At 32.5% G+C, this 126,426-nt stretch overlaps 5 protein-coding genes across 14 annotated transcripts; 2 read left to right on the forward strand and 3 right to left on the reverse strand.

Annotated features, from left to right (window-relative positions):
- Nucleotides 1–7,700: 7,700 nt before the first annotated feature.
- LOC148610452 (uncharacterized) lies at nt 7,701–15,072 on the reverse strand. 4 transcript variants are annotated; one of them, XM_088543348.1, is made up of 7 exons: nt 14,967–15,072; nt 13,229–13,950; nt 12,297–12,353; nt 11,746–11,980; nt 10,446–10,523; nt 8,229–8,300; nt 7,701–8,015 (listed from the first exon to the last, which is right to left on the reverse strand). In XM_088543348.1, the coding sequence occupies exons 2-7, from the start codon at nt 13,901–13,903 to the stop codon at nt 7,918–7,920; spliced, it is 1,215 nt and encodes a 404-aa protein (XP_088399474.1). In that variant the 5' UTR covers nt 13,904–13,950; nt 14,967–15,072; the 3' UTR covers nt 7,701–7,917. The 4 variants fall into 4 exon arrangements, with proteins under 4 accessions (XP_088399474.1, XP_088399473.1, XP_088399472.1 ...); XM_088543347.1 differs by having other exon boundaries at nt 14,964–15,058; XM_088543346.1 differs by having other exon boundaries at nt 13,229–15,058.
- A 4,923-nt stretch (nt 15,073–19,995) lies between these two features.
- LOC148610453 (uncharacterized) lies at nt 19,996–50,949 on the reverse strand. Of its 5 annotated transcripts, none has more exons than XM_088543350.1 (9): nt 50,812–50,949; nt 44,965–45,796; nt 41,666–41,718; nt 41,200–41,247; nt 39,419–39,718; nt 35,942–36,057; nt 34,884–35,058; nt 27,785–27,929; nt 19,996–25,369 (listed from the first exon to the last, which is right to left on the reverse strand). In XM_088543350.1, exons 2-9 carry the CDS (start codon nt 45,741–45,743, stop codon nt 25,282–25,284), a joined length of 1,704 nt encoding a protein of 567 aa, XP_088399476.1. In that variant the 5' UTR covers nt 45,744–45,796; nt 50,812–50,949; the 3' UTR covers nt 19,996–25,281. The 5 variants fall into 5 exon arrangements, with proteins under 5 accessions (XP_088399476.1, XP_088399479.1, XP_088399478.1 ...); XM_088543353.1 differs by having other exon boundaries at nt 50,796–50,936; XM_088543352.1 differs by lacking the exon at nt 50,812–50,949 and adding an exon at nt 49,247–49,411.
- Nucleotides 50,950–62,589: 11,640 nt separating this feature from the next.
- LOC148610454 (uncharacterized) lies at nt 62,590–72,726 on the forward strand. Of its 2 annotated transcripts, none has more exons than XM_088543356.1 (5): nt 62,590–62,723; nt 63,811–63,886; nt 64,979–65,107; nt 71,303–71,458; nt 71,791–72,726. In XM_088543356.1, exons 1-5 carry the CDS (start codon nt 62,721–62,723, stop codon nt 71,871–71,873), a joined length of 447 nt encoding a protein of 148 aa, XP_088399482.1. In that variant the 5' UTR covers nt 62,590–62,720; the 3' UTR covers nt 71,874–72,726. The 2 variants fall into 2 exon arrangements, with proteins under 2 accessions (XP_088399482.1, XP_088399483.1); XM_088543357.1 differs by having other exon boundaries at nt 62,644–62,723; nt 63,814–63,886.
- Nucleotides 72,727–80,541: 7,815 nt separating this feature from the next.
- On the reverse strand, nt 80,542–85,450 carry LOC148610455 (uncharacterized). 2 transcript variants are annotated; one of them, XM_088543358.1, is made up of 4 exons: nt 85,224–85,450; nt 82,592–82,921; nt 82,016–82,129; nt 80,542–81,066 (listed from the first exon to the last, which is right to left on the reverse strand). In XM_088543358.1, the coding sequence occupies exons 1-4, from the start codon at nt 85,279–85,281 to the stop codon at nt 80,663–80,665; spliced, it is 906 nt and encodes a 301-aa protein (XP_088399484.1). In that variant the 5' UTR covers nt 85,282–85,450; the 3' UTR covers nt 80,542–80,662. The 2 variants fall into 2 exon arrangements, with proteins under 2 accessions (XP_088399484.1, XP_088399485.1); XM_088543359.1 differs by lacking the exon at nt 85,224–85,450 and adding an exon at nt 83,549–84,511.
- Nucleotides 85,451–107,962: 22,512 nt separating this feature from the next.
- LOC148610456 (uncharacterized) lies at nt 107,963–111,906 on the forward strand. Its single transcript, XM_088541206.1, has 3 exons — nt 107,963–108,019; nt 108,680–109,531; nt 111,811–111,906. Exons 1-2 carry the CDS (start codon nt 107,983–107,985, stop codon nt 109,492–109,494), a joined length of 852 nt encoding a protein of 283 aa, XP_088397332.1. The 5' UTR covers nt 107,963–107,982; the 3' UTR covers nt 109,495–109,531; nt 111,811–111,906.
- The last annotated feature ends 14,520 nt before the right edge of the window (nt 111,907–126,426 follow it).

Below are 126,426 nucleotides of genomic sequence, written 5' to 3' on the forward strand. Positions count from 1 at the left end.
GGACAGACTTTCCGGTAGATCAGTCGAATCAAGCAGCAAAGGAATAATGTTTTCCTGTTCCAAATGTTGAACTTTGTCCACCAGTGAGACGTTTGAAATCGGCAAAATATATGGTTCGTTTCTTTTACCTACATTGAATGGCATCACCTCATCGGAGAAGTCTGTATGCTTAGATTTGAAATATCTGGATAACTTTGTAATGACAGATTTAACCTTTTTGCAGTTGAATATACTGGTGATAATGTTTAAATGCCAATAATTGTGGTTCATCTCCTGATGTTTTCGACCAAACATATATCTAACTCTATAACAGCCTGGTCCAACTAAAACGACATCAAATGCTGGTTTTATTTAAGATTTGAATGTTTTATTTTTGATGTTTAATAAGCGTGTAAACGCAAATTTTCAATGAAACGGACTAGCACCCATATCCAAAATGGGTGACCATTGAAAGCTTTTACAAGCCGATGAAACATCAACAATTAAACATTAAATTCTTATAATAACATTTCATATGTTTCTCTAATTGTATTTCTATTTCATTTTATATATGCATATACAATTTACAATAAACAGTAATCAATAAAAGTAGTCCTCTTAATTGTGTACGTGGCTTACACAAATAGCTCAAAAGTGAAGAAACCATGACTAGAAAGTGAATCAAGTTATTCATGATATGGGGACAAAGACTTCGTGTTGTTCACAGCGAATCACCGCAAGTTCCAAATCATTTTGATAAAAAAAAAAAAAAAAAAAAAAAAAAAAAAAAAAAAAAAAAAAAAAAAAAAAAAAACAGTTACGTCATTGTAATGAGCACACTCAAATCATTTTTTAGATGTTAGTATGATTTGAAAAAGAAATGCAAACAAATGCCTTCCCTATCAACAATAGCCATCAATAACATTTCTGGTAAATGGGGGAAACCAATAGTGTTTTGTGCCATCGATATACTTCCTTTTTCTAATATTTATTGTTTGTTTCAGGTTGTTTTTGGGGAAAGACTGTGTAGTTATTCGTCCACGCATTCAGTTTTTTTTTATTTCAAGATAAGACTTAAAAGTATCAGTTAAAAATACTTACTATGGTTAGATATCTCCTTTAACACTTTTTCAATAGTAGATGTTTTGTACTCATTTTCTTTGGTAAACCTGGCGATATCAACCTTGATAGGAACTATATTTGAAAACGCTTTCTTAAAAATCACAGATAAATCTCTTTTTACTTCTATAAACACAGCAGGTTGAAAAGGTTTACTGAGCGACCTAGCCGTTAAATCAATTCTCTCCACTTTGATCAATGATCGGACATCAGGATCCCTCTCCATATGTTGTATGATTTCCTCAAAAATAAAGCTATCTATGTATCTCCAATAGAGTACAGCACAAGATTGGAAGTATTCCAACGATGTCACTTTGTAGTAGCATACGTCATCTGCTCAATTATAAAAAAAGCAAATGTTTTACACTATATAAGAATGTGTTTATACATGCCCTTTCTGTAACAGTAGAGTACAAGACTTGGCACTCGACAAAACAGAACAGCTAGGAATGTACCACAGGAAAGCTAAGATTCGAGCGGTTATCAAATGAATATATTTGAAATTGAGTAATTCGAGACAAGTGAGGGCATTAATAATGTGTACATGTATTTTGTTAAAAGGAAGGATTACTTAATCTGATTGAATGACAATACAACACTGTTCGCTTGTATTACCTATAAACAGGAACTTCTTCAACAACAAAGTCGTAGAATAGCAGGTGTCTTTGAAAGCCCTATGAACAAATGTACCGCAGGAACCCGAATAGATCACCTGGTTAACGTTTGTTTTTCAAGGGCAATACATTTAAAAATGAGTTGTTCAACAATTTTGACTCAAGACTTTGGTAGGACTCATCTTAAGGATCATTTCAGCAATTAAAAATTTATTTCTTCCTCTCATAGTTTTCAAGATATTAACTGAAAGCTGTAAAAAGCAAAAAAAAAAAAAGAGAAAAAAAGAAAAAAAGGGCAATAAATCTTGAGAGTTTGGCTACACCTAATGGTTTTGGACATGTATGCGAAAAACTACTGTCTGACCCCTATGTTCTATCTTAGTGACCGTAAACATGTTTTGCGTCGATCAAAAATCCCATCGTCAGTTCTATGCAGGATACCCCAAGGAACATTCATAGCAAGTTTGATTTCAATTGTTCAAATAGTGTCAGAGGAGTAGATTTATGAAAGAAGTAACATTCAACATAGCAAAGAGTAATCAAGGGAACCAAGGTTATAGCGATAATCAAAAGAATGTTATCCAGGGACAAAGACCAATCATGGAAAACAGACATACACAACAAAGAACTTTGAGTAACTAAAATCATACATACAAAGTAATAAAAGTAAATGAGCAACTCGGACTCCACTAAAAACTGGGAGCATGGACCAGGTGCACCGGTAGGGTAAACGTCCTTTGCTTTTCTAGAAACACCCGCCGAGTTGCTCATAAAAAGTCAAGTCCGGGGTAGACAAACGAGGAAAGGAAAACTATGACCCGTTGAATACATCAGTTTTCATGGTGCAGATGGATACATCATAATGATCCACGAGTTCATGATGACGACCATAAAACTTCTGTAATGATGACTTCAATCTTGTATCAACATAACCCTGTTCCAGAAGCCTATTTGTTAGAGTTCTAGCGCGATACAAAAAGTCTGCGTAGTTTCGGCAAGCTCTGGCATAACGTATGAGTTGTGAAATGAACACTCCATACGCAGGTGCCGAAGGGATGTTGCCACAGATGAAAGGAAAATTGACAATTCTGAATGAAAAAAAACGTGGAAAAGGGGTAATTACTCCAACATGGCTGATTAAATAAAAATGTGTTCACAAATAGATCTCAATATACTGAACACTTTTACATTTGTTTCAGAATGTGGCGAAAACCTTCCCACTTTAGTTCTATGCTGGAAATCCCAAGGAACATTGAAACGAAGTTTGGTTTTAATTGGTTAAGAAGTGTCAGAGGAGAAGATTTATGAACGGAATAACACTAAAAATACAAAAAAAAAAAATAAATAAATAAAAAAAAGGAAAAAAAGAGACAATAACTCCAACATGGCTGAACAGATTAAAATGCTAACTTGACCTCAGAGAGATATTTTAATGCTTAACACTTTTACACACGTCAGAATTAACCTAACAGTTTTAAGTTATATGCTAAGTTTTATTGTTAGTAACGGCGGCCATTTTTTCGACGTTTCAGTTCTATGTAGGATACCACAAGGGGCATTCATATCAATTTGATTCCAACTGGTCAAGTAGTGCAAGAGGAGAAAACGTTTGAAAAATTGTGGGTATAAGACGTTACAAATATTTTGTTCACATACATGTCTCTTAAATTTTCGCCAGTAGAATTAAAGGCAAAGATTATGTCTTCTTCTCCTTGAAAGATCTAAAATGTGAACTACTTGGAATGGTCTAAAGTGTTAGGAGAATCCATAGAACACTATCAGAAACAGTTTTATGGGTACAGGTGAGACCGTTTTCACAATAAGTCAAATTATTAAGCTCCTCGACTGCACTCTCGAGAATTTCAATACAACAAAGATATCCTTTACTGAGCACAACACTAAGTGGACCACTACATGACGTTTGGATGACCAAGATGAAATCAACAAAAATAATATTCGATACGTGTTGTCCTATGTGTATAGCAACCTGCCATTAATTTCTACATCTTTATTATAACCACCTTTACCTGACATGCACACGCACACAAAATGGAAGGAATGTTATGATCATGCCATCTTTCCATTCAATCGGGACTCCTCTGAAACCGCTAAATTGAATGGATAAAACATGATTTTGTTTCACACGGTGCCTTTGTGTACCTCCTATTTTGTTTTTTTCCATCAAAATTCTTATGGAGTATGGTGGGAAAAGGAGAATGATCATAGCAGGTGAGTTTCATAGTACGACATCGATTGAGTAATCCGTAAGCAATACTGTGAATAACATTTTTTGTGGATAAAGGAAGAAACACAAGTCCGTGGTTTTGAGGTTTTCAACTTAATAAATGAGATTCTCCTTTTCGTTGGAAACCCAATAGCGTTGTGTGGCCTACCCATGAAAACCACGGCAAATGGTACCCAAAAAAACGATAGAACTTTTACAATAATACATATACATGTATTATAATTTCATTGACAATATGATGTAAGTAAGGCATTATAGCCAAAATAAAATTTTAAATGTATTTAGCTATACCTCTGACATCTTTTGATGCATCTGTCATTATATCTGACATCATTGGAGCAGTTTGGACTGATACATCGTGAGACAAAGATTTGTCGAACTCATATCGACCATAGTTGGATAAAACTGAAAACGTGACAACAAAAATTGAGAGATAGGCAAACATCTATAAACAAATACTTTAAGGTCGAGAAAAAAAAACACAAACAGGGTTGTAAAATTTACCTTAGGACACATTAGTTATTACTTTAGTATCAGTCCCTGTAAGAATCAGGCAGTAGGTGTAACATGGTATGAAAAATACCTTCATTTTGAAATTTGACTATTTACACCACCAGAATAAAAAAGATGCTATTTTCCATATCATTCTGGCTAATTGAGTTATAATATTATTCAAATGCACTGAAGATTAACATTTCAAGGGCAGTTAACTCTGTCGAAAAAACTAATTTTTCTAACATTCTATAAAAAAGCCAATGATGCTGCGATCAAATAATGGTCTTTTCAAATAATGACACCATTCTTCAGTGATTGTATTGTCAAATCGGTGGTGTTTTGACATGCATATTTCTGGTTTTTTCCCACTTACAATTTATAATATTTTTAAACTCCAAAACTTTAGTTGGTTGTTCATTTTCTAAACTTTATTTACAGGTCTTTACATGTATAACATTATATGGTCTGCTTCACTTTCAAAAGCAAAAGCATGTCGTCACGATTTGAAAGGCATGATTTTGTTTTTTCCTCCAAATTGTATATATAAAGATGTTACACTGAACAATATAATATAGCTAATAGTTTTTTGATAGTTCAGATCTAAATGCGATATAATCACCGGATGATCAGCTGCCTGATTGTAAAGTATTAAAAAAATCACGCTTCGGTCAAACACGATCAAATGCTACCAGTCAAAATATATCTATATTATAAATATTGTAATACGATATATCCATCAAGTATGATGCACATGTGACTTTAAAAATGTTTATAACAAACTAGTAACTTGTACCAAAGTAATCAAGTACAAGTAGAGAACTTTACTGTTGTCTTTTTTTATGTTTTTTTTTGTTTTTGTTTTTTGTTTTGTTTTGTTTTATCAGTTGATTTATTCAAAAGATGAATGCTATGACTTACCAAAACACTGATCCCCTCTTCCACTATGAGAAATGTATTGGACTGACTTTGAATATGCCTACTTTCCTACGTTAGTTGTTTTCTATTGACAATTGTCGCCAAGTATAAAATTTTCAACAAAAAAAAAGAAGATCGAGTCTTTAGATTTTAGTATTTTGGTTTTGATAGGTGGTTACATCTCACGTTTAATTGGTATATAACACGTAGGAACGTTTAATTAGATCTTTTAATCCATAGATTTGTGACTATATGTGTTAACATTTTTCTTAAAGCGTTATTAAATTTGTTTTAATTATTTTTTTAAGGAAATTGCTACCCCTACCACTTTAAAAATGAGCAAAATGTTGAAATAGAAGTTTTTTTCGATTGCCACTGTAATCTTATTAACTGCTTAATTTGCTTTTGTTTTGTTCACGAAAAGTATACAAACATTTTTTTTTCATCCAATGGCAAATTGATTTAAATGTGTTTAAAAATTGATTTCTGACAGAGAGGAAACACTTTTTATCTTCTTTTTTTTTTAAAGATGACCTAATCAAGAAGTTGAGAACTATTTAGTCTACCTCATAAAATTAGACTCAGTGTGAAACATAAAATTATAAGTTTAAACTCAACAAATGATTGCTGTTGGTCCAAGGGAAGCATGATTTTTATCTGCGGAATAATTGGAATACGAATTGTGGTATCTTACATGTACATGATAATTATACAGATATATGCATATTATTTGTTTGTTAAATGCTATTTGTGAATTTTCACAAAATATTTAAATACGAATTATGGAAACCAGTTCTTGTTCTTTTTTCATACATGGAAAACAGATATACACAACAAAGAACATAAAGTAATTAAAATCATACATACAAAGTAACAAAATCAAATAAGCAACTCGGACTCCACTAAAAACTGGGAACATGGACCAGGTGCAAGGTGCACGAGTAGGGTAAGCGTCCTCTGCATTTTAGAAACACCCACAGAAGTGCTCATAAAAAGTAAGTCAGGGTAGATGAAAGATAAAAAGATTAACATCATTAAAATGTACAAATATTGTAAACGACAAAAGTTTTTAGTATTTGTTTTATGAAATCAATGAATTATAAGACTCGTGTAAGATCTGTTTGTAAACAAAGGTGTACTTAAAGAAGTGTAAATGGTTGTGTACACTTAATCACAAAATCTTACATTGGTTAACATAAAATAGTATGTAAATAATATCTGATATGACTCGAGTGAGACAATTCTAACTACCTGCCTTGTCGGTAAATACACTAAGCAACGTTTGAACTTCCAGCTGTATACATAGTTTGTAAGGTTTCATGAGAAATAAATTTATATAAATTCGAAACCAGAAGATGGTAAGTTAATCTGGTAAGGATTGCAATTTCGTGTATATTAACAAAGTATCTTAGATCATTTTGTAACAGCCATATGGAGAGGTTATTGAGGTTATCAACGGATTTAAATTCATACATTTTGAGGAAACCTAAACTGAAATATATATGTACTTTTTATACAAACTCTCTCATTGCAGTTTATATATACATATGACTAGACTTGAATAAATTATATAAACTTTCAATCTGTCGAAATATTTGTATCTTTTTAGTCATATTTTCAGAAGTGATTTTAAGAAAACATGATTTCTATTTAAGTTTCTTGGAAAAAATAATAGAGAAAAAAATCAATTTCAATATGAAATCTGCTTATTTTTCTAATCTTTACCTTAGTGTTTTTCAAATTTAAAACACTATTTTCAAATATGTTTTTACACTCAATTTAATCTAGATTTCAATTAAATTTACTAGTTAGACATTCAAGATACAAAATGTAATTTTCTTTCAAATCACTGTCTCGTTTTGGGTAGGGGTAGGATTTCTCTTCAACCGCCATAATACATGTTTGAGCTGAGTATATTGCAGAAACACTGTTCTGGATAAATTAGATTTAATATGATTAATTAGTAAGTTCAATGAGGTAGTTAACGTTTAATATTCAAAACAATCCAAACTTCACTGCAGTGGTATTTTTTGAATTGAACCTTTACATACAGTCATTGCCTATTGGTAAATAGATCAATTTTCATTCTATAGCATATGTACTTTACAGAGTTCGATGTGGTTTAAAAAACGGGATAAAAAAATCACCGTTACAATTCTAAGTGTCCATATACTGCATTGATGATATACAACACCAATCTCTGGGAATATTTAATAAATTCGCAATACACTACTGTATTTTTCTTGTTAGTAACCACGTCAAGCAGTGGTGAATATTGCATCCTTCAAAATTTACAAGAAGATACTGGTAGAAGAAATTTTACAAAAACTTACCTGCATGTTTTGATTCAGATATGCGCATTTCGACCTCAATATGAATTGTTTTCTGTCTACTTATCCCAGAAATTTCGACAAATGTGTCAAGAAACTTTCTGATAGAATCTTCGAAACTTTCCTTTCTATTAAATATTTGTTTAGGGAGGAAGCTTCCAATGACAAGTGAACCATCAAATACATGATATATTCTGTATGGAAACCAACAGTCGATGCTTTAAGCTCCTTGAACCATACGCTCTTTGATTGCGACTCTCTCCTCTTCTGACAATCCTCTTGCCTTGATTGTCCAATAAATGCAAACATCAGATTTATCTGCAATGAAGATATCATCTCTAGACATCATTGGCTTTCCTAATGAATAATTTTAGTTAACATGCTAATCTTATTTCTTCTCTCATATAACATTTGAATCGTAATCGAAAAAAATATGCAGGTCTCTTTAGTTTTTGTTAAACAAATTGAAGATTGGTACAGCCATAACAATAATAGGCCTGAACTACACTTTGATAAAGAAATAACAGATACCCAATTGTTCTGTTTTCTGATTTTCACTTTCAGTGACAGTATCCCTCGAGTTGTCACCAGAACAAACTAAAGCTATAAAATAAATAAACATTTTTCATTTGGCAAATTACATTTATATATATTTTACTGGTAATAAAAATAAATACCTATTCACTACATCACATCTTTTCTACATTGGTCTGAATTATTCGAACTGTTATTATTTACAATATTGGTATAGCATGTAATCTTATCAAAAATACTATAAGCGCTTTACAATAAAAAGCACATAAAAAGCAATCAACTAATTGTGACCAAATCATGTACACACATATATATTTAAACATACAAATGTATTTGATATACACGGGTCTGAACAATTTCCCACAAACTGTCAAATTAACAAAGCAAATGTTTGGTCGTTCCATCTGCGGGACTCAATCACATGCCGTAGCGAAATCTATGGCATTATCGCCTGCACAAAACCCGTCACCCTAAATAACTTGGTCAACTAGGGATTTTACAGATATATTTCGCGGCATTATTCCTTGTTGGATTAATCTATTCGCAACAATGCTCCATTGAATCTTGTTTGATAGAGTAAAGATAATGGAATGTGTTATATTGTATATATCAACAATGTGCAATTTTCTCTCTATCAGAGCAGTGTAGCAAATCATTATAGGATTAACAGCTATTTTTGGTCGTTCATGCATGTATGAACGGAACTCGCAGCTCTCAAACTCATGGCACGGCCGAAGGACGTTAATGTAATGGTTGGGAGTGGAGATATCCCTTCATACATGCATCAACGACCGAAAATGGCTGTTGAATCCTTACATTTGGAAATAATTTGTTTTAATGTGTTAAACGTAAATGTATTTGTAGAATCTAGTTCAGGGACAATGTATTTTCAGTTTACTTGTAGTTAGATTTTAAGCATTAATCAGTTTATTTCCCCGAGCTGAAAATTACTCTCTGTAAATCAATGTAATAAACTATTCTTACGGCAATATTATGCCGTTTAGGTCGTTGCGACTCTTTTCAACTACACGGCCGCCATATTGGTTTCCAGTTGACTGGCGTTCATACATGTATGAACGATCTGGCGAAGTTCATGCTTGTACGAACTTTCTGGCAAAGACGTTCTCGACCAAAAAATAAATAAATACATAAATAAAAACGGCTATAGGCATGAAGAATATTATGATTAGAATTTTATTGATATAAGATCGAGAAAAGAAGGCAGAGTTCCCATATCCAATTAGACGTCTCATAGAAGCCAAAAAACAAAGAGGATAAATTCTGCTGAGGGAGAGACCAAATTATTCATCGCAAATTTTTTTGATTCTTAAATTTGCGCGTAGCATAGACATGAATAATATGAATGAATCATTGTATAAAAAATTCTTCTTGATCTGCACTGTGCATGCTATATACATGTATTTATATAGCATTACACTAGCAGTGATATGGTAGAGTTCCCAAGTTTGTGCTACCTGTTCACACGTCCTTGTGTTATACTTCTTATACATACTTATAAATATAAATATTATAAAACAGGTATTCAAAGACTTTTTTAATTATGTATGGAATGTTATAATCAAAGATAAGTTTCAATCATATTCGTGTAGTACATTTTTTTGTTTTTTTAACCTACCAGCATCACCTTTAAGATTGTCCTTGTCAGCGTTATTGTGTGCAAAAGATATTTAATCTGCAATGTAGTGGTTCGACAAAAATATCGGTATTCTAAATCTCACTGACAAATTTCTTTACTCATATTAGGCTGTAACTAAATTTTAGTCCCAATTGTTAAAAAGAAAAAAAATAGATAACGAAACCCACGATCCTAATTTCAGCAATAAGATGATTTTTTAGAACATTTTCCACTATTAGTAATTTCAAGGGGTTTGTTTGATACTGCTATTTTTTTATATACGGCCTTTCCTTCAATAGATATTTTTATTTCAAAATTCTTAATTTATTAGTTTTAAAAATATACTAGTTATGAAATTAATCGACAAGTGTCATCTGCAAACTAAATTAGTCCTATGGTAACGATTCAATATTTTACAATATGAGGATATTTTTTTCTATAATTGATATATGATATAGCCGTTAACCATATACGCTTATTGAACTAAAAATAAACAAAGTACTTTTTATTTCTGTCAACATCGACACCATGTCCTAACATTTTCTTGAATGCTTAGTTTTAGTAAATAAATACCTTACCCGTTGGTGTTGTTAACGACGAATCAATAGAGTACTGTACAGAAAACTTTGCTCCTTTACTTTTGTGAGAAATCGTACCTGTAATAAAGATTTGGGCAGCTTGAACTTTGAATAAATCATATTATTACAATGATGATTCCCGTCTTTGACATTATTTTTTTTTAAATCATATTAAGTTCAAGGCTAATCAAGGAAACCAAGACTACAGTAGATATAAAAAATGCAATCCAGTGACAAAAACCAGACTCACAAAGAAAAAAAAAAAACAACAACAATACATACAAAGCGATAAAAGTAAATAAGCAACTCGGGAGCATGGACCAGGTGCACCCGTAAAGTAAGCGAACTCTTATTGTCTCGAAACACCCGCTAAGATGCTTATAAAAAGTCAAGTCAAGTTAAGGTTAGATGAAAGATGAAAGAAAAACTATGACTCATTTAAATCAGTTTTCATGTTGTAGATGAACAACCGAAACGACCATACAATTTCTGCATTGATGACTACAAACATAACCCTGTTCCAGAAGCCTAATTAGTAGTATAGCGCGATACAAAAAGTCTGCGAAGTTACTGTATAATGTATGATGAAGAGATGTTGCCACAGATGAAAGGAAAGGTAAGAATTCTGAATGAAAATTCATTGCGTTTCTAGTATAGTTTGGTCAAAAGTTTTCAATTACCATCGATTTCTATGTGTGTGTCAAGATTTGAGGCTGACTTCACAGTGTCTATAGTATTCTTTATCTCAAGCTATGTGGGATAGAAGCGATTTATAAAATCCCCGAAAGTAGGATTGTTTAACGATAATACGTCATCTATATAGCGGAAACTGAGATTAAAGGATCTAGTTAAATGATGTTTCTTCATTTGGATAAGACCAGCTATAAAGTCAGCACCAGTAAGAGTGAACGAATAGTTCATCAAGTAGAGGAGTACAATTGGTCCCATCGGATTGCCGACCGTGTTGAAAAAAAAAGATTCATCAAACTTGACAAATATGTCAATCAAAATTCCAGCATTCTGAAAACATCTTCGGTATATTTGGAAGAAGACTTGGAGTTGCTTAATTATACAAAATATTAAGGATATTTTGCACGAGCTCATATTGTTCATTATAAAGGCCGAATGGTCTTTTATCTACAACATTTTTAGTAATATATTTTAGTTACTTGTTTTTTTTTTAAGTTTCCGAAAAATAGTCGAAACTACCCTATATTTTCTTATGTTTTTTAACAATAAATTTTAAATTTAAAAGATTATTCTTATACTGGATCATAACTATTGCAATAAAAATAATTACCGAAAAGTTGTTGAAGTATTATATCTTGTTTTCTCCCGAACTCCCTGAAATCTGTCCACATCTTTGCTGCTTGTGCACTGAAAGAACTAGAAAGGTTTTCTTGGCCTGATAAAATATCCTTTGTAGACGTCTCTATGCAGTTTTTAATCACGTTTTTTCCTTCAATGTTTTCATTTCTTGACTGATTGAGAAGCTCAAAGATATCCCTCTGAGATTGTGACTGTCTTCTAAAATTCTTTAAATTTAAAAAAAATAAATAAAAAAATAAATAAAACACTAATAATAATATCATTTTAAAATATCTTTCGAACATATTCGATAATATTTTAATTCATTTGATGTTTGTCAATTTACAAAAAGATTTTTTTACGTATTAATTCATTTTACTAATATATCTTACAGTCGTGTGTATATGGTACGGCTGTGTATATTAATCTTTAAGAAAAAAAAATTTCTAAAGATGAAAACTTTCGATTAGAAATCGTTATTTGTTCGTTCTAAATGATAAATATGTAAATTTACTTAAAACATGATTTTTTTTATATAATTACAGGTATAATTCGTGTTCTTGATATCATGATTTCATTATATGTTGTGGCCATCTCCACCTTGAAAAAAAGATTTATTAGCTAGTAAAAGAAAACAGTGGATGAGCCTAGAAAAGGGAGAGGTGCACCTGATCCTCACTCCCGTTTGTGTGGAGATAGCTTTGTTAATTTGTTTTTTTTTAAGTGTAAGGTTGTGTAAGTAATTTGATTAAAAACAGCCTTGGTAAGAATCATGCAAATTCATTTTGCAATATGTGAACACAATAGGCTACGTATTTGTATTCTTGTTAATAAATTGCTTTATATGTCTACATGATAAAATGTATAGTTACACATTCCTGCATACTCTAAGAAGATAATTCACATTGAAAATCTAATAGATTTTATTGTATCATTTTAAACTCTGTTTCCTTAAACATTTAAAAAAATATATAAAAGATAAAAATATGTAGGATTTCAAACCTTTTATCACATTTATCAACATGATCCTTAGTTTGAGTGCTAATTAATTTGTTCTATTGATTTTGTTTTGACTTTCTTCCAATATTAAAAATATTCTAATCATCGGATTGACCCTGGACCTAACTTTTTTATTCAGAAGTAGTTACAGACTACATAAACGGTCTTTGTTTTTCATTTGGTTGATGGACTTTCGAAAGTGAAAATTATTTACAAGAGTTTTAATTCCTGATTTGGTTTGACGATTATAGTAGAAATTGAATGTATGACTTTCTAAGGAAGTACAGATTTCAAAACTGAAAGCATTATCATTACGTAAAAACATGGCATATGTAAACTTAAAAAGCATATTTGGTGGTTTTTTTCTAAACCATAAATCACCTCATCTATATACATTGTCTGAAATTTATATGGACCGCTTACGTCATAAAACATTTATGAGGTGGAACATTTCTTAAAATATCCTTATTTCAAACCTTTTCGTATTCCTCCTTAATGCCATTTACAATTGGCTGCACATTACTCCAGCTATAGTCTGCCACTTTGAAAAGCTCAATTTGTGCTTCGATTCCTTCTTTATAAAGTTCAACAGGAATGACTGATGCTAATCCAATCACTGCAAGCTCCATATTACCCCACATCGTTTGAATATGACTTTCGTGTAGCCCGTTCAGGTCACTTGTATGGCATAATTTATTTCTCTCCTTTATAATTTTATCGAACCACATTTTATGGCTGTTAGGCAGAATGATTCCACTCGCCTTTATAATAGCATACAGTGCTGACAGATCTATATCCTGAAGTGAACAGTTTTCGTTTGTTTTGAACCTACAAAAGCAGGTTTTATGACCTCTACTACATCGTTTTGGATTGGGACAGTCTAGTTTAAACATTTTTTCAAACTGCTTATCAAATAACCGTGACTCTATTTTCTCAAGAACTCCATTAAGACAATTACAGCATGTCAAATGGTACCTTAAGTGGTAAATAGCGTGGTTATGTTTGTTCAAAAACTTTTTAAAGTCATTTTGATATTCGGGTCCACATAAAATTGATTTAGTAAAATAAGTTCTTGTAACCGGTAAACACAGTTTGTGTGTGAACATGAAAACCCGAAGATATTGTTTATCGATCTCAGACCTAGATGCCATTTCTTCTTCACTTATCTCGATAATTCATTGCAAACTTTCACATTGCTCTAGAATAAATGTCAATATAATCAAATGAAACGTGTTTCCTTTTTTTTGTCGAAGAATCAAGTACGTACAATTACTTTTGCCTATTTTTGAAGACTTGTATAGCCTGAAGGAGGTAGACCTAGGGTAAGGGACTTAATTCTTGAAAGCAGTATTATGTTTGTACCATTATCAACTTTACTTAAGCCTACCAAGCTTTAATTTGAAACAGAATGAAATCAATCAAAATTACTTTGACGCTTACACGAGTTTGATGTAAAATTCTGAATTCAAAAGTTCCAATGATTTGTTAGGGTTGTGTCCCTTGCCCTAGGACTACCTTCTTAAACAAAGAATTTATAGTATTTGGTAAAATATACACGTTAAATTTTTCAATTGTTAACTTTCAACAACATAAAACGTGAAAGAAAAAGAAACAATGATGAGCTAAACTATTTTATCAAAATAAGAAAGCCAAACCAAGTCATTGTATTTGAAAATGATATATTTCAGTACCAAACAATCAAGTATTCTTTATAGTTTACAAATACTCATTTATTTTGTACCAAAATGAAATTTTCATCTAAACACTAGTGACAAGTCTCTAATTCTGTTTTACCCAAAAGGCTGATAAAAAAATGTTGTTTTTTTTTAAATATTAGTAGTATATTACATGTGTAACAAAACACTCGTGCAGCATTCAACATTTAATAATAAGGAAATCTAGGGAAAGGGATGAAAACGAAGAACGTGGCAAGATATGTCAAAATGCCAAATTACCAAGAATAATATTGCAGCAGGGGTGTATGCAGTTTGGTTTAACACCAAGATTGCTCACGACAAAGTAGAGGAATCGGTTAGAATATGCCCTTTCTACAATTCCTATTTTGTAGATGCAAAGTTGCACTTTCTGATGTATTTCCTAAATTTGACCTACAATTTGCCCTTTAGTCGTGACCTCATATTTCTAGCCATGAAACTGAATGAAAAAGATAAGTTTGCAAAATACTGAAATAATATGAAAATATAACTTAACTACATCAAAACCGGTTGGATTCAGTGTAAATTCACATTGATATTTCTTTTTCCTTCTTCATGTTTTGAAACGGGAAGTTTAATTCCAAAACGAGACTGTTGATATGATGTCACAAGTTTTAAATCGATCGATTTTTTACTAACCAACGAGGTAATATTTTTAAAAAGCCTCGCTTCATTCTTCTAACACAATGAGCAATGATTGTTTTAAGTAAAGTGTTTTTTGTTCTGATATTACCGTTGATTTACCAATTATGACATTAGTTTTAATCACCACTGGTATAGTCACGCCGCAATGTAAGATTGAGGTTTAGCGCGCTGTACAAAATCAGGACCATTACGGTACCAGCTGCTCCGGTAGTGTAATATCTACTTTGCCAGGTTTATTTTGGATTTGACTTGATTATAGATGGAATTAGTGTTCGGTAATTTTGTTGTTGCCCTTATTCATTGACACTACTTGTCTGATTTGTAACGGTCTTTTTCATATAAAAAGCATATATGATTACCTGTTTGAACTGTAATTTAAGCAGATATCGTGTAAGGGATCCAATAATGGATATTCTACATAAGTATGTCCTTGTAATCAATGTTTTAATAATAATAATAATAATAATAATAAAAAAACAGATATAAATACATACAAAAATACAAAAAGTGCTTTATGTTTTATTTTCAATCATTAAATGAACCCTTGAATGAAAGACTAATATTGTTGAACCAAATTAAGTGAAACAACTACAATAAAGCTATATTTAATCTACAGATATTTTAAGAGTTATTGCAATAACTTCATAAGTGAATGATGTGAATGATCTTTGACCTCGTCCTTTATTGAAGAATACGGAGAATTTTAGCATACTAGAAGTATATAAAACATTTCAAGCGATTAATTTTATATGAAAGTCTAGCCAATTAAACTATGGACCAATTAATCTCGAAACACTTTTTCAAACCTGTCAACATAACCTCTAAGATCTAACTTATTGATAATGAGGGAATAGAATATTAATCATACCAGTTAACGTTGATAAAGATGATTTAATGAATAACCAACAAAAAAACTGCGTTCCTTTACTTCCGTAAAACAACCATACCTGAACAAGTGTTTGAGAAGCTTTATCTTTAAACAAATGTTATCTTATGACAGAAAAGATTTTTGCCAGTAGAGTGCTTGTTGTTACATACTAAGCTAAATTATCTTTAATTGTAGTCTGCTTTTAAAGTTGTGTGTTTTAATTTTTTTTATTTGTTTTTTTTTAATTTTCTAAACAATATCTTCCACTTTTGGTTTCAAGTATTGATAGGTTCTAAATTCGAAAGATTTTGTCGTCGACTTTGCTGTTTGTGCACTAAAAAACTAAAAAAAGAAATGTTTTCTTGATTTCTTATTCCGTTTTCTTCCTTCCATGTTTTTAAAGGGGTGTTGCAACAGAATTTTGACGATATAAAATTATTGTTGATCTGATTTACCAATGTTGTTTTTTATAAAAAGCTGGGAACAAAAAGATATTCTTAAAAGCCACATTCATTTTAACGGCAAATATTCCAAGCCTGAAGTGATTGAAATACCTGGTCGTCAACATTTCGTCGAATATAGGTGACAAGTTTTCCAGGAGACAGTTCTGATACTCATGTGGGAACTATAACTGTGAGCTACTATTTAGGCCATGGGTCACAAAGAGAATCACTGACAACCCCCACCCCTTTTGCAGAATATATGGGATTATTATGTTGAATACTGAAATATTCCTCTATCAAAACATAAATGTATATCATTTAGCAATTGCTGCAGAGGATAAGATTTTCAACAAGATAGAGGGTCAAGAGCTTAAATTTTAGTTTGTAATTACTTTGTATTTTTTCAAAGAAAAGAAAAATGCTAACTCTACAAACCAAAATAAAAACTAAAATCTGAAACAGGACAATTTCAAATGTAACTGTGATATAATTGCTAAATGTAAGCCTTTTTCATGCAAAACTTACAAATTGTTGATACATCAATGTCATTGCATAATTTGTAATTTTTGACAGTACCTAAGCAATGGTAATCTCGGATTTGGGTCTCGGTTTAACTATTTTTGACGATTATACCTTTTCTGAAAATTATGTACTGAGACTTCAAAAATTATGGTATCAATGTATGTATTCGTTTGTTACAAGTCATTATGAATAGTTATTACCAATTATTCATGACCGTCTTTAAAGATTCTCATGCGGAATGTTCCGGACCACATTATTTTACTTTGTATTATTTATCATTAATAGTATTGACCTGTTTGCCAGCTGGCAATTATTGCAAAGTATAATATATTAAATTGTCGGATAGCTGATATGGTCTTGTATTTATGAACATTATCGGAATGCTTTTTAGGCTACCGCTTACAAGTTTGGCCGTGCATTCATTGGTGTGTTTGTTGGATCGTTTAATCTATTCCGGAAGCCCACAAATTAAAAGGTCTTGATGATCATTTTGTATAACTAAACTAACACCGGACAGGAAGTTATTTGGAAAAGATAGTACAGGTCGTTGGATGACAAAACATAGTAACCGGTTTGGACTCAGTGGATTAAAGATTTAGCAGGGAAGGGATAATGGCATTCCAAGCTATAACAAACGGCGAAAATTCTGTTGATATCAGCCTGCTTTGTATTTTTGAGTCGGAACGCTTGGCCTCATTGACCATTCAACAGATTTTGTAAAATCTTTTCATTCTGTCTATAATAAGGTGTTTTGCCAGATGAATTTCTTTCATGTCCATATTTATCAATATTTATGCAAGCACTATTCTATTTCTTCTTTGTTGGTATGTTTTCGTTTTGTTTAGTCTGTTTACATCGTATTTCATCTGAAATTGTTTTACTGTGGATGTATAACTACCTTGTCAGATATAAGTCCGTACTGTGCCGAAAGTACCGTTTACATCAACACAAAAAGGTTTAATATAGTATTAAATGTTTCATGATAGTGATAATAAAATGTTGCAAGATTTACAATTGAATCCATTCATAAGCCTTTAAATTCAGGAAATTTGTACGATTATGTATTTAACTTGTTTTCAGTAAAATAGAAACAATTTAAATCAACATGGAAAAAAGATACTATTCCCATACTGGCATAGGTAAACACACTACTTTCATTAATATGCATCGGTGGTTTGCCGGCTATTGATGTTAATGTATTACATTGTATAGCAAGCATAATAATGCAAATTTTGAGTACGTCTTTGTATTTGTAAAATGCTAACAATCTGAAATCATGTCTAAAACCCACAGAACTGACAGTATTAATTACACTCAAGGAGGTCGCCTTGCTTACATGTATATGTATACGTGTTAATGTTTTGTATACTTGTATATTTGAAAACATCCGGGTGATACTGCTAAGCTAAATTCAGGTGCAAATTATGTGAATTATTTGCAAATGTCGCGTGAAATAAGTGTATGAAATTTTATCAGAAGATCTGACATGGTCAGTATTACTCGACATGATTTGCTGTCATTGAAATGTAATTTGAATTTGAAAAGTCTGTAAAAGTGAAAGACCAGACCAAATTACTGTTACAGTGCTTATATGTATACAATTATTGTATCCCAATACTTCCCATTTCGTGGTATATGGGAGAGATGGGGAGTGAAAAATGGGGATTAGGAATCAAAGCTTCGTATAGGTTGATTGATTGATTTTTGTTTTTAATGCCGTTTCAGCGACCAGGGCCATATCATGACAAGAACATTTAATGGAATGAAAATATTAAAAGCAAGATCACAGTCAAGATCAAAAGGTACACCTAAGACATATTGCCAAAAGACAACTCAAAGAGTCAGAACAAATAATAAACTGTGACAGATTAGATTGAGTAATCAATTTAAATGCTAACAGGATGGCTCGAGCTTTAGCTGTGAATATGGATGCATTCGATGGCAACCGTTCAGTTGCAGTTCTGTCACCATGGACAGCAGCACATGCAACGCTATCGCCATCTGTATGCACCGTCGAAAAATCAGGATAATTTTGTTTTAATTTCAGAAAATTTTTGTTATAAAAATAATTGGTATCGGACTTTACATATCCACACAGATCAAAAATGAAAGAAGGGTGTGAAAGCTCCCATGGCGGGCATTTCAAAGTAAAAACAGGTGTCACTGTATTGGTCTCAAGATGAATTGCTTCCAAGTGAGTTTTTATTCGAATTCCAAAAGGAGGAGTTTTGCTTTCATGTTTTCGATAAATGTTACATCAATAGGATTAATGACAGTCATAGGCTGGGCTATCAAGGTAGGGCTTCGTATAGGGATAAGCATTTTGAATAATTGGAAAATATTAAGTGGTACAATCAGATAAATACTAACTGATACATGGTTCATTGATTTTATCTGGTCCATGATTCCTGAAGAGTTAAGTGTCAGTCTATATAAGAGTCAGGCAGTGGGTGAAACGGTATAAAAAAAAACAAAAAAATCATTTTGATAGTGTAATTTGATTATTTGCAACATCAGAATCAAGGAAAACAGATAATTTTTCCACATGTTGATGAACTGAACTTGTTATTTCATTGAAATGCCCTGAAAATTAACATTTCAAGGGCAGATAACTTTGTCAAAAACCTCATTTTCTAAGATTTTATTGAAAACATTTCTGACCGAATCCAGTGATGCAGAAATCAAATAGTGGTCTTTTCAGATAGAGAAAGCATCCCTGAGTTATATTTCATTATCAGTTCAGTGAGATTTTGAAATGCAATGTTTCTGACTTTCACTATTTTGCCTGATTGTTACAGTTACACTTAAGCCACCACCCTAAAATCAACCGAAGCCTTCTTTTTATCGTACAATCACACAGGGATCCACACTACTGAGTTTTAATTAATGTCAAGAAGCTTAACCAATGCCATTTTTGGTATAAATTAAGACAGCAAATGTGTTTCGCCATTGTATTAAAATGGTGGATTTAAATACCAACTGCTATATAAGAATATTGAAATCTTAAGAAAGAAAGTTGTTCTAAAGACATTGGTATAAAAACAACGAAAAACTTTTAATAATATGTTTAATATTGGCCAGCCAAGCAAATAGAGAACCTAATAATACAACAAATAAAGCACTAATATAAAAGCTGTGTTTGTATAAATTACAAAATAAAAACCTGTTACAAAATTGACAAATTTTGAGACTTTTTCAACAATGTGTCAAATGATACTCGTGTCGGTCTAAAAAAATATGAGACAATAGTGCCTTGCTAAAACGTGTTTGATACAGGTTATTGACCTACAGAACAAAGATATTTAAACCTGAGACAATTTGATCTAAAATGCTATCAAAGTAAATGTATGACACAGTGGAAGTAAGTACAAATGTATAATATAGTTTAACCAAAACACAGAACAAAACTGCACTTCATATACAGCAACAAGTACTACCTTTAAAAAAATCTAGCCGACGCAGTAATTTTTTCTTTGTTTCACTCATAATTTTCTACATTTCATTCAGGAAATATAACACCTGGAACGCAATTTTCGATACAGTTATTTTCGAACACAACTAAGTTATCAGTATTTAGCCAATCAGGAAACAGAATTGCGATCAGGTGACTTTAAGGTCAAAGGGTAAAATGCAAAACTATACCGACTGCGTCGGAAAAAACAAGTAGACTTGTATAAACGCTAGTTTAGTTTAGTTATACTAAATTTTATGGCCTTACCTCTTCTATTAGAATTCTAAACAGCTGTTGAATCACTTTTATTTTTTTCAAAATTTTCAAAAAATATTTACATTTATACAGTTATACAGAATTCGTAAAAGAGTAATCAAGGGAACCAAGGTTATAGCAGTAATCAAAGAGTAATCAAGGGAACAGAAGTTATAGCGGTAATCAAAATAATGTAATCCAGGGACAAAGACCAGACGTGGAAAACAGACATACACAACAAAGAACATAAAGTAACAAAATCATATATACAAAGTAACAAAAGCAAATGAGCAACTCAGACTCCACTAAAAACTGGGAGCATGGAGCAGGTGCACCGGTAGGGTAAGCGACCTCTGTTTTTCTAGAGACACCCGCCGAGTTGCTCATAAAAAGTCAAGTCCGGTGTAGACAAACGAGGACAGGAAAAGCATCAAAAACCTATGTAAAACAAGCTTTTGAACCATATGGTTAGGATCAAACTTAAATATATTGACACAGTATAATGTCATCAGTGCTGATATGGAAGAGTAATCAAAAGAATGTATCCAGGGACAAAGACCTAACATACAAAAAGAAACACAAAAACAGAACATAAAGAAACAAAAATAATACATACAAAGTAACAAAATAACAACTCGGATTTCACTAAAAACTGGGGCATGGACCAGGCACACCTGTAAGGTAAACGTCCTCTGCTTCTCCAGAAACACCCACAGAGTTGCTCATAAAAATCAAGTCCGTGGTAGACTAAAAAAAACATTGAAAAATGTCAATTTCAAAATTTAAGGAATGTTAGCCAGTAAAAAATCATTTCAACAAAATATCATCCAAAAAGTCTCAAATTCCAAAGAATAATACTAATTGTATGTATGCAACTATCTAGAAAAAATATTTTAAAACCTTGTATCTTTTTTAAAACCTTTCAAAAAAACATTAAGAAGCAAATATAATCAGTAAAAATGGAAGTAATATATAGCTACAAGAATATAACCTAAATTGAATATATATATGATACTAAAATTGTGCTAGGAAGCAGTGAAGCAAAAAACATTTAAAACAATAAAAAATAAAATAAAATAAAATAAAATGCTTACATGTGCCACTTTAATTCAACTGTAGATATCGAACCCTGAACAGATGAAGAAAATATAGAAACACTAAACAGGCCTTATACAGCTAAAAATTAAAACTGTGATCATCTTTCTTTTATAATTAGAAACTTTTGTGTGAGACATACATACTAAGTTTAAAGAACATATTATTGGCCTTTTTCTCTCAAAATCTTACCAAGATCAATTTGTTGCTTGATGGATTATCTTGTATTTCAACTTCATAGAGATCCACACAGTTATATAGAAGTCATGCAATTAAGTGTTGTTAAATATTTACTTAAGTTTCCCAATTCACCCTGGACTTGAAGACACTGATAAAGCTAGAACCATCATAAAACTGCAAAATATTTGTGATTAATACAAAAATCTGCCAGGTAGGGCAACACCAAAATTGGCTAAAAAGAAGATGCTTCCTCAAGCTAATTGCAAAAGCCTGTACATAATGTATACGTTTTGTAGATCAGCGATGACAACATACACATTTCTACATTCAAAAAAAAAAAAAAAACAAAAAACAAAAAGAAATGGAATACTTAGCTTGCATTTTTACCTTAAATCTTAAAGTGTATAACCAAAATATGATTATGAGTGCCGAAGAACGCCTAGATTTAACGCGTGTGCGGAACTTGATATGCGTACAAGTTAAATCTCAATGATTTCTTGTCACGAGTGATCATGTAATTTTGGTTATTCACAATAAATAATTGATTTTTATATAGATTTCCCATCTAGGTTGTTTCTATGACTTAGTAAAACATTGAACTTTGATTCACGACAAATCATTAAATAATAAGCAGAAATTATAAATGGTCAAATAGTGAATTAAAGCTTTAGCTACCATAAAAAAAACATGATGTTGTACGTGTTGTCGTGCTAAGTATACCCCCTCTAACAGGAAAATGATTTCAAAGAGCACCTGAAATCAATTACAAGGTATGCCCCATATATACATATAAAGCCATGCACCAAATTAAATTATTCATTCAGTCATTGAGTAACATGATATTTTGGCAAACATTTTCTCTATCATCAGCCGAGTTTCATAAAACAAAGGAGTTGAAAGTGAACAGCGTCAATAATGTATATATGTTAGAATATTAGATAATTATGGCAAACATCTAATATATAAAGGACTAGTTGATCCATCTATATTTATGTAGCAAAGACAATTGCGATGAAACTCAGAATGACAAGGTAATTCAAGTATATCACCCACTTATTGAGTGAGATATACATGTAGTCTGCAAAATTTTATGATAAAACTAGCATCTTTCACAAAAGTACAAGTACTCGTACTGTACAGTATTTTATGAGTCTTTGAAAACACTTGATCAGATTGCAATACAAAAAACATCGAGCTAAGTACTATCTTTTAAAAAAAGATAGCCGATGCAATAAAATTTTGTTATTTTTTTGTTATTTAAGTTTCTACATTTCTTTAAAAAAAAATAACACATGGCACACAATTTCAAATTTTTTACTGTTTTTTTAACCCAATTTCAAAATTTTGGTACAATTTTTTTGAACGCCACTAAGTTAGCAGTATTTGGCCAATCGGAAAACGTAATTGCTATCAGGTGATTTGCGTTTCCATAGAAGTACGTCCTGAAGGTCAAAGGGTAAAAAGCGAAACTATACTGACTGCATTGGGAAATTAAAAAAAAAAAACATAAAACCTGCTGAATACGTTTCTTTAACAGAGTTACAGAGTTAAATAAGAGAATAATTTAAATTGAAAAAAAAAGAAACACATTTTACATGGGTTTTTGTAAAACACCTATTTTTACACTTTCTGGCTCCTTTTTCTAAAACAGTACAGGCTACAAATTCCATAATAAAAAAGGGAACTTTCTTCAGTGGTAGTTGAATAATATTAAAATTTCAGAACACGTGGTCAACTGGAAATAAATATATTGCACGAAAATGAAGTGTCCCCAGACAACGACAATTGCCCCATAGAATTATGCAATCGCAAATTTTGTGAGGTCGAATAGAAAGACTTCATGAAAACTACAAATTATTGCTAATTGATTATTTGGCGATCACCTTGGCTAAGTAAGCAACTTCATATATTTTTAAAATAAATTAAAGCAAAAATAAATATTTACATTCATCTCACTCAGCACATTAATAAAGCTTTACATAATACACATAAATGAAAACATATTGCATAGTACTGCTCATTCCTAAGAATTATGCAAAATAAAAAAATGGAAAAACTCTGAACAAGCTCATAAGCAGGAAATACCGTTTTAAACAGAGTTACGTCTCACTAACCACTTCTAACGTTTCAATTACTTTACATGTTAAACAAGTAATTTACAATGTTTCACTGTGAATACCCAAGACAAATGACACATTAAAGTTGCATACTGCTGCCAAGCTTGGAAAATAAGGCTTTCAAAATCACTATTCTAATCATGGTACAATGACCATAGAAATTCTTCACAAAATTTACTTGAATAAAAAATACTGAAAATCAACATTTTTACCTTTTCTGCCAACTGACAGCATGGAGGCAAATTACTCACGCATGTTAACAATATTCATACACTTGTGTAGTAAATTACAAATATGATTTTTTAAGTACAAATTTTCAGCTTTATTTTGACTACTTTTGATCAGAATACACACAAACAATGCACTTACCATGCATATATCTAGGTTCAGTTTGTTTTTTGTGCTACATAGAGAGGGGTGGCCATTTGACCCGGAAGTGGTTAATGAGACCTTAAATGAAAAACCCTTGTTGAATTATCTCCCTTTTTACAGGAAAAGACATCAGTTGTATTAGATTGTATTTATTCAATTTACAGCATAACAGATTTCACAATACCTAAAACACTGAGGCTTCATTCCTTGTATTGGACCGCTTAGTGATGGAATTGACTTCCTATATTGATATTTTTGTTTTTTTTTGTACTTCTAAATTTTGGTATTTAATTCTTCCTATTTGATTCTAATGCAGCTGATGAGAGTTTACTCCTTGAAACACATGTACAGCATATCAAATTTTGCAGTATATATCATTTGTATATTTGTATGTATACAATAATTAATATTACTTCATGCACATCTCCAAATATTGCCAATCCCTTGTTAAGAAGTCACTATTCTTTCAGATTTTTCGAAGAGTTGCTTTTGAAAGACAGATGAACAAAACAGACAGTTAGACAAGGATTCCTTTCTGAAACGAAATGGTCTCACTCTGTATGATTCTTAGCTGAACAATTACTAACAAACTATGACAATAAGTACAATCAAATCTATCCAACATAACAAGAAAATAACTGAATATTAACCTGAAATAAAAACAATTTATAGAGGAGGCTTAGAATCTGTGTAAAACCCAAGGCTCAAGGAGTGTTTTTTTTTTTCAATTCATGCCAAATTCATATATCATTATTATTTCTGGTCAATAGTCAGCTATTTTCTTTATACTGAAATCCTTATCATTTTTTTACTAAAGTTATATTTTTATCCATGTTTTTTTTATCCATTTCTTCCCATACTTAAATTTATACTAAAGAAATTATCATAGGTTCTGCTGTATCGTGATCTTGACCTGGCTCTCCTTCTTTTTCGCAACCAAAATATTTTCTTAAACTGAAAAAAAAAAAAAAAGCTAAAATAAAGCTTTTCATATTTCAGTGTAGATTGCAAGGCTTCTAAGGCAAGAAAACATGAAAAGAAACGACAGGACCCACAGGAGTTGAAATCACTCATGTAAGTCTCATAAATATATGTAAACATTTACAATCAAGAAAAAAACTCTGAAGTAAAAGAATAATTATACATTTCATCATATAGACCTATAAAGCAACTTAATAACAAAATAAAAATTTGTAGCCTTTTTTAATGTGTATCCCATATAACAGAATCTTCATGATTCTTACATAGACTACAACTTAAATGTTGTAATTTTTTATTCATTTGAAACATGAATGTGATAATTCTGTTCATTTACCTTCTTAATATTTACAAAATGTATATACAGGTATACAGGTATATGTGTCAGTGTGTGAAAATTTTTAAATTGGAATAGAAAAGGTAAGTAACTTTAACCGTAAGGCTTCGACCTAACAAGGAATATATTAGCCTATGCCTAGTGACAATACTCGTACATCCAAACTTGAGCATACGGTCAAAATATGAAAAGATTCAGCAATCAGGAAGTTGTTGTTGTACAAGTCTGAAATCATATCCTCTTTAATCTACCCAGGACTTGAACTCCTATAAGCAGCTCAGCGGGTGTTTCTAGAAAAGCAGAGGAAACCTACCCTACCGGTTCACCTGGTCCATTCTCCAAGTTTTTAGTGGAGTCTGAGTTGTTCATTTACTTAGCATGTAATATTTTGGTTATTTTATGTTCTTTGTTGTATGCATCTGTTTCCCATGTCTGGTCTTTATCCCTGGATTACATTCTTTTGATTTCCACTATAATCCTGGTTCCATTGATTACTCTATGACACGGAACACTTGTATATATATACATAGGTTGATCAAAATATCATGTCGAGAGAGACCCATTACAAACTAGAAGTTCCAAGGAGCCAGAATCATTCATATGGTTCATTTTTTGCCTTTCAAAGCTCATTTTTCTATCTATTAAAGTTTTCAAGATATAGGTTAAAAACTGCAAAAAAAACCAGGTCATTTTCCACCTTTAAGATCAATAATTACAACCAAATGAATACTTTTGTAATCCTTGTCATGAGTATTAAATCTTTTTCTTTCCATATACATATATCATGTCCAACTTTGTAGTGCTTTTCAAGCTGAAGAAGGAAAGTTCATGTTTCTCTATCCCTCATAGTTTTGAGATATACCTTGCAATTAGTGTTTTTATTCTCTACGTTCTATAATAAGACATCACATTGTGATCAAGTTTTTTTAACGGCACAAACAATCCAAACAATGGTTTTTGTGCAGGATATTTTAAGCTATATACAATGTAATCAATGTAATCAAAACTTAAATAAGAATCCTTGTTTCTGATTGGTTGATAACAAATGTATTTTAGACATATTGTTAATATGTCTGTCATTTTAGAGCTTATACCTTTTTGCCCTCTTAGCCATAGTATTTTCCAAAACAAACATGCCTTTTTTACCCTTGCAGGCCCCTCCCTGCAAAAATTCATTCTGAAGTTTCATTGTTCAACAAAAAGTAACATAATTTATCGATTTTGAAAATTGGAAGTAAGTATCATTTAATCAAGCAAAAAAACTGCTGCAGGCTAAACCGAATAATCCTGTCCCTCTCTTATTTGTTTCTCCTTTTTTAGAGGAGCAAATGTTGAGAGCGTAATATAACGACTGAATTATTCAGGTTAGCTGCTGGCAACTAAATAATAGAACTAAAAATAATTCTAATTGTAAATAAACAGACATACCATAACAGGGAGGGTATTTGTGAAAAATACCAGTCTAGAGAATCAAAAACCCCTCTCTGCAATGATATCTCTATGATTTTAGTTACTTTATGTTCCTTGTTGTGTATGTCTGTTTTCCATTTCTGGGCTTTATCCCTGGATTACATTCTTTTGATTAGTGCTATAACCTTGGTTCCCTTGATAACTCTTTCAATAATTACTTACAATTTTGATGACGACAATATCATATGTAATATCTCGGCAATCTATGAGAGCCAGTTTTGGTATTCCAAATGATATTATAAAAATATGAGATGTACTAAAATCAAAAGTAACTATTATTCTGTTAATTGGTTAGCCAATATTATTGCATATTTCTAAAATGTAAATTTAGTTTTAGACTACTTTGTCAAACAAAAAGTGAGACTACACATTGTTGATGCATGGCGTCATGGTGATTAGACAAGAGGCTCTCGAAGAGCCTGAATTGCTCAGCTGGAAAACTGTATTTTCTAATCCAGTACACGACATAAGAAAAAATTTGTCAACAAGATCAAAGGAAAAAAAATATACATTACTGATAAAGTAGGTTTTCAAGCTATGACTTTCTTATGAGTGAAAGATATATTCAACAATGTATAATGTACCTTTTTCCCTTGCATGTCTTACACCTCTTTAGACAGATAATATAGCTTCCTACAGCAGCAACAACAAGGAATACTGAGATAAGTACTACAATCATGACAATGTTGTTTGATCCATCAGAATCTGTTATACTTGTGGTACCCACAGCTTAAAGAAATAAAATGAAAAAAAAAATAGGCTAACGTGTAGGTGATACACAATCTAATGTAATATTTGTGTTATCATGAAATGTGAGTCGCTTACTGGGTGACACATTTGATGTTTAATGCTTATTTGCAAGTCATTGCTCTTAAACTAAGTGCTAAGTGGCAATGGACAATGATAACAGCGCAAAGAACAACAGTCCAATACCAATATATGACCACAAAGGACAATGAACAGTAAGGCCTATATTTGGCCCCCTCCATGACAAGAAATACGAAATCTGATATGGAGAAATTTTCAACTTTTTGGAATGTTAAAAGAATGATTTAGTATGTTCTACCACATTCATAAGCATATCATCTTTTAATGATTCAAAATATATCTCAAATTAGCAAATCTTACAATTTTCCACCAAATTTTCAAAACTGGGCATTTTTGGAACATTTTTTCAACTTCTGAGTGTCTCTGCCAACTTGACCCAAAATTTTTGTTAATGATTTCCAAATGTGACCTTGCTAAGAGTCCAAATCAGTAGATATCTCTGGGGCACATTGGCAGTGGCCTTTGAAAACCATAAATTTAGCATAGAAAATTGGCATTTTTCCAATTCTGGTGTTTTGGCAGATTTTCCACTTCCATAAAACTAAAAACTGATGAAATGATGAACATTTAAAGCCATATTAATGTAATCATCAATTTAACAATGCTTATCACATTTTTGTCATTTCACTTATTTTTTGTAAAATAGGGGGCCAATTATTGCTGTTATTGTACTATATCCTTTCATAACATGAGGCTCTCGAACAGCCTGATTCACTCATCTGGAAAAACATACCCTATTAACTCAGTAAGTAAAAGTATCATGCTTTGTTACCATGTTTGACAAAACATTGCTGAAAAAGAGCATATGTCAATGAATGCTGTTAGTTCAACTGAGTACATAAGACACTGTAAAATGTTGGAAATGTCTTCAAAGTTTTTTTAGAACCTCTAGAAAAAAAAATACAGGGGGTGGAAAGCATTAGCCCACTATATATTTAATGAGAAAGAACATAAAATGAAGTAAAATCATGGCTTTACAACATTTTCATCATCAGGAGACCATACCATAAACCAAAATTGCAAACATGAAACACTACACAAAATCTGTTTCAAGAGCCATAACTTCTACATCAGCCAGTGAATCATTTTGAAAATTTCAAAATAATCCATCTTCTGATGTAAACTGAATTTTACCCACTGTAAAAATTTTGCTAAGTTCAATGGCTTTTGAGTTAACAACCCCCCCCCAAAAAAAAACCAAAAAAAACCAAAAAACAAAAAACAAAAAAAAACTGTATTTTGACCCCTATGTTCTATTTTTAGTAACAGCCGGCTTGATTTTCAAAAACTAAAAAAATGTTTCAAGGTCCACAACTCCTACATAAGGTCAATGATCATTTTGATAATTTCACCATATGTATGTCTTCTGATGGTGAATGATATGACCTCCTGTCAGAATTTTACTAAATTCAATTGTGTTTGAGTTATTTGCAAAAAACTGTATTTTGACCCCAATGTTCTATTTTTAGTAACAGTTTTTGAATAATCAGTTTGTGCAGGATACCCTTAGGAACAACCATGCCAAGTTTCATTCCAATTGGTCGACAGGTTTTAGATAAAATGTTTGAAAAAAAAATAATGACAACTGATACAAAGTGGTGACAAAAGCTCATGCAGCCTTTAAGCCAGGTAAGCTAAAAATGAGAAGGTGCTTCTGATAAAGCAGTAAAATTGGATAACGGGCACTTCAAAAGATAAATGATAGAATCTGAGAAATAACAAGAGGCTCCAAGGAGCCTGAATTGCTCACCTGGTTGAAATTTGTCTTTCAAGAGCAGTAAACTTAAGAAGAATTTCTATCATAGTTTTCAAGATATTAGCTGAAAATGGTAAAAAAAAAACCCTGTCATTTTTCCCTATTGAAGGGCAATAACACTTGTATTTACAAAGAATCGTCTGACAACTTTTATCCCTGAAGACTTTTGTAGTCCTAATAATATGGATAATTTCAGCTATTGAAAGAATTGGCTAAACATAACAGTTTTGGAGATATATCCGATAAACTACTGTCTGACCCCTAAGTTGTATTTTTAGAACTAGAAGCCATGTCTTTCGACAAATCAAAAATTCATACATCAGTTCCATGAACATTCATACCAAGTTTGGCTCCAATTGGTCTAGTAGTGTCAGAGCAGAAGAATTTTTTTTCAGAATTCAGCTAAACCTAACAATTTTGGAGCTATACCCGAAAAGCTACTGTCTGACCTCTACGTTCTCTTTTTAGTGACAGCAAAGATGTTTTCGTCAGATCAAAAATCCCCATATCAGTTCTATGCTGGATACCCCAAGGAACATTCATACCAAGTTTGGTTCAAATTGGTCATGTAGTGTCAAAAGAGAAGATTTTTGAAAGAAATAACATAAAAAATAGCAAAAAATGTTGAAATAAGGCAATAACTCCAACAATGTTTAATGGATTAATATGAAAATTTGACCACAAATAGATCTCATCATGCTGAACACTTTTACCCCCCCCCCCCCATGTCACAATTTAGCTAAACCTAACGGTTTAGGAGATACATGTGAAAAACTACTGTCTGACCCCTATGTTCTATTTTCAGTAATTGCGGCCATGTTTTTCAAAAGATCAAAAATCCCAACATCAATTCTATGCAGGATACCCCACGGAACATTCATACCAAGTTCTCTTGAAATTGGTCATGTAGTCAGAGGAGAAGAGTTTTGAAAAATTATTAACGACGATGACAGACGCCAAGTGATGGCAATAGATCACATGGCCTTTGTCCAGGTGAGCTAAAAATTTATTTTTTGCTGGCAAATGCAGAAAAAAAAAGCCTTTCAATGTTTGTCCTGATGGGCTTACACTTAGACCAACAGAGCCTATGATAATTCTCAAGTTTAATGGGTTACTACCCTTGTTTTATAAAATGATGGATTTTTGTATATTTCATTGGCACTGTTGTACTCTACACTTTGTGAGAAATTGTGTACAAATACTTTTGAAATTAATGTTTTCATTTAACTCGAGGCTCTAAAGAGCCTGAATAGCTCACCTGGTTCAATAAGCAACATTCTATTTTTGTAAAACAACATTTTTTCTTGGATAAAATTTCCTATACCTAAGTCGCAATCATACCAATTATCATTAAATTCTCTCTGGTATTTTTGAAGAGATTTATTTTAATAGCATAAAAATAGCAAAAAGGTATTGAAGAAGGGCAATAACTCCAACATGGCTAGACAGTTTTCTATTAAAAGTTTACCACTAATACATGTAGATCACATCATGCAAAATGCTTGTATCCAGTCAGAATTTGACTTAACCTAATGGTTTTGGAAATATATGTAAAAAAACATTAATCTGACCCTTATGTTCTATTTTTAGTAATGGCATGCTTGTTTTTTGACAATTAAAAAATGTTCTATTCAAAACACCCTAGAAGCATTTCATACCAAGTGTGGTTCTAATTGGATTGGTAGTGTTAGAGGAGAAGGTTTTGAAAGAAATAACGGAATCGCTCACCTGGTTAAATTTTTGCATTTTAAGAGCAATAACTCTTAAAAGGAGGTAGGTCTCACTAACCACTTCTAATGTTTCCATTACTTTACATGTTAAAAAAGTAATTTTCAAAGTTTCACTGTGAATTCCCAGGACAAATGACATCTTAAAGTTGCATACATTTGCAAAGCTTGGAAAATAAGGCTTCCAAAATCATTAAGCTAATGGTACGATGATTGTAGAAATTCTTCACAAAATTTACTTGAATAAATAATACTGAAAATCCATATTTTTACCTTTCAGCATGGAGGCAAATTACTCACACATGTAAACAATATTCATACACTTTTGTAGTTAATTACATATATGATTGAAAAGTACACATTCTCAGCTTTATCTTGACTACTTTTAATCATAATACACACAAATAATGCACTTACAATGCATATGTCGAGGTCCAGTGTGTTTTTTGTGCTACATAAGGTGGGGGGGGTTGGCCATTTGACCCGGAAGTGGTTAGTGAGACCTTAAACAATTTTGACTTCATTTGATTCATTGGACACATTTGTAAGCCTTATAATAAGTATCATTTCAGCAAATGAAAGCTATTGGCTAGACCTAAAAGATTTGGAGATATATGAAAAATCTGCTGCCTGACCCCATTGTTCTATTTTTAGAAATGGCAGCCATGTTTTTTCAGCGATCAAAATCGGTCATTTCGTTAAGGATACCCTATAAAACAAAAATGCCAACTTTCACTGAATTTTGCAGAATAGTTTCTGAGGGGTAGATTCTTTAAAGTAATAACATCAAAAACAGCAAAAAACGTCCAAAAAGGGCAATAACTCCAACATGAGTCCACAAATTTTCACCAAAATTTGACCACAGTTAGATCTCTTCATGCTGAATAATTTTACCCCAAAGTCAGATTTGGGTTAAACCTAACCGTTTTGAAGATATATGCAAAAATCTGCTGTTTGACCTCTATGTTCTATTTTTAGTAACAGCAGCCATGCTTTATAACAGATCAAAAATCCAAACATTCATTTTGTTAAAGATACTCTTTAAAACAAAAATACCAACTTTTATTAAATTCTGTAAAGTAGTTTCTGAGGAGAAGATTTTTTAAAATAATAACATTAAAAACTGCAAAAATGTCCAAAAAAAGGCAATGACTCCAACATGGGTCAACAGATTTTCACAAAATTGTAACCACAGATAGATCTCATCATGCTGAACACTTTTATCCCCATGATAGAATTTAGCTAAACCTAATGGTTTAGGAGATATAGGCTAAAAACCACTAATTCCACTTCCCATAGGCTTCTATGCTAATTTCACAATATTCAATGGCTTCTCTGGACTTTACCTTAACTTTAACCTGCAGAGGACTATATATCAGCATGATCCTACATATGTCAGCTCACAATCCTCAGAATGGCATGTGGGGTTAGCAGACTTGCAGTGCAGTACTGGTCACCGGAAGTGAAGGGTCTATAAATAGCATGGGAAATCCCAGTGTTTTCACAAGATAGGGGTATATTTAGAAATCATTATGGAGATTAGGCTTCACATCACAAGAAGCAAAATGCACCTATAAAATGTACAGAAATGTTTTTCCTTTCAGAAACTGTTTAAATTTTTTAAATGAGATGAGAACTTTTTTCACAGCACTATGAGGAACAGGGGTAATTTCTGCGAAGGACTATTTTTGCGTACGTTCCAAATGCTCATTGGTTGAATTGGTGGTCTGTAACCTATATGCGAAAAACTAGTGTCTGACCCCTATGTTCTATTTTTAGTAACTGTGGTCATGTTTTTCAACCAATCAAAAATCCCCACATCAGTTCTATGCACATTACCCCAAGGAACATTCACAGTAAGTTTAGTTCCAATTGGTCGAGTGGTGTCAGAGGAGAGTTTTGAAAGAAATAACATTAAAAAGAGCAAAAAGCGTTGAAAAAAGGCAATAACTCCAACATGGCTTAATAGATTAAAATGAAAATTTGACCGCAGATAGATCTCATCATGCTGAACACTTTTACCTAGTCAGAATTTGGCTTAACCTTACGGTTTTGGAGATATATATGAAAAACTACTGTCTAATCCCTATGTTCTATTTTTAGTAACAGCGGCCATGTTTTTCGATGGATCAAAAATCCCCATATCAGTTCTATGCAAGGTACCCAAAAGAATATTCATACCAAGTTTGGTTCCAATTGGTCAAGTAGTTTCAGAGAGGAAGAGTTTTGAAAAATTGTTAACAACGACGGACGACCATGGACACTAATTGATGGCAATAGCTTACGTGGCCTTCGGCCAGGTGAGCTAAAAAAAGTGAAAAAAAAAAAAAAATGTCGAAAACTCCAAATATGGCTGAACAGATTTAGACAAATATTTGACCAGTGATAGATCTTATCATGCTGGATATTTTTATAAGTGTTAAATTTTTGCTTAACCAGTAACAGTTTTAAAGATACATGCATAAAACTTTAGTCTGATCCGTATGTTTAATTTTAAGTAACTGCAGTCATGTTTTTTGAAGGATCAAAAATCCCCACATCAGTTCTATGCAGATAACCCGTATAAACGTTCCACAAATATGATCTAAAAAAATTTGAGATAAATTTAGAAAAATTGTTAAAGAAGAGGACAGAGGGCCAGGTGAGCTAAAAATAGGAGAATTGGTATGATTGTCAACGAGAAATTCATCAACAAAATGCCACTAGGTCTTCAAAGCAAGCTGTAAAAGGCCCCATATAAATGATGTGAAACTATTCATTACAGACAAAATTCAATATTTTCTACAAAAAAAAATTAAAACAAAGAACATAAAAAGATGACGACAAACACTGGACTATAGTTTTTTTTTATCCTTCATTTCATACTGAAATAGGTAATAAAGCCTTTCTGTAAAAATATCATGCATTTCATAACAAGTACAAATCTCTCTAAGACTGTTGGTGAGTATACTATATGTATATATTAAAATAAGTTGTTGCTAAGGATTCAATAACACATACAGGATGTTGATACTGAACAGCACTTAAATCTTTTACAAAATATAAAAACAACACACCAAATTTAAAACTAGTCAATCCATATGGAGTCATGACTTCTGCAAAGAAAATTTTCTCCAACACTCCATACAGCACGAAGTGGCAACGTTCTATGAAACAGGAAGGGAATATCAGCCAACACCCAAATGGCTTACAACATATGCTCAACCTAAATAAAGCCACATACCAAATTTAAAATCAATTCATCCATTGGGAGCCTAGATAATTGTGATGAAACTTGGATAAATGGCGAGACAAGGGGATTTAAATATACTACCTACCAATTGAGTAGGGATAACCAGTGGGGGTGTAATATTCTTATAAAAAAAAGGTTACCACAAGTTTCTTTATCCTTCCTGTCAAGATTCTTTTTTATCAATATGAATTCATTTTCCTTGTACCAGTAGATCATGCTGATGTTACAGGGTTGAAAGTCATCACCAATGACAAAAGCAATGTAGTCCTTTTCAACAAAAACACTGTCATTCACCAGTTCCACCATGCCTTGTCTCTGAATGTATTAAAACAAAATATGTTTAAGTGGAAGTATTTGTAAGAATATGGTAAAACGGAAAAAATCAGAAATATGCAAGTCTAAACCCCACCGATCTGACAATACAATTTCAATCAAGGATACTTTCTCTATTTGAAAAGACTATTATTTGATCTCCGCGTGGCTGGATTTGCCCAGAATTTTTTCAATAAAATGTTAGAAAAATGAAGTTTTTTGACAGAGTTAACTGCCCTTGAAGGTCATTTTCAGTGCCTTTCAATGAAATTATAACTGAATTTACCAAGATATGGAAAATCTTGTCTGTTTTCCTTGATTCTGATGGTGCAAATGGTCAAATTAAACTTTCAAAATGGTAGGATTTGTAATACCATGTTTCACCTACAGCCTGATTATTACAGAGACTGACACTTGATAATCCTATGGATGCCATTTAAAAGATCATGCTCTGTTATGGATGGTTCACATTGTATAATAGACGCTTATCATATTCACTTCAAATATCAAATCATAAACCAGTTTGTTAGAGGTGCTCAATGGCATCATTTAATAACAAAATCTTTCAAAAGCTTCATCAATTTCCAATCAGCTTTTTCAGATGAGTTGTGGATTACAACTGAAAAGGGGGGACTAACAAGCACATAACAGCATGATCACTAGTAATATACCTCCCGAATTGCAGTGAGAAAAATGAAAGCATTGAGGTGTTGACTAAATACCAAAACCATGCTCTCTCTCCTTCTGTGACTTATGGTGTTGGTGTAACTCAAATAAGAAAGCCTAATATATGTCCCCATCAAACAAAGCAATTTAAGTTCTGTAACTTCTGTAATTATAAAAAATTCTGTAAGACTGGTCTAAAACTGTAGACCTTTTTTCTTACCTCAATAAGTATCTTCAGTGACTTGTACACATCATATTTTCCATGCTTGATTTTGCTTGTCAACAAAAAGGATCTATTAGTTTCATTACACACTAATTTTGGTTGTCCAACTGGAACTAAAATCATGAAAAATGGTGATTAATATATGCCAGTTCAAGATTAGAAATATCTTTATGATGACTGGTGACCGATTTGATCCCAGTTATGTTATGTAAAATGATGTTTGATATGAATAAATGTAAAATAAAAGTATAAATTGACGTTTAAATATATTACATTATGTAAATATGTGTCAAAGAAAACAATGAAAACAGCAAAATACAGTGACCACTCTGTGGTCACAAGGTGTGATCACCGGTTTAATGGATCGGTTTGATGGATCAATGACTGACCGGAAACTGATCAGTGACCGATGACCAATCGCAATTTTTCTTGCACGGAACGGTTCAGGTACTGTAAGTACCATTCTGTGTAAGAATCAGGTAATGGGTGGCAATCCAAATTCTCAATCTGGTCTTTTTTCCTAAAATATATTCAACACATCTAGAAAATAATTGAAAAGCTATTTAAATTTATCCTGAAGCATCTGTGACGTAGATATTTTTTTACTGCTTATACAAATGTATAAGGAAGAAAAGCTGACACATTTTAAATATCAGTATCTTAAGAAGGCTTTTTTTCAAATACTTTCATGATTATTTCCAGAGGTTATAAATACTTGGTGCATGCAATAAAATCTCTGCGTTTTTTCATTTGCCACATCTTATACACATTTCGCCTGATTCTTAGACAAAGAAGTTAATCGAGTCTACAGCTTTAATTTTCTGTCTTTTAAACCAAACAAGATTGTAAATAAAAACTTACACTGGACAACTGTAAATGGTGAACATAAGGTGGACTAGACATTTTGACTGTGGACTTTTTCAAGGGAGGACTAGATATGCTAACAGTATATCTTTTCACAACCTAAGTAAAAAATTTCCTGCATGACGATTTTGACATCATCTAGTATTTCGTCACAGTGAGACTCACTCAATGTTCCAACTGTGGGGATACCTGAGTGGCATCCTGTTTTGTTAGTGTTTTTGTGTAATACTTCGAGTTGTAAGACATTTTCACAACAAGGGGGATATATGGCATGGGGACAGAAACGCATTATATGCCTATCCGAAACTAAAAACCGACACCAAACTGACAAAACAAGTACTCACAATATTCATTTGGTTACAACTTGTAGATAAAAAAATTCCCCATAAGAGAATAAAGTACTGGGCCAAGAAATCACATCTTGAGAAACATTTCACAGGCTTCTTACCTGGTTTTCAAAAAATTATGCCTGACATTTGGGAATTTTCCTCCTTTTTGGAAAAAATAGTTTTCAACATTTTTGGTAAAGTCTCAAGGGAGAACAGCCGATAATAGGCTGCAATAAAAGGGTAACAAAGTTATTATCAGAAAATCTAAAAAACTATTGTTTATCACAACCTTTTTGAGCCACATTCTTAAAGGGCTCTTATAGGGCTCAAGTCCACCAAAAAAAGTCAGACTTTGGTGGCATAAAAATATATACACACATCCATATGCTTTTAAAGAAGTTAAACAGATCTATGAAATGGCTGTTTTTCCTGTTTTGGCCTCTTACTAATTCCTAAATGGTTGGGGCAATATCCCTTTAAATCAATAATAACCTTTTTTTAGAAATTTGAATCATGTTGAAAAAATGAATAAGGATCAACCAACCAAACAAAAATTAACAAACATAAACCAAGTGACGATGGCACAGATAATGACATAATGCAGTGCCTTGCAATTATACAACTGCAATTTTTTGGGGGTTTTCATAAAAAAAAATCCCTATCTACCTTCCCAATTGTTTAGTGAAAAAAGACATATGCATTTCATTTTATCATTTTTTGACCTGTATTACAGCCAAAAGACTGGCAAAAGGGACTCTTGGTAAAACTACCTAAAAAGGGGGACAAATCCAATTGCAACAACTGGAGAGGAATAACTCTTTTGTCCATTCCTAGTAAAATCCTATGCAGTATAATCTTACAAAGAATGAAAGAAGAGATTGATAGCAAGCTGAGAGATGAACAAGCTGGATTTAGACAAGAACGATCATGTGTCGACCAGATTGCAACACTCAGAATAATTATTGAGCAAACGATCGAATGGCAGTCATCCCTATATCTAAACTTTATTGACTTCCAGAAAGCATTTGACAGCATAGATCATCAGGTCTTGTGGAACATTCTAGGACACTATGGGATTCCTCCTAAGATTATTTCCATGATTAAGTTACTGTATGAAGAATTCTCTTGTCAGGTCATACATGCTGGTACATTGACGGATCCTTTCCCTGTAACAACTGGCGTAAGGCAAGGATGCATTCTCTCTCCCCTTCTCTTTCTCACAGTCATCGACTGGATAGCAACAACAGCTTACAATGACCCTCATGGTATACAATGGACACTAACATCTCGTCTAGAAGACCTCGAATTTGCAGACGACATATGCACACTATCGCATCGTCTTCAAGATTCCCAACACCAGGTCAACCATCTCGAAGAAACAGCTAAAAGAACAGGATTGTATATCAACACTGCCAAAACCAAAGCCATGAGAATCCAACAAAACCAGATGGATCCAATATTGGTAAATAACCAACAGATAGAGAATGTAGATAAATTTACGTACCTTGGAAGTGTCATGAGTACAACTGGAGGCACTGACGAAGATGTACAAGCCAGAAAGATGAAAGCATTACAGGCTTTTTCCATTCTAAAGCCAGTATGGAAAAGTAGAACACTGAGAACGACTACTAAGATCAAAATTTTCAACAGCAATGTTAAGTCTGTCCTGTTATATGGTTGCGAGACCTGGAGAGAAACAGAAAACACCATGAAATCTATACAAGTCTTTGTTAACAAGTGCCTAAGAAATATACTGAATATCAGATGGCCAGAAAAAATAACAAACAAGAAACTCTGGCAAAGAACAAAACAACAACCAATAGAAAACACCATTCGAACCCGAAAATGGAAATGGATTGGTCATACTTTAAGGAAGAACAATAAAAACACTACAAAGCAAGCTTTAGATTGGAATCCCCAAGGGCAAAGAAAAAGAGGAAGACCAAAGAACACCTGGAGGAGGGGTTTGAACTCTGAACTGAAGACAGTAGGACTAACGTGGAAGAATTGTAACACCATCGCCCAAAACCGAAGCGAATGGAGAGAAACTGTAGTCGCCCTATGTCCACCCATGGACGAAATGGAATAAATCATTACAGCCAATTGAAAAAGGGTGATACCTTTTCCAATACTTATTCCCTATCAGTAGAAATCTTTCCTATGTTTTATAAATGTATCCTATCATGAACACCTATGTGATCTACATCTATTGGACAGTGTTTAAAGTATGCATAGGTTATAGTATCACTCTTTTTCAAATTGCTGTAAAACTAAATCTTACTTGGTTGATCTTCTGGCCAAACCCATAAGTCCTGAAACTTGAAGGCTAATTTGTACTTTGAGTTCAAATCATCGCTTGATACCATGAAGATTTTCATTTCAACACAGTTGGTGTTGTCAAATGGTTCTATAGCATACTTCATACCAGTATCTGTCCATTTCCGAATTTTGCCTAGGAAAATTTGGTGATGGTTTTTATCCCATCTTAACCTTTCCTTGCACTTCGTGTCGGTATAGCATATCCTAATTTTAAAAGTTGAATTGTATTCATCCTTGTCAAGACCGATGTAGCTCTGGTTAACTAAAACAAAACAATATTGGTTTACTCATTATCATAATATACATTTTTCTATAGTAAATCTAAAATGCTCATCTGATCACATTCCTAGCAAGCTGTTGATTATGTCATGAAAAGAATATATTGTACATGAACCCCACACTCAATCATTTCTTTTAAATTAAGTTGTAAACGTGAATTATATATTAAAGCAAGGAATCTGGAAAGGGGATCAAGGCACAGAAAAAGTCATCATGCCAAAGCAACATACCAAATATCTAATAATTCCCTCCAATAGAGGGTAAGAAAATGGTTACAGGTTAAATGCAATGCATGGACAAATTAAAGTCATTAAAACATAGTCCCAACACTCTAATGAGTGGGAGGATAGGTATTATATTATGCTAGGATTTGCCCTGGTTAAATAGTGCTCAAATTTTCGAAGATTTTTTTATGTAGTAGTGTCATATTACTTCGAACAAATGCCAATAAGACATTTAGGCTTTTAAAATGACTAGTTAAAATAAAAACAAAGAAGTTACAGTCTGGAAACTATTAATTGCATCATATAAGACGAAAATTAGACCACAAGGTCAGAGTTCATAATCATTATAGAGATAGATAATTACATGAAAAGTATACAGACCTTCAATTTATCATATCTAACAACTCTGAAAAGTTTGAAGCAATAAAACAGCTTTTTTTTAGATATGGTCCTTCGTGAAAAACTTCATTTTTGAAACCATTCATTCAACATTCAAAAACTCCAAATCAAATTGCTGCTAGCACTAGGGGTTTTTGATTCTTGTGGAATTTTTAGCATGAACAAAATTTCAAAGATAACACGATGTAAAATAAAAACTATACGTTTGCATTTTCCATATCATTTAGAACTGCTTTTCCTAATACCTTTGTATGTATAAACTGAATATCAATCAATACTACTGATTTCTGAAGTACAAACTGAAATCAATATTTAAACAGTATCCAACATCTTTTTCCAGAAATAATAGAATATTATTGAACAGAGTAATTGCAAGTCGCTGAACAGATTAAAAAATGAAAATTTGACCACATATAGATCTCATCATGCTGAACAATTTTGTTCATGTCATAATTTGGCTAAACTTAAATACCCCAAAAAACGTCTCCTAACCCTATGTTTTATATTAAGTAACGGTGGCCATATTTTTGCAATGGATCAAAAATTCCAACATCAGTTCTATGCAAGATACCCCTTTAAATATTCGTAGCAAATTTGGTTCTGGTTGGTCTAATAGTTTCAAAGAAAAATAGTTTTGAAAAAATGATAACGAAGACGACGGATGCCAAGTGATGGCAATAGCTCACATGGCCAATGGTAAGGTGAGCTAAATATGAATACTGATCTTTAAACAATTATAACACAAAACTGCTTAAATTCTGAAGTTAATTTTCAAGAAAAATGAAATCTTTTCCCTCAATCTTTAATGCCCTCGATACATGTAATACAGTGCAGTACTTACATCTACATTCTGATTTGACTCCAACAACAAAAAACAACATAAGCAGGACTGAAACAAAAATACAATTCACATTTGAATGAATCCATTTAGGTAAAAGTAGTTAAAAATTCAAAGAAAATGAGCTTACCAGCGACAGGTTTGTGGAACTAGGAAATGGATATTTGCCACTGTCAAAATCCAGATTTATGGCATTATCCAATGAAATTTCATTCATGACCTGATTATGGTTATGCAGGTTTTCATGATACTTATTATTACATTAGACCAAATTAAATCAGATTCTCAGTGATTCAAAGGTTATTCAGTGATACAAGCAAAAGAAAGAAGAGTGTATTTTTTCAGACAAGTGGAAAAATCGTTAGCCCAAATTGAAATCTACTACTCTTGGTCATTGATTAGTGGCCAAAGTCACATACTATGTAACACTGTATAAGTATTGATGATATACATGCATATTATTTTTTACCTGCTACCCAGGGTCTTATAAACTGCTTAGTCTTGTCTAATTCTTCAGAATCACTGTAAAATATTAAGTGAATTGAAGAAACATACATGTACAAGAACATCAATTAACAAGTATGTTTATGTTTCATACTAGGTTTGGTCCCAATTGGTCAATTAGTTTCAGAGAAGAACAGTTTTCAAAAATTGTTAACGATGACAACGGACAACGAACGACGACGGACGCCAAGTGATGGCAATAGCTCACATGGCCTTTGCATGCTTTGGCCAGGTGAGCTAAAAAGTAAAAAGAAGCCACATTTAATAAGCAAATAAAATGTTATACTATAGATACAAATATTAAAAATAATCTATCATTTCTATAAAATTTGATGCTTAGGACATTCGAAGCAATGGAAGGACCAAATTTTCAGCCTTACAGATGAGGTCAGTTCTAACCTCTCACAAAACTGTCATAGAACTGTCAGAAGAATAATATGACTATTTCAGCATTTGAAAGATATTGGCTAAACCTAACGATTTAGGAGATATATGCAAAAATCTGCTGTCTGACCCCTATGTTCTATTTTTAGTAACGGCAATCATGTTTTTTAACCGATCAAAAATCCAAACGGTCATTTTGTTAAGATTACCCTACAAAACGAAAATACCAACTTTCATTGAATTCTGTAAAGTAGTTTTTGAGAAGGAAGATTTTTGAAAGCAATAACATCAAAAACAGCGAAAAAACGCCCAAAAGATTACCCTGTCAGAATTTGGCTAAACCTAATGGTTTTGGAGATATATGCAAAAATCTGCCATCTGATCCCTATGTTCTAATATTAGTAACAGCGGCCATATTTTTAGCCGATCAAAAATCCAAAACGCCATTTTGTGCAGGATACTCTAAGGAGCAGTTATTATAAGTTTCATGCAAATCTATTCTGTAATTTCAGAGGAGGAGATGGTTGAAGAAATTTGATACTTTCAAAGTGTTTTATTTATACTTATATTTATAAATTGTAAGTATCTATTTCAAAAATTAAAATATCAAAAGATGGCATTATTACTTGATAAAAATACAAAGTAATATTTCTACATGATATCTCCCACTCATTGGACGTAGCTGTAAAAAAAAAAACAACACACCAAAAATGATAAAGATGATGCCGAATTTTTACTGACAAGACTGATTTTTTTATCTTAATTGGAGTGCTCCGAATTACCTGAGAAACAGAAACACAATATACTTCGTATCTTATAATGAATTCCCTGTTATGCCTCATTGAATTTTACGACTATTGCAATATGCAAACGGTCGGTGTTGGCTAGGTGGAATCTGGGTGGTATAAACATTCAAAACGTCGGTGTAACACCCAGGGATTGACACCTGTTTTTTTCTGGCAGTAGTCCAAGGACTAGTAGATACATAATTTTTAGTAGTCCCTGAACATATTTAGTAGTCCCCTAAAATTACGGGAAATGCAGAGACCATTTTATTGGCTTCAGCAGTTGACCAAAAATAATGCAACGGACGTGAAATACATATTTTGTTTAAATCATTGATTTAAAGACCAGTTTTGGTTAAATCTTTTGGAAACTTAATTTATGACCTCAAATTCAAAGACATTGGATGTATTATGAGGACATTACCCTTAAAAGCACAAAAATTTTTCCTAAAAGTTACGTTTTACCACGTTGCTGTCAACATTGTACTGATCATAACTAACAACCAAACCAACCAATCACGATTCCTAAAACAGTCACACAAAAATCAATAATGTAAACATTCTATTTTTTAACCGTAGGTGAAAGAAACACGTTCCAGAAGTTCATTTCTGTCTGATGGCTACAATAATACAATTCACATGACAATGAGACGCAATTAAAAGTCATATTCCATACTGAATATTTACTAGTCCCGCGGACTATTTCTACCCAAAATTTCAGTAGTCCCCAGCCAGTTTTAGTCGCCTCAGGCAATTAGACTAGCGGAAATGTTGACGCCTGAACACCGTGTTTCACTCAGGTCGGACTTGAGTGCTAAGAGAAACAAACGTTGCTGAGTGTAGTGTAGAACAGTTCTAGAGCCAGCTCTTCTGACAGTTCTAACAGTAGAGCTGGTTCTACAAGTACATGTACCCGATAGTAGAACTGATCTCATAGAGCCAGCACTGACAGAACTTTCAGAACAGCTGGCTCTAAAACTGTTCTATGACACTTTTAGAACTGTCCTAGAACTGACTCTTCTGACAGTTCTCCTGAGAGGTTAGAACTGTCCTAGAGCTGACTCTTCTGACAGTTCCCCTGAGAGGTTAGTACTGTCCTAGAATTGACTCTTCTGACAGTTCCCCTGAGAGGTTAGAACTGTCCTAGAACTGACTCTTCTGACAGTTCCCCTGAGAGGTTAGAACTGTCCTAGAGCTGACTCTTCTGACAGTTCCCCTGAGAGGTTAGAACTGACCTCATCTGTACATGCAGTTCATCAGGGTCCATAGAAATACCCCAAAGCAATACAGAGTAATCGTGATAATTATAGAAAACATATATTTTCTAATGAGACGTGATACATTTTTGAAGAAAATTAAATAATATATAAATTTATATTAAAAACGGGCCAGTTACAACAGACAGAGTCAATGCCACAGACAAATTAATTGCACCCAGCACTTGTTCCTTCATATTAACAGATCTATGGCTGTATTCTAACTATGTTTCAGGTTTGTATGGATTTGCATAAAATTAGTTTTTTTAAAAGGTACTTAAATTATGTATTCTCTTTTTAATATGTAAGAACAAAGTGTGTCCAGACTTGTGATTAGTCAAACATTAAGACTTATCTCACCATAGTGTTTTCTTATTTATACATTTTCATTTTTTTTTAATGTTTGAGTAAATTTTACCAAGTGTTTGATCTAAATGTATGTCAGGGTTCAGTGATAGAGGTTTAACTAGTCATACACATGCTTGTAAATATCTGTAAAAAAAAACTAGTAGTAGACCTATGGACATTGTTTATAAAAAAAACTTTGCAGGTCTTAAGTTAGATTTTGATATCTTCACCAAGAGTACAGGTCTATGTAAAATGAAGATACATGAAGGTATCCGTTGACTTGGAACTTAGTTTCAAAGACTGACATACATATATATATATATATATATATATATATAAGTCTAAAGGATCGCACAATACACATATTGGTATTGCTGTGCAATCCTTTAGACTTATATAATTCTGTTTGCTTTATCGTCATGACTCGACGATCTGATACCCATTAAGTTTACTGGTTGGCAGATTTCTTTAGACTTTATATATATGCTCACATGTAGCTACCCTTCTTTCTTTTCCCCATCCTCATCTCCCCATCATTACGTACATCCTTCACTTTGACATTTTCTATTTCTGCCATCTTGTCTCCCTGTGTAGGCATCACTTTTGGTGAATCATGTAAATCCACCACAACACTGGAATTTATATTGTCATTAGTGTGAGAATTGCTAGTAAGGATCACCTTCTGTAAATACCTAGTACATTTTTTTGCTTTAGGTAGCTCTCTAGTTGTACAAAAGTCAATGGAGGCTTTTGGATAATATTGTTCAATTTTTTTTTTTTTCGATTCGTTAAGTAGTAGTCTTCTTCTTGGTGTATCCCTAGAGAAATCTTGAACAATATGTCTATTGCCGCAAGATTCAGAACCTAACAGGATCTCTTCAATTTCCTGAAAGTCAACATGTGAAAAATGATATTTTATTTCAGTAAAATTTTCTCCATCTTTTTCACATAGGTCCACAATCTTATCCATGTCCATTGAAACTTTTGACCCCAAGTTTATTGCCTCTCCAGTACATTGATATTTCCCCAGATTTGATGTTGCTTTATGTGATTCCCCTGCCCTGTATCCAATTTCGCCATTGGTAATACATGAAGATCTGCCACTGAGTATATCAATAAATTCACTGTCTAGATAACAATGAGCAGTTTCAGTGGAGACATTTGGAACTAGCTTCATAACAGTTGTATCAGTACATTGACTTCCATCAAAATCCGTCACCTTTTCCATATTTCTTCCTATATGTAGATCATCACTGCAATTTATCACCATTTTCTCAAGTTTTGCAGGAGTTTAATTCACTTAAGTTGGTGTGTTGATTTATTCTAAACAAAACAAAAAAAAAATACTGTGCATTAGTTACATGTTTGTACAATATAATGTATGTTAAATGGCCTAATTGAAAATTTAAATAATAGAACAGTAAAATAATCCCTTGTCCCATTCCTACTACATCCCAGGTGTGAATCCAAGAGTTCAAGGTCAGGGTGGGGACATATAAAGTATTAACTATTATTGTTAAAGACCAAGCAAAGCCAGACAGGAAAACTTTGTGGAATAGAATTTATGAAGAATAAAGAGTTCCTGCACAAAATAATTTTCCAAATAAGGTTTGCAACTTTGCACTTGTAAATCCACACCTGATCCTCTAACAAATGGACATACCTGTATGTGTACATGCAATTGAATCAATGTTCAATGAGCTTGGACTTTCATAATAGCATTTAAAACATGGTATTATTTGAATTTGGAATTATTTTAGATTTAAGAAAATAAGTGAAATAATTACTTATAGAACTTACCCTACTGAGGTGGTAAGTCATGCCATAATGACTAAGGGGAGATATGGGGGGTTAGTAATTTTTTCTGGCTTTTTGCTATCCTACTAACCTTACTCCTTAGCCACACCGGCACGACTACCCCTCCACCCCCCACTCCCACACTATATTAGTAAGGGTTAGTTTTACAAATTACTTTTTTTGTCATTTTCTAAATTCCAAAATAATTCCAAATTCAAATAATACATTGTTTTAACCTTTCGTATAAATTTTATCATAATCTATTGGGAAATGTAGGCAGTGATGTTATGGTGTATCCATCTGCACCATGAAAACTGATTTATTCAATGTGACATAGTTTTCCTTTCTGCGTTTGTCTACCCCAGACTTGACTTTTTATGAGCAACTCAGCAGGTGTTTCTAGAAAAGCAGAGGACGCTTACCCTACCAGTGCACCTGGTCCATGCTCCCAGTTTTTAGTGGAGTCTGAGTTGCTCATTTGCTTTTGTTACCTTGTATGTATGATTTTAGTTACTTTATGTTCTTTGTTGTGTATGTCTGTTTTCCATGTCTGGTCTTTGTCCCTGGATTACATTCTTTTGATTACCGCTATAACCTTGGTTCCATTGATTACTCTTACAACAAATTATTATTTTAAAATGTCAATTTTGAAGGGACATTAGGCCTAAAAAAATAATAGGCATGTGTGCTGCTACCATCAAGAAATAAAATGCTTTGCAGGGCACAGCTTGATACGACCAGTGGTCAACCCTGACCAAATTGGGCAAATGTGGACACAACATTCATTATCATTCAATCTGAATAAAGTTACAGGTTGTAAAAAAATGTTTGACAAATAATAAGATTCTTATACAGAATGAACCTGTTCAAAGAACTTTAAAATTTCAATTTAAACATTTGCCTAATTTGACCAAATATCCATAATAAACTAAAAGCCCTATTTGTCACAAGAGTCCCCGTATAATTTGTTAGTAGTGATTTTTTTAGTAAATTAAATGTATCTGTAAGTTACTAATAATGCCCCCCGTTTGCCAGATTTGCCAAATTATAGCATATTTATTTTGCATGAAGACATGGTTGACAGATTCAGAAAGGTTATGTACTGTTGGTTGTTAGGCTAAGCACTACAAAAATACTTGTGAATTGATGAAAATATGAGAACTGATGGACGGACTCACGGACACATAAAAAATGTTAATGCCCCCAATAACAAATCCCTAACTTTGTTGCTTGGGGTATACTGCTGACGAAAATTACAAAGTCCAACTATCAACCAGTTCCGTAATATTCCACAAAAATCAAGATCCAATGACCTTGCACACCACCATTATAAGTAGAAACATCCAGCAAAAAATATTTTTGATGTTGTTCAAAAACTGTACAAGGAGATAGCTGGACTAGCCATATAGCCAATTTCTGATGAAAATAACTAAGTGTAACTATCACCAATTTATGTAATATTTTATGAAAATCAAAATCCTTTGACCCTGCATACCTTCGTCATGTGTAGAAATATCCTGTAAAATATTTTAGATGTAGTTCAAAAACTGTACGAGGAGATAGCCAGACAAGCCATGATCATGTGTAATTTAAACGAACGAACAGATGAACAAGGGTAAATTAATATGCCCCCCAACTGCTTGTCGCTAATGTATAAAAAATTAAACAAGAGGTTGCATGTTAAGATTGTGCAAAGAATACCCCCACTCAACCTGGAAAGGGAGACACTGAGGCTATCGGTAAACAGGAAGTCAATGAGTGAGGAAACTGAAAAGGGGAGACATGGTACAAGTCATCATGCAAAAGTAATGTACCAAGTATCTAAGCATTATCTTCAACTAACGAAAAGTGTAACTGACGGACAGACAAGGTGATTGCAATGCAAGTAATACCCTTAGTTTTATATATGTAAGACAACATGGGATAAAACTTTAATATAATGATCATATCAGTGAACACCTAAAATTAATCCAATTAGAAATACAAATCTATTGAACTATTCATTTCCTTTCTGAGTACTCAAATTAAAAAAAAATCAATATCATATGAGGCAGGCAAGTGCCACCTCCCCCTTACACAGGACCTACCCATTAAAATATGCCTAGTAATTAAAAGAGAATAATAGCAAATTTAAGTCTCCCAAAACCTATGGTATTACAATGAACCTTTCCTATTTATGTAAATTTGTTAGTTACTCAGCTGGTGCATTTAACTCTGTCAAAAACCTCATTTTCTAAGATTCTATTGAAAAACTTCTGAACGAGACCATCAATACAGAGATCAAATAATGGTTCATTTCAAGTAGAGAACATATCCTTGAGAGGTACAACATTGTCAGATCAGTGAGATTTTGATGTTTCTGATTATACTCATTTCGCCTGATTCTTACAAACACTTACACTTAACACACAATATAATATTTTAAAGATTTGAATTTAACAAGTACAGACACAACACTCAAGCTTAACTGATACAGCTCTGAACTAGAAATGAGATTAAATGTTTGACACAAGATATGTATTTGCCCAGAAATGATGAGGCCCTTTTTGGTTTTTGCTTCCTAATCAAATGAATACAAGTACATTTTTTATAAAAAGCCCTAATTAGTCCTTGTCGTCTTCTTACTGTATGGCACCTTGTGATCTTTCAAGGAGATCTTAAATTATTGTCAGGACAACAGAAAAATTTTTGTTTCTGACCTCCATTCTAAAATGACTGAAGTCACAACCCGCCAAAAATAATCCTGGCTTTCCTTTTGTTGAGTGGCACCATGTGTTACAATTTCATAGAGACCCAATCAATTTTACTAACTCTCTTTTTTTGTTAAATGACACATTGCAATAAAATTTAAAACAGATCCATTCACATCTATCTAGCTTTGGAAAAATAATTTCAAAGAAGACTGTCACCAAAAATACTGGTACTTTGTTTAATATAGAGTAATGGACCCGATCCCGTTCTTAAATATTCACTCACATTTTGTTCTTCTGTGTAGGAATAGTACACTTTACATGTAAACAGGTCCAATACTACTATGTAAGATATAGGCCTATCCTGGTTAAAAATATAAAAATCTACAGTCTCGGGTCATAAGTATTTCCGCACAATGGGGGCCGACGTTATCCGAGCCTGACAGGTGCGTGAACCAAATGCTGATATTTTTGTCATGACCTGTAACAAAGTGAAAATAGATTTGGTTTTTAAAAGGTCTATTTATAGAGTATTTTCCCGAAATCGAAGGGATGCATAGAGTTGTCTCTCTTTTGTTTACTTGTCGTCTGCTAAAAAATGGCACCGAGAGGAAAAGAGATGAGTGTTGATACGAAAAAATGCATTGTAAAATTAGATGAAGATGGACATAGTGGACGAAAAATCGCTCAGATGTTGGGTTTGAATCCCTCTACAGTTTAAAAGTTTTTAAAATGAAGAAAACAGGACACGAAGTGGTCGACCCAGAAAATGTGACGCCAGGACGGACAGGCAGTTGCTACGGATTGTGAAAACGGAGCGTAGAAAGAACTTAAAGGATGTTACTAACCTTTTGAATGAGAGAACACCAGTTAAGATAAGTGAATCAACTGTTAAGAGGAGGCTTAAGTTTTATGGATTCAAAAAACGAGTTGTGAAGAAGAAAATTGTGATCAGTGATGGAAACAGGTTCAAAAGGAGGGCTTGGTGTCGATCAAAGCTTCATATGACTGTGAACAATTACTGGAAGAATATAATTTTCTCTGATGAGACTCAAATATGTACAGGAAAGCATAGCAAAGTTCATATTTGGCGGAGAGACGATGAAAATGGTTTAATTCTTGCCTTGGAGAGAAGGGTGACGACACAGCCGGTCCCGTTGTGAGTGTTATGTTTTGGGGATGTGTAACATTTGACGGTGTTGGAACTTTTGTACCAGTGAATGGGACAATTAATTCACAGAAATATACAGACATTCTGGATGAACATCTTTGGCCAGTTGTGGCTAAAACTTTTCCGACAGGGAGGTGGATCTTCCAAGATGACAATGCTACCCCCCACCGATCTAGACACACGATTCGATGGAAGGCAGACAATGATATCGAAGGAATGGTGTGGCCTGCGCAAAGCCCAGATATCAACATTATTGAGAATGTTTGGAGGTACATTAAAATCCGGTTACAGAAGGTGATGCACAGGATCAAAACGAAGGAGGACTTGATCAGGGAGTCTAAACGTGTGTGGATGGACATTGAACCAGTCTATATAAGGACATTATATAATTCTATTCCAACTAGAATTCGTCGTGTGTTGAGAGCCAATGGTGCAATAACAAAATATTTAAGTTAGTATCTCATTTATTTTGTCTTTAAAATGCCCTTTTATTGATTTATTTAGTGGTATAAAGTAAATGACGTTGAATGACGTCGGCCATATTGCAGAAATACTTTCGACCCGAGACTGTATATATACTACAATATAGGGTTACTGCGCAGTACTGGTAGAACGGTACATTTTCCCCAATAGGCGACAAGAGTAGCGTTTTCTTAAATATTACCTCTTTATCATCTTACCTATATCGTCCCTTTTAGAACTTTCATAGAGAAATAGAAAAAAACTATCTGCAAAACCTGGTCATAACCGGCTTTTCGAGCTGCATCAGGGTAGCTGCATGTATCTGCCTCTGACTCAGAGCTTAGTTTAGTTTCGCACTTTTGACCATGAAAAATGAAATAAATGGAAACTGTTGGTTACTATTGTAGATAAAATAATGTTTCATATATTTTCATTGTTGAAGTGCTTTTTTCAATGACAACTATTTGACTTCATTATGAAAGTGAAAGTACCTTTTCATTGTGAAAGTGAAAGTAACTTATTTTTTTTTTACCATATTAAATTGCCCCGTGCAGGTCCGGGTGTTAAAAGAATAGGCCTGCAGCAGCGCTAAGCTTGTCGTAAAAGGCGACTAAATAGTGCTCAGAAACCTAGCCGGGGGTTAGGCGCTCTGCCCACAGAGCAACTGGGATGTGTGCCCCAGCCCAGGTGGTGGAATGGGGTACCCCTGCCATGTTACATGCTGGGGTTGTCAGGCTATAATACGGAAAACCTGACCGCAAACCATAGTGGTGCACCGTGTTGGGAAAGATGCCACGTTCCTCGCACGTTAAAGAACCCTGCTGTGGTATTTGATAGGAGTAGGAACCTTTGCGCTCCGCCACAGGAGACTAAATTGCCCGACCTTACCCATTCCCCCTTTTTCTAGTGGCAATCAAAATTTGTCGACCCTGTTGTCCTTGTGACCCATCCTTTTTTTATCATTTCATGTTCATTGTCTGAATATAGCTGAAATATTGCTGCTCGGACGTTAAACCCCAACAAACAAACAAACAAACAAACAAACCATGTTAAATTTGACAAGTGGATTACAAAGTGAAATAGCTAAAATTCTAACCGGTGATGCCCATATGAGGAATTGGTTTTCTAAGGAAGCGGTTTTGACAATTTCAGGGCATGAAATATGCGGGAAATTTGACAATTTTAAACCCGATTTCATTCACTTTTTCACAAATTTTAGCTTATTTTTGCACGGTTTTTATGGTAACTGTATTTGTTGTGGATATGTATTTTCTTGAAATGTTTTACTGCATTCTGAAGGCCTTGGCTGGGGTTATTTCTAGATGTATAAATTTATTGATGCTAGACAAATTTTTAAAGTGATAAATGTTGCAAAGCAACAGATCACAATTAAGACCAAAATCAGGCATTTCTACAATACTGTGGAGCGTTGCCTGAGTAAAGTTACCAGTTGGTTATCACACACTTTTCCACAGAAAATACCAAGTTTTTTTGTTTTTTTGTTTTTTTTTAATATACAGATATGAACAATTCCTTTATATTTTTACCTTCCCTATATATTCACAGGAAATCTACCAAGAAAAAAATCTTTACAATATTATAATTATTTATAATACAATCCTTCAATGTATTTGTTACACAAATGCGAAACCTAAAATAAATAGAAATAGTACCATTCTACCTTTACTGACAGATGACAAAAAATATTAATTGAAATAATGTTATTTTCTACCAATGTATTCATTTATTAACCATTTCAGCACGTCTCAGGTCTATATCTTGCTGTTAGGTGCACCAATGGTGCAAATAACTAAATGACTGTTGGGCTGCAGAAACACTCTATAATTTTCTGTAAATGTAACAGTGGTAGCAGACCATGTTCATCATGTAAATTTGACCAATGAAATTAACTGTTGAAATCATTTGATGTTTTTTAATTCAGTATTTTTTTTCCTTGCTTAAAAAGGCCAAATAGAAATAGCAAGCCATTTTTTATGGAATTCTTGAGGCCTTTTTCCAATGATTTTTGTTTTGTTTTGTTTTGTTTTTTTTTTATTTTGCCAGGTATTTATGACTTTTTTTATTCTGTGATCTACAGATAGGTAAATATAAAATAAATTGTGTTCTTTTTAACAATGCAACATTAACTTTACTGTTTTAGGCCTTAATGAATCAGAAATGGCTTGTTATTTCATGTTTAGACAGTTGTTTATGTAACAAAGTTTTCCTGAAAGTGACGATAAATCCTTCTGCACCTGTTCATTGACTTGTAAAACATAAAGGGTAAATATAGGAAAAGAAAAGGACAATTTTTGCTCAAAATCAATCCGAATATCATGAAACAGCACCGAAAGATTGTGATCAAGTGAAAAGAAATTACATTTGACTTACTAGAAACCAATTTGCCAAAAAACAGTAGCAGTTCCAAGAGGCATTTGGCATTTCGCGGCAAATGATGACAGGAAAAAGTATTCAGATACATGTACCCCTGTGTTCCTCAGAATAAAAAGAAGAAGATCTCTCAAATCATGAAACTGCTTGTCCTGCACCGCTGAACAAAAAGAAAATGAAAGGTATGCATTTAACTTCAATTTAATTCTTGCAAATTATATGCATAATATAAAAAAGACTTGTGGTTTGTACATTAATGGTTACGAAAAATTAAGACAAAAAAACTTATTTTGCAATCAATGTTATCCCAATAATTCCTCATGATCAGATGAGTTAATTCTGCTGAATTTATTAGAAAAAAAAAACCTTGTAATGCAGATCTCACAAGTTTACAACATGTAATTACAGTAAACTAAACCAGTGAGATATAATTACTATTAATTTCATACAAATATTACACAAATACAAATACAAATACAAATATTTTATTAGCTCCAAAACAATTACAATAAGTGGTTTTGGCTGAAATAAAAATCAAAGACTGAAGTCTTCGAAGTCGTTAATCGCCATATATTCACGGTCACTGGTTTTGGCTTGCTTTCAATTACTTTGATTACCGCTGTATAACCTTGGTTCCCTTGGTTATTCTTTCAACATCCGAAATGGTACAATTGCGATATGCTCTAAAATCGGGTGACTTCCGCACGCGCTACAACCTTGGTTCCCTTGAGACAATTGCGTACTCTTTCGTAACCGTTATATGTTTTCAGTCATCCGGAAACTGGGTAATACTACATAAATTCGATGCGAATCGATCATAAAAAAATGTGTATGATATGTTTTTAAAAGTAATTAAGAATTAAGGGAACCAAGGTACTTGTGGAAATTAAAAGAATTTAGGGACAAAGACCATACATGGAAAACAGACAAAGAAAACAATACATTCAAAGTAACGAAAGTAAATGAGAAACTCGAACTCCACTAAAAACTGGAAGCATGGACATACCTTTAAAGACGGCACGCTGTAGCGGTCTTTGGGTCGCTTATGATTTTGACCTGAGAACCATCTTAGAAACCAGATTAAGCAGCTTGTAATGAATCAGGAACTCGGTAATGTTCAAAGCTAACTGATCATTTTATGTAAATTTCCCGTTCTCGTACAAGCAAGAAACATACGCACAACATACGTGTATGATACTTAAGAGGTACATTTTCATTTCATATGAAGCTAGAACTATGACGCTATAGCGGTAAACACGGTGAGGATCTGCAACAATATGTGGTGGAAACTACTTATTTAAGCAACTCATATGCCAATATTAAGTAATGAAGTAGGATTAGCCCACAACGATCGAACATAGAAGTAGTCTTGAACTATTACGTAGCCATTTTCTCTACTTTTACTCTCGTTTTGCAAAGACGCCCTCGACCAATCCAAAACGGATATAAGCAAAAAGAAATTTATAATTAAAATTATAAACAAATAATGCATAGACATGAAAGATATTTATTTACCAATCAAATGCTATTATCTTATATTTAGGGTGTCTATATGTCTAAATTGAAATAAAATAGCAGAACATTTCACATTTTGTTTTTTTTTTCTTATCTCAAGGCATTAAGATATAAAATTAAGTTTATTTTTTTGAATGTTATTCATGGTATTGTAATATTGAAATATTGATTTTATGCTCTGATTGAAAATATCTCGTTGTGCCTTGTGAAAGGAACAATTAAATCAGAAATTGGACTCATCTTCGACACTGCTTTTACAACGTGGCTCCGCTCTAGGGATTTGAAGATGTCTACCTCTTTCAATCATAAGTTGGTGACTTGTTCTGCGTCTGCAAACCATATATGTATCCAGGGGCGGATCCAAAATCTGGGTTTAGGGGGCGTTAATTGAATCAAATGCCGTGTAAATCAATGCCAGACAAATATTATGGGATAAAGCTTGTGGTGAAATTTGTTTTCTTACCGAATAATTTTCTATTTTGTTATATTCCTTTCTGATGTTTAAGTTTCAGTGCATCCACTGACATTCACTGGCATATCTCTTCGGTAGACAATTGGAAGAATGTTAACTTTAGCTGTCGGCCAGGTTTGCTCAATTCTTTCTAAAAACTGCTTGACTTAAGAACCAACTACATTTGAATTTTTGGAGATCTCTTGTTCAAATAATTACTAAAATGCTTTTTGGGTTGTAGGATTTTCAATTTTTTTCTACAAATGATTGACATATGTTGGCCCCTCCTCGAATATACTCTTTTAAGTTTCGGCTTTTAGATGTGAATTTTTCGGAATAATTCTACGAATTACTGAGTAACTGAGAATAAGAAAATCACAGTCTGCTACTTCTTTCGAAGGCCTAGCTGATTCGTACTTTTTACTATTTTGTGGACGCTTTGGTTTTTCATTGCACGTACATGCTTTTATTTGGACCAATTAGATCAAGGCAATTGATCATGTCAATTGCAAGTTTAATACCTGCGAATGTCTTATCGTTTCCCTCTTGATAAGCATATTTTTTCTTTTACATGAGTCTATATCTTAGCATGGGCTATCGTATGAATCTTTGTCAATAACTCTTTGTTTTGGCTGTCGACAATGTTCATTTTCATGTCGATTATTTGATTACAGTGTCAATTTTTACTGTCAACGGATTTCAGTTGCTCTTTTAGTTGGAGCAGTTTTTGGTTGGACATCAGAATCTCTTATAAAGAGTTGAATTTATCTTGCCAAGAGATGATTTGACGTCACATGATCAGGTCGGTGAAATTTTTTATTGACAAATCAATTACATTTAGCGTTGTAGTAGTGATGAGAGCTTGATCATGATTTTGATTCTATCGTTTGATGTTACTCTGCTTTTGAATGAAACATTTTTTTTATGGTAGTTGATGTGTTCGCATAGCTTGCAATCCCTTTTAGGAAAGTTATGGACTCATCAGCCGATTTTTTTTTTCCATCTATTTGATGATCCAGACGATTGATTGTAAGGATTTCGTTTTTAATAATAATTGCGTCTCCTATTTGGTCGAATACGTTTTAGTTTGTTCCATTTTCTTCCTCATAACCTCAAAATATGCAGCACGAAATTCAACGCATTTCAGACCTTGTAATTACGATAGAACCGGTATGGTTAAAATTGACTTTAATAGTGCAGTTTTTGGAAGATTTAATGTCTCAGTTAATTTTTATCACTGATCTTTCTTTCATCGACATAGTTTTATGGATTATTTTCATATTTTCCGGACTCTAGTATTTACTTGAAAAATATTGTGGTGATTGACAGTTATCTTTAAATATATATATATATATATATATATATATATATATAAACAAAAGTTATGATTTTTCAAAATAATTATAACCTCATTCCTAGTTTATTTTTAAAAAGTGCCCAATTGTAGAGGCAAAAGAATACAATTTTCTAGGAAATGATATAACCTACAGAGGCAATTTCAAAAAGGCTGTTCAAGAATTAACAAAGAGAGGCCTTAAAGTATTATTTGCTTTGAAAGGGAGATTATGTAATTTTCAGTCAATACCCATCTCTCTTTCATGTAAATTATTTGATGTTTTGATTAAACCAGTATTATTATATAACAGTGAAGTATGGTTCATGGAAAAATATTTTTCTATCATAAAGTCTATAAAAAGAGCAGCGCAACATGGTTCAGTTTGTGACTCTCTCTCATTGGAAGACAAGTAAATCAGTTTTGGGGTTGAAAAAAAAAACAGCTTGCAATTTTTCTGCTAAATTAGAACTAGGCATATTTTCTACTGTATCATTTATTAAGACACAAGTCATGTTATATTTATGCAGATTAAACTGGGAAATATTAATCCCCTATTGAACAAAGCATATGAGCCCAATAGAAATTTCGATGGTGAAGGGTTATACACACTGTATAGTTTTGTAAATAATATTTTTTGACGGTGTGGGCTGTAACTTAGTACACGATGTATGGTAGTACAGGACAGTTCATCTAGGTTAGAGCCCTAGATTAATCCTACGAGGAGGAATCACCCGGCCAGCGAAAGCTATATTTTTATAGGCTAGCTGGCCGAGTGGTCTAGGGCGCTGGACTTAGTGCAGGCGGTGTGGCCATAGATGTCACATTTGCCAAATTTGGCAGTTCTAACATCGTTGGGAATTTTTCAGACCCTTCTATATATATAAGTCATTACAGGCCAGTTTATCTCTTATAGAACGGTAATTCTAAATATTAACGGGAAATCAGTTTGAAATATCGGGTCTGTGGATTTCTTGGTCTGGTTGACTGGTCAACAACTAATGGAGGATGAACTCGTCATTAATAGGTAGAAATGGACCTCAAACCAAGCCCAAGATGTAATTGGAAGGATGCCAACAGACCGTCTATTTCAACTGCACCGTCTAGCAATCTCCTAGCCTCTTGTGTGGATTGCACAAGAGGGTTTAGAAGAATCTCACGAGACAGCTATGGACTTGTGTAGTGTAGTGTAGTGTGATTTTAATGATTTTACAGAACTGCTAATGAAGAAAAACAGACAATGGTGTGGTGAGCAAATATTGTATTATAGCATAGTTAAACATTTACATGTACAACAAATCGTAACATTGGTGTTGTCGGAAGTATCGGTGTTCAACCACAAGCTATATATATTTTGGCTAGGCAGACATAATCTTTATTTTAAAATCTCTGGGGTCCTGCACAGAAATAAATAAAAGATCTGATAAGTAGTAAACTACTAAACAATTCAGATAAGTAAATAAATAAAAAATTCAACTTGACAAGGAACCAGAGATACATGGTTCAAATTGTCAGACATTATGCCAAAACCCATAGAATTTAGTTACAAGCCTTGGAAAATCACAAGACTGTGTAGAAATAACTTCAAAATATGCACTATAAGTGCATTTCAAGAATAGCATTTCATTAAATCATAATTACTTTAGGCAAACTCCAAAATCAGTTCTGGACAAATAAATCCAACTTGTTTACGCAAGAATTAAACCTAGCAACCCTGGGAAATCGTCGGAAAAAGTTTTTTTTTTATACCTCTACGTCTAACAACCATCGGGACGCTGGATTCACATCGGAAAATAATCCCCGATACCTAAAATTTTGACTCTATTTATCGTAAATAATATGCACACGGAACATATAAATATTCTATAAGTCTATTTCAATAAAAATCAACAACAGTTCAATGTAAAAATATCACGACTTCGGTATATTAATGCTCTAAGATTCTATGCGACATTCCCAAAACAAGGTCATGTCAGGCCATAAAAGCACAAAATTTGCATCTGTAGGTGTGCGCACGTGTATAGAACTACACACCGGAAGTAACATGCTTTCTTCAGCAGCAAACGAAAAAAAAAAGATGTACGACAGAATGTGTCATTTCGAAGAATAAGAAGTGGTTGAACACCTATTTAATATTAAGACAGTTTAAGTGAGGATCACGGATACGTGCTTAAAAAAAAGAACGACTGTCATGCTATAAATTCCCGGAAAAAACCGGCGATAATTTCAGGTGAAAGGCAAGTACATGTTAATCGGGCAACCTTTACAGTATTCTGTACACATTGACTGTTTGGATGTTTGATTGATGTTTGATTGATTAAAAAACATGTCCGCCGTTCTAAAAAAATAGAACATATGGGTCAGACAGCAGATTTTTGCATGTATCTTCAAAACCGTTAGGTTTAACCAAATTCTGACAACGTTAAAAGTATTCAACATGATGAGATCTATCTGTGGTCAAATTTTGGTGAAAACCTGTTGACTCATGTTGAAGTTATTACCCTTTTTGGACGTTCCTTTTTTTTGCTGTTTTTGGTGTTTTTTTATTCACAAATCTATACAGAATTTGTATTTTTGTTTTTAGGGTATCCTAAATGAAATGACCATTTGGAGTTTTGATCGGTAACACAAAATTCCGACCTATGATTCAATAAACATTGTGTTTAGTATCAATTAGCAACCAAAACGTTAAAAAAATGGCGAATACATTTTAAAACATGAACTTCAAACACCCAAACAATAAAAATGACTTTATTTCATTCATCATGATGTACAGAGACAACAAAATGTTCCGGCTTTGGAATTCTGGTTCGGGCTCTGGCTACACAAAATACCGACACCCTGTAGATAACTTTTAAGAGAAAAAAATAGCTTATCGATGCACCTTTGGATTAGCGGCGGTCAAAGTAATACAATTTCTCGATCCAAATCCCAACAGATCAATATCATCTACCACATTCTTAAAAGACGGTATGCCGGTTTAATGTCTGCTTTCGCAAATGATAACCTTTTCCTGATGTTTGTATCACGAGAACTGCATCGTCAAGGCTCGAGTATTTAATTGAGCCAAATTTAGGATCGGTAAAGTGAAGTACGACCGACTTCAGCTGAGGATAGTCTCAATCTCTGAGTATTATGTGCATGCTGGTAAATGTCAAGATCTTCTGCCGTATAACCACGACGCTTTCCTTGCTTTGGATTTGCCCTCCTTTGCTTCCCTGGCCATATAATGGCTTTTGCGTAGCTCTTCTGTTTCCGTTTGAAGACTTTACCTTGCTGTTTTATGTCGACTGTTTCTGGCGATGTCGAAGTCGATCGATTTTTTTCATGATCGTGACTTTCTTGCATAATTGAATCACAGCAAGAAGGCTATAGACTAGGGGAAATAACTCTAATTAACGGGTGTGGCATATGTGAAAATACGGACTAGATAAATGGACGGAATTTCGTTTGTTTGTTTGTTGGGGTTTAACGTCCGAGCATCAATATTTCAGCTATATTCAGACAATGTACATGACGGCATTTCGAGTACATGTGTATATGCACCGATAATTTACCCTAAACCACGTCATGCTATATTGCATGAACTGTTTGTTCGTTGTTAATTATATCGAAGTGATATAATATTAAGATACAAGGAACAATATCAAGATGTTTAAAACGTCAACGAACATCCTAGTTTGGAATTATACTCACAATTCGAGAACTCGGCCTCACGAGCGAGTACTCGAGTATTCGTTTCCATCACTTGTTTTAACGGTTAAATCATCAAAATTTTAATGGAATACTGAATATACCAAAAGAAATCCCATCAGACAAGCTAATATTTTCGCTCTCCCGTAAAGTACATTCAAGAAAACTCATTAAATCATAAGTATTCAAGATATATAAAAACCAAAAAAAATAATAACTTTTGATATTTATGCAATGTAATGGGTTTAAATTGAACAGCTCAAAATGAGAAAATAACAAGTAGAATAAACATGGTGATAAAAGGCTTTGGTTTAAATATTATGTACTTTTGAAGAACAGGAAGAGTGTAACTAAGCGAAACTGTTCGTGTATGGTTGAAGTAAATTTAGGTACAGCTCTGCTTTAAAAAAAAAAAGTGATGTATGCAAGTCTGTGTCGTTATTTTTAAACTGTTATATAAATGCGTATGCACTTTAGCAATGTATACATATAATATTGCAAGTTAACGCCAAGAGCACCGATTTACTTTCATGTTTCACTATAAAATCGTCTATGGGATTTTGAATAGAATAGAAGAAATAAGATAAAACAACTTTGTGCCACTTTTCCTCGCTTATGATGAATGATAAAAACTAAGAAGGGATAAAATACTTAGTTTGATGCAACAGTTTATATGACACAAATTGAGACACAATTTCATATTCGTTGCAAAATCTCGTATGAAGATACTTCTGTATTAATATTTTTGTTGAGATTTATTTTTGTCACAAAATTGATTACGACAGTAACTGCATGTAAAATCTGATAACGGCAAGACTCCATTCTACTTTCCGTTGACCACGTTTCAGAATCCTTCGTTTTTTGTCTGAAAAATGCTTTAGAAGTTATGAAAGATGAATTGGCTGATCAGAAAGGTCAGCAGAAGTAGAATGGTGTTAGATCTTATATGCAATGACTGAATGGAACAATTGATAGGTATAGTCTTAATTTGATTGGTCAATGTTCAGAATTGCAATTGAATAATGACGATTCCAAATTAGGAGCCTCTAGTTTCTGTCGCTCTAATTTGATACATATACATATACATATCTGTCGTTCTAGTTTGATATATATAATTCACCGTAACAGAATATAATTTAAAATAAAAAATATCTTAATGGCTGTGCAAGGCAATGGTTTTTAGGTTATAAATAATACACAGTTTCTTCTAAAATAATGAGTAATGATTTATTTATTTATTTTTTTTGTAAATTGTTCTTAATGCTGATGTGACCGATGGTATAGTCACACCGCAATGAAAGAGGGAGGCGTGGCGCGCTCTAAAACCTAGATTTAACCCATTGTTATGTTTGTACCAAGTCAGGACCATTGCGGTACCAGCTACTTCGGTGGTGTAATGTCCATTTTGCCTGATTTATTTAGGACTTGACTATGAATCGGATAGGTGTTCGATAATTTTGTTGATACCCTTATCTAAATTCAGTTCAAAACGAGAAAATGGAGTGAAAACCACAAAGCAAGGTATTAAAACTTAATGAAAAAAGGATTCGAATTTTAATAATTAGGCGATAAGTACATTAGTTAAATAGTCATTTAGCTAACCTCGTCTTCAATATTTTAAAGGCTATTTCTCCTTCTTTTACTGAATGGCATTCGAATGAAACAACGATTTTCTTATCCCCTCTTTCTGATATGCACATAATTTACAAATTATTTTTTTCTATATAAGCATATATTTAAAATTGCAATTTTCCCCTTTTCAATTTCCAGCGTCTTTGATTTACCAGTATGGTAAACACTCTATTCTCAATTATATCAAAATGCCCGATGCTGTTACTCTTAACCTTTTTTAGACACTGTTAAAATTATGCCAATTTTCGGAGAAATGCTTTGAACATTGCACAAACAACTAAAAATAGAAGTATACGAATTCCAGTTAATTGATAGTTCGCAAATTCGATCAGACAATCTTAGTTTCAGAGGTTTTGTGAATTACATCTACATGTACCTCCATCGTACTTTAGATAAAAACACAACATACATCATGAAGTCAGCATCTAAACTTGCCCTACACTTAAAGGTAAACGGAAAAAGAAAACTCATGACTAAACAATACGACAAATGGGATAACTACTCAATCCGTATTGTCATCTTTCCTTTCATCAAACTCCCATTAACATTTGCGTATAGAGTTTATTATCACAACCTATATCCTATGCTAGAAATTGCACCCTAACAATTCGGAATCTTTAACAGAGTTATGTTCAACAATGTTGAAGTCATCACTACAGGAGTTTTATGGCCGTCATCATAAACTCGTGGATCGTTATGGGATGTCCATCTGCACCATGACAATCGTTCTCCTTACCATTGTTTTCAATTTTTCTTTCGTCTATCAGGACGTAATGTTTAATGTGTTTCTGGGACAAAACATAGGACGCTAAGCCTACCGGGGCACTTGGTCTAAAGTCCCACCTTTTAGTGGGATACAAAGTACAAATTTTGGTAAACCAGCTTTCGAGCGAAAACATATCTTTTAGGTAAAAACACTTCGTAAATAAGTGTAAACGAATATGTTTCTTCACAATACATAGATAATTGAGTGTTGGTTACGACTAATGTTGTGCACGTGATAGGATCACACAAGAAATCAGTGGACCGTAGAATTGAATACTTTAGTAAACCTTCGAGCATCCGAATTAGTTGACACGCTGTAAGAAATCATCACATGAAAAGTAGCAAACATGGTAAGAGTGAGCATTTTTTAACGTTTGTTGCTTTTATATTTTGCGATTATCTTTATAGTATTGTAATGTACTCAAGGTTTACCTATGTATGTCTGTAAACTAAGCAAATCAGATACAGTATACCATAATATTTTCCCGCAGTTAATTTGTGATATTTTGCACTAAGACGCGAAACGCAAAATGTAACATTCATTCGAGAATATTTTCCTGCACAAGACATAACAAATTGCAGAAATATTGCATTTTTTTTCAGCTGCGTACTCGACAATAAGACTTTTTTGCCATTTCGATCAGAATTCAAACCATTAAGAATACAATGTAGTTCATCCGTCCAAAACAATGACAAGAAATGTGGAGCATGCTATTTCAAAATCTATCACCGGAAATTGTCGAAATAGAGTATTGTTAACATTTGATTTTCAATTTTACTTGAAATAAGGGGGGATCAGTAAGATGCAAAATATAGAAAACGGAAAACCCTAACCATATCAGTCGCATAGCATTCAAGCTTGACTTTCATGGCTGATTTTCTATTCGAGTATTATTACATATATTAGAAACTCATTCTATTAAAGATGATATTTAACTTACCAGCTATGTAATATATACATTCGATACTTATAAAAATATTTGTTGAAAGATAAAGTACAGTTTGAATAAAATTGCCCTTGAACTTTTCATGACATAGTTATTATAAATACAACCATATTAACACATGCAGTTTTCTCTAGTAGTAGTTCTATACAAACGTATAGAATTGTATTCTCATCCGGACTGGTCAAATCAAATACGGTTTTCGATTTAAATATTATCTATGTACGCTTAACTGTATAATTTCGGATTCTTATCTTATGTTTTTATTTGTTTTTTTTAATTCGTGATTTCCAATTTACTTTACTTTTCATCGTTTTGGTATATGTGACGCGGCCAGCGATAAGGGCCTTTATGGGTCGGTCTTTCTGTCAATCAATATTTTGTTCAAAGAAATAAATGAAGCATAATTACAAAATAACCGTATTGACAAACTCTATGCATTAGTAAAATATAGTAAAATATGCATATAACCAATACTTTATTTTTACTTTAGCAGTACACAGAAAGTAGTATTACTGTTACCATTGGTGTGGTTGCCTTTTGGATATTGTGCTCCACTGAAGTTAAAAGTGAGTGGCGTTTGATTTTGATACGCGTAGGGCGTTTATACCCTTTTAATTGTATTTCATTTATAATAAAACTATTAAAACCTCACAAGACAATTACATGCAACATAAATATGTGTTATAGGCGGATCCAGTATTTCAGGTTTTGGGTTGTAAGTACAATAAAATAAAGTTGAGGTCCGATTAAATTATCAAGATTTCATGCTGTAAAAGATAATTTCTCAATGTTAGGCAGGGGGCGAACGGTCCCTCTGTCCCTTCTGTATCCGTCATTTCATGTAGACATTTTTATACAGTAAAATTGTATTATTTCATAATTTTATCGACATGTATAAGAGCTATACACAAGCATGCAGTATTAAGAGCTTAGATTTGAATTTAATTATATTTTTTCTACTATTAAGGAAAATGTTGGTATCTGATAAAATTAATTTATCATTATACATTATCGACAGTTTTTATAAATGAATTATAACGGCAAACATTTGATGAATCTCGCTACGAATTTGGAGAATTTTATGATAAAACTTATACAAGGGATTTGTTCAAACATGTTTTAAATTATTACAAAAAAGTGTAACCGAAATGTGAAGGAAAAGCAGCAAGCTTCACAAAACGACAGACGTTCGTTTCCTCTCTTACTAACTGCTGCAGACGGGCCTTTCGAAATTCTCGGACATAATATGAATAAAAGTCGTTCGTCAATTAGATAAAAAAAAGCATTCACCTTTTACGACCTTGCAGAGTTCTTATATTTTCCGAGAGGACTGGCTGCAGCCTCAAAAGTAAAGTTTAAAAGGCTGTCCAGAGCTTATAAAAGCAGAACTCGTTTTAAAGAAATGTCGTTTTGGACATGAATTAATCAAAAGTAGTCTGAATAAATATACATTGAAACCAGTATAAATTTTCCAGTAATATGCTGTTCGTTGTAGGAAGGTTTTCTGTTTTTCTCGGGATTCGGTTTAGCCAAGTATTTCTGTCGAAGATAAACTCCAAGATAAAACCAATATCAAAACTATTAATTTACTCCATATTTAAGTCAAATATTTAAATTGCATGGAAAATTATAAAGTTATACATACATATATTTCTTAGGGGCTACCTTTGATGAAGCGTGTGCAGACAGCAATATCTGTACTTATAACAATTCAAACTGTGGTAAGGATGTGTGGAAATACCTTGAGGGCTACTTCAAGTCTTTGTATGATGTTGACTGTACAGAACGTAAGTAGCTGTGTATAGGTCAAACAGCAAAAACAATATTTCGATGAGCACTATTAAGTGTAAGATTCTGTATAAATAGACCGTGTGTGAAACATGGTTTAAAAAAACTTATGAAAGTTTAATTTGACTATTTGCATCACCAGAATAAAAAAAATAGATACGATTTTTCATATCATGTTGGTAAATTGAGTTATAATTTTACTGAAATGCACTTATAATAAACAATTTAAGAACAGATAACTCCGTCAAAAACCTCATTTTTTCTAACATTCTATTGAAACTGTTTTTAGCAAATCCAGTGATGCAGAGATCAAGTAATGATTTTTTTTTAAAATTGACATTTTATGAGCAACTCGGCGGGTGTTTCTAAAAGCAGAGGACGCTTACCCCACCGGTGCACCTGGTCCATGCTCCCAGTTTTTAGTGGAGTCCGAGTTGCTCATTTACTTTTGTTACTTTGTATGTATGATTTTATTTACTTTATGTTCTTTGTTGTTCATGTATGTTTCCATGTCTGGTCTTTGTCCCTGGATTACATTCTTTTGATTACCCTATAACCTTGGTTCCCTTGATTACTCGTTTAAATAGAGAAAGCATCCTTGAGTGATATATATTGTCAGGTCGGTTGGGTTTTCACATGCATGATTCTGATTGTTTTCCCATTTTGCCTGACTCTAACACAAACTTCTACTTAATGACAGGCATGTCCTCGCTGCTCCAATGTGACTCCTTATTATAAGAATATTAAAATTTAGATATGTTTTCAGAACTCAAAACAAAGGGTTTATCTTTCATTTTCGCTATTGCAATCTTCCACGACATATGCTGAGGTTACCTGAAAATAAGTTTCCTTCTTTGGTGTATTTATGTATTTTTTTTACATTACATTAACATGTAATTTGTAACATTAATGAATTTGTTTGAATTAATACATAGTAATTTCACAACATAAAATTACATTTTGATAATAATGTTATAATAAAAGTACTCCATTCAATGTAGAAGTCTGTGCTCCCCTCCCCGATCTGACAACATGCTAAATTCAAGGAAGCCTTCTTTGACTGTGGGTGTTTCTAGAAAAACAGATGACGCTTACCCTACCGGTTCACCTGGCCTTTATGCTCCCAGCTTTTAGTGGAGTCCGAGTTGCTCATTTGCTTTTGTTACTTTGTATGTATGATTTTAGTTACTTCATGTTTTTTGTTGTGTATTTCTGTTTTTTGTGTCTTGTCTTTGTCCCCGGATGTTACTTCATCCTTGCTTCCAGACCCCTTATATTTTATCGCCGGTTCCCAACCATAATCCCCGCTTCCGTATATTTTACTCCCCGTTTGCCGCGCCTGTAACCACCGTTCCCAATCCCCACCAATTCCAACCCAGTTAAATCCTGTTTCTCTGTCTTCGCTGTCCACCCTCCCAGTATTTGATTAATTACGATATTAAACAAAGCAAATGTATTTGGTTAATCTCTTAGAAACTGCACAAATTTACTTCATAGTAAACTACTATTAATGGGGTAACCACTCTAGAACTAAATTCATTATTCTACTAGGACTTAAACACTTACACGGGAAATAAATATATTTTGCGGAAACGTTCATTTTTTTTTAAATGTCAAAAGCCGAAATGCCTTAGTCTAAAATATGATACTATAAAACGTCCACTGCCGAAACATCTTGCATTCCATGTGTCAATATACATGTAATTATTCGATCTAGGTATATTATTTACTATCAGAGAATTTTTCTATATACTCAGCATGTTTGGTGTGTAGAAATGTGTCTCCTAAAGTGAACAAATAGTTTGTAGTTTTTAGTTCCAAACAATGGTCATTTCAGGTCTGTCAACAAAATGGATTTCTTACGATGTCGTATGGTCATCGTACAAATGATGTGACCTTAAGGAATTTTCTTTTGCTTTTTCAATCATACCCCAAGCTTCTGGTATCGCATTGTTATTGTTTAGTTTTCTACTTTCTGTCTGTGGGGACAAAGATCACGGGTGCATATCGACTTCATCTCTATAACTTTCTTTTGTCAGTAAACACAAAGACGGCAGACACAAATTGATGTCAAAGTATTTATGATATAGATGACAATGAATACTCGAATGTTCCCTGTGTAATAAATTTCTAAATCTCACGTATGAAATAAAGCCTTCAATTTCGCTCTTGGACTTTCTTCGGCCAAAATACTGATAAACTTGAAATTTATTTAAAAATTGCTATAAACTGTTGACAGAGTAATCAAGGGAACCAAGGTTATAGCTGTAATCGAAAGAATGTAATCCAGGGACAAAGACCAGACATGGAAAACAGACATACACAACAAAAAAAATAAAATAACTAAAATCATACATACAAAGTAACAAAAGTAAATGAGCAACTCGGATTCCACTAAAAACTGGGAGCATGGATCGGTAGGGTAAGCGTCCTCTGCTTTTCTAGAAACACCCGCTTATATACGATACATAGGTACTCAATTGGTTATCGTTAATGACCAAAACATAATACCATTGTACTTAGAGATATAGCAGTTAATTCTGCGGGTTCTTTGGCACTTGTAAAAATGTTTTGGTTTTTAATCACCGTTAATTCTACGAGTTCTTCGGCACTTGTGAAAATGTTTCGGTTTTTAATCACCAAATGTATATTTTTTGGAAGAACTATAAAACTAAATGTAAAATCAGACTAAACCAACTATTTTACCTTAATCTCGTACAAATGCATTTAAATAACATGAACATGTCATTTCATCAAGTAAAAACATGTATCTTGTTGCCAGAGGGAAAAAAGATACTCTTTTACGATTTTAAATCACATGAAATAAAAAAAATATATCTACGGTTGACTCATAAAGTTTTAATACTAAATGAAAACATAAACACAACCGGATGTCCACAAGGGTGATTTAAGATACGAACGAGCGAATTCCCATATATATTTATGCTTTTTTTTTTCAAATTGACGAAAATACATGCATTTACTTTTATTGCTCAAGTTGAATAAATTTCAAGGGTTTGCATTTTTCATATCATTTCCCTCTTATCCGTGTTTTAATTTAATTTTAAATCACATGAAATAAATCGTCTACGGTTGAATACTAAATGAAAACCTAGGCACTATCGGCTGTCCACATGGATGACTTTAAATGTTTTGAAACTAGTGAATAAAAATATGCATACCCAACTGTAGACATTTAGGCCAGGGTCTGTTACTCGCGTATCTGTTGACGCTTGTCGGGAAAACTCTGCACAAAAGACTACATGTCTGACGATTTTATTACTTTTTTAAAATTTTTAATTAACTTAGTGCATTCCTGGTATTACTTTTAATTTACCTGTGAAAAGTGTCTTCTTATTGGTCGTAGTGCTACTTTTATGATCCAAGTGCACTTGGACGGGTCTTTGCGATGTTTAGACGGACCAGTATCTTTCATACAAATTTACTTAATTTAACAGATTATGGTTTTAGAAAACCCACGATAATTATAAATTATACTATGCGTTTAGATAAAATAAAATTGTTTTTGATAATATCTTATATTTGATTTTTGACCATTCCCCATCCGCTGCAAACAATAACAGTACATAACTGCTCGAACATATTTTGTCATTCACTGTTACAAGATTTATCTGTTCATAATCAGGCGATTTATACTGTTCTCACCTATTAACAGCTCAGAATAGTCCATAACAGGAAATGAAAATATTGACCATATCTTTCATGACTGTAATAATTCAACACAGTTATAGACAACAACTAAATTATTGAAGCCATCTGTCAACACATGTGACAATCTACGACAGTCCAAGACAGTCCACTGAAAATTGTCATCACTTATCAATAACTGTTACGGTTCAGGACAGAGTATGACAACCGGACACATTTCTGTTACCACCTATTACGAACTTGGGCAGGAAATGACAGTACTTATTAGGTGTGGAGTAGTTATTGTGAACTCCAATCATTACCCATTATTTTAGAAGAAACTGAGTATTTTAAAACAAGGACTTCTATCTACAGAATAATTGGTTAGGGACCTTATGAGGCGCATTTCATCATACCCCTAATTCCGGAGTTTGTTACGCATATTTTGTTGGCGTGCAAGGAAACCAGAGTAGTTAGTAATTGCTCTAGTATAGCGAATCATTTGTAAAATATAAAAGCCATATGCAGGAGATAAAGGTATATTGCTGCACAGATAAGGAGAATTTCTGATATTAAAATCAAAGTCGTCTCTTTTATCATAAATATTAGTGCTGAAATAACCACTGTTGTCAAATGGAGGAGAGGCATTCAAGTGCCTCACGATCGTTGAATACTGACTTGAGTCTTTTTTGATACATTTCTTGAGGTTGTCAATACGATTCCATACCAACAATCGGATGGTACGTATCAAATCTGAGGAGGTCTCGATTTCTGGTCATTTTCTCTCTTTATTCATGATCTGGTGTTATCTTCAACTACATCCATTGATGCGCTATGGTATTTGAATTTTGAACCATGGGAAACTACTTTATATAGGAGTTCATTCTCAGTGATATTCAAGTCACCAGTGATGACATGACAAGAAGGACTGCAAACTGTAAATCGAGAAGAAGCACAGTCACATGTAACAGGGGACTTTAAGTATTCCCCATTGTTAATAATCTGTAATGTCTTTTTATGGTTGAAATGTTAGTGCTTATTGCCTTAGTGTAGCTATAAGAGACAATGGGAACAGATTGATTTTTGAAATATGATTGAACTTTTTAGACCACCTCTTAACGATGAAGAGTATTGCTGATGTTAAAAGCATCTATCCCTTTGTTTGAAAATAAGATATTGATAAAGTATCAGTTCTCATCATGGAGAGGCTCAGATTTAACAGGCTTAAAAAGACGGAATTTGGCCACGTCAGATATGATGCCTGACAATCTGTAATTTATCGAAAAAAAGGCCGGCACCTCCTTCGTCGAGTCCGATATCTTTTAGATTTTTCAGAAGGGTGACTGGAAGTGAAACAAAGATTTGTTTAAATGTAATGAACACCCAAAGGTTGTTGTAAACTAGACAAAAGGATATTATATCTGTCTAAATGCGAATATGCAGTAACACGATCGGGTACATCTTTTGTGCACAATATATATAGTTCGTTGTAGAATATTGTATGTTTGATATACATTTTTTCAATTGTCCAAATTGTCATTCTGTTTACGTTTGCCCTTATAATCACATTTCAAAGAAAGCGTAATCAAGGGAACCAATGTTATAGCAGTAATCAAGAGAATGTAATCCATGGACAAAGACCAGACATGGAAAACAGACATACACAACAAAGAACATAAAGTAACTAAAATTATACATAAAAGTAACAAACGAGGAAAGGAAAACTATGACCCGTTGACATGACAAAGCATAACAAAAATCAATTGAAAAATCAAACCAAAAACAAAACCAAAAACACAATGATATGTTTCCGCGTTCCATTGAATAGGGAAATATTTGTATTAAAGATATGTCTGACTTGTCATGGCATACGGTAATATGATACGTTTTTGTTTACTGATAAAATGATTAATTTAGTTTAGTCAACACAAATGGAATAAAACAAGACAACCTTAAACAAGTTAGTAGTTCTCCAGCTTAGAATTTTGCAAAATGTAATTCATGGTTTGAAAGCCTACATATTTTTTTATTTTTGATATTGTTTTTTTTTTTAATTCTTATGTAAACAGATAATAACGTGTGGATTGTCATAGAACCCTTGTTAATAAAAGATATAAATCATATAGAATGTAATGTAGAATTCAAAATTAAGGGAGATGACATTAAAAATACAATAGAAACTTTTGAAATTATCTCCTTAGAGCAGACATATTGGAATGTATGATTTCACATTTCATCATATCAATCTTTAATATGTGATATAAGTTGTATTTTACTGTTATTCTATATAATAATTATATCCTAAGAGTAAAGGCTGTATGAAAAGCCGCATGTTAATTTCTGTCTACTTTAACATGTTTAGCACAATATATATAAAAGAATAAAATGGTAATATGTAGGTTTTGCAACCATGAATCACATTTCGTATGATTCTTATCTGCAGTACTACTTAAAAACACAGAACATGCAATTTGATATAGCAAGGCACCTAAAGAGTGAATCTCTTATAAGGGTTAACCACGTCAATAATATTTCCTTTGTTCTAGAACGTTCATTGAATGAAAACTGTTTTTCATTGGACTCAGAGGAAACTCAGCAATGCTGTCAAGATAATAGCGAATGTACAAAAGAGGAAAATGGATATAATTTCAAATATGTATGCAAAGAAAACTACGACGAAGTACATGGTGAATGTGAAAATGGTATGTTTCTGAAACACGTTTTTTAATTAAACCCCAATGAATATATGTTTATGTGGTAATAATTGTTCTATTTAAATTTGAAGAAAGAATAAACAGTAATTGTTTTATGCTCTCACTAAACAAAGTTTATTTACTTATGATATTCTGTCACTTCTATTACAAAACTGGTTCCTGTTGCTGCCGATTTCTTCTAAATAGATATAACTGTGAAGATTAACGGAAAGCGACGAAAAATTCATTGTTTTTCTTCTGTTTTATCTGTTATATCTCCATTACCTGATTTTAATGATCCATTCAGATTTTTTAAAAAGAAATACTACTTTTTATTTCAGGATCAGGACATCTTCAGTTAAACTTGGGACTCATACTTACGGCTGGATTTGTCTCATTTTTGTATCATTACGTGTTCATTTGACACTGCAGTTTGCTTCACAACAAAGTACAATCTTTGAATAGCAATAGGGTAAAATTGTATCCAACTATAGTCGAAAACATTTCCCATACTTTATCATAGTAGATTGTATTTAGACTACTTCTGTGGCTATACTTATCCACTAGATAACTGGTCATGTACACCCAAATGTTGAGTACCTTGTTAATTAATTTTTAGTTACGGTAGACATAAATAAGTTACTAAGTACTTATACTCGTGTGTGGAAAAAAGTTCCAAACACTCGTTAAATCTAGGTGTTTGTGTATTTGTGATCCCATTCTTGTCATTCATTTTCCAATTAATTATCCTATTATTGACTCATTAGCTGCCCACAAAACAAATTGATAACGACCGTTACCGATTTGTTATATGTTAAAATGCAAATGTATATACATCATGATATATCATTCATTAAACATGATGACAAAATTAACTTCAAATCTTGTAATTCTTGTAATGAGACAAAAGTGATACCCATATACTGATATTTTCAATCATTTTCCTAAATTATATACAATGATGTTTTTAAGTACTTTTCAGTTTAAGAGTCAGACAAAATATGCCAAAGGTGAGGCACATGAAGGTAATTTTGAAGTGATTTTATTGCATTGACGAAGAATTTATACCTCATAACCTCCAGAAATTTTCCAATACTTTTCCCTAAAAATCAGGCAGATCCTATGATACGAGTGGTAAATTGTATTTTAATTCCAGTTTGATGTATTTACTATGGGTATGTCAAATAGTACAAAGTTCGTTTTCAATCGACAATGAATGACTCAGATATTTATTGTTTTCTTTCTTAACAAAGCAAATAAATTTTGCTCAATTTAAAGAGGTAATTATCTTTTTTTTCACGACAGAAGTTTTATGGTCGTCATCATGAACTCGTCAACCTTTATGGTGTATCCATCTGCACCATGATAACTGATTTATTCAACAGGTCATAGTGTTCCCTTCCTTGTTTATCTACCCCGGACTTGACTTTTTATGAGCAACTCGGCGGGTGTTTATAGAAAAGCAGAGGTCGCTTACCCTACCGGTGCACCTGGTCCATGCTCCCAGTTTTTAGTGGAGTCCGAGTTGCTCATTTGCTTTTGTTACTTTGTATGTATGATTTTAGTTACTTAATGTTCTTTGTTGTGTATGTCTATTTTCCATGTCTGGTCTTTGTCCCTGGATTGCATTCTTCTGATTATTGCTGTAACCATGGTTCCCTTGATTACTCTTTGATTACCGCTATAACCTTGGTTCCCTTGATTACTCTGCCATTGGATTGTAATTTATTTATCTTTTATCGTTGCAGAAACTTTGGGAAGGGATGCAGGTGTGAAATTAAATGGTGATTTTTTTTAAATGTCATGTGTCACCCACTGCCTCAAGTTTGCATGTACACCTTCTTAAATAGCTTTAGGGTTGTTTGCTAGATGTATTCAATATATTTGTTGGAAACAAATCGGAATTATTCTAAAATTTTCAAGTACACATGCACCACCATACTACACTACTGGTTCTTGCTTCTATGATAAATAATGTTTTAAAAGTTTTGGTCTCTTGTTTTGTTTTGTTTTTGTTTTTGTTTAATAATCATTTTTTGCATTAATGTTTATTGGGGATAAATAAAAAAACACAAAATGTTTGAGACAAAATTAAAGAAATTTAATTGGTTAACTAAACATGCTTACTAATTCAGTGAACCCAGCAATGGCATTATTATAAAACGAAACTTGAGTACTAGTAATCACAGGTCCATTGGACTTGTACACGAGAAGTTGATACCATTCACTTACTGAGGATTTCTTGTTAAGTTGGTTCCCGTAGTCTTAAGGGCGGAATACTTTTGATACTAAATCTCACTAAATGCTAATATCAGTTACAGTGAATTGAATAATAACACTGTACATTTAAAGAAATTCTATCTTTAAAAAAGATAGCCGACACATATGCCCGCTTTGTTAATACCAGAATCTGATTAAGATTTATTTTTGGTGAAATGTGAGATCACTATTTCTAATTATTCCATACATAAAGATCGTTAAATATATATAAAAATGATCGAAAATATCCCCGACACCAGTGCCCCAATGGAGATTCAAATTTCACGGTTACCATCACATTTGTCCAATATATTTCGAGATTATAAGCTGCATCGGTTAGTATGTCATTGTTAAGCATCCTGAATGTCACGTGATGTCAAAGCGAATTCAATACCGACTCCGTTAGAAAAACACTATTCATGTTTTGGTTTGTGTAAGAATAACCAAGGGAACCAAGGTTATAGCGGCAATCAAAAGAATGTAATCCACGTAGAAAGACCAGACATAGAAAACAAACATACACAACAAAGAACATGAAGTAACTAAAATGATATATAGAAAGTAACAAAAGCGAATGAGGAAATCGTACTCTAAAAACTGGGAGTATAGACAAAGTGCACCGGTATGATAAGCGTCCTCTGCTTTTCTAGAAACACCTGCCGAGTTGCTCATAAAAAGTCAAGTTAAGGGTAGACAAACGAGGAAAGGAAGACTATGACACGTTGAATAGATCAGTTTTCATGGCATAGATGCATAAACCCTAACGATCCACGAGTTCATGATGACGATCATAAAACCTCTGTAGTAATGACATCAATCTTGTAGCAAATTAACCCTGTTCCAAAGGCCTGTTTGTTAGAATTCTAGCGCGAAACAAAAAGTCTGTGTAGTTTCGGCAAGCTCTGATGTATATATAACGTTGGAGTTGTGATCTGAACACTCGATACGAAGGTGCTGAAGGGATGTTGCCACAGATGAAAGGAAAGTTGACAATTGCGAATAAAAAGTCATCACGTTTGTCGTAAAGTTTGGTCAACAGTTTTCCTTTACCATCGATTTCTAAGTGTAGGTCAAGATATGAGGCTGACTTCACAGTGTCTGTAATATCCTTTATCTCAAGTTCTTTGGGGTAGATGCGATGTATCAAATCCCCGAAATTAAGATTGTTTAAAGATAATACGTCATCTATATAGCGGAAACTGAGATTAAAGGATTTAGCCAAACCATTTTCTTTCTTTCGAATCAGATCAGCTATAAAGTCAGCATCATAAGAGTGAGGGAATAAGTCAGCCAGTAGAGGAGCACAATTTGCTCCCAATTGAATGCCGACCGTTTGTTGAAAAACATGTCCACCACACTGGATAAATATGTTGTCAAATAAAAAATCCAGCATTTTGTAAACATCTTCCTCTGTATCTTTGAAATTATTTCTTACGAAATAAGAGGAATCTCTACCAAGGACTGTATATTTGTATCTAGTTGTACCATCCTTTTCGGAAAAGCAACGATGTGTAATGTTTTTATGTCGGGATTTTAACTGAGCATGGGGAATAGAAGTACACAGTGTTGGAAAATAATAGATTTTAATGCTATTATATTCTGATCATAATCTCCAAAAGATCTGTCGAATTTTTAATTAATACAACTACGGGAGTAACAACTATTGTGGTATGACTGCAGACCCTCTTTGACAGTTGTGAGTATAGAAGTTTAAAGTTTTGAAATAGGTTTGGTGGTACATTTTGAAGATCCAGCTACGAAACGTTGTTTGTATGGATTTTTGTGGAGTTTAGGAATCCAGTACATAGACTGTAAATCACAATCACCGTCCTTGGAAGTGAGTTCAGGTTTATGCTACCATGTATAAATTCGTGACTTTTATGAATTGCAAAAGGAAAATTTAAAGCAGACTTCTTACATATAATGTGCATTCCATTAATACTGAGGGCTGCACAAAGTTATTCATAGAAAAAATCACGAAATTTGGCACACACAAATTGTCCACTGTACGATATAGCGCTAATTGCCAGCTAAAGCATTTATTCCTACATTGTTTAACTAGTAGCAACATTTCAATTTGTTTTGTCGTTTCATTGTAACATTGCGGCAATGTTAACACTTTATGGAATATGTATTACTTCCACAAGAGCAGTATTACTATGCATATAATACATTATAGATCTGTTCGACTATACATTACTTGACACACAGAAGTCTAGGACAATCTTCTGAACAGAGGGTGTAAATACGTTTTCTTAACTTTACATCACTGCCACGTGCACTCAGTGACAAACACTACCCTTTTATGTAAATTAACACAGCACACTGAAAACAGCTTCGCAGATTTTTAATGAGCAGTGATTATGCTCTGTTTTTTTTTTTTCACACCTGTATAACAGAGCATAAAACCTGGTGGAATTAAACATTGTAAACCAGGAAGCAGTTATACTTCTGCGGAGGAGATTTCAACAATGTATACTTGAAGACGAAAGTGAACATATGCTTACCATCATAACTTCTGATAACTCTGATAACACTCAATCGTTTGAAGAGTTCACATTAGTCAAAAACTTAAACTGTTAGGTATTGTAATATGTTTGTAAATAATTCGACTTCACAAGTTAGGTTGGTGTATTTTCGTACATAGAAGTTAAATGACACAGGATTAATCTAGTTAATGATTGCTTTACCAGCTTTCTACTGACAGGTGTAATGAAGACAGGTTAAATCTGCGGTCAATGGGATCATAAATTTATTTTATCGTCTGACTTTGTTTGACTGCAGTTGCAGTAGTGTAGTTAATTATAGTGGTAAGGATTAAACTGTCTTGATTAAGTGTCAGTGTAAGTAAGAATCAGGAAGTGGGTGATACGATACATGATAGTAATGACCCACAATTTACAAAGCTTGATTTGGGTATTTGTATCATCAGAATCAAGAAAAAATACAAAGTTTTTCCACGTCACTTTGCTAAATTGACTTATTATTTCATTAATGCACTGAAAATGAACATTTAAAGGGTAGATAACTCAAATTAAACCCCATGTTTATTCTATATATTGAAAAAAATCTGAGAAAATCTAATGATTATATAAAAGTCTTTTCAAATAGAAAAGCATTCTTGGGTGATGCATATAGGAATGTCAGATCGGTTGAGTTTTGCTATGCATGTTATTGACTTTCCCCTATTGCAAGATTATTGCTAAACACTTGCGTATACACTTAAAGGTTCAAATTTTAATTTAGGGAGTAGAATGTTAGCGGTGAACCTGTGAGGATGTTGTTAAGTCGTGAATCTGAAGTGATTCGGAAACATTTATTATTTGTTATTTTTCTTCTGGATATAAACTGAAGCAACCATTATTGTTCGGTCTGTACTTCTGTACCATCGGTCACGTCACGATATGTTTCAATTGACGTTATTGTTTTGAGTATGTATTTTTTTTATGTTTTCTTGATCTAATTTTAAAAATACAGGATATCTGCGATATCGACACAGCAATACTGAGGCGTCGGCAGTGAGATAATTTAGATACGTCAAAATCCTTAATCAAGGCCTAAAACATGAAGACATGAAGACAATGCATACGGGTGACATATTGGGAATATAGTTGAAATAATATTCTTCTATTCTTGACTGCGGTTGTATTTTTGTGTATGATATTGTATAAGTTTCCTGGATGTTCCATTTTCAGAATAATTAAGTTTGCGTTTCATTTCGTGTTTGATTTAAATGCTGGTTGTATCGAAAACAACACCGCCCATTGCAGCTTGTATGTTTTCATTACAGTTCATCAAGGGCTGAATTTGATTGTTTACATATGATCCACAAGAGTAAGTATGTCCTGCTTTTATAGCGGCACACTTCATATTGAAAGTGATTTTATTCTTGTAATGATCTAGCAACAACTATGCAGCTCTGCATCACGCGCTAAACAGTATTCACACTAGAACGAAATAATTCAATCCAACTAAGTATAATGTTGTAAACGCAGTAAATGACTAAAATTGTGGGAAAAGTATTCGAAATTGACAAAATTAGATTAAAATGATAAATAAACCATGCGGTAATAATTAACATCGTGTCAATGATTTCTACAAGATTTCAAAAGAAATGAAATGTGTCTCTCTCTCAGAGCACTTAAATGACATGTTCAAATAGAAGATAGAATGTGTTTAATCATAAATACTAATTGTTATTTAGCTGGATCTGAGTATGGATATCTCGACAATAGGACATATTTCAGAACACTTTAAATATGCATAAAAAATGAAAAATTCATGGCATTGGTACGTGAGGACAGATATTATTATATTGAAGTCTGCTATGATCTTAAAAAAATCTATAGAAAACATCCATTGTGGGGAGGATAAAATAAACCTCTCCAGACAAAGCTTTTAAATATGAATAAAAAACTCAACAATCAGTCAACTTTTTGAGTAATCTCAACACACTCTCAAGACGGCAGTGTGGATTATAAGTGTAATAGAGAACATTCTTGACAAACCATATGACCTAGCCACTTTGACTTGTATCAAAGAATATACTCTACCGCTTTTAGTCAAGTGTCAAGTTCTTTAGGTTATGCATTCGATAAGCCGTCAAATCTAATAAAGAAAATCTTTGACTGTTCTCAGATAAAATGAAAGGATGTACACCGGATGAATTTCCCGTCCTTGCAGGAGTCCATTTTGCCAAAAAAATATCATTATCTTTATATATTTCAGTTGACGTCAATTTTTTTAGTCACCATTCATGTATGCATTTGTATTTTCTTACTTGTCTGTCGGAAAAAAACTATACATTTTATCTCTGCATCACTGAAGTTTTTAAAGTTTTTTCAAGAGAAAATCCTTGACAAAATTATTCAACCTTATAAGGTTAATTTGCAGTGCATAAAAAATCAAAACTACTTTTACCAAAACGCTGGTCTTATTTCGTTATTTCCTATGATGAAATGGTCAAACACGGTCAAAAAATGGTTGATTATTCCAAAGCACTTTTCACCACTGTATGATTCTAACAAAGTCTAGTTCTTTTAATATTTATCCATAAAATGTTATAAAACATAACTGGTTTTGTAGAATAATTTATTCGGTTATATATATATATATATCTACAATTTAACTTAGTTTTTATGTATAGACATAGGGATAAAAGGCAGTTTTGAAGTCTATACAGATAACATAAAGTTGCACGCAGTGTCATGCTTGATACCGAACAGCAACAACAAGAATTGCTTTTAACAGATGACCGATCATTATAAAGCCACACACCAAATGTAAATATATCGATCAAGACGTTCTTTGAAATTCTGTTTATCTGCCGATAGACGACTACATTTGAGTCCGGGTTGAACTTTATTAACTGTTTTAGTTTTTATATCAGTTATTTGAGTTATTTGTGTATGTTTATTCTATATCATTGCCGCATCAAGTCTGTTAGATTTACCTTACTTTGTAGGTAATTAATATTAGTTTCTGATATTATATATATTTCAGAATACATTCAGTTTGATTTGTCTTTGTGATTATTGTATTGTTTCTAATTGCAATTGCATTTCATTTTATGTTCATTTTTGTATTGGAGATTGATTTATTGATTGACTATTAGTTGTCCAATATTTTAGGATTATCAGAATTCTTGTAAAACTAGATGTTATTGTTTACTATATAGAGAGTAGTATTTTGGTAACTTGCTTTAAGGAGGTAGACCTAGGGTAAGTGACACAACTCTTTAGAGTCATTGGAACGTTTGTATTCAGCATTTTACATCAATCTTATATAAGTATATAATTAACTTGGATTCATTTTATTCTGTTTCAAACGAAAGCTTGGGAGGCTTTAGTGTAATTGAAGTTGATACAAATATATCACTGACTTCATGAGTAATGTCCCTTAACCTAGGTCCATCCCCTTAATAATATATTGGATTTTAGATTGCATTTATATTTATTAAACTGTAAGTACTATTATTAATTTTCATTACTTTCAGATACATGTTTTGCTTATTTCATTTTATTTACTTTGGTTAAATGTTTTCAAATAGACTCTCAATTTCATCTTCTCATTGGAATCCGGTAACTTCAATTTTTAAAGGGCAGCATGTTCTGGACCATTATGTGGTTGATTTGCTGATGGCAGTCTAGGGTGAATGTTATTTACAGTTTATTTTACATGTGAATGGCATGTCACTGTACTGTCCTTCCCATGTTTGGTTATATGCCTTATTCATGTAATATTCAGATCGCATTTTTGAGTGAAATAATCATCATGTGGTACAGAAAATACAAAGAATAAAATGACGGTTTTTTTTGTCAAAATTAGAATAAAAATGTTGTTGGTATATCTCATTGTTGTTGCAATAGTAACATCATATTATATTGCCCTTTGGGCGGGACTGGAATAGAGGCCTCCAAAACACAATAAGCTGTTTTAATATATTCTATAATGATCAAATCTGATGAAATGTACAGATAAATAGATCCTACAAACACAAAATAAAACAATATACATGCGAATGTAAGTGCTAAGAAAGACAATTCTAACATGTCAACGAAATGTCGGAACGTAGCACTTATGATGATATGATAAACTTGCATATCAACGCAATGAATTTTTCTATGACACACTTGTTTACATTATGATTTTTAGTTATCATTAACATATTGAGCATGCTTTCTAACTAAATGAAAAATATGCAAAAGCAGCATAACAAAATGATACATAAAACATTTACATCAAAGCAAAGCTCAACACACAACAGGAATAAAGATCCAGTCTTATTATAAATAAACATCTATCTACATTGTTACTGAAAACAGATACTAAACTGACTGCAAACATAACATTTATAAGATGAGCGCATCTTTAACATGCTAAATTGTATATAAGACAACACAGTCATACTTATCTGCCTAAAGACAAATGCACTATACCGCAAACTGTTCACTTTTAACTTATATCCTTGTAAACATGACTATTTTGAAGCTGATTATGTGTAAGTGGTTCATACTTGTTTGACATATCATTTATAGAAGGTTCTGCTTGTAAACTAGCCTCTATTTCTTCTTCAATTGAGGAATAAATTACATTATTTATTGTCTGTCTTCTTCTTCCTCTTTCAGAGGTAGGTCTCGATTCCCTAATCGGTGTTTCCGTGTCTAAATATAACTCTTCAGGTCTAGAACTCGAACTCTGAGGTATGTCTGTTATGTTTCTCTGCCTTTTTATATTTTCCATAACTTTGCGTTGTAGAACATACATACGGATTACCATGAGTATAACTGTTATAGCAAATGCACAGGCTATGCCCAACAGTATGAATGCTAAAGTGTAGTTAACCACCGAATATGTGTCTAAAAGAAAACAGATTTAATATTCTATAAAAGTAAAATCAAGGAGCGTATTCAAAATATATGGTATTCATGTAACGAAAAGTACAAATATGATAAAAAATCAAACCTTTTCAACTACAAATCATTCAAAGAGGGGGTGGAATGTATATGTATCAAACTATTGCATATTGTTAGCTTTAGAATGACCAGAATGCTCCAGATAATTAAACAAATTATCTTTTATTATCTACAAATATTTCTTTCTTGTGATGGGCAACAAAGTGCAGGAGTGGACTATTATTTTGACTTTAAAGTCAAAATTCCTCTTTTGTGTAGCATATCATTCAAAACCTTTCATTCCAAAATATTGTAATAGAAGACATCTTATAAAAACGAAATACTGTCAGTTCAAGCAATGAAATGCATAAAGGCAACGAGAATCAAGACATATATCTTGTCGGCCATTTTTTTCGGATGGTGCACTGAATATTGACTTTGTCTAATATTAAAACGACAGCTATGTTATAATACTTGATGGCAAATATCATACAATAACATATATCTGAAAGATAATTACATACAGCGCTCTTGGATAATATAAATGTCCCATTAACATTATATACCATCCCAATTATCCACATCTCAAATCCCTATTAAAAAATCCCCATCCCCTCCTAGCATACCCATTGCATTTTTCTTCATCAAATATTGTACATTAGCAAATAAAATTGTATTTTTTTAATACTTCACAATTTAAGATGTTAATTTTAAATTAATATGATAAATTAAACATATAAACAAATATTTGAAAAATTGATTTCCTTATCCTTCACACTACCCCCCCCCCCCAATATACCACAGAATGGGAAGTATTCCCAATACAAGTACTATGCAAGTGTTTCAAGGTTTTCAAAGTTTATGAAATCTGCCCTGTTGTATAATTAATACAACAATACAAATATGCAATTACCGTTCCTTGATGTCCAATCTTGAACTTTTGTATTTGTGGCGTAGAAATCTTGAGTGGTTTCGCTTAATGTAGTCGACTCTTCACTATACCTTGTAATACTGTTAGTTGTTGTTTCTAGGGCATATATAACAGACATATGGTGATATGATCATTTTATCATTACAATTTATTATCGTGGTTAAGGACTATTGCAAGGATGGGCTAAATAAAGTAATCTTTTTGCGTCATAAAAATTATGAGTTCAAATTATTATTTATTCAAGTTGAACAAAATAAGAATCTTTAGGTTTATGTCAAATGACCATTTAGGTCTCTATTCCTTGCTTTTATTGTATCCTCTATCGATACACTACCTTTATTTTACATGTATTTCAGATAATTTAATGATGAATTACTCTGAAGATTATTCTATCTAAAATCAAAACAGGGGTTTCGTCTAAATAATTGTGTAGCTTTCTTGGAATCATGCGTTTCATATCTAAATCAAATGTGAATTTTATACATTAGATTGTGCTATATTTTAGAGGACATAGCTCGCTGTATGAGCGACATGTTTTTAAAAGCAAACTGCTCATACCATAAACTACTTGCAGTCTCAAATCATAATGAGAAATTTGATCCTTTAACATTCGAATGCATCGGAAGTGTCCGGCATCCGTATACTGCACATTCATAATTTGTAGAATATAATGAGTTTCATTCAAAACCGGGATGCTTAGTCTCAAATGCTCTGACACTTCTTGATTGACACTGGGTCCGTCTGAATAGGTCTTTTCAGTCACTTTTTCAGTGGCGTTGAATTTCAACCATTGAATTAAAGTAACCTCAGGCGTTTTTGGACAAATAAGGGACGCTCCGCCACCGTTTGGTATAACCAACACATTATCTTGTCCTGTACAGATGGTTACTGAAAGGCAAATAAAATTTAATATATTTTCAATTTATATTGTAAATCCATTTTTTTCTATGATAAATTATAGACAATTGTACATATGTATACGTCTGTGTTTGGTCTCCAGTATACGCCTGTTTCAATAAATAATCCTAAATTGAGTTTTTCTCCACATTTGCAATTTCAAGTGATATGATTGGTCAAAGTATGAACGGAATGACTTGCTGAAAACCTCAATTTGAGATTTTTCCATTTAATCAAATCTAGATCTAACATGTTCAATAGCATGAACATGAAAATAACCAGTGTTTTATATTGATGCATGTACAAAAGTGGATGTCTATATGTTTAAGAGTCAAATCCTTGTTCAGCTTCAAAGCTGTTTTGGCATGACAGATCTGTGTTTTTTTCTCCCTAAAAACAAGTTATTCAGATATTTCCTCATCTTTTTCCTCGTTTTGGCAAACAACATGACGTCATAATTGCCACAGCATGTTGTTGTTGACGTCGTTGTTCGACATGACTGCAACTCTTTATTCTAGTAATGAATTGTTTCGAATAAAAATTAAAGCAATGCATATACACATACATTTTGTCCTTAGATGTATCTGTTTGAGGATACAACACTATGCTTACACCTACCATGGAGGTTTGGAAAATGAATTATTTCGGAATTGTAGTCGAAAGAAAGAATCATAATTCCATTCACCCTAGAATTTAACCCGAATTACGAATTTTCAAATCCCAGCATCAATTTTTTCACTTTCAGACAACGATTAAAGATGGATTCATCAAAACCGAGATTTTCACCACAGAAACAGATGAGCGTCAATATATATATATATGCGATCAAGTCATTCATCATCCGTATAGCTATATAGCCTAACTGGCCGAGTGTTCTAGGGCGCTGGACGTTGTGCAGTTGGTGTTTTCATAGATGTCACAGCAGTATGAGTTCGAGTCCCGCGGAGGGAACGACCAAATATTTGCTTAGTAAATAATATCAAGACTAAACCACACCTAAATTCTAGAATTGATGCAAGGGTCTCACTAACCACTTCCGAGTCAAATGACCACCTACTATGTACTAATTACACTGAACATAAACCTACATGTATGAATTATAATTGCACTATTTGTGTACTCTGATTAAAAGTAGTCTAGCTAAAGCTAAAAAGGTACTTTAAAATCATAGTTGTAATTTATTTCGAAAGTGTGCGAATTTTGTTTAAATGTGTGAGTAATTTGTCTCCATGATGTCTGTCTAGGATTAAAGGTAAAAATGTGGATTGTCAATATATTTTATTCAAGTAAATGTTGTGAAGAATGTCTACAATCATCGTACCATTAGCATAATGTTTCTGAAAGCTTTATTTTCCACGCTTCGCAATGGTATTTAACTTTGTCCTGGGAATTCACAGTAAAATTTTTGAAATTACCATTTTAGCATGTAAAGTAATGGAAACGTTAGAAGTGTTAATTGAAAATAAGATTACACGTATGGTCGCTCCTACAGAAGAATTCGAACCCAATATCTTCACTGACATCTATGGCAACACCACCTGCACTAAGTCCAACGATCTAAACCACTCGGCCAACTAGGCTATATGAAAATATATCTACCACAAACCGAGTGATACTTCCTTGTTAGTAAATCTAGAGCGGAAATATTATTATATCTATAAATATCGGTATATATAACTGTTAATAATTGTTGAGGTGTTTATGAAAATATTACTGATTTTTATCTGGGTTGGTTACAAATTCTTCTTACATTATAATCAAAATCTACGTCAATCTTACGGAAATAAGGCATGTGGCAGGCGATTTTATTGGATTACTATTTGATGCATTGCCGTGTACAAAAATATTACAGTTTGCCAATACGAAAATTAAACAACTTTGAACTTTTTCATTATTTGCATCTTTTGTAAAAACCGTCAATATGAAATGCCTGAAAGATGAAAGAACATACATTTAATCAGTTTATAGATGAAGATGAATGAATCCCACAATGGGAAAAGAGTGGCTGGGTTTGTGGGGTGGGCATTAGTCTGCAGCAAATAAAATGTTAGTTTGTTTGTTGGGGTTTAACGCCCGAGCAGCAATATTTCAGCTATTTTCAGGCAAATAAAATGAACGGATTGCCTAATCCGATGAAACTATTGTTTACGTGCATAGAACAAAAACAGTAACAAATATATGCGGAAGAACATTGTAGTGTCAATTAATGATTTTTTTTTAAATGTCCGAAAACAAGGTTGTCATACAGATTTTGAGGTATTTATTCTTACTATAAAGAAAAGCGATCGTTTACCTGATATTGATGCTAAATAGATGACCGTCATTATTTCCATGTAGTGAACAAGATGCATTTTCTCTATGGTGTTTCATTGTTTTTTTTAAATTACACAAAAAAATCCAACTTATCTTCCGGTAGGAATTTCTTCCTCATAAACTAATGCTAAATATATGACCGTCATTACTTCCATGTTGTGAACAAGATGCATTTTCTCTATTGTGTTTCATTGTTTTTTTAAATTACACAAAAAATCCAACTTATCTTCCGGTAGGAATTTCTTCCTCATAAACTTATTGTACAATGGAAGCTTTATAATTAGAATTCCTGACCACTTTAAACACATTTTCACGATCATTAGGATTTCGGTCAATAACAAATAAGAGTTGAAATTTATTACTTCTACAATGTTCCATCCAACACATTTGCGTTTCATTGTTCCGCCCGTTTTCATCTAAAGGGGGCTAAAACATGAATTTCATGTAATTTTATACGATTGCAAAAATTTGCGAGTATGATGTCGTTTTTTTGTTTTTTTGTTTTTTGTTTTGTTTTTTTATTTTATAGACGTGACATACAGTTATTGTACGATATAATCTCACGACTTATACCATTTACTATGCCCTAATACCCCATTCCACATGGTATCCATCCCTATTCCTCATTGATAATTCCCCATTCCCTATAGTATCCATTCCTCTATTGCATATTTTCAACCGATATTTAAATTATCAAATTAAAGTTTATCTTTTTTTTGAATATTTCAACTTTTCAGCCGTTATTAGTATTTACATTTCACACATTTTTATGTGAATTCATATTTTAAGACTAATTTCCCCCTCCTACTCATTCAAATTTCCAATTCCTCATTCCCTATCCCATCCCAAATCCCCCATTTCCCATTTACTATCCCCTATATACCGTATATCGTTCACAATATTCGCTCAATTACCCAAAAATGCTGCTACTAATGTTTGTCAATATTTTAGTGAATTCTTTCCTTCAATTGGTGTGAGCCCCTTTTTTTATTTTTTAAATAAATTTACGTTTTTCAATTTCTTTAGTTGAGTTACTTTATTTGTACAATAATGGGGTGATTTTCCGTTTTCTTAATTAAGGATGTTCAGGCATATATGTCAGATGTTCGGACTCCTCTGGTTTTATCCATTTCAACACAAGCATATATTTGCTTAGCGACAGTCATTTTTCTTTATATAGTTTCAAAAAGTATTTCTTAAAATATGAAATCTTTCTCATTTCTTCGGTGTCTTTATAGATAAAATATACTAAAACAAAACCTATGAAATATATTGCGAAATCCTTTTCTCGCCAAAATTTGAATTGCTTATAACTCAAAAAAACAAGCACACTTACCGATCTATTTTTTCTTATTTTGTTCTTTCGAGAAAGGTTGCACAACTCTTTGAAATCCTTGATATTCTTGAATAGAGCAGCAAACCTTTTGCAGCCTTGATAACGAAATTTTTGTCAATTGTTTATATTGATGTTCGCTCATAATTTTTGGATTTCATTATTTAGGATTATGTCACTTTGTTCAAAAATAGATGGTTTCACAGTTTTCGAACAATAAATTCGTAGTGGTTGTCCAAATTTTCATAAAACTTTGGAAACTAGTTTATTCACTTTTTATCTGTTTTAAATTTCTGATTTTCCTTTTTCTACTTTATTCATAAGAAAATTGCACAATAACTTTAAAATTTCGTGTTGTTTTTACGACCAATACACTTTTATTAGACGAACAATAGTCTCACTCTGTCATAATCCGTCGTTGTTGGCGTATGTTAACTTTAGTTATTTAAATGATTTTTGTAAAACTTAAATCCGGGCTTTTCAAATTCATAAGAACGTAGCGGATGGCTCTATAATTTTTGAATGTTTTTGCTACAACCCATTTAAATATAAGTGGATAAAAGGGGGAAATAGGTGTTATCATTAATTCAATTGATGGGAAAAGAATTTTGTTCATACGATTATGATGATTCAGATTCAGTATTTTCCATTCGAGATTCTTTCAAAATAAATAAAAAAATCTAAATTCTAATTTCATTTAGATTTTTTATTGCATTGTTTTGGAAAAAAATTCCTGCCTGCTTTTTCAGTCGGATTTCAGATATCTTGTCCCCCTCCCCTCACCCGCGCCAAAAAAAAAAGATTTTTTTTTTATTTTTGGTCCGATTTGAAATTTTATTTAATTTTATATCTTATGAAAATCTCTGATTGTGTAATTTTTATATCTGATTATCATCTATTGTTTTTATGTTATATGGATCGATGGCAACGGTCTTTGATTTCAACCCTAGAAGCAACACATTGTTCACGCTTGAGTGTAAGTCAATTGGTGTGCTATACTGTGCAAGCTGTCAAAACAAATATTGTGACTTCCCAAAAGTGAACAGAGTGCAGCATAATGCGGTTGCATCATGCTGCGCTCCGCAATTCTATATTTTTATAAAGCTTCTTTTTACATTTTATATATATTGTGTCAAATATTAAAGCACAGCTTTATTAAGCTTAAATTTTGTATCTACATTAGCATCTTTTCAGGGCTTCACCTCTGTGGGCTTATCTAGCTGAGTTTTGCTTTTTTACCGTTTTCATGCGTTGACATTTGCAGTAGTGAGCCGAATTAAGGACTGAAAAAAAATGCGGTCCTATTATAGCATCATGCTGTTGGCGTCCTTTTGTTTCCAGACAATAACTCGCGAAGAGATGTGTGGATATTTTTTTACGAAAAATGTTGCCATACCACAAAAGAAGGCTGTTATTGACTTGGGGTGTCATTTTAGAATGAAGGACCAGAAACAAGCATGTTCATGATATCTGGCCATAATCTTGACTATAAGTGAATACGTCTCTTTGAAATTGTAACTCGTGCCATACCATAACAGGATGTTTGAAACTGATTTTGATGGACAATGGCAGTTTCAAGAAAAAAACTTTTCTAAGTCTAATTTCCTCCCCTAGCAATACCGGTGTGCATCCACACTTGCCCCTCGGGCAACATCAGCCTGTGTCCACAAGTATGTTTTTGTTTTTGGAAAAAAACATACGATTTCAGACATTGTACACCGTTTTTAGAATGAATATGTATTTGGCATATCTCATTGTTATTGCTATTTTAACACTGTAAAATATAGCACTGTTTACTATTTAGTTTATATCATTGTGAACATGACTATTTTGAAATTGGTTTTGTGTAAGTGGCTCATACTCGTTTGTCATATCATTTATATGTGTTTCTGCTTATAAACTAGCCTCTATTTCTTCTTCAATTGAGGAATAAATTACATTATTTATTGTCTGTCTTCTTCTTCCTTTTGCGGATGTAGGTCCCAATTCCCTATTTGGTGTTTCGGTGTCTAAATATAACTCTTCATGTCTTGAAATCGATCTCTATCGTATGTCTATTATGTTTCTCTGCCTATTTATACTTTTCATAACTTTGCGCTGTAGAACATAAATACGGATTACTATGAGTTTAACAGTTACAGCAACAGTCCCGGCTATTACTTAATAGTGTAATATTACATTATCATGTAATATAGTTCAATTCCTACCTCAGTTAGAGTTAAGTCCTTTTTAACTGTTTCATTTATATTCAGAAAATTGTATTATAGTTGCTGTATTATCATAGTTATCTTCCATTTAACTATTTAAGCCGTATTAAAGGGCTTAAATTTCATAGCATATCACAATTAATCTATACATTTTATTTTATACGTTTGACCTACATCATATTGACAATAATAACTCTATCATACAAGACAGTTTTGGAGTTGATTCTGGCGAAAGCCAAGGACTTTTGTGAATTTAATTGTTTTAGAACGCCGAATGCCCGAAAAAAATGTAGCATGATATTATAAATTTTTAACATTATAACAAATATGTTCACTTCCCAAACGTATTTGAAAAATATTTTGATAGAATAAAAAATGCAAATTTAATGCTTTTTCCAAAACAATTTTAGATGGTTAGGCTTTATGTAAAAGTATTTGCTTAAAAGTGTTGTATAAAAATTAAATATCCACATTTTAATACAGAACATACCAGTTTTATATATTGTGAATTTCGATATGTGTTTCACAGAGTAACCTCTAACAGCAGCAATAAAATAAAATATGTAGTTTAAAAGTTCATTAAAACTTATCATTTAAGTAAGTTACACATAGAAATTGGCATTACCTCTGTTATTTTCATGAAATGTGACAAGCCATGTTGACTTTACAAACGTTTGTCATAGTGTTTTAAAAATAACATTTGTAATATTGCTCTTAAAAAAAAACAAGAAACTGTAATTAAAACCTATGACGCAGTGGTGCTATACTACATATTTATAATACAAATAAATGTAATGTAACAAAACCGTATTCTAACATGTATAATATCCATATTCAAGAGTCAGGACAATTAATATGAAATGCAACATTACACTAACAAATAATAATAATGTAAGCACTACTATTACAGTAATATGTAATATAAGTTATATATTACAGGAAACTGTAATAGAAAACCCTTAAAAAATCATGTAATATTAAATGTTCTTGTAAAACTCATATCGACCCCCTAAAATTCAAAGCTTATCACACTCAAAAGTAATCGATATCAAGTTACATTACCATACATACCATTATCATATACATTTTCACACTGACAAAATTACATTCCCCAACATATACAAAATATAGTAATCCATTGAAGATAAAGCAAACTAAACTTAATTGGATGAATTTGATCATTTTATTTTCTAAAAACTATTTTAAAAATAAATTCAATTATTAATTGCTTCTTTAAAAAGAGTAATTAAGGGAACCAAGGTTATAACGGTAATCAAAATAATATGTGTTTTACAATTGACTTGTGTTTGTCAATAAAATAATCATGTTCAAGGAGTGCGTATTTCAGTGGGATATTTAAAAAACAGCAAACTAAATTTCCCGTATAATTAAGTCAGAGCTTAAATATTTAGTGTATTACTTATCATCCACCAAAATATGAATCACCAATTTTTTTTCTCATACTTTATTGCTCAAAAACCGCAAAATTGTTGACCAAATAATATAAACCACATTTCGGTAAAACAGTATATTGACTTTGATGACTTCGTCATCATGAACTCGTGGATAGTTATGGTGTATCCATCTGCACCATGAAAACTGATTTATTCAACAGGTCATAGTTTTCCTTTCCTCGTTTGTTTACCCCGGACTTGACTTTTTATGAGCAATTCCGCGGGTGTTTCTAGAAAAGCAGAGGACGCTTACCCTACCGGTGCACCTGGTCCATGCTCCAAGTTTTTAGTGGAGTCCGAGCTGCTCATTTGCTTTTGCTCCTTTGTATGTATGACTTTAGTTACTTTATGTTCTTTGTTGTGTATGTCTGTTTTCCATGTCTGGTCTTTGTCCCTGGACTACATTCTTTTGATTACCGCTATAACCTAGGTTCCCTTAATTACTCTTTGATAAAATATGTCTTACCATATCAAGTGTCAATAAAATTAGATTTTAGTAGTAACGTGTTTTCTTTTTTTCTAGAAATTGAACATTCACTCCGTACAACTTACTTTTTAAAATGATGCATTTAATAGAAACAGAAAGTAAGAAAAACATAAAAGACAACTTTTTTTATGATGACAATTTTTCAATATATAACAAGTTACGCCGTCAATTGTTTTGTAAAGCATTTTAATGATCAGAATAACATTTTTTCCAAGAATTCATCATGCAATTACTTTGTTCATTCCACAGATAGCAGCTGTTTCTTTGTGATTACATAAAGAAAATTCTGGAAGATGTGTACCGCATGCACCAGGTCGAATAAAGAAAAAATCATCTTTTAGTTCGTAACCAAAACTGAGGTCAACGTTGCACATCTCCTCCGTGTCGGTTAAACTGAAAACGAAACAAACATATATCGATTGATTATCATATTAATCGTGTTTACCGTACAAGTGTAATCAACATAAACAAAATTGGTCTTAGCTAACATTGAATAGTCGTTGGCTGATGCGCAAAAGTTTCATTGTTGATATGTTTAAACATTACATTAATGACACTTGTAAGACCGGTTTTCACCAGGAACTACACCGTTCGGAAGATATCAATGACACTTGTAAGACCGGTTTTCACCAGGAACTACACCGTTCGGAAGATATCAATGACACTTGCTAATACGTGTAAAACAGTCGGTCATGTTATTTATCTATTTGTTTTACACTACAGAAAGAAAAGTCTTTAAAAAGTTTAAATGAAGAATTTGGAAATGTTTTTTTGGAACAAGCAGAAGACATAGATTACATACGCACACATATATACATACACATATCAGCTTCATACATGGATATAATTGACAACACATATAATATACATATTAGCAAGGTTTTAAAAAAGTTCCATACAAGTTTTTAGTCAAAACTCTTTTATGAATTTAGCATTCAAATCAGTTAAAGAGTACCTAATTGAAAAATACTACCAGTCTATTTCAACATAGGCGTAGTCGTGCAAGGATAGCAACAGTACAAGGGCACCAAATTTGAACATCCAGCTATTACATAGCCATGTGGGGATAAAGTAAAGCAGATTAAAAAATAAATAGGATCTTCACTGAACATTATGTGTAAAAATGCCTACGAATATAAAAAAAATATATGAAATATTTTACCCAAACTTGATAGGATTGTTTCCATTGTTGACATACAGACATTTGGCTGCCTAAATAATGAAGAAATAAATACTACGAACGTATATAAAGATCAACTCAATTGAGTTTAGGAGAGAATGAATTCAGACACAAAGAGGCTTTGCAGTACACAAAAATTATTTTACGGCATTTTATTCAGTTCTGATTACTATTTTTTAATTTAGCGATTCCGTATCTAATCTTGACTTTTAAACCACAAAAAATATCATGATTGTGGCTTGTGATTGTAGTTTGCCAAGATTATTCGAGGTAGGGCTTCGAACAAATCGACGAAATAGATATTTGAAATCATTATGTGTATGTCTTGTCCAAAAAGCAGTCAGCTAGACAAATAATGTCAGTTGTGAACATGATAAGTTTTATTAAATATGACCACTATTGATAGTGCATTGTCCTTTTTTATTTTGTTTTGTGTTGTGACTGACTTTTTGTGTACGCCCAATGATTTTTTTTAATTGTTGGTGATGTTTTGTCTGTAAATTTCGTCTTATCAACTACCTCCATATTCTACTTGAAATAACTATTCCACGAAACGATATATCTACAGGTAATTTGATGTTTATTTGCAAAAACGTTGAACATACATGTATCTGACAACACTTTAGACACACACACATGTTTTCAACCCTTTTAAAAATTTACTTATTTTATACGTACTAGAATATCACCGGGTTTAATATCAACAAATCCACCAATAATTGGGGTCAAATTCTAAAACACAAAGTTTAAATATAGGAGTGGATTTATTTAATTTAAGTACAAAATTCTCCATCCGTAAAATATATTTGCCTCAAATTGAATCGTCTATGCGATAACAAAACTAACCCATCTAGAAAATGATATGTATCTCAATTAGACATGTCTGTTTTGTGGTGAACATGACAACCATAGAACTAATCTCAAAAACATAAGCAATGATAATGATAACAAAATTTAACTGACAAATTTCCGAAAAAAAAGCAAACAAGAATTGGAATAATAATATATTTATAAAACAAACATTAAATTATTACCGATATCATAGAACCATGAGTTTGTAATTTTCAAACAGTCCCTTTGGTATGTGTTAGAGCAGTAAGGGGATAGTTTATACATATCATCATCGCACTCAATACACGCGAATTCAAAACGTATTATAGAGTACAGAATTAAAACAAACCTTTGATTTACCTTGGGTCAGTTGATTAGCAAGAAGAGTCCATGTTCCATTCCGAATTCTGAAAAGCTCGGCCATAATTCCTGAAGCCAAATAAAACCCCAAAGGGCGCAATAAGAAATGAAACACGCCAAATGATACACGCTGCACCTCAACACAGGATGGATATATTACTACTACATGTATCCGATTCCCATGAGTGAGTCTACCCATTTGCGTCTGGTTCTATATAAAAACCAGGCAAGGGTGCTTAATCACATCTTCAGATAATCAATTAAACTGCTCTTTAATAGTTTGTTATTGCCAACAAGCAACTCTTCTTATGTTCATTTCCTTAGATCTGCTATATATCGTGATACATTTTTGACTGTTTATTGTACAAACATTCTGGCGGGAAAATTTCCCGTACTTTTATGTAGTGGAACGTAACTATATATTGCTAAGTAGCATTCTAGCTAGGAATCGTGCAAAATATGATTCATGGTTGGAAAGCCGACGGTTTTTTTTATTGTTGATATTTTGTTGAAATTGCCATAGTAAACAGAAATTAACATTCGGTTTTTCATATAACCTGTTCTCTAAGGAGAAAAAATATATACAGAATGCACTGTAGATTTCAAAATTAAGGGAAATACCTCTGTAAATGAAACTCAAATACAATAGAATCTACTGTATTTTCGATGTTGATTATGTCTTAAGAGAGACAAACTGGGATGATTAATTACACATTTCATAATATAGATCCACAAACAACTCAAGTACAAATATAAAACTATGTAGCCTTTTTCAGGGTGTATCATATTTTTCAGATTTTGGATGATTCTTACAAAGACTTCTACTTAATATCTCCAGTGACCGAATTTCATGTTCACTTTTATTTTTGAATACAGTTTCTACAGTCTTACGGAAGGGTATATAATAAAAAAAACCTTTGAGATTAAGGAATAAATTAACGACTTGAATAAATGAGGCATTCCGATAAAAAGACAATAGTACTAGTATACAAAATTTATAAAATGCTAGAGTGTTTAATTTGGACAAATCGGAAAGTAAATAAAAAAAAAACAAAACAAAACCAGGTAATATTTGATATTTTACAGATTGCTTACCGTAATGATGAGCGTGCAAATGTACGCCAAATACTGCAATTTTTGGTTTCTTCCATTGGCAAGCAACTTCAGCAAAATAGCCTGTAGAAGCACAAAATATAGTCAAAAGAAAAAAAAATCATCTTACGCCGAAGAGGAAATCAAAAGAGTGTTGCAATAGGTGTTACAGCGGTACGAGTTCGAATCCCTTGGAGGGAACGACAAAAGAAATATGCTTCGCAAACTTGACAGTTTTAACTTGGTTGTCAATTTTTCAGACCCTTCTATGCTTACATTATCTTCCCTGTATCAATTTGATCCGATTAAGCAGTAGCGAATAGAGTGGTCACATTCTTAGACGTTTGTATATGAATAAATATATTTATATATAAAGATATATATCGTACCTTAATCCTGTTAAAACAAGAAATATAGTCAAAATAAATACGTGCAAGATGCAACGTAGAGTTTCATTTATATCTATCGTATTTTATTATTATCTGGCCAGTCAAACAGATTTACAAATACCATTTCGTCTTAATTTGAAATGGGATTCATTGAACAGAAAATATTAATTGTGTTCGATAGCAATTACCTTAATAAGGTTTAGGTAAACATATTATTTTCGGTTAAGAAAAATGCATTTTAGTTTTTATTTTGACAAATCAAAGATATAAACTTATAAACTTTCTGTTAACTCCGAGTATCCACTGACAACTAAGTAAAGGGAAACTTGCACAGAACAATTGCATGTAAAATTATAAAGTGTGATTACAGTACATTGCAAAAAAATACGTCATATTTTTTTCTATACAAAAAACTCCAACGACAGTATCAAAGCATATGTTATTTACCCCAATTGTATTGTAATAATGTAAATTGTGAATCTGGATCCCTGGTCAGTATATTAAGCGACCCTAGGATGACTCCGATTACCACGAATGAATATGAATAATATATGAGTAAATTGCCGCTATGAAATTAAATAAAAACCATGATGAAACTATCTAAATTAACTTCATTATTGTGCATTTATATTGAAAGATATTATAAGTAATTTGAAAGAAATATCTAAACGTTTCTGGTACAAAATGGATATTTAAACGTATAAAAATAAATAAAGTAACGTCATATCCATTCAGCTAATCAAAAGGCAGACGTCACTGGTAGCCTGGTTTTATATTAAAAAAAATTGAAACGAAAATATTACCCTGAATGCAAGGTTATCCAAATTGTATGAAACTAACCCTGTTCCTTCCTTGCTGGAATATAACCACTTGTAAACATCATAAATGACTGAAAGTAGTACTTTGTCCTTTAAAAGAATTTGTAATATACATGAGTTTTAGTACCACGCTGCAAGTTAAGATACAAAAACGTTAACATGTTTTCAGACTCATTCTATATAGAAATCAGACAGTCAGTGGCACATGCATGAACAAATTTTCTTATTCTTGGGTTTAATTTATACAGTCCACAATATCAATACTTCTGATGTATAACATTCTACAGTAAAAAGATTTAAATCAGTGAGAGTTTCATTTGCAAAGTTATCTCCCCTTATTTAGTATTCACTGGTAATGCAAATTGAAATATATTATTTTACAGCGAATGATATATTGACCAAATGATTTATTCAGAGCTATTTGATGGAATCGTGAGATCGAATGTGAATCATTTGTTTGGTGTGTTCTTAGTGTACAAGGGGTATTGTCTGAAACTTCTTAACAAATAAATAAGGGAACCGTTATTTCGTGTACTTTTTCTCTGGCCCTAGACTTTGGTTCTGTTTGTATATTGTGCTTCTGATGTGAATTGCTTGATGAAAATGTATAAAGTCAAAGAACGCGACGTAACATAAAAGAGAGTTGCTTTTGTTTTCAATTTCTTCCCTCATAACACTCACGAACTAACATGCACAATAAAGAACATTAAGTAACAAAAATCATACATACAAAGTAACAAAAGCAAATAAGCAACTCGGACTCCACTAAAAAACTGGGAGCATGGACCAGGTGCACCTGTAGGGTTAGCGTCCTCTGCATTTCTAGAAACAACCGCCGAATTGCATAAAAAATCATGTCCGGGGTAGACGAAAGAGGCAGGAAAACTATGACACTTTGAACAAATCAGTTTTCATCGCACAGATGGATACACCGTGGCGATCCACGAGTTCATGATGACGACAATAAAACTTCTGTAGTAATTAAAAAAAAAAATGAAATAGTATCATTTCTTAAAATTGAATGTACTTACGGTGATTTTACAAATGTCAGGGTTATATTCACCACTGGATATGTCAATTCTGAAATATTAAACAATAGAATGCATAACACACACAAACACACAAATTAAAAATACTGATAATACACTCTATCCAATATGAAAAAGGACAAAATCAAATGAAGTACCATCAGGTGTAAGAATAGGGCAATATCTGACATGTATTTTTTTTTCTCGGATTGGTATTATTATACTTTCGTGACGCGCAAATATCTTTTGACATATACATGTATAGATATATATGTAAAAAGTGCAAAAAATTTATTAAAAGGGAAACTTTATAAACATGTTGATGGTTATTTCTAAATAATTGTGGTATAAATACTTTAATATTGCAATAAATTTTCTGCGTTTTTATGTCGGTTAATGTCCATGGGTGCTTGAATAAGTAAACTCCAATTTCTGTTTTTCTGTTTCGTCAATCTATTCATTCATTTTAATTGATTTTTTTCACACATGACTGCTTGTTATTCCCTTATTTCGCTTTCCTACAACATACTTAATTGTTTGTGTTGTATGAAGCGAAAGCGGTCGAAACAGAAGGTTGAAATTCTGCTCGGCCAAGGAAAATTAAAAGTAACTTTTAACAATATGATTTCTATCATTTATGTTTTACTTCACGATTACTTTTCTACGTAGCAAGTTAATTTCAATGTTAATTTCCATCACTTAAATCTTATTTCAATCAGGTTAACCAAAACATCGCTCGGCCTTAAGTTTCTGCCAAAAATTCCAGATTCTTGCTGACATATGATATAAGACAAAAAATCTGACTTCATGTTACGTTTTGTGGATAAGCAGTGTCCGGTGCACAACAGATAAAAAAAGTGAAAAAAAAAAAAGAATTAAACAAGATTTATGAATATTATCTTAATACCATGAAATGCAGTCAAGTCGGAAACGAGTATATAACACTATAAAATCCAAATATCAATGAATACTGTTGCCTGACAATTATTACACTGACCTGTTATTGGAGATTTAAAATGTGATTCATATGTGAAATATCTCAGCCTTGCTAATGCACCAATCTTTATTGAAAAATCTGAAAATTTACATAAACCGCAATTTAGGTCCTGAAATATGTAACATGACAATCTTTGAAAATAATTAAATTTCAAAAGAAAATATGAAAAATCAGACACAGACAAAACCCCATCGATATGAAAATGTAATATCACTCAAGGATACTTTCACTGTTTGAAAAGACCATTTTTTTCTATCTCTGCATCACTGGCTTTGCGCCGAAATTTTTCAATAGAATCTTAGAAGAATTGGGTTTTTGAGTACATTCAGTGAAATTGTAACTCAATGGTCCAGCATGGTATTGACTATCTTGTCTGTTTTCCTTGATTCTGATGATGCAAACAGTCATATTACATTATCGGAATGGTGTTTTTTTACCATGTTTCATCGACTGCCTGGTTTTTACGGAGACTGACACTTGATAAAGCAATACAGCAGTTTGATAAATCAAATCAATCCCTTACGCAGTGATCTTTCATGTCCTGAATTTATAAGTAAAAAAAGCTTTAATGTTTTGTATGAGTCGACTAAATTATGGATTTACAAAGTTTAGGCAACTATTTTTAATCCATTTAATCAATGTCCAAAGAAGACCGAATTCAAAGGTTTCTCTGGATAGGTAAAATGGCTTAAAATATAAAAGTTAAATAATGAGAATTGTATGGCAAGCCAAAGTGGACAAAAATCAATATTTTGTAATATTCGAAAATGCTCATTTTTGTCCACTTTGGCTTGCATTGAATTGATTATATCAATTTTAGGCGGACGTTGCTTGACGATTAGATGTCGTCAAGCAAGCTCTGCTTTAATAAATAAATCACCTTTTGGGAATGTTGTTGCTTTGTTTGATTCTTTTGTGAAATCATCAACTGCAATGCCAGTCACTGCACTGCCTAAACAGTAACTATCTCTGTTTGAAGAACATTCCCTGAAGATGTTAAAATATTCATATTTGGTACATTGAAAATGTGAAATACCACACTTAAAATACTTATTGAATATGTGTACCTTTCAAAAGATAAATAAAACCCTTTCAGAGAGAAATTTGATCTACTAATTAATAATCTATCTCCAGATTAAATAATAATAAAATGTTATTACATCAAATTCTTATTAAACAGTGTGTCATTCATAAGTATGTTTATTTAATTTGAATATTTGTTCGTTATAAAAATGCACTGTAGGATATAAACAAAATATAATAATAATAAAAACAAACAAAAACAAAAAAATATACAACAACAAAAAAAAAACAAGTCTTGATCATATAAATGAAAAGAATGAGAACTGTGTTGTCAAAAATTCAAAGTTTTCCTTCCCCTTTTTTCTCTGGACCTGTAATTTTATTAATAACTTGGTGAGTGTTTCTAGAAAAACAGCGGACGCTTACCGTATCGGTGCACCCGGTCCATGAACCAAGTTTAAGTGGAGTCTGGGTTGATTTCTTTGACAAGTGTTTCTTGTGAGTTATTGTGGGTTTTAATATGTTTTTATTTCTCTGTCTAACCTGTAATCTCGGAATATATTATACCGTATTCTGCTCGAACCTAGCTTACTTCAATTACTCTCGCACTGTCATTCGATTGGTATGGTTTTCCAATTTTTGGCCAAAATGTGAAAAGTCAAGACTAACCGAGAGCGAGTTAACCTTACCAAGGTCCATTCTTAGCAAAGACTTCAGGTTCATCACAAAATCCTGTGGAAACATGGTGTATAAATGTACTGTCATATTCTACACGGCTAGCCACTGAAAAGTGAATTAAAGATTTTACTAGCTTTTTTATTTAGAAGTTACAAAGGTTTTAAGAATTATGTTTTAGTAGGTTCATACGCTTTATTGATGGTGTTTTATACCGAAAGTATTAATGTTGTTATCGTTTTCTTTCACCTCCGATCGTTAAAGAGCTTAAAATAAGTGACACGTTAGAAATACCAATGTCTGCTTTTATCTGGCCTTCAAAATTGACGAAAAAAGCAAAGGACACTTACCTACCGGTGCACCTGGTAAATGTTATCATTGATAAGTGGAGTTAGAGATGCCTATTTACTTATGTTATGTTGCTTTGTATGTATCATTTTTGTTATTTTTCTTTGTTTAGTGTTTCTGTTTTCCCTGTCTGGTTCTTGTCTTTGAATTGCTATCTTTTGATTTAAGATTTTGATTCTATGATCCATTGTTTACTCTTTCATGAGATTCTAATTAGGAGTTACAATGAAAATTTGATTCAACCATTTACTTAGTACTATAGTAAACTAAATTAAATATAATAAGGGGATAACTCTAATTTTAATTAATAACCAAACTTTCCTAGTAATATGCATTACCACATATTGTGTTTCCTAACAGCATGCAAAGTATCACGAAAATCTGTCCAGTAATATAAGAGGAATTACAATTAAAAAGAGACCTGACATCTGACAGACAGACAGAGATGCGAAAAACATTATATCCTCTGCCACCTTATTGCCAATTTAAATGGGGTTTCACCTCCATATACTTATTTCTTCGCATTGGAAGTTCTATGATCCTTAAATCTCTCGACCTGCTTGATATGTCCTTTATAGACGTTTTCCTCCTTTAATTGACATTGTTTACAACAAAGGGTATCTTTCTGCGAATGCTTCATTTGACTTCGTGCTGCTTGTGTTATCGTGTACTTGTTTGTCCCCATGTGTTGTGTGTAACTTCTTAAAGTGGCTTTAATTGTTTTTTAGCTTTATTCTGTCCATGAATGAAAGGTTTTTTCTTAGATTAACAACTCAGAAAGATCCATACATTCAACAAAGGGATTAATGGCGATTGAATCACTGACATCTCTGACATTTTTGCTGACATACTAAGCATAAGGGGAATTTTCCACTTGTATTGATGCTTGAGATGCCTAGAGTTAAGTGCCGTAGGCGCAACAGCCTTAAACATTTTTGATGATATTAAAGTGTTAATCTTATCTAATAATTTCGATTCAAATTACGCATACACTTACAGACATATGCTTCAGTTAGTTCTTCTAGAAACCTTGTAAAACAGAAATACTGGTCTGCCTTAAATGGAACGGAGTCAAAATCATAGAAATGTAATGAAGATAGTAAATCTTAAAGATACAAAAAAAAAAGAACGAATACAAAACCCCCAAAAGGTCAAAGACAAAAATATCATATGTTTATCAAATCGGTAATCAAATGACAGATGCTTTCCAAAGATTTCGATAATGTTTCCACCACCCTAACATCTCTGTCAACACTTTATATACAAAATTAGTCTTAAAATCATCAGTAGTTAACATCTTACACCATCGAATGCTTACAACATTATATAGATCAAGCAGATAAAACTAAGTGGCTTCTCACTGATACAATATATTGTAAGGTAATATTTTATTATATTTATTAACAAACTATTTTGCTGAGGTTAAAATTATTTTTGTCACTTGTTTACCAATAACTAAATATAGTATCAATCAAGCATTAATCACACACGATAAGAAAATATAAAGCCGTAACGCAAATTATAAAGCACCATGAAGCATTAACCGTTGCCATAATTTTATTATGGACTTGTCTGTTCAATATTTTCATGTTCAATGTGATTGTCAAACAATCATGATAATCATGAGGTTTAGGACTTTTTGACGGAGGTGAAAGGGAGAGAAAAGAACAAAAGCCTTGGTAAAAAACTACCAGGAGATTCGATTGACATTATGACGTACACATATGAGAACGAAATAACAAAACAATCTAAAAGAGTAATCAAGGGAACCAAGGTTTTAGCAGTAATCAGGAGAGTACTCAAGGGAACCCAGGTTCTAGCAGTAATCAAAAGAGTACTCAAGGGAACCCAGGTTCTAGCAGTAATTAAAAGAGTAATCAAGGGAACCAATGTTCCAGCGGTAATCAAAAGAATGTAATCCAGGGACAAAGACCAGGCATGGACAACAGACATGCACAACAAAGAGCATAAAGTGACTAAAATACTACAAAATCAAATGAGCAATTCGGACTCCACTAAAAACTGAAAGCAAAAAGGAATAAAATAAAAAAAGTATACATTCTAGTAAATGTTCCATATTCCTTTTGAATCTTTATATCTATCAATTATGGTACATCCTTAACATACTTCTAACTCAATGCTGTCATCGTTTCAGTTAAAACAGTTGCAGTAAAAATACGTTTCATTTAAAAAAAATATATATATAGTGTTTATTACAGTAAGCCTGCATACACATGAACCTGAATATTAACAGTTTGCCCAAATCTTAATGCTCTTTAATGAAAACAGTATTTTTTTTCTTTGGTTTGTTTTTGTTTTTGTTTTTGTGTGTTGTTTTGTTTTTGTTTTGTGTGCTTGTTTGTTATTACTGTCCCGCTTAAAAAAAATGCTGTTACGCCTCCCAGCTGTTATTCATATTATTAATCTGAGCTTAATGAAACAAATGTTCACTAAATGCAAAAAATGTTGAAAAGAGAATACGAAGCATCATACTATTTTACATATTGAGAGCCAAAATATTCGATAGTTATCTAATTCACTGAAACCAAAACTGTATTTAGAATATTCATCATATTACTAATGCACAGAAACAGATTTGTCATCGTATAAGCGGTTCCGTAGTTTTTCAGGAATAAGCAGAGAACATTTGCCCTATGGGTGCATCTATTTTAAAAATTTAATTTAGTCCGTTTTGCTCATTTATTTTTTAATTTCTGCGTTATTTAAAGTGTTTTGTTTTGTTTTGTTTGTTTGTTTGTTTTCGTCTTTTCTTTGTCTCCAGATCATGGATATCATGTTCCTTGTCCTGTGTTCTATGTTTTACTTAAATATTTTGAAATTTAGACTACCCTCTACAATACGAGACATGTCTCACATTTCAAGCATAAACAAATATATATGTAAAAAAGTGAGGTTCTCCGAACTTACCACTTTCGTGCAATTTAATATTTTCGATCGTTTTTTAGTAGTGATCATTAAATGTTCATCGACAAAATATTGATTTTCATTTCTACGTTATCCTACTGCGGAAATGCAAAACATTAAACCAACGCGAAATACTACAGTTGACAATATCAAATACTCACCTCGTAAACTTTCACATGAGGCTGTGATATCTTTAATTCATAAACCGATCCGCCACTCCCCCTTTTAAGCAATGTTATATAAGGCAATTCCCTCACAGTATCAGCTGACATGGATAAGAAAATGTAATATTGTATTACTTTCGAAGAAAAGGCATTTAGTATTTTAGTTTATGTGTCTTGCCAAACATTGCCAAAGCTACGCGGATATTACGTACGGTACTAGATTTCTAGGTTTCTGTAACAGGGTTATGTTGCCACAAGATTATAATTACCAGTAAACAAGTTTTATGGTTTTCACCACAGTTTGGTGTATCCATCAGCAGCATGAAAAAAAAACGTATTTGCTTATGTTACTTGGTGCGTGTTTGGTTATTTTTTTTTGTTGGTTTTGTTTTTGTTTTGTTTTGTTTTTTTGTTTTGTTTTTTTTTTGTTTGTTTTTTTTGTTGCGCGTGTCTATATTTTGTCTCTAGCTTTTTCGCCTTTTTCATCCTTTTTAATCTTCGTTTTGTTGATTTTCTGAAGCTTTAAATCCTAGACATTTTGTCATACAAATTTCCTTTGAAATGCATTCAACTTCCAAAACTGTTGCAATTTCAATTTTAAATTATGAAAACATCAAACATGAAGGATACATTTCATTGGATGTTCGAACCACCGGTTTACTGGGTTCATGCAACCAACACTTTGGTTACATTACCTTTACTTTTCTTTTCCCGCATTTGTTTTATCGAATGACTTTTGTTAATTGTTTGAATAAGTGCTTCGCCTTATTTTATTTTTTTTGTATTCGGAAAAGGGACTATTAAGCTGTATACAACGGAGCTAATTATCCAATTACTTTACTTTTTAAATACAGAAATACTACAAACTATTAAACTTGAAACTGTTGGTATGATGTTCAGATATGTAAAGGGATAACATTTTACCAGAGCATATGATCAAAAGCTAAAGGGAGATGCCGACAAAATACATACAAGTAGTATTCATTAGTAAAACTATCGAAATAGTAAACCACATCAGGCACTGAGAAGTTCTACCAAATGGAATAAAAAAGGGAATTAAGCCTCATTGTTATGTAGTTTAAAATTCCGTTATCACACACTATGTTACAATAAAGATTAATACATTAACTAGTTCACCCTGTTCATGTAATAAATTACCTTGTTCTTAAACATTTTACCTAAATACTATGACATAAGGTGAAACATATATGTTATAAATAAAAGTTATTTTTATTTTATTGATACGTTTACTATATAAAATAGTACTTGAATTATTACACTTAATATAAGTCGTTCATTCTTATTAAGTATCAACGTTTCTGTGTCATTCAATGGCGTATTCTCTAATTTCTAGCGAATTTAACAATCTTTCTACCCGTTGTGTAGCTACTGATAATCTTAATAATGTGAGTTACATGTTCTCCAAATAAACTATATTAATTTTAATTCCATTGTGAAGTCATCACAATAATTTGCTTCATGACAATGAGCATAAAGGTTAGATATTGTAAACGTAAAAGAGTAATCAAGGGAACCAAGGTTATGGCGGTAATCAAAAGAATGTAATCCAGGGACAAAGACCAGACATGGAAAACAGACATACACAACAAAGAACATAAAGTAACTAAAATCATACATACAAACTAACAAAAGTAAATGAGCAACTCGGACTCCACTAAAAACTGGGAGTTATAAGAAAGTAGAGAAAGAGTGTTTTACTCGTAGATTATCGAGTTTCTCCTATGTCAAGTGTTAGATATATTAAGCAGTCACTGAATGTGCGGCTAATGCAGATAGGAGAAGCCTAATAATCTATTTATTTATATAATTAATATAATTGATGATGTTTATAGAAATCAATGGGTCGGTGCCACTGCTTGTTGACCATAGACCACCGAAAGTATTCAGAAAAAAGTAGTCAGATATGTCTGACCCGTACTATGTATCATTTATTATTTAACGATATTTGTAGTAGCACAAAATTCGAAACCCTTTAAACATTGACGCTTCGTTTCTTGTATCATACTTAGATTTTGTAGGTCATTTGACATACATGTTTTGTTTTTAGAACTCACCGCTGGTGGAGTATTGACGCATGAGAGATCTACCAACCTAGCAGTTAGACTTGTCTGATCCGATCTATATATTTACATACCGAAATTTGAAACGATTTCCATATTATCCCTTGGATTAAACATGAGGTTCCGATAACGTCTCTTCTTTTGTATGCTCAGTACAACTTATCGTATCTGTGATTAGCTTCCTATTTTTTTGTTTTATTTTTAGTACATCTAACATAAACTTTGTTTTGTTTTATGTTTTATGTTTTTTTTGTGTGTGTTTTTGTTTTTTGTTTTTTTTTCGAAGTATTTGGTACTAACCCTGCCAATGAGACTGAACTCCTTAAGACACGCGTACTCAAATTCGAAATTTGCAACATTTACATGATTGGTGTTTTTGTATTTACAATGTAAGAAGATATATTTAACACGTGCAATGTCCATATAAAAAGTTTAAAATTTTGACTACTTATGCTGAAATTTCTGAACTTACCAACATGAAATATATTCAAAAACATTAACGCCATCATCAGCATCCTTTTTTAAATACTGTTTTCAAGAAACGCTTTTGCATACACTGCAATGATTGCCTAACAAATCGCATTTGGCTGTCAAAATATAAATTAACAACACTATCATAACACCTTCGCTTAAAATTACATCATAGGAAGTGTCTCATTTTAATTACAAGAGTGATTTTCATTGTATTCCTTATGTTCCGACGTAATAGGATCATGTACTTTTATTGTAAAGACACTCTGTATTTTACCGTGAAAGAACAATATCTATCATGTTGAACGCAGCTACAAAATGGGTAATAGCCTCATGAAATATGGACAATGATTTTGTTTAAGTAGCACTCCAGATCAGAATCAAGCAAATTGTGCTTCATGGTTGGAAAGCCAACATATTTTCATTCATGATATTCTGTTTAAACTGTTAAAGTTTAAAACAGAAATTAACATGTGGTTTTTCGGATAATTCTTTTTCTACGAAGATTACATAGAATGTTCTGTAGAATTTAAAATTAAGGTAGATAGCTCTGTTAATTACACTATACTACAATAGAAATTGTTGGATTTTCAATGTTGAGTACCTCCTAAGAGCATATAGATCAGAAAGAATACCTGAACGTTTCATCAGACATATAAAGCTACTTAATAACAAAAATAAACATGTATAACCTTTTTTTTGGAGTGTGTCACATATTTCAGAATTTGCCTGATTCATACAAAGACTACTACTTAAATGTTTAACATTTTGTATGCGACTTGTACTTTTATTTTGGACCAAATTAGCAGAATTCCTGTAAACAGTTGATTATTTGGAAGAAAACATTAAAGTACAAATTACCAGTCCATAAATACGTTTGTTTTAATTCATTTATGTTCTTACATAATTTCATGTACAAAAGTTGTTTTTGTTTATGGAAGTGTAGGGGCTTGATGTAACTTCTTTACTGTAATACACTAGTAACTTCCATTTATTAACATATTGCCCTTTTTCTAGAACAAATGTACTAATTAAATGTGAAAGACATTTATTAGAAGACCGTCCCTGTAAGATTCGGGCAGTGGATGTAACACAGTATGATATAATCTACCCCTATGACAGAATAATTTGATTACGTTTTCCGTCAGAATTAAGGAATAAAACAGGACAAAGATATCATCTTGAAAAATGGACGATAATTTTATAGGTATGTACTGCCGAATGAGTATTTTAATAAATCTGCCAAAGACCTCATTTTTCAATTTTTCTAATTATGAATTTCCAAACAATCGAATATCCCCGTGATGCAGAAATCAAATAGCGGTTTTTGGTGGCATCAAGGGGCTTACTTATATTTGTTTTTATAAACGTGTGCTATTTTGCTCATTCCATGTACTATGTTATGTGTACCATTTTTTCTTCTTAATCCGTTATCGTTAAATTATTGTCTATTTGATAACTATTAGAATCCTGGTTCCCATGATTTCCTTTGCTATTCTTGAGGTCATGCGATATTCTATTTATGGTTCAGAGGTATGAAAATCTCATATAAAAGTTTTAGGAGGTAGACCTATGGTAAGGGACATAACTCATGAAGTCAGTGATATGTTTGCATTACATTCAAATTCACTAAAGCCTCTCAAGATTTCGTTTGAAGCAGAATAAAATGAATCCAAGTTAATTAGATGCTTAAATAAGATTGGTGTAAAATGATGAATACAACCGTTCCAATAATGGTCGTCATCATGAACTCATGGATCGTTATGGTGTATCCATCAGCACCATGAAAACTGATTTATTTAACAGGTCATGGTTTGCCTTTCCTCGTTTGTCTACCCCGCACTTGACTTTTTATGAATAACTCGGCGGTTGTTTCTTGAAAAGCATAGAACGCTTACCCTATCGGTGCACCTGGTCAATGCTCCCAGTTTTTAGTGGAGTCCGAGTTGCTCATTTGCTTTTTTTACTTTGTATGTATGATTTTAGTTACTTTATGTTCTTTGTTTTTTATGTCTGTTAACCATGTCTGGTCTTTGTCCCTGGATTACATTCTTTTGATTACCGCTATAACCTTGCTTCCCTTGATTACTCTTTTAAGATTTGTGTCCCTTACTCTAGGTCTACCTCCTTAATTAATTAAAGCATATGTTTTGTATTTATAAAATTGCAAAACCTTTAAAATTCATTGAGACTTTGAAATAATAAGAAACAGTGAAAATATTTCTTGATAATTGTTCTTGACACTTTTGGTGGTTCAATATTTCGATTTATTGTAGCACCAAAAAAAAAAAAACCTTCACAAATTTCTTACATAGATGATGTATTAATTTTCAAAACAATTATTATTTTTATTAACCAATTTAAATGTCAGATCTTTTTTGTGAACCACGTTGCACAAAGAAATATGCACGAAGCAAGAAGTGTCTCACACACAGCACACAAAACACTCTGATACGAGAATGTTACACATGTCAGGAAGTGTAGCAGTTTTCTTGTCTTCATATATTTGTTCTTTCATGTCTGACAAGAGTTGAAGTCACCAAGCTTATTTGCAATACTTGTTCCTGGGAAAATCTTGTGAACGTGACAGACCGTGAGACTGATTTTTTTAAAGGTAAACTAAACATCAGCCTAAAAGTATATTTCGAAGTTTTACAAAATAAATAAACGAATATAATTAATTTGCGTATGAAAATTTGCATTACTTACGACCAGGTGCCTGTTTATCGTACGGAACAAAACAAATATAGTGTTTTGTGGTTTATTGTGTCTTGTTTAGACTATGTTTGATTATATATTTACATTAGAAAGAATGGATATAAATAGGTGCGCTTCGTCATTCCTATCGTAGTTTTCCTTTCTAGATATTGGCTGAAATGAAGATTACAGTAGCTTTCGCTATATCTGTCGGAGGTGAGTTAAAACATTTTTGTAGATGTTTTTATCCAATATTTACAATGTTTCATTATAAGTTCATTTAACTAAAAACAACAATTTACCTGACTGAATGGTACATGTAATGGGCATAAGAAAAAGTGTAAATATTTTGTCCATTCAGTTGTATACTCAAAATTAAGTCAACAAAAACAATTTACGATAGACTGGCACACGCTTACAATAAGACTAAACCAATGCCAATCAACGATCAAAATACAACACCCTTTCAATAACAAATTATCACAATCATACACTATAAGAATGCAAGATTTGAATATAAGAATGGCAAACTAACGCACAATTACATCTTAAAAAAAATTATAAGAAATGTGTTCAATTTAAGAAAGAAACTTGCATTGGCAGTATATTTATTGATGATATACACAGTCACTGGTAGTGTATTAAAATTATTTCCTTTAATTCAATGTCACTACTGACCACTTCGTTTAAAAGTTAAGCTTATAAAAATAAAGATTACAAAAAGATTTGAATTGCAGTATCTCCAATAAAAGCCTTATCCGAATATTGTTTTATTTCAAGTCAACACACTACTGTCTACTCAAAATGGTTCAGTTAAATGTACAAAGTGAACCTCAGTTACTGAAACAATCTATTGTTTATATTTTTTTATTTCAGTTTTGGCTGTTGGCATCGAAAACACCTCAGGCGCTCAAAGTTTAAAAAGCGAATTGAGAAAAAGACGTGCAGCACTCCCTGTCCAAAATAATGCCAATGTTGACATTGAAGGCGGCCTAAGGAAGAGGCGTGAAGCCCTTCCTGTCCAGAACAGTGCAAATGTTGATCTGGAAGGTGGACTAAGGAAGAGACGGGGAGCCCTTCCTGTCCAAAACAGTGCGAATGTTGATCTGGAAGGTGGACTAAGGAGAAGACGTGAAGCCCTTCCTGTCCAGAACAGTGCAAACTTTGATCTAGAAGGCGGCCTAAGAAAGAGACGTGAAGCCCTTTCTGTCCAAAACAGTGCTAATGTAGATCTAGAAGGTGCCTTAAGGAAGAGACGTGAAGCCCTTCCTGTCCAAAACAGTGCTAATGTTGATCTAGAAGGTGGCCTAAGGAAGAGGCGTGAAGCCCTTCCTGTCCAAAACAGTGCAAATGTTGATCTGGAAGGTGGACTTAGGAAGAGACGGGGAGCCCTTCCTGTCCAAAACAGTGCGAATGTTGATCTGGAAGGTGGACTAAGGAGAAAACGTGAAGCCCTTCCCGTCCAGAACAGTGCAAATTTTGATCTAGAAGGCGGCCTAAGAAAGAGACGTGAAGCCCTTCCTGTCCAAAACAGTGCTAATGTTGATCTAGAAGGTGGGCTAAGAAGGAAGCGTGAAGCCCTTCCTGTCCAAAACAGTGCTAATGTTGATCTGGAAGGCGGACTAAGGAGAAGACGTGAAGCCCTTCCTGTCCAAAACAGTGCCAATGTCGATCTTGACGGAGGACTTTAGACATGATATAGAAAACAGCCAATAGGTTTATTAGCCTGTAAGTAATATCTGATTTTTTTTTCGTTCTCTGCGAGAAATAACAGGTAAAAAGGGTTTATTTATCAGCTAAAGAGTTTTTTGTTTTTCTTCGAAGGAATGAAATAGTTTGTTAAATCAACACGTTGTTAGTTTTACGTTGTAGAATTGACATTTATTTTAAAATAAAAAAGAAATTGGGATTTTTTAAATGAAAACAAATAGGGATCTTCTCAATATCGCAAAAAAAAGAGTTAAGGTTTGAATGACAAAACATCCAGAAACAAATATGTTAAATAATTCAGCATTTTCAACAAAATGTTCTGTAATTATTCAGTAATACAGGTGTGGGGCTGATTACTTTCAAATGTAGTTAATAATATCATGATTACATGGAGTAAACAATCTAATACATATCATTACTTTTTGTCAAAATAATCATGATTACTTCGTGATTACATCTGACATTTCAGATATTTCATCACATGAATAAAAGAAAATAAATTTACTTCCTTGGCATTTGTAATGTAATGACACATTTAGCAAAATAATTTGTATAATTTTAAAGCAGGAAATTATACCTGTATTATATACATAATTTAATAGCTATGATAAACACAACTTTTGAACATTGTAAATTGACAGTTACAAGAAAACTTTTCGTTTTACCCTAATTAGTAGACCAAGTGTACTTTTCTTTAATTAGTAAACTTAATATCTGTTAAAGTGAGATGACAAAATTTAATAAACAATTATATAGCTTTAAAGAAAGTTAATTACAAACAAAAGCATTGAACAATATGTATATGTTGTAATTGTATACATTAATTAACGTTTTGTTTAGATTATTTGAATATTTTAATTGAATTATGGTTCACACAGATGTAACACAGTACATAAGATTTGGGTTTAAATGGAAAAAAGCATGTTTCTCTGAAACAAAACTTTAAAAAAAGATTATGATTACAGATTATGATAAGGTATAGAATTTCTTCATAAATATTGGATCACCCCAACAGAAAATAATCTACAAATAATGCCAAATGCTGCATATTCACCACTTTTTTCACTATTGTTATGTCAACATAATGCCATAGAGCATTTTGCTAATAATGTATCTGGAAACTAATTGAAAAATCCTTTTCAACTGTATATTCTCTATTTGTTGTGGTAAATAAGTGGAGGGAAACAAGACAAAAGGGCAAAGAAATTCAATTGAGCGGAGCACCATTAGTATCTATTCAATAATATGTATAATAGTAAATCTCAATTTTCAGTTGCTAAAATTTATAAGACTATTAAGCTTGTTAAAATGTAAAAAGGATAATACTGACCCTCAATCATCTATTTTTATAGAACATTTTTGTTTGTGTGAGGAAGGGTTAATGTAATACAAATGTAATCAAACATTATCACGATTACACCACTGCCCAGTAGTCAATTATATAACATTACTTATAATCATAATTTGAAATGGTTACTGATGACATATGTTTACTCATGACAATGTAATCGATTACAGTTGATTAAGATTACTGATTACGATTAATCCATCACTGGTTCAATATCGACGTAGTTATAATCTTAAAAATCGAACATAATAGAATATAAGAAGTCAATCAAGCATGTATCATGTGCAATATCGATAAAGATATAAAGAGAATGGACATTGTGAATATGTCAAAGAGGATTCAACCCCACCTGGTTGAAAAATGTCAGTTCAAGGCCACCTTTAGGTCATTGATGAACGACAGGGAAATCTTTCACAACAAGCAGTTTGTAGCAAGCCCCAAAACAACAGGTTAAACAGGTGAAGGGAAAATTGGCCCTATATAGTCCAACAGCATAAAAGTAAATTGAAAGTGTAAACAAAACAATTAGTCCTTTATCAAGATCCTTAGGATGATATCTTCGACGATTTCTTTTTCACAAAAATCAAGGTATTTTTTTCCGAAATGAATTTTGAGATGGAAAATTGGAAAGAAACCTTCCATGATTATATTTGGGTCCAAAATATACCTAATTGAAACATTTCGTTTCTTTGAAAAAGGTTATTGGATGATAAAATATATTTTGCATGTTCTAAATAACGTTTTTTTTTAAGTCCTGCACGTTGACGTCAATTCGCCTTCAAACGCATAAATTGACGGGGATTTTCGTTCCCACGTACAAGTTCTCGTACACTTCCGCTTGCTTAACTAATTGTTGTTTCATTTTGTTTCTATAATAAGGATAATAACGTTTTGCGTTGTTCAAAACATTTTTTGTAAATTAACCATATTTTTAAATATTATTTTCTAGGTCTAACAAACACACGACATTTTTTAACAGTACCATACTGAGGCTAGCTAATGGAAGTGACTTACTTGAAACGAAATATTAAAAAAAAATCAATTAGTTACACGTTTTTGCCTTTCGTTTCATCTAACAGAATGTCTCGTAAAATTTATAAACAATATTCAATATATTGTACTTAAAACTTAGTTGATCCGGTTGAAGGTATAATGAAGTAATAGGATAACTGTCTCATGTCTCTTCCTTATGTTTTCCTCTAACTTTAAAATCACAAAAAAAAAGATAAGAAAAAATAGTATTTCGGAGATACACATCACTCGAAATTAGAAACAGAAAATCAAATAGAGTATTATAAACCAAGGGAACCAAGATTCTAGCGGAAATCAAATGAATGTAATCCAGGGACAGAGACCAGACATGGAAAACAGACAAATATGACAAAGAACATAAAGTAACTGAAATAATACATACAAAGTAAAAAAAGGGTAAATGAGCATCTTGAACTCCACTAAAAACTGGGAGCATGAACTGGTGCATCGGTAGGGTATGCGTCATCTGTTTTGTTTTCTAGAAAACCCATCGAGTTGCTTATAAAAAGGCCGAGCCCGGAGAAGACGAAAGCGAAAAGGAAAACTATGACACGTTGAACAAATCAGTTTTCATGGTACAGATGTATACATCGTAACGATCCATAAAACTTTTGAAGTGATGACTACAACCTTGTAGCAACATATCCCTGTTCAAGAAGCCTAATTGTAAGAAGTCTACCGAGATGCATTAAGTCCGCGTGGGTACGGCTTAACGCACGAGTTGTGATATGAAAACGCCAAAGGATGTTGTCACCGATGAAAGGGAAGATGACAATACGGAATAAAAAGAATCGGGTTTGTCGTATAGTTTTGTCAAAATTTTCATTGACCATCAATCTCTAAGTGTAGGTCAATCTATGAGGCTGACTTCACAGAGTCTGTAGTATATATTTTATCTCAGGTTTCTTTGGGTAGATGCCATGTATCAAATCCCCGAAACTAGGATTGTTTAACGATAATACGACATCTTTATAACAGAAACTGAGATCAGAGGGATCAGCTATAAAGTCAGCCTCATAAGAGTGAAGGAATAGGTCATCAAGTAGAGGAACACATTTTTTTCTGAAGGTATTCCGATCGTTTGTTGAAAAACGCGTTCACCACAAAAGTTTTAAAAAAAAAATTAGTGAACATTTTACAAATCCAGCTATGTAGCGTTTTTTGTGTGGATTCTTGTGGAGTTCAGAAATCCAGTACATAAAGCTATTCTGGTGTCTTTGAAAAATGACACTCGATTATCTACTTAAGACTTTTACAAATTGGTGAAATAGAGGAATATGAAATAATCGGTATTAGTTTGTCTTCGAAGTACGGGGGAAGTTTTGTCTGTGACGTTTTTGTGGCGATGGCCTTTACTCTTTATCCGTCTTGAATTTTTGTCAAATAAATTCATCACATTTATGTTATTGTTATATTGGTTTGAAAGGTTTCCTGTACTTTTGATGTTGTCATGGCAACCGTTAGGTATTGCAGGACTGTTCGTTGTATTTGTACTTATGTTCGAGAATACGAACTTTCATACAGATGATTGAATGATCCTGTTGACTAAAATGTCACGAAACTGTCGGGAATCGGGTGGTATTAATTCCAGAACGATGACTCCACAACTTTTAACTTAATCGTTCTTGTGTTTCAGAGATATATACTAGACCGTATAGGTTGCATGCTAATCCGTAGATCAAGTTTGTCGATTTGTATCTAAAGTCATTATGACTTCTTGTGTGAAAGGTTTTGTTCGCAAGTTGCTCTTGAAGAAAGTGTCAGTTATTAAAATGTTCATGTTTTGCAATTTTTAATTCCAAAATTTGACATCGTACAATTTGATTCGTCATCGCTGTATTCAAGTATATCATTTAGAGTGATATAACAGGGTTTGATTACTTAAGTATAAGTCAGAATGTTTGTACTAGAGTAAACTTTATATGCGATTGGGTACAATTTGTATCATTTGTCGCGGCACTATCTATAGGGTATGTAAGTCTCGTCACGTGACTCCGTGATTTCATGAGAATGGGTCCTCTTCTCTCATTCGAATGCATAGAGATTCGTCATTAACATAGCATTGAGTTCAATGTTAAAAGCAAAATATCCATTTGTGAAAAAAATACTGATAAAAAATGACAAATATCTTGTTCCACTGGATAAGGACGTAAAGAAAAGCATACAAAAAGAAGATTTTGCATTGTGATACAGCGTTTCAATTTCCCGGAAGTAAACACTAAAATACAGACCGGTCTTCTGATTTCGATACGTTCTACATCTAAAATTCCGGCAGGGAAACTGAAACTAGAACGAGACTGACTAGCCCTATACCAGGTTTCCCACTTGGGAACAACACAATCTTACAAAACAGTGTCTCTGGTCTGTTGTCAGGTTCAGGCCTTTTTAGACTGGACGACAATTACATGCACCCCAACCATGCCTATTTTTGGCTATATTGTTTTTACTTTAACAATAGTACAGTCCTTAAACCGATCCGCGCAACGATTTGACGGATCGATGACCTTTTACTGAATGATCGCTGACGGATCAATGACCGGTGACCAATCTTATTGCAGTTTTGTCATGTAAAGTGACGTAAGATCTGTTTAAAATAAAATAAAAGTGAAATAATTGTATAAATTGATGTTTACATCTATTACATTATGTAAATATGTGTAAAATTTACAAAGAAAACAACAAAAACCGTAAAATACATTGACTGCGCTGTGGTCACGTGATGTGGTCAGCAGTTAAATAGATCGGTTTGACGGATCGATGACTGACCAGAAACTGATCAGAGATTGATGACCGATCGCAATTTTTGTTGAACGGATCGAACAGATACTGTATTGGCTTCAAAATTCAAAATATTACCTCTAAAATTCCTTAATTTCTAAAGAAAAAAGATACCGCTGTTGCTGATTCTTCGGGGACTGTGGAATTAGTTTAAACCATTGCTTTATTTTAATGACCATGGAGTATCATTTTTTTATACAGGACACTGTCCAATGTAGAGAAATGTTGGTACAATTGTTGGAACTGTAGCTGCAGTACTTGCTGGAGATTGGTCATATACATAGTCATCAAAAGCTTCGGCAGAAAAGATTATTTGTTAATCTTTTTAAGTAGCACTCCAACTTAAGATCATGCAAAATGTGATTCATGGGTAAAAAGCCTACATATTTTTATTTTCGATATTTTGTTTGAAATGTTATAATAAGCAGAAATAAACATGTGTTTTTTCATATAACCCATGCTCTTAGGAGATACAAATTATATAGAATGCATAGTACATTTCAAAATTAAGAGAGATAACTATGTAAATGGCGCTCAAATACAATAGAATCTACTGTATTTTCAATGTCGATTAACTCCTAAGAGCAGACAGATTTGAATGAATAAGTACACATTTCATAGTATAGACCCATAAAACAACTTAATTACAAAAATTAAAATATGCAGCCTTTTCCGTGGGGTGTATCACATTTTTCAGATTTTGCATGATTCTTACAAAGACAGCTACTTAAATGTTTAAGTTAAAGTCTACTTTGAAATAAATATGGGTGAACTAATACTTCTATATATCTGTCCAATAAAACATCATCATGTTTGACTTGAAATTGTTCGACAGAATGATTCTTGTTGTGAGGGTTACCTTGAGTAAGCACATATGTGTAAACAAATGTCTACTTCCTGTTAAAGTAGAACATTAATATTACTTTTTTGTGCAATATTTTATCACCTTAATATTGATACATGTTTATTATACTGTCAAGTCTTGTATTAGTTATTTACCTTTATTCAACAGAAACTTTTTATCATTTTTTTTCTAAATGTATGAATGCCATGTAGTTTAAAAGACATTTACATCTGACCACAGGTGCGATGTCAAACTCATTAAATACGGAAACGTTTGATTTAAGTTTGAGAGAAGTGAAATTGGTTTTCTATTTCGGTTGATTATATTTGTATATTCGTAAAATTTATTTGTTTCCTGTTCTATTTCTTATCAAATAAAGGTAGTGCGGTATTCATAGGTGAGAATGAAATTGTATGGTTCTCGTATGATTTAGGAATAATTGTTTTCATGTGCACAAAACATTTATATTCAAGACGCTCCAAAACTTATATTTGTATAGCTCTAAAATATGGAAACAGGTGTTACAAATTTGTCCGGTGAATATGCGTACATCATGTACATAACTTAGGAATATGAAAGGAGGGTAGAGGACATTCATTTTGCAAGATACATGGTGAACTTTTGACTTATTTCAAGTTCTTACACTGTTATCATCCCATCTGAGCAAAGGCGATCATTGGTTGAATAACCACACATCTGTGAAGGCTTGTAGAAAGTGATCGCACATATACTTATTGGATTAAATAAATACAAATGCTTAAGAGGACTCAGTAAATATGTGTACATGGTTGCACATGTTGATATAAAAATTTAAAAAAATGTCTGCTTGAAAATAGTCTTTGTGGTTAATAAATTTCATTGGTTACTTCATGTACTTTAACATTATGCAGGCTTGCTTATTACTGTTTACCATTTGTTTCCACATGTAAGCCTATTTAACTGCTCATGATTAAACGCCTCGTTCTGTTGTAAATAAGGTAATTAAATGTCATATTTACTGTCACTGTCATATCACTGTCGACCACTCAAAAACAAATATTTTTACCCCTTTTTTCACAAATAAACTTTTAAGACGTCCTAAACTGCATTTACTAAATTCAGAGCTTATTTTCCAAGCTACTCTATGTGAAACCGACATCATCTTTTTTTTAAATACACGTACGCCTTAATGTGTGATTATATTATATGAATGTTAAGGAGGTAGACCTAGGGTAAGGAACATAACTCTTTAAATCAGTGATGTGTTTGTATCATATTCAATTTCACCAAAGTCTCTCAAGCTTTCGTTTGACGCAGAATAAAATGAATCCAAGTTAATTAGATGCTTACATAAGATTGATGTAAAATGCTGAATACAAACGTTCCAATGATTTGTAAGAGTTGTGTCCCTTATCCTAGGTATACCTCCTTAAACAACAACTTCCTGTTTGCATTACCATATGATTTTAATGCATATTCACCGGTGTACAAAGGTTTTGATTTGACGTAACTATGAAGAATGTTACTTTAAAAAGCACTGATATCTATTTATAGCTCCTTGGAGGAGATTTTCATATGACTCACGGAAGATGTATAATAGGATATCTCCCAATATAGGCTAATAAGTTCATCATGAATTGTTGTGTGTACGCAAAACTGAATCATGTACATTTTAATTTCGGCAGAAATCGGTTAAGTTGAGGTAATTGAAAAATGTCCAAAACTGTTTCACTGTAGAATAAGTACAATTATGCCTCACTTGATATCAGGCCATCGGCTTTTATATCCATATATAAGAAACTTGGATATTCTTCCGTGTTATGTAGCACAATCGGAATATACGGGTTTCAAACTGGAAATATGGCATTAGCAAAAGATACAATGTATGTATTATTTTAGTTACTTAATGTTCTTTGCTGTTTATATCTATTTTCCATGTTATGTCTCTGCCCCTGGATTACTTTCTTTTTTATTTCATTGATTTCTTCATTTCTAATGCTTAGGAATTTTTAGGACACATAAATTCATTTAATTAGACACTCAACTAGCAAATTTGAAAATTTCAGTATAACAGTCACAATTTTTTTTAAAGCCACTGAATGTTTTAGTCACGTCCTTCATTTGACAAAATCAAAAACACAGCGGCGGAAGCGGAAATAAAAAAATTCCATTTGTTTCTACTTAATCAACTATATATACCCCTCTTTGTCAGACATCACAGGGGAATATAATCAATGTACAAAATTATTTTTTACTCATAAAAACGGTTACAGACCAAATATATAAAATCATAGTTATTGATTCAGTTGTTGTATTTATGGGACAACAGTCGACATAGTTGTCGTTCATGATTTCTTTCATTCAAACGGAAATAAATGTATAGTATAAAAACCCAAATCCTTAAAGGAGAAGACTATGTTATTGTGCAAGTCATGAATATTGAAACTAATTATTCATGAAAAGTAAATTGAAAAAATATAATTTCCATTCCTTAATTAAGTAATCGAGATTTATATTTAGGAAATTTGAATTTCCCCTCCTATTGGCGCCACCATTATCGGTTGAACTGTGACGTCACGAAGTCGGTTTGTAAAGTGAAAGTAAATAGGTAATTAATTACGATGTCCGAAGAAATTGCAAATTTGGGACTTCCCCTATAATTTCAACCCAAACTACATAGAAGAAGATATTGAGGGACAACATGTAAGCAAATGTCAGACATTGTTGACGAACAACGGGATTTGCAGCCAGATGACTAGTATCTGTAAGGAAAATCGTATGTCTACTTCCGAAGAATGTTCGTGTTGCTGGTAAAAAAACCTTTTAGAACATTTGTCTTGTATTATTCGTGCAATCATAAGCGTGACAAGTCATTATGCTTTGGTGGTAAGATAAACAGGATCGTAGAAATGTTCTTTGTTTACATATTATTTGCAGTACATGTATCAGTACCAAACCGACTTAGTAACCTCACGATTTATTCATTGAGTTTTTCTGCACCTTGAATCAAATTAACCCTTTGCAGTGTCTTGTATGTATTTAAGGGATGACAATGCAGGCAGTGGGTGGCAAATGACGAATTTGGTTTCTTTCGGGAATTTTAAAATTATTTTCTAAGCTATCCTTTGTCGATTCAAAGCAAACTTTATACTTTTTTGATATACATATGTTATAAACATTACATTGGTATAAAGAATTCAATGGGATAAAATTTACCCTGTGCCACTCATATCATAGGACATGCCCGCTTCTAACATGGAAAGCCTCTTAAAATGTAAATTCAAACATTGATGCAACGTTTTTATCATAGTAGAAAATGCGATGGAGCTAAATTCGTGATGTAAAAACTAACATGATGAAACTTTTAACATTATTGATGATGGATGTTTTCTCAAACTTGTGTTGCTTTAAATAATCATATAATCGCTGTCGAGCAGTAGGCAAGTTCATTATCGCTGTCGGAGTCAAAACCACTTTCCTACGAGTAGTTTAAATATCAGGATATTTACCAATTTATCAACAACTATTATTTTATAACATGCACTGAAGAATCATATCCTTCATTTTTTGTTCAGAAAATGATTCAAATCGTGTTTCTGCGTCAGAAGCAAACATGCGGCTCGCCATATTTAAGTTGACAACTGCTTGATCACAAATGTGTTTGCATAAGGGGATGTAACTCGTAACCAAGGGCAATATCTCACCATGGTATTGACTGGTAAAACTTTTTTTACTGCAGATTTATTAATGCCATGTGAAAAAGTTTTATCCAATTGAAATTATTAATATTTGACTGATATGAAATAACAATAATTAATGCATGTAATTCTTTTTGAAATAATACTTATTGCATTTCATCCCTAAACTATTTTTAATATATTTCACCACTGCATTTACCTTATTTGAACATGCAAGATATGAATGGTACGACAGATTTAATATCTAAAACATCTTTAACTGCACCTTGTATCATTTCAGCTGTCAAAATTGTACAATTCAGCGGTCCTTTTTTTGTTTTTTTTGTTTTTTCTTTTTTTTTTCTTTTTTTTCTTCTTTTGTAAAAAGGGCTGCAGGGTTATTCAAAATGCTTAGATAACCCCAAAATACAAAGGTATTTTCGTCTGTAATTTCTTAAAACCTTAAATCAGATCAAGGAATAAAACAAAGGATAAAAAGATTTCTATAGCATGAAATCGAAGATTTAGGCTAAACTTATAGAGTTATAAAAGGATAAATATCAATAAATGATAAGGACCATTTTAAGGCCCTATATTTAGAAAAAAAAACTTTTAACATGTTTAAGTAAATGACAGTATTAATCAATGTTAAATTTAGGATGAATATTTTTAGATATGGTTTAAAATTTTAACCATTTCATCAATTTTCAGTTATTATGGAAGTCTCAATCAACTCTGACAAGAACAAAAAAAATTAGGGAAAATGCAAATTTACAATACAAATTTGCAACATTTTTGATGCCTTATTTTCGACTATTGAAAGATGAAATGCTTATCAATGTGGTTGAATATTCTAAGTATCTCATTTAACATATTCAACAAGACAACAAAAATCTTTTCCACATCAAAGGTTTAATTTCTAGCCATACAGAAGCCTCATTGTACCTTGTCCTTTAGTATACAACATATCAAATACATACTCTGGTACTAGATGACCAATAGCACCACATTGCCAAACCTTTTTATCATCGTTTTCTTCTGGTAAATAATAGTTTACTTCAATAAAACACTAAAAACGTATAGATTTGAACTGCTACATTAACCATTCCATTATCAATACTGTTTCCTGTTTTTTTTTGTTTTTTTTTTGGGGGGGGGTTGTTTTGTATTTATTTTTTGTTTGTTTGATGTTTTGTGATTAAGTTGTGTGTGTGTGTGTGTGTGTGTGTGTGTGTGTGTGTGTGTGTGTGTGTGTGTGTGTGTGTTTGTTTTGTTAAGAATATGAATCTTTAAAAAAAGTGTGTTTGCATTTATGCTAAATGATATTAATAATTAAAATGCATGACTACAGTATAAGAAATAGCCTGATTGTTTAACTAATCCCTCAGTTCGGAAAACAGGATTATAAGACAGTGTGTGTTAAGTGCGTGTTATCATTTTGTTTTTTTCTGATATAGCTTTATTAACGACAGTTTAGTTAATGGTACTTCCCTCTCAAAAAAAAAGAAAGAAAACATTGACACGGTGCAATATTCTGTTTTTCACAATACACCGTAACGAGCCACGAGTTTATGATGACGACCATAAACCTTCTGTAGTGAAGACTTCAATCTTGTAGCAACATAACTTTGTTCCAGAAGCCTATTCGTTAGAGTAAAAAAGGGATTATGGCTTAAATTGGAAGCTGATTTCTAAAGCAGCATTTATGAAAGAGTAATCAAGGGAACCTTTTAGTTTTAAGTTTTACAAAATTAGACTGGGTACGAAACAGTGCACCTCAATACTACTTGTATAGTGCAACCTTAAATATTATCCCTTGTTGAATTCTGGATACCAAGGTCATTATATAGACCAACTCCGTTTTTTTCAAAATATGGTATTGCGAAAAACTATTACCCAGAAAATGACCTAATTGATTTAAGGATAGTATGTTTCCCAGAATTAAATGCGTTTGACCTACAGTCATAAAAATTATAGTTCATTGCATAAAACATATTCAAAATGTAGTTCATTGAATATGATATTTCCTACAACAGTTTCATAAATCACAGGCATATTTTACTTTCAAAATGTTCCGTAATATCAGGAACCCCTGAACATTAAATGTAGTATGTTTCCAGATCCTAACAAAATTTAATATGATCTGGAATCCTTTTAGGGCAAATAAAGATATCTCAATTTGTCATAGGACAAACTAGAATTCTAATTTACACTGATCAAAGTCCAGGGCCATTAGAATTAAAAAAAAAAGACCAGACATGGAAAACAGACAAACACATCATAGCAAATAAAATAATCAAAATAATACATACAAAGTAACAAAAGAAACTTAGAAATTCGAACTTCATTAAGAACTGGGAACATCGACCAGGTGCACTGTTAGGGCAAGCGTCCTCTACTTTTCTAGAAACACCCGCTAAAGACAAGTCCAGGGTAGACGAAAGAGAAACATAAAACGACACGTTGAACAAATATGTTTTCACGGCGCAAATGGATACACCATAACGATCTACGAGTTCATGATGACAATCATAACATTCCTGTAGTGATGACTTCAATCTTGTAGCAACATACCCCTGTTCAAAAAACCTTACTATAGGAAGTCTTCTGTTAATGCACTAAGTCTGCGTGTTTACATGTACGACAAGCTCTTGCATAACGTATGAGTTGTAATATAAAAAAAAAAACACAGGTGGTGAAGGAGTGTTGCCACAGATGAATGGAAAGTTGATAATACGGAATGAAAATTCATTGCGTTTATGACTAAATATATATATATATATATATATATATATATATATATATATATATATATATATATATATATATATATATATATATATATATATATGTATGCGTATACTGTGACGTATAAACTTTTTTTACCGACAGTAACAAAGATCTTGAGTGAAGCGGGAGGGATTTTGGATAAAAGAACTCCGTGTTTTACACCCACACGGAATTAACAAAAAACAAGTTCTTCTATTTTGTATAGTTTCTTATAACAGTGTTTGTAAATATTTTTATTTTTATAGTTCAGTATTCAAGATCAACACACAACGTGTGTCTATAGCACAATGTTCAAGATCTTTATTACTGACGGTAAAAAAAATTTATACGTCACAGGTATTAACCTGATTAGGTAGTGAGTTGTGTTCACAGACCATTTACTTTCATACACACTCAGTTTATTTAAGGCACTGAAGAAGGTCATTTGTTGACTGAAAATTTTGCCCATTATATACTTTATTATAGTGTGTTAACATCTTTATCGGTATCGTTGTACAATCCTTTAGAGATTAAAGGATCTATCTCAACGATGTTTCTCATTTTTGGTCAGATCAGATATAGTCAGCCTCATAGGAGAACAATTTGTTCCCAATGGTTTGCCGACCTTTTTTTTTTTTTTTTTTTTTTTTTTTTTTTTTGAAAAACCTCTGATATACTTGACAAGTTTGTTGTCAATAAAAAATTCCACCATTTTCAAAATATCTTCTTCGGTATATTTGAAAGATAATTTGGAATTACTTTTTCTTTTAAAAGTATGAGGAATCTCTAACAAGAACTACATATTTGTATCTAGGTGTATCGTCTTTTGTTTTGAGTAACAACAATGTATAATGTTTTTGAGTCGGAATTCTATCTATGGAGAAGCCATGTGTCTTAGGTGATGTACAGTATCGATAGGATAACTGCTTATCCGTTTTGATTTTTTGTCAAATACATTCATTGCAGTTATGTTATTGTTATACTGGCTTGAATGGTTTCTTATACTTTTGATGTTGTCATTGCTCACATTAGGTATTGCATCAACTAATCTGCGTATCTAGTACTCCTCTCTTTCCCTACGACATCTCTTACTTGGGACAGGATTGTTCGTTAGATGGTATTTTTTTCAACTTTTTCTTTTCAATACGAACTTTCATAGACAGGATTGAATGATTTGTTGTTGATTAAAATGTTGATAAGTTGTCGGATATTTTGTGATATTAATTCCCGGACGATGACCGTACATCCGTTTGTTTAATTGTTCTTGTGTTTCAAAGACATATACTAGACCGCATAAGTTGCATTCTGATTCGTATATAAAGTTTTTCGATTTGCATCTTAAATTATCATGACTTCTCATGTAAAAGGATTTGTTCAGAAGGGTACTAGTGAAGAAAGTGTCGGTTATTAGAATGTTGCACGTTTCGCAATTGTTAATTCCAATTTTTGATGTAGTACAATGTGGTTCGTCATGGTTGAAGTCAGATATATAAGTGATATAACAAGGTTTGATTACTTTGAAATAGTCCGAATTTTGCTCTAGAATAGATGGTCAGCAGACTGAATGTGCGATTGGGTACACCTTGTTTAAATTGTCGGGCCATTATCAATACCAGATGAGACCGTGCTAGGATTCCCATCTGGGGGCACCACAGTCTTACAAGACAACAGTGTGTCCGGTCTGTTGTCTGGTACGGACCTTTTTAGATTGGATGACGTTCGAGCCAGTTTTTCATTCATTCCTCTTGTTAAAATCATAAATTATATTACTAGGCTGATGAAACCATCAGATATATCAAGAAATATATGCATTTATTCCTACGACCAGTTATTTGTTTACTAACTCTTTTAAATCTTAATTAAAGTAGATAATTTAAATTCACGCATTCTTTCAGTGTGCATTTACATTTGGAATTGGATATAGGGATATCGGTCACGTGTATGTAAAAAACGACTTTAACCGACTCAGTCAATACACCTGTTTATAAAATGGACTTTGACAAATCTGAAATTTTCTAAGTTTAAAATCGTCTTAATCGAATCTCTTTAGATTAGATTTGTAAACACTTCCTCTTATGACTAGTACTTTGTACTTTGTACGAGGACAGAAGTTTTGTTATCGAATTCGGTAAAAAAAGTTGCGACAAATTTATATAAGATAACGAAAGTAACTATTTTAAATTATGTACAATAGTTTTTTTTTCTAATATAAATAGAAACAAAACAAATAAATAAATGAAAACAATAAATAAGACAAAATAACCTTTTCATGTTTCATATAACGCTATGCATATTGTTAAGTTGTTAAACAGCAGTCGGGATAAGAATCAAGCAAAATGTGATTTATGGTTGGAAAGCCTAGATATCTTTATTTTAGATATTTTGTTTGAAATATTTCAGTAAACAGAAATTAAAACGTGGCTTTCCATCAAACCCTTGTTCTTAGGAGATAAAAATTACATAGAATGTACTGTAGAATTCAAAATTAAAGGAGATAAATCTGTATATAACACTAAAATACAATGGAAACTGTTGGAATTTCAATATGGATTATTTCCTTAGAGCATACAGATTAGAATGAATAATTATACATATCATCATATAGACCTATAAAGCAATTTTATAACAAAAATAGAAATGTGTAGCCTTTTTGGGGTGTATCACATATCACAGAATTTGCAGGATTCTTACAAAGACTGCTACTTAGATACAATGCATACAATACATATTTGTAAGCTACTATCCATAATTTCCATGACTAATTTCAATCTTTTGTATTTTGTTATTTCGGCCCATAAATTATATGTAAACATATTGATTTATTATACATTTATGTCAAGCCAAAAAAATAATTTTTCATCTACAGCATTAAAAACGTAATAAATATTCTAATATTAGCTATTCTAGTTGTTAATGGATTATGATTAAAAGCTCTCTCTAGACAACCGATGTATAGCATGTAAACGCACTTAAATCTTTGTCAAATTATAAATGCTATGCATAAAATCTACTGAATTTTGATGCATGGCAATCTACTTCAATATTTTGTAATTCTGCACTACATATATAATTCTCTTGTTTGCTCGATTAACGTATCTGCTTGGACTCGCGTGTGTGCATGCCAAATTTAGGATTATGATGAAAATAATCTGTAGCATTATTAGATCAATTATTCAATGCAGATATCCTTTATATTTCTTGTTACAAAAAGGAACCTCACTGAAATGTTGAAATGAAAATCATTTAAAAAAAAATACAATAACAAAAACACGAAACGATTTCCTGACCTTCTTGGCAATTTGCATTTAAGTGATAGAGGATGGGGACGTTAAGGCATTGGGGCATATTGCAGGCCCAATTTAAAAAAAATATCTCTGCAAATGTGATCCAAAAATCGTTTCCAACTGAAGATGAACGCAATAGCTACTTTAAAGGAATAAGGATATTTGTATTTTGCAAAATTTATACAGTTTAGAAAAACGGCAAAATAAACTGATAAATATGACTTGATATGAATATTCAAAGAAGACATCGCTTGATAGTCATCTTTTCCCTAATAGATGTATTTTGTATATCAATTTTTGTACTGATATTTACCAAAATGTTATAATGTAAACACCGTCTACAATGTTGAAATTGGTGGAAATAAGAAATTATTTTGTGTGTTTTTGATAAATGACTATGTGACATTTTTAAAGCTAAACTACACAAACAGATCCAATTTCTATATGGTGGTTATCATATCAAAGTGGAAATAGAAAAAAAAGTATTTAACGCCAAGCTGCCTTACAAAATGTCCACAACATCATGTTAAAATACTGACATTAGGCTGTCGTTACTACTTCATCACCATTATAATAGTCACGTTGTTTAGGGGCGTATCTGATTTACGCAAAGATCTAGGATTACAGCAACTCACATCTAACGATGGCTCTTTCGAACGGTAATTGAACTGCTGAAAATTTGTATCCGTGTTATTTTTGTTAGAGAATAAGTTTTATCTTCTTAAATATAATGTATGCAATCTAAATTTTGAACCATTTTAATTTTAGCTTAATTCAGCTGAAAAAAAACTTAGTATATTGATAATGCATGGTACATTTATATAAACGTATGCGAATTTATTAAAAAAATTACTTTTGACAAGAATACCTTACAAATAAATTTGGGGCTGCTTTATTCAACTCATTTTCAAATTAATCCCATTAATTGATAAATAATTAATAAGTATCAAATAATTAAATGTTTTGGAATGTGGATCACCCTTCGAGAAAGTCGACAAGGGGTTTGAAAATAAATCAAATGCTGGTAGCATGCAAAAGGGAAAAAATCAATCTACAGAGACCAATTTTAATTGTCGAATATAGCTTCAATGGGGGTCCTGGCGGATTTTTAAAAAAAAAAGTATTGCATTCTTTTGATTACCGCTATAACATTGGTTCCCATGATTACGTTTTCAATTAATCTGTGGGTTTTATTGAAATCC

This window comes from Perna viridis, chromosome 8 (assembly GCF_037379345.1).
Source record: "Perna viridis isolate PV_CMFRI_1.1 ecotype Kerala chromosome 8, ASM3737934v1, whole genome shotgun sequence".
Lineage (NCBI taxonomy): Eukaryota > Metazoa > Mollusca > Bivalvia > Mytilida > Mytilidae > Perna > Perna viridis.

Bases quoted from the DNA above. Each gene is read 5' to 3' on its own strand.
- LOC148610452 (XM_088543348.1), bottom strand. From the start codon at position 13,903: ATGGCATCTAGGTCTGAGATCGATAAACAATATCTTCGGGTTTTCATG. The intron at 10,524-11,745 runs GTAATTATTTTT...TCTTTATTACAG, and splicing joins AATACTTCAACAACTTTTCG to GTACGATTTCTCACAAAAGT. The intron at 8,016-8,228 runs GTATCTGTTATT...TCTTCATTGCAG, and splicing joins TCAGAAAACAGAACAATTGG to ATAAATCTGATGTTTGCATT.
- LOC148610453 (XM_088543350.1), bottom strand. From the start codon at position 45,743: ATGGTGATAAATTGCAGTGATGATCTACATATAGGAAGAAATATGGAA. The intron at 39,719-41,199 runs GTAAGTACTGCA...GTTTTGTTTTAG, and splicing joins AGTCAAATCAGAATGTAGAT to TTAACCAGAGCTACATCGGT. The intron at 25,370-27,784 runs GTACATTATACA...TTTTTTTTTCAG, and splicing joins AAGACATGCAAGGGAAAAAG to TTTAAGAAAATATTTTGGTT.
- LOC148610454 (XM_088543356.1), top strand. The intron at 65,108-71,302 runs GTAAGTAGCTGT...CCTTTGTTCTAG, and splicing joins TGATGTTGACTGTACAGAAC to AACGTTCATTGAATGAAAAC. The intron at 71,459-71,790 runs GTATGTTTCTGA...TTTTTATTTCAG, and splicing joins ACATGGTGAATGTGAAAATG to GATCAGGACATCTTCAGTTA.
- LOC148610455 (XM_088543358.1), bottom strand. From the start codon at position 85,281: ATGCATCTTGTTCACTACATGGAAATAATGACGGTCATCTATTTAGCA. The intron at 82,922-85,223 runs GTAAACGATCGC...TTTGCCTTTCAG, and splicing joins CTATTTAGCATCAATATCAG to TAACCATCTGTACAGGACAA. The intron at 81,067-82,015 runs GTAATTGCATAT...GTTTTCTTTTAG, and splicing joins AGATTGGACATCAAGGAACG to ACACATATTCGGTGGTTAAC.
- LOC148610456 (XM_088541206.1), top strand. From the start codon at position 107,983: ATGAAGATTACAGTAGCTTTCGCTATATCTGTCGGAG. The intron at 108,020-108,679 runs GTGAGTTAAAAC...TTTTTATTTCAG, and splicing joins TTTCGCTATATCTGTCGGAG to TTTTGGCTGTTGGCATCGAA.